Source organism: Mugil cephalus, chromosome 3 (genome assembly GCF_022458985.1).
Source record: "Mugil cephalus isolate CIBA_MC_2020 chromosome 3, CIBA_Mcephalus_1.1, whole genome shotgun sequence".
Lineage (NCBI taxonomy): Eukaryota > Metazoa > Chordata > Actinopteri > Mugiliformes > Mugilidae > Mugil > Mugil cephalus.
The window spans coordinates 18,161,148-18,296,682 of NC_061772.1; the positions used below are offsets into that span (position 1 = coordinate 18,161,148).

The 135,535-nt window shown below is 41.4% G+C and overlaps 5 protein-coding genes across 10 annotated transcripts; 2 read left to right on the forward strand and 3 right to left on the reverse strand.

The window, feature by feature from the left end:
* Positions 1 to 2,171: 2,171 nt before the first annotated feature.
* Positions 2,172 to 68,998, forward strand: LOC125005085 (C-myc promoter-binding protein-like). 4 transcript variants are annotated; one of them, XM_047580058.1, is made up of 33 exons: positions 2,172 to 2,398; positions 14,934 to 15,264; positions 19,243 to 19,489; positions 22,484 to 22,553; positions 25,495 to 25,664; positions 30,050 to 30,333; positions 30,730 to 30,796; positions 31,006 to 31,064; positions 33,065 to 33,209; positions 34,336 to 34,511; positions 35,268 to 35,368; positions 36,073 to 36,288; positions 39,914 to 40,059; positions 40,307 to 40,345; positions 44,342 to 44,475; positions 45,672 to 45,801; positions 46,079 to 46,285; positions 46,386 to 46,514; positions 50,011 to 50,152; positions 52,433 to 52,561; positions 53,968 to 54,087; positions 54,327 to 54,476; positions 55,173 to 56,398; positions 57,987 to 58,221; positions 58,436 to 58,518; positions 59,228 to 59,403; positions 60,095 to 60,256; positions 61,296 to 61,476; positions 61,881 to 62,135; positions 63,344 to 63,461; positions 66,010 to 66,172; positions 66,274 to 66,338; positions 66,950 to 68,998. In XM_047580058.1, exons 2-33 carry the CDS (start codon positions 14,954 to 14,956, stop codon positions 67,084 to 67,086), a joined length of 5,973 nt encoding a protein of 1,990 aa, XP_047436014.1. In that variant the 5' UTR covers positions 2,172 to 2,398; positions 14,934 to 14,953; the 3' UTR covers positions 67,087 to 68,998. The 4 variants fall into 4 exon arrangements, with proteins under 4 accessions (XP_047436014.1, XP_047436016.1, XP_047436015.1 ...); XM_047580060.1 differs by lacking the exon at positions 52,433 to 52,561; XM_047580059.1 differs by lacking the exon at positions 40,307 to 40,345.
* An 838-nt stretch (positions 68,999 to 69,836) lies between these two features.
* Positions 69,837 to 74,475, reverse strand: LOC125005405. Its single transcript, XM_047580753.1, is given in 3 exon segments — positions 69,837 to 71,144; positions 71,147 to 73,220; positions 73,318 to 74,475. Coding segments are annotated over 3 exon segments (3,336 nt in total). The 3' UTR covers positions 69,837 to 71,040.
* Positions 74,476 to 77,937: 3,462 nt separating this feature from the next.
* On the reverse strand, positions 77,938 to 94,534 carry LOC125004983 (sodium/potassium/calcium exchanger 1-like). 3 transcript variants are annotated; one of them, XM_047579850.1, is made up of 12 exons: positions 94,283 to 94,534; positions 92,502 to 93,662; positions 88,599 to 88,748; positions 87,987 to 88,095; positions 86,376 to 86,429; positions 85,332 to 85,382; positions 84,722 to 84,799; positions 82,284 to 82,441; positions 81,612 to 81,920; positions 80,216 to 80,305; positions 79,671 to 79,837; positions 77,938 to 79,213 (listed from the first exon to the last, which is right to left on the reverse strand). In XM_047579850.1, exons 2-12 carry the CDS (start codon positions 93,489 to 93,491, stop codon positions 78,964 to 78,966), a joined length of 2,406 nt encoding a protein of 801 aa, XP_047435806.1. In that variant the 5' UTR covers positions 93,492 to 93,662; positions 94,283 to 94,534; the 3' UTR covers positions 77,938 to 78,963. The 3 variants fall into 3 exon arrangements, with proteins under 3 accessions (XP_047435806.1, XP_047435807.1, XP_047435808.1); XM_047579851.1 differs by lacking the exon at positions 86,376 to 86,429; XM_047579852.1 differs by lacking the exons at positions 84,722 to 84,799; positions 85,332 to 85,382; positions 86,376 to 86,429 and having other exon boundaries at positions 94,283 to 94,533.
* Positions 94,535 to 95,839: 1,305 nt separating this feature from the next.
* LOC125005913 (very-long-chain (3R)-3-hydroxyacyl-CoA dehydratase-like) lies at positions 95,840 to 106,210 on the reverse strand. The gene is made up of 11 exons (XM_047581565.1): positions 105,960 to 106,210; positions 104,268 to 104,313; positions 104,074 to 104,147; positions 103,626 to 103,790; positions 102,867 to 102,918; positions 102,621 to 102,731; positions 101,587 to 101,714; positions 101,143 to 101,255; positions 100,955 to 101,061; positions 100,731 to 100,862; positions 95,840 to 98,098 (listed from the first exon to the last, which is right to left on the reverse strand). The coding sequence occupies exons 1-11, from the start codon at positions 106,038 to 106,040 to the stop codon at positions 98,022 to 98,024; spliced, it is 1,086 nt and encodes a 361-aa protein (XP_047437521.1). The 5' UTR covers positions 106,041 to 106,210; the 3' UTR covers positions 95,840 to 98,021.
* A 1,338-nt stretch (positions 106,211 to 107,548) lies between these two features.
* slc22a18 (solute carrier family 22 member 18) lies at positions 107,549 to 118,907 on the forward strand. The gene is made up of 10 exons (XM_047581740.1): positions 107,549 to 108,128; positions 108,575 to 108,672; positions 108,760 to 108,905; positions 110,689 to 110,821; positions 111,580 to 111,692; positions 115,563 to 115,673; positions 116,211 to 116,311; positions 116,426 to 116,527; positions 117,153 to 117,273; positions 117,443 to 118,907. The coding sequence occupies exons 1-10, from the start codon at positions 107,976 to 107,978 to the stop codon at positions 117,628 to 117,630; spliced, it is 1,266 nt and encodes a 421-aa protein (XP_047437696.1). The 5' UTR covers positions 107,549 to 107,975; the 3' UTR covers positions 117,631 to 118,907.
* Positions 118,908 to 135,535: the final 16,628 nt, after the last annotated feature.

Here is a 135,535-nt window from a genome sequence, read left to right on the forward strand (position 1 = left end):
AAAAGTTACTTGAGTATTGTACTTTAGTACAAATTGGAAGATCTATTTTCCTACCATTTTCTTCTCCTTTTCTGTGTATCTAAATACTAAAACCAAACCCATCTTGGCAGTGCCTGATTCCATCTAACTTCCATCTAATCCAAAAAAAAAAAAGGTCAAATAGGCTAATGCGGCTGTGACGTCATCCACCTGGCATCTAAAACAGTCACACAATTAATTATGCATCAGTACTTTGATTTTTCAGCCCCTGGTGTCTATATGTAAGTTATTTACAGAAGACGATAGGAATGTGCGTAAGTTTCTATGTATTTGATAGTGTGTCCTAGCCTGAACTTGCCGACAAAATGTTTGTTGGAAAGATGGTCTTGAGTCCCTCTAATGATAACTTATTACGATTATCATTAAAGATCTGCCGGGTCAATCAAATTGTTTGGGTGGGTTTTGTGCAACAATGGACACCAGCATCACAACACTGTAGTCATATACATTATCAGAGGGCCATAAGGTGTCATCTATTTATAAAACGTGGCTCTGATTGGTTGGAGGACTGTCCAGTTGCTTGCACAGGTATTTCTTCTCTGTAATGAGTTCAAAAATGCCGCAAAATGGTGTGTTAACAGACTCTACCAGAGGCTACTACGACTCATTCACGCTAGTGAATAACACATTTTCAGTTGAAGCTGACAAGCTTCACACTGTTATATGTACAGTGTTATAAGTCAACGCCCATTCAAAAAAACACCACTGAGGACGTCACTGAGTTGACTGACTGACTGAGTTGCTGGCTGCAGTGTAAGTCACAAGCCACACTTTCCAAGTGACTGAACTTAAACACTGAGGTATACTTCAAATATATATATTTGTTTCAAATATAGTTTCTGTGGACGACTCGTACTCTCCAACCAACTCACTGAACAACCAAAGGGTGCATGGCAGAGTGGCAAGGACAAAGCCACTGCTCTCCAAAAAGAGCATTTTTACCCATCTGCAGTTTTATAAACATCATGTAGACAAGCCAGAAGACTACTGGCAAAATGTGTTGTGGATGAATGAGACCAAAGTAGAATTATTTGGTTTAAATGAGACTCATATGTGGAGACTAAAGAACACTGCACTCCAACGTCAGAATATCATCCGCTCCGTGAAGAAGGGAGGTGCTAATGTCCTTGTTTGGCCCTGTTTAGCTGCATCAGGTCACGTTGTCTTGCCATCATTCATGGACCAATGAATTCTGAATGATCAGTGAATTCCAAATGAAAATGTCAGAACGTCTGTCCATGACCTGAATCTTGAGAGAAACCCAAGAGCCCAAGAACAGAAATCATTCTACAAAAGAATTACTAAAAAAGAACAAAATTAACGTTTTCTAATGGCCAAAACAAAGTCCTGACCTTAATCTATTAAAAATATTGTGGAAGGACCTGAAGCGAGCTGTTAATATCAGAAAACCTGAAGAAGACACAGGAAAGGTTTAATTGCTACACAAGGGGATCACACCAGATACTGAAATAATGCTAATTCTCTTAAATTCCCATCACGCAAGACTTTTCATTGAGAAAGATGGACTTCAAATTAATGGGTCACGTGACCCCCTGCGTCATCTCTGCTGAATTGTGAAAAAGTGTTTCCATTGCACTTATGCGATAAACGTTTGGATCGATACGTCTGAAAAAATACCTCGAGAGATTATTTGAGAAGTTTTTCGAAATGTAGGCATTTCCATTACCATTTTTTTATTGCGATACTTCAATTGTGCAAATGTATATATATTTTTTGAAGGTTATTATTTATTTATGTAAATATAATGTAAATATTTTCCTAATTCCGTTCCAGTTGTTATTACTTATAGGTTATTATACTACTGAGATCAAATTTGTCTCTACATGGCCCCCAAACTAAAATGAGTTTGACACCCCTGTCCTACAGCAATGGACACAGTCTGCAGATTTCTTCACTTGCAACAGAATTTATTGTTGTAAAATAATATTTTGGTGTAGTATCAGGAGTAGGACTGGTCGACTTTCTAAAGGACTGAGTATATAATGTTTATGGTTTTTAAGTCTGCAGAGAATGAATGGAAGTGAATGGAATGTCCTCTGAAGTCATGGAAACACGAATGTGTGTTTATGCGCGTGTGTGTGTGTGTGTGTCGGCGGATTCCCATCACAACCAAGATGGCGGCGGAGCGGACAGCCGGCTCGGCACGGTGACTGACAGAAGAAGCTGCCTCGCTCACGGCTATTCTCCGAGAAGGAGAGGTGCGGGGGGAACTAAATAAATAACAACAACAACAACAACAGCCGGCTGTCACGCCTCGCCGGTAATGCAGCAGCACCGGTAGACGACGGACACCGGTCGAAGTTGTGCGTGAGGACCGATTTTGACGTTCACTAACGGGGTAAGTAGAAATGATGAGCCGCTATGAGCAGTGACTGAGTGGCTGCTGAGAGATTTACCGAACAGCTGCCGGCTGCTAACTAGTCCTGGAACAAGCTAGAAATCTCTGTTGCTTACCGTGTGAACCTTAAAATATTATTATAATTATTTTATCTGTTTAATCTATATGTCATTCAAGCCCTTGCAGCATTTAACCCTCCTACCCTCTCCTCATTGTTCATTCTTGAAGCCTAGCCACAGGTTGTTTTCTATAATTCGTGACTATTTTAATAATCCATTTAGCCAGACTACAACAAACATCAGGTCATATAACTGTTATAACCACTAGCATGCGGTCCAGAGCTAAAAATAACCCAAAACACCACACTCTTCAGTCCACGCACACCCTATTGCCTAAACATATATCAGGTTGTTCAGTTTTTTTTTCTTCTTCTTTTTTATGCACAGAAAGGTGCATTTCATGTGAGGGATTTGCAGCACGGTGTAATTTTATGCCACCGGTATGACTGTCTGAGAATTTGTGTCAATGCAAGGTGAACAAACTGAGCTGCAAAGACACGCACCAGGAGTAGAGCTCACGCCTAATGAAAACCATCAGATAGCAGCGTTTGTGCTTGGTGGCGTTGGCAGCTGCTTCTGTCTGGAATTCATATGCTGGATTACTTCACAAGAAATTTGCCTCTGCGTCGTTTAGTGGTGTCGCACGGGCCAGACAAGTCTGGTCAAATCGTACATGCGACAGAAATACCCTCAAGCCTGTCATTTGGAAACCTCAGCTCCACCCACCAGAAAGATAACCTGCACCGAAAACCCATAAATTCTCTGTCTGCTCTGCTTCTTTTTGGGGCTTCTCATTCCCCTGCCATTATGAAATTTCACATAAGAAGACCTTGTTGCTGTGCACATGATGGAAAGGGTGACTTATTGCATTGTCTCTTCATGTTTGGAATGTGTCAGAGGAAGATAAGTCATATTTTAAATTGTAGTCCAGGACAAAAAAAAAAAAAAAAAGAGTGACTGCATACGTTGCTGGACCTGGCTGTGCAGTCATGTGGCAGAATTTACAGCAGTGAGTTAAAGATCAAAGGGATACACAGCTAGACCTGTCTGACTAGTTGAAGACTTCATGTAACCCCGGTTCCTCTGATCCTGACACCAGGGGTGTCTACCTGCTGTTTACTTATAACTGACACCAAATGCACTGATGGTTTCAGTACCTGAGGCGAAGGGTGAACGTTATTCTCAGTTTGTGTATTTCATCGAACACATATAAAGTGGGAAAACAGCCTTCAGAGCTGTAAGTTACCCAGGAAGAGACTAGTAGCTAGTAGGAAGAAAAGAGACCAGTGGCAACCAGAGACCACGGGTTGTTAACAAAATTCACAGAATTATTGCACTGAAAAAAGTAGGCTAATACAAAGTTGAACTAATCCTACCTTTGAAGCGATGACCAGTAGGGGCCAGTGACACATTTGATTAACATAATGACGCAAGCACAGATTCTGTAAATGTTAACCGCAGGGAAACACCATCGACAACTTTAGGTTCTACCATATATTCTTTTCAAAAAGAGACTACTGCCTGCATAAGAGCTACTTTTTGTGATCTACAAGGTATTTTTTTATTTAAATTAAAAAAACTGTTCAAGGTCTTCTACAAACCAGAAAATAAAATGTTGAAGGGCAGCAGTGCTCTACAATGACTATGTCCTTCTTGTTTCACTCTGAAACATTTTGGCTTGAAAATAGATTAGAGAGCATGAAATGTAAACAAAATTTGAGGAGTTGTACCAATGGTTGGCAAAAACAAACAAACAAACAAACAAAATTGGCGATGTAAAGTAGGTAGGTGTTAAATTCATCTAATATCAGATTTTAGGTGACGACCAATGGCTTTGGGTAAACTCAGGTGGAGCGGTGGCGCCATTAATGGTATTATGTTTTCAGGTAGAAGTGAGGTCAAGAAAAGCTAGCTTCGCCCATATGCTAGCAATATTTTTAGATTTTAAATTCTTCTTCGCTCAGGTCAAAAAGCAACCAGCACTACGATCTACTAGCGACTTGAGCTTCATATGAATGTGTCTGTGTCTCTGGCTGTGAATGCATGACTGATACTGTAGCCTTTTGTTGAAATCCTGAGATTCCTATCAAACTATGGGTGTCCCAGGATACACAGTATGGGCCTTTCCACAAAAACCTAGGTCAGGTATTCAAAGACTTAAAAGGAGGAAAACTGCTATGTTCATCGCTTTCCACAAGTTATTTTGAGATGAAACCACAGCAGAGTTATGAAAGCTCTATAAATGGTTTCCCACAAGTTGGTGTAAGTAACTTGTGGGAGTAAGTAGGAAGATTATCTGCCAATTTGAGTTTCACCAAGGTCATGGGACACATTGTTTACACATTGTAGACTTCAAAGAACAACAGTTTCTAACGATGCCCCTACATTTTTCTATAATGTCTTTAAATGCCGATGTGTTTGATTGAGTATTGGCTCATAATTTCAGTTGGAGATAGTGTTAGAGATGGTAACAGACTAGAAGAGTGGCAGAACTTTTTTTTGCCCTCTCTGTCGTGCCTCTTTGTCTTTCCAATGGTTTCTACAGCATTGTTGATTGATGCAGCATGGTGGTTCTGAAAAGACGCATTTTAGGTTGTGTTTTTGCTCTACGAGTATCAACGATGAATGGAAACATTTAGTTTAGATTAATGTTTTAAGTATTTCATCAATAAGATGTATTCAAAATGTATGTATACAGAATTTTTGACCAAGTTTGTGACACAACCACTGAAAGATGATTTGATTTAAAACTTATGATGATGATGATGATGATGATATAGGAAAGATGGACAATTTAAGCAAAGCCATATACAAAGTGACAATCTAGAGGTAAAATGTTCCGACAACAGTAGTAGTGAAAGCCTCCTATAATTAAGTGAAATAATTTAGCAGCTGAAATCTCAGATTGATTCTCAAAATTCTTCAGGACCATATGAATCGGAATTGAAGTGATTCAGGAAATTTTAACTCTTTATAATTGGTTGTTTAATGTCTTGAACCAGTAACAACAGTAGTTTTAGTTTTAAGTAAAATTGCTCCAAACTGAAATATCTCTTAAATTGACTGATATAGAATCGAATCAAGACCCTGTGAATCAGAATAAACTCAGTTCAGGAAATCAGAAGCGAATAGTGAAACTCAGCCCTATGTCATAGCACAGCCTACTCTTCTGTTTAATGTAGTCAAAACGAGAGTCTGTAATAGAAAACAATGGCTTATATAGATGTGCATGCATAACAAGTGAGTGTGGGATCACATGTTCACAGGGAATACCATCCACAAACACTAATTAGCTGTAAGCTCAAAGTATTGTCTGCGGGGAAAAGGACAGGATATGTCCTCAGTTGGTGGGTGGCATGTGGTGTTCAGTAGGGATGATTCACAGCTTTTAGCAAAGTCATCTGTGAGAACCAAGCTGCAAACTCTGGTGCTGAAAAATGAGCCATGAGCTGAGCTGTCAAAAACTGTTTTTCCTTGAATGGCCGCTCGAGACTGGTTCCGAACATGAGCCAGTCCCCATAGATGATCTCCATCTGTGCAACTTCACAGAAATAAACATGTTTTCGGCCTGGCACGCAAAAACAATGTTTTGGTCTTTGTAGCTACTTTCTCCATTTGTGACAACTGTACAAGGATGGATTTTTTGATGCCTCCATAACCATTGAAGTAGAAAAACATTTTTCGCCTTTTTTGTCGAATTGCATTAAAGTCTGATTTTCGAGGAGTGTGACTTCTGTAGATTTAACTAAAACTTTCTAGATTTAATTAAAACTTTCTTGTGTATAAGCTTGCAACAATCAAAGCTCCACTGGTGCAGGTTGTAATTGTTTCTCACATTATTGTGCAGCTGCTGTGTGGTCTGCTGGGCTCACACAGGTAAGAGATCATTCCCCGCTATTGCATCCATTTCCTCTTATTGCTCTGACTGAAGACATGACTAAATTAACACTGCCATAGTTAACAAGCTGCAAATAAAAAGACATTCTTTGAATGCTCATTCAAATCATTTTCTCTTACCTGGAAGCAAAGCTACCGGCTTGAGAATGTTTTCTGCCAACCAGGGGATTAAAAGATCAGACTGGGAGGCAGGGCAGGTTTGTGATATCGGGTTTCCTGGAGACACGGTGTTTAATTCCCACAAGCCTACTGCATTAGCACTTCCTCGTGCTAATACTGTACACAGAACCATGATGGTAACCTCTCATACAGTGCTCAGGACAGGGAACTGTGACTCCTCTGTTTACTTTGATTTCTTTCCAATTGAAGATTATGATCCCAAAATCAGGTGGTTTATTTTCTCACTCTCAGTTACGTTTCTTGCTTAAGTTGTGGTTCCCAGTTGTTGGCATGTCTCACAGATGAAACATAAAGTCTGCAGGAGCCTTCACAAATAGCTGAGGTCTAAGCCACCGTTGCTAAAACCAAAGTGCAGGTAGGCAAGTACAATTTAAATAAAGTACCAACAAGAAAATGCTCATGGACCAAATACGTTGATTTGAGGCTAATTAGGAAATTAGGCAGATACATTGACTGATATTATTAGATTCATTGCAGTTAAATAGAAAAAATGTTGAAGCACAGGCCACAACCTTTTTTGGATTGATGCTCCAAATATGATGGTTAATGGTGTATGATAATAACATAAAAACATAATACATTGTTAAAGCTCTAGTTTGTAGGATTAGGATGCTTTTTTTTATATCAATTCAGTGACAGATTTCAGTTTCTAAACAATGCTCCTCTGTCATGTTTTGAATCTGTCATGCAAACCCAGTCCCGTGAGACCTCGTGAGATTTCTAGTATGAGGATGCAGAAAATGGTCGGTAAATCTCAACATTTTATTAATTGATATCGGATCTATCAAAACTGATTGAGAGATTTGAATCAGAAAATATGTTTTACTTTAAAACCAGCTCTAATATTATTCATAGTTAAAGGGTCTGTTTGTATGATTTAGTGGCATCTAGTGGCGAGGTTGTATATTGCAACCAACTGAATACCCCTCCTGTTCTAATCTTGTAGAACTGTAACATCAAATTGTTAAATGCCCTATCTAGACTGGTGCCTCAACATACGGGATGCACTCTATGTGTAGATGTAAAAGCATACATTCTAAACTAACAAACACAAAAACAACTTACATCACATTCAGCTGTCACATAAACAGAATTTGGCGTGTTTCCTCCTTTTGTTTGAAATGCTTCTTGACAGTGTTTGCATTCTAGCTTTTCATCGCGTCTATCTGATCAGTCAAGTGGAACACAGAGCATCTCCAAACACAACTCTTGGAGTGTTTTTTATTTTCATTCACAAGTCACAGTGGAGCTGCTGGTGCAGCTGCGCGTGTGCATGTTGTTATTGCCTCGCAATTGCTGTAAAATAGACAAACAAGTGCTGTCAGACTCGGAATGTTTTCATCGACTTTGCTTCTCACATCATCTTTAATCTGTGCTGTAAATTATTCTGCTCAATTTCTTTAATCTTTTTTAGATACAATCAACGTGTGAGGTTAATTGTATCATCTGCCAGCAGGTAAAGTCTGTCCCTGCTGCGTCTCATGCTGCCGTATCACCATCCATCAGCTTAATTTGATGGAGCCTTGCACTCATACAAAGGTTCCATGAAACCTGAGTTGCAATTCAAAACATCTTTTGAAATGTAGGTTAAGACCTCGTACAGACATTTATTATGCTCACCAATGTCTTTCTAGTTGTATTAATTTATTCATAGAATAGAATAAAATACCCGTATTGTCATTACACAGTGCATAATGAGATTGCGTCATATATGGATCTGTCCCTTCAGGGTACAATTGCTGACCTTGACTCTGTTACTTCCATTTGCTACGTGTTGATCCTTCTTTCTTCATTCATATCTGTTACATTAGTCACACTCCTACTGTAAAGTCAAGTATCGTGTATAAAACCCCAACGCTCAGTGGCCCTGAGGATCCTCCTCCTGCCTCAACAAGTGCTTGATGTTGATGGGCTGTGTTTGATGCCAAAGCTGCGTGTAAACATTTGCATTCTTCGCTGAATAAAGCAGCAGATGTTTCTGTGGTTTAAGAAAGCTGTGATCAGCTGTGCCTTCGGTGTTGACGTTATTTTTTGAGATTTTGTTGTTAATTGGTAGTATCTTTAACGAGGTTAGTCCAGGTTTGAGGGAAATCAGTATTATTTCAGTTTAAAAAGATATTAAGAAGTATGATGACAATTTTTTGTAAATTTGCAAAACATGTAAACGAGTGAATGAGCATCTCAGTAACCTGCATGCCTTTGTGTTTTCTTAAAATAATATGTTAGGTGCAATAGTCAAAGATAAAAAAAAACAGGTAAATATCCCACTAAAATCTAGACAATGTCTTAATAGCTGCGTTTCCATTACAGTGTTTCGCAAAATAAAAGCGATATTTCTGTAAAATTGCTTGCTTTGTACGTGTTTCCATTGAAAGGTGTCTTGCGAATGAGCTGTAACTCTCGTAAAGTCTTGTCTCGCGATATCCCATAACTCTCTTAAATTCTCATCACATGAGACTTCACTTTGAGGACGATGGACTTCAATAAACTGGTTGCGTCATCTCCGGTGACGAGAAATTGCGCAAAAAAAGTGTTTCCATTGAATTTTTGCGATAAACTGTTGTATCAATACATCTGAAAAACCACCTCACGAGAGCATAAAAATGTTTAAGCAATATTTGAGAGGTTGTTCAAAATGTAGGTGTTTCTAATTACCATTTTTTTTATTGCGATATTGGGGTTTTGCTCATTTCAGGGGTAATGGAAATGCAGCAATTGCCAGATGACATTGAGTTTAGTCCTTGATGGTGAAATTAGTTTAAAATGTTGGTGATTAAGGATGAAACACACAAACAACAGAACTGACTGTGACAAAGCCTGATATATTAATGCCTCCCAACCACATCCTGTGCTTAATGTTTCCACATTGTACACCAACATTCATTATCTTAGTCTTATTGCAGTGTAAGGGCATGCACAGTTCTAGCTATCACGTATTAAAACGATGGTTATACCAGAATGGGAATCTGCTGAACTTGACGTCTTAAGGCTTCCTTTCAGCGGGCGTACCTTTAATTGTTTGGATTGTTTTGGGAGATGGTTGTTTAAAGCTTTGTCAGAATCAGCTTTTCAGTCAGGAGTGTCTGCAATGTTTGCACAAATGTGAAACAACACGAGTTGAATTTCAGTGTTCAGTCGAGAAGTTTGGATAACAAGTCAGGTAGAGATTACACTTTCACGTGGAATTGCTTGTTTCTCACAGAGGTTATCTTTCCTCGTGGATACTGTTCGACCTGATGCTGTTAAAAGACAAACGAGCTGAACGCCAGCCCCTCAGGGCTAACTAGAAGCAGATGCTTGACTTCCTACTGGCTTGTGTTTATGTTCTGGAGTGCATTCCTTTTCACCTCCTCCACGTGTCTGCCCTGCTGTGGCTGTCTCTGTGCTGGGTGTCTATACAGCTGTGGCCAACCTCAAAAACGAGAGTCCCTTTGGCGAGTTTCACTGGCTCCAGTTTCTGTGAAGTCAAAACAGCTGGAAATCGTTCCCCTGTCACGATGGCTTAAACAAAACCCTTGTGAAAGTGACAGAAGGTCTTTTGGGTCTGGATATCTTATCGAACTCCTCCCTTAGCTCCTACTGTGATTTGAAGTCAGCGAGTTTGGGCTGGGAAGCTTTGTCTACGACTCTGGCGCCGGCGCCTTTCATGTGGCCCATTTGAAAGTTCTTGGGCCTGTGGAGGCTTTGTCTTGCTCCCACACTGTTCTCTGCTCTGTGTGATTAGTGTAACGAATCAGAGAGAACCACCGACACCAGGTGATCTGTGCATTGAGCTGAGTCGCGCCAAAAAGTTGTTTAACACGTGCTTTACAAGGAAATATGTCATGCAAAGTCTTTGGAAGAAGCCAGACATTTGTGATTCAGAAATACCTAAATCAATTCTGTAGTCATTTAGAACCACAGCAAAGACCCATAAGGTGAAGATCTGAGCACACGCTCTAAACATTTACAGCCTTTTTCTGCTCGTATGAATCAGTCAGACCTCTCTTCTCTGTTCGGGCGTTCACCTCAAACTTAAGTCAAGATCTCCCTTACAGTCGGGTCTGCCAGCGAATTACGATATTTGGATTAGACCAGTTAAACTGTGATGCAAGTTTTCTTTCTTATGCGTCAGCCACAGTGTGAGTCACTGGTCTGCATCTCTTGGATGCAGCTCCTTGGAGGGAATCCAGTGATGATCGTTGCATGAAAAATCCATGAGCTTAAGGCTAAATGTTTCACACCCTTATGCCTTCTCGGCATATTGATGCATCTGTGTTGACTCTATCGAGATCTCAAAGTGTTTATGCTGAACTTTGGCTTAATGTTCACATAAAGCTTCAGGATCAGTACACCGTGTAGCCCACGCAGCCTTGTGATCATCCTCATGCATGAAGATTCACCGGAATGAAAGTTGGAACTGTGAAATTCATTTTTCATGCCGTCACCTGTGTCTCTGTGGTGCACTTATGTTGATTCCTTCTATTTTTGTAATATAGGGCAGTCCTGCTACAGACAATAGAGGCGGTTTGCTTTCAGCGAGAGTCCAGGACTGCCCCAAATAGGCGCATATAGATGCAATACTTACGTAACATGCGTCGCCATGCTGCTGCTTTGGCATGTGTTGTATTTTTAGCGGACAGACAACATAGCCGGGAAGAGTGTCATTCTTTGGCCGTCGTGTTGCTCTGTCGTCAGCGTGACGGAGGGGTTTCACTAAAGAACCTGATACTGCTGAAATAAATTGGGTCAACATCTGTTTTTTTTTTTTTTTATTTGTTGTTACACTTCTATACTTTTTGAGGAGTTAACTGCACTTTCTGTGCGTTCATGAGACAATGCCAAGGTGGGGTTTTCTGTCAGTTGAGTCATGCAAAGTTTCCCTGGTCATTTGCAAGAAGTAAGATATGCGTTGTACTGGCCAACACCCTGCACTAGTCCACCCTTCGCTTTATCCTAAAGTGCATATGAAATTATTACTTAAATAGCCTACACTTGCTTTGAGTAATTCAGTCTTTATGCCTAGGACTGTTATGCAACTTTATAGATGTCTTACCTTGTTTATCAGCTTTTGTAGACACTTGCTCACCTATTGTGTTAATTGCAGAGCGATTAATGTTGTAGGCAAATGCAGTGGTTTGCACCACCGATAACGGCTACTCCCATCAAATCCAACTTTATTTAGTCACTCTACCAAAGTCAGGGACACACTGATGAAGTTTTAATGAATAAAACCAAATTTTGAATAGTAATGATTGAAACAATTTATCAAAGTCATCTCTATGACGTGACATCAAGACCGTGACGGAATCAGTGTTTGGAAGCTTAAAGTCTAATAGAGAGATAAAAGTTTTGTTTTGTGACCCTTTCAAAATGTAAGTTTCAAGGTTTTAGAGGCTTATGTGCAGCAGTTTTCAGACTGGTTTGGTGGTTTAGCAGCTGTCAGCTCGGCAGGAAGGCTTGAAACGCGAGCGTGCTGTCTGTTAGAAGTGTTTCTGTGAGTTTGCGTTGTGTCCCTTTTCCCCTGTGGGTTCTGCCAGGTGCTCCAGTTGCTCCCATAATCCAAAGACATGCACGTTAGGTTGATCTATACTGGAGGTAGGTGTGCTTGCCTTGTGATATTGTAACAACCTATCCAGGCTGTATCCCCCCTTTATCACCCCAAGGATAACTGGGATTAGCTCCAACCTCCTATAATAGGTCATGAAACAATGGATCACCATTTGCAATGTTTCAAATCTGAAAAACAATGCAACAGTGACAAATTTGAAACTGGAAAAAACACTGATTAAAAGGGAGATGCACTGTGAACAAGGGAAACTATGCAAGTCTTCAAGACCTAGTTTCGCTGTTTTCATTTAATTTTAAGCTTTCAAAATATTTGTTTTGGTTTATGGCACGATCTTGAGCCCACACAGCTGAGGTCTCATATTAAATCAGTGCTTGAATTGAGAAATGCCTCTTTGTCCGTTTAGCAATTTGCTCAATTCCTGGACAAGCGTTTCTGAAAGAAAAGCGAGCACATGTCCCACATCCTGTACTCTTGAGTGTTTCTCCAGTGTGTTGCAACGTGAGTGTCCCAGGAAACTTTATGAGCCGAGTGTTGGGCAGGAAGTCGAACACAGGCCGTGATGTTGGACTCGGGATGATGTGCAGATGTGTGGCCCTTGGAGCTCCCGTGGTCACCCCCGGTCTAACCGGGTGTTCTCTCACTCGTGGCCGCGGTGCGATGGTAGATTTAACAGATTTTGTCTGAAAGACGCCTGATCCACCCTATTTTCCATCACAGCTGACCAGACATCACTTGGCACAGAAAATCAGCTCAATTTGCCGTGACTGTTTTCTCATTGGTTTCCCACAGTGAGGAAATGATGAGGCGAGATGCACTTGTAATCTGAGTGTAGGAGTCAGAACACAGTGAACCAGCGTTTTCTCACCATCTGTCAGGAGCCGGGACATAGAAAGAAACACACATTGCTCTTTGAGTGTGAACGCAGGTCATTAATCCCGCGAAGACTAATAAATACACAGCTCTTCTCACCAAATGTTCAAAACAGCAAACTGTAAACCAAGCGTCGTTAGAATATCGCCTAATTACAGACGTTTAGGTTTAAACGGTTTAAATGTGCAGAAACAAGAGCGTTAGACGACATTTACAACCTGGAGATGAATAGAGGTCAGAGCAGAGAGAGGACACGAGAGAAGTGTGATGACGTCGATAAAAAGACTCTTTTATGTGACATCAGCTATAATCTCGCCTCCAGACTGGAGTTGGCAGCTTTTTCACCTTTCCCCCCTGAGTCAACGCATTTAGACTCGCTAACACACCCCGTTAATTAAATCTCTCTTCCCACACCCTCTGTGACTGCATATGGTTGGAATCACAGGCCTCATCCAGTTACATTATTCACAATTAAGTAGAGCGAAATGTCTCGTGTTGCAAAATCCAGCTGCAGACGATCTGGTCGAGAGATTCTCGCTGACTGTGCCGTCAACAGCTATGCAAATTCCGTTTGTTATCTGAATATAAAAACTTTACTGTGTTTATCGCGTTGATACACATTTCTCACATTCTTCCTAAGTTTCATCTGGACCCGCTGACACACACTCATTTCCTGTAGGCAGACTGAGACTTTACGCCACAACAGCCCAAAGCTACAAAAAATTAAATTTAGGCAATTTAGCAATTTAGGACTGAGTGACACATTCATGTAAAATGCAAGAAGAAATGAGCATAATACACTCACAACAGGTCTACTGCTGAAGGCCAAACTGTTGGTAGAAAATTATTATTAGTAAGACACAATTTATTGAATGAAACTGCGATGCGTTTGTTTTATCACTGCATCCGTTAAACAGTCTCACAGTGGGACTGAATAAATCTTATAATGGAAACAAGAAAGCACACGTTTAACTTTTTTTTTTTTTTGGCTGAGGCCTCCAGCAGCAGCTGTTTTTAGACATGTTATAGTTTCTCTAACACGCCATTAATTTCGTTCTCTTCTGTATCTTTGGCCCACATGCAAATCTAGTCTCAGTGGTTTCGGTTCTTGCTGTTCTCCTGAAACAGGCGACCAGATTGTGACACAGCAAACAATCGCTCGTAAAGTGTATCAGATTAACTCTGCGCCGTTTGATGCACGGACCGTTGTCAGAGCGTGGCGAATGTGTTTCAGTCTCTTTGTTTGTTTGTTTTCTCAAGAACAAAATGTTCTGGTGTTGTTTGGACTTTCACCGCACGTAACAATTACTGTGTTGTTTTCTGTTTTTATTCTCTCATTGTGGAACGTTTAGCATCACGTTTTCCAGCAGTGGTGCAGTCGGGACATGCCCTTCTTATGATGGATTAAGAAAACTACTCTTTGACTTTTATCACTCTGCTTAATAGAGCCCATAATATCACAAAGCCTCTAAGCTGAGGCGTTTTATGTGGCTCTGGTCTGTAATTGAGGCAGAATTTGAAGTGTGAAGAAACACCTCACTGCTCCCTTTTTAAAATGCACACTCAGGTCTGTGTAGCCAGTCAGGCTTTTAACTGAGCTTCACAATTATAGAAAGGTTTCAAAACCTTTTACACCAACTGTTCTGTCCTCTTCAGAGCCTCGGGTGTCCTTGAGCTGGGGCGTTGAACCTTCAGCTGATCACGGGACCTAAAGTTGGCACGGTTAAAGGCCACCCGCTAACTATTTAAACTCTAAATGGCTGCTTGGTACCTAATGAAATACCCTCTCTTCCTCATGGTTTTGTCCTCTCTTTTCATTTGCCCTTATAAGCAGTGAGATTTATGAGAAAGATTTTTTATTTTACGGTCAAAGCAAGGACACAAGAACCATCTGTACCTGCCACCACAATGAAAATCAATCTCCCCTGACCCCTGTATCTCTTCCTCTCGCTCTGTCTCTTCCTCTTCCCCTCTGAAGGCAGTTGGCGGGGATGGGAAATGATGGAGGACAAAGGCCCTCGTGTAGCCGACTACTTTGTGGTGGCCGGTCTGACAGACTCGTCCAAGCCGTTGGACCAGGAGATCCACTTTGATGACGTCTGCCACAAGACGGCCAAGCCCAAAGCGCCCATCACCGACGTGGCGGTGGTGATCCGCTCGCTGGGCGAGGAGGTACCGCCGGGGTACACGTGCATAGAGACGACACCGACCGGCCAGTCGGCCGATCTTAACAACGGAGGCCTCATGGCGCCCCAGATCTTCCTGTGCTACCGGCGAGGCTGTGACAAACCGCCGCTCATTGACCTGGGGTAAGCTCCAAAAGAGTTTTATTTTGTTTCCTCTGAAGTTTGTTTAGTATTCAAACAAGGTGGCACTAAATGGCACAGGAACAAAACACTGCTCACTTGCTGAAAACTGCTTTGTGCTTCAAGCACAAATTACAAATTACAGCAAAGACTGGTGTAATTTAATTTGCGTGAATTTGGTAAAACTAAATTAGAATGTATAATTTAGCCTTTGGGATGAGAGCGGAGCAGCCAGACTGATGAGGGGGGCAAGTTGCAGAAAAAGGGATGAATGGACGATGAAGCCAAATGTGAAATAAAGGGATCAAGTTAGTTCAGTGCATCCGGAAAGGGATGAATGCGTGTACCAAATTTCAAGGATATCCATCCAGTGGTTGTTAGGATGTTCCACTAAAAACCACAAATGAGAACACGATGCTTTTAGTCCCATGAAGAAAAATACTTAAACAGCAAAAGTGAAACAAGGGCTGATTGCAACTCATTTTTGCATTTGCATGTTGAAACTGCAGCACCATCTTCTGCTTCGACTGTCATTTCAGTTTCACAGCATTTTCCAGACAAGTTAAGGAAGATTGCTTCATCTTTATGCAGTGTCTGAGCGGACCTAAAATGTGCAGCATCATTTGTCTTCTATTTTCTCTTCTTATTTTGCCAACCGCCCACAAAATGTTGGCGTGGAGCTGCTCCGCTGGGACGGAAGAGTTACAGCGATGTAGTCGTACGCGTCATCTGAACGCTGTGGAGCTGAATTGGTTGGAGGACAATCCAGTTGCTTTCAGAGATATTTTATTTTCTCTATATCAGTTGAAACGCGTCCCATCCTGAAATCCAAATGGCGCGTTACCAGACTCATATTCTCGTATCACGTCAAAAATTGAGTGTGACTACATAAGGCTAAGGATTATCTGCAGCTCTCTCTGCATTGTTCTTGCTCTTTATATAACTGCCATCCTCCTACTTGTGTTCTCTGTGAAAAAGGTGAAGTAATGTGGTCCAGAAAAGCTCTGAACTGTGGAAAGTGCTCTGCTCTGTCTGAAAATCCTCCCGTGCGGCAGTTTTTTTTTTCCTGTGTGCCTTGCAGCCGTTCCTCACGGTGATTCTGCAACAAAAGGAAGTGAAGCACTGCTACAGGTGTCCCCCTCAGCAGCGTCTTTTGAACCGTGTGAATGCTATTTGTTCAGTCCTCGCCCGCCTATAGCTGACAGAGGCAGGTGGTGACAATGCTAAAGAGGCTCACGCTGGCCTCTGACACAACGAGAGTGCAGTGCTTATCGGGCACTGACACAGAGCCAGTGCCCAGACAGTATCAGCAGCTTTAGTGTGCTGATATCCCCGAGGGGATGCACTTCTCAGACACTTGCAGGACTAATGGGAAGCTGAGTGTGTGGGTGAGCAGCTGTAGCCATCCGTTAAATGCATTTTTACTTATTGCTCCCTGTAATGGGGAATCTTTGCTCAGCCCGCAACAGGAACCGTTAATATCATCCGTGACAGTCGGAGTTCATTTAGGGAACATTTGGAAAAATACATTGCAGAAAAAGTCCAGTTGAAGTAAATATTATTAACAATTGCTATGTAAATTATGAATCCTCTCCATTGAACCAACATGGATGACACTGGACCTGGTTCTTCTAAATGAATACGGTCAATATTATTAATTACAGTTGTGCTTTTCTGCTCTGAAGCGTCAAAATCAATGCTGTGGGAAAGGTCTTTTACAAGGAAAGTGTCCAGAATTGGCTCTGTGCTCTGCTCCTTCCAGTGTTTTATTAAGCTATGTCGTACCAGAAGTAATCCACTTCTGTTTAAATACAGATGTGCTTCTTTTAAAAATATTGCGCAAAGCTCTAACAGACCTCTCTGTTTGGAGAGGTCTGTTCAAGGTCTAATTGAACAAACACAAAGGGCAGTTTGAAATTCTACAGAAATGGTCGATTCTGTCAATAGAGAGAGGATGTGAAGTGCAAGACAAAACGTAAAATCCCATCGCCGACCACTTTCAGTTCTTTTTTTTTTATTTATTTTAGATAGTGCCACAAAATGACTTTCAAGTTCACTGGAAGCAGTAATAAAGGATAAGTGTATAATGAAAGTACAAAGTGGGATGTTTAAAAATACTGCCACTTCTACGTACCTCTGAGTCCTCATAAGTGGTTTGGTTTTGGTGTAACATGTCATGATTGAAAGTGGACTGCTTAGGTCAAGTCGTAATTCAGGGGTACGCATGGTTGAAGTACAGCCAGTTAATTCCTGTCCTTTGAGCTATTAACCAAAACAGAACTGTAGACCGTAACAGTCAAATTACAGCTTCTTTATCGATTAACCAGCCTGAAGGTAGGTCTGGACTTGATTTTGAGTGCTGCAAACCCACTCAACCCCACGCATTCAAAAAGAAATGCAAGACAAACAGGCTTTGCAGCTGACAGTTGGTCACTAGTGGAGTTCTAGGCTCTTGTTGCCTTTCTATCCCTCATTTTCCCACCTCATATGTCTAAAAATATTCCTGGTGTAGGCAGGGAGCTCGCTCTCCTTGCCGTCATCCCTCTCTACAAAGTGAGCGACTCCTCTGCTCCACCTGGGTTCACCTGATGCTCCAAGCCCATTATCAGTTAAACATTTGGGGTCTCAGTGCCTGCGTCATAGGTCAATTAACCTCATCAGCTGCTCCCTTTGGTCACTGTCTCAATCGTGCTGCCCCCGAAATTAACATTAGTTAAGCTTGGTGCCCGTCCACTTCGCATTGCTCAGAGATTTCTTAGAATCCTGGCACCGGCTGCAAAAACAGAGCAAATTAGACCAGAGAGCAGAGAGATTCCAAGACTACGCAAGTGAATAAATGAATAGTTCGGTGGGTTCTGATTAAAAGGGAATCACAGGTGAGCACAGCGACACAAAAATGCCTGCTAGTCCATGGGAAACAGTGGCGGTGGATGATCTCAGTGATCAAAGGAAAAAATCCAGTCAAGTAAAGAACACTCTCCCGGAGGAAGGCATATCATAAAGGGAAGTCCTTGTGAGAGCGAATGCATTTTGCACATCATTCATATTCATGACCCTCAAGAATAGAAAGGCTAGAGTTGGCTTTTCCCCTGGAACAGCATTCTTTGGCCAGATGAAACTAGGATCCTCTTCCAAAGCGTTCTAGTGAAGCATGGATTCAATTCCTTCATGTTTCATGTGATATCTATGTTTAACTTGTTGAAGCTTGAAGTAAAGCTGGGAGTCTGCACTTTAAGGAGAAATAACACGAATTGTGTCCCATATCGATGATCCTAACTGAATAAGAAGAAGACAGTGAATATACAGGAAGTGCAGGAATACACATATTGATTTTTTGCTGCTTCTAATAACCACGATCCAACTTTCTGTCCATCACTCGTCTTCCTCAACAAAACTCTTGTACTAAAAGAAAAGGTGTATTTTTTATTTAATGAGTAGAGATTACTGTTGGTTTGGATTCACCCCGAGTGCCCTGTGTTGAATTGCTGCTTGGGTTTTTGCTAGTGTGTTGCTGTTGCCTGATGTGAAATGTGCCAAACTGCCAATCTTTTACCACCACATGCAATTATTGTGTCACCAAGAAACAAAACGCATCCATGCACGGGAAGGAGGAGAATCAACTTGTGTCCCCGCTAGTGTGTCAAAATTAACAACAAAACTCAACACAATTTGATGGCAGACTCATGAGAGCGGCCAAAGTCATTGAGGTCAAACTGGCCCAGAGGCTGAAGTCTCACTGCCAGCTCATAAATCTCTTATTGGTAAATCATAAATTGCATCAAATGCTCCTTTGAATTTTACGAGGTACACAGCTAACAAATCAACTCCTTTTTTTTTTGTCAGCCACTAAAAGCTGGGAGAAATGCCCAATTTAAGATTTAAACGTGGAGCTCCACCTTATCGGCCCAGTGAGATAATAAAGTACATCAGTCAGTTCTAACTGCACACTGATGTGGTGTTTTGTTTGGCCTCCTCCCACAGTGTGCTGTACGAGTGGAAGGAGCGACTGAAGCAGGGCTGCCACCTCATCCAGACCACACCCTCTGGCCGCCCGGCCAACATCAGCGGTAACTCCTCGCAGCGCATCTACGTCACGTACCGCCGGGCGCCTGAGAGCCAGCAGCACGCCGCCCTGGCTGTCACCGACATCTGCATCATCATCCCCAGCAAGGGTGAGACGCCCCCGCACACCTTCTGCAAGGTGGAGAAGAACCTCAACAGCAGCATGGTGAGTCAGGGAGCCTGTGGTGTTCGATCACAGTTTACATTCTGTTTGGTGAGGCATTTCTCGGTGGAGTCCAGATATTTCCCGCAGCTCCAAATACGTTTGGATTCAGCAGAAGTAATTTTTAAGATGAATTTATACACCCAGAGCGTCAAACGTTACTTGAGTCGAATAGATTTAGTTTTTAAAGATCAGATATTGGTTGACAAATTCCTTGAATTTATTTTGTAAAACATAGGCCATTTTCTGCATCCTCTTACCAAAAATCCAAAACATAACAGAAGCACACTGAGAAGAAGGAGCAAGAAGTACTGTGTTAAAAAGTGGAAAAGAGCAAATGCAACATGTGAAACTAGTGGTAAAATACTGTAGAAATACAACAAATATCTGGAACCAGTAACAACACCAGTTTTAAGCAATGTGAAATATTTCTAAATAACTTCTAATCGAATAGATTCAGGAGATCGGTAGTGATACCCAGCCATATCAGTGGCTGACCTCAACTAACGAGTGGTTAGTTAATGACAAAATGAGATGGACGACTAGCAACTCAAGGGGACACCCACCTCTCACTCAAACCAGCCTTGATAAAGAGTTTAAGAGTTTCTCCCCGGTACAGTCGTCATAAATGGAGAAATTGTCCATTTAGTAGATTATTTCTACTGTAAACATGAACATTGTGACATCGAGATTCACTAATTTTTGAACCCAGCATCTAGTGGTCATTAGAGGAACAACAGCTTTACTGTCTGGAAAGTTTCAAACATTTATAGCTTAGTTTTTGTATATATTGCACATTGTTCTATTTTTAAGTGTCTTGACTATGCATGCGCCTTAAATAGCCTCCCAGGGCTAATTGAATTTCTTTTAAAATTGTTTTTGCTCAATGTGCTTCCCTGTCATATTCTTCTTATGTCCTCTCTCTCTTGTGTCTCACACCCTCCAAGCTATTGTGGTGTCGGCTTGTTCTACATTTGACTTTCCTAGAACAGGCAGCCCCCTCCGTGCCACTGTGTCAGTGTGTGTGCGTGTCCTAAAACCACTTCAGACCGACCGAGATGAGATCTCGCTAGGCTAATATTTCAGTCTGACTAATGTAGGAGATGCTTTTAATATTTCATCAAAGCTCCGTGAGCATCGTAGTTGTCAAAGAGGAGTGACTAATTATCACAGCGTTTATTTATTAGACGCATCATTGATTCACTTAATACGGTTTAGGTGCTAAATGCACATCCCTGAGTGTAGTTTCTTTGGAAACTATGATTAATAATATCAATATTATAGCTAAACTAACAAGTTCAAGTCCTTAGTCCTGGTAACAATTCGACTAAAGCGGAAGTAATGAAAGGAAAACGCACTTAAATAACCTATTTTGAATATGCTAATTCTGGCTGCATCAGCCTGATCATTCATTCAGATCAGAGAATCCAACTTTTACATGGACGCTACAAAAAATGATCTGCGTGTTTAAATGGCCCCAAACATCAGCCCCTACAGAACTTTATTGACAAAACAGTTCTGTTTGCTGTGGAGCATCAAATCTGCTGGAAGTGTAGAAGAAGGAGAAGAAGGTTTTATGTCTTTATTGACCAGACTGAATCGATCCATTGATTCTGGCACTTGATACTTGTTTGAACAACTGGTTGTTTTGCTGCCTCCATAAAGACTTTCTGTCCCTCCTGGAAACTTGGCTGATGTTTACCTCATGTGGACCAAACAAACAAAGCTCTGCTGCCATAATTACATAACTCACTTTCTTTTGAGTCTCAAGTGTCTTGGGAATAGAAAAGATAATAATTGTTTTGTGGGCCCAAAGTTTAGAGATTAGTTCTGTTGTCAGTGGATGTAGCAACTAAAAAAGTATTGAAATCTGAAATGTGTTTTCTGTAAGAAACTTTAATCTAAAAACATTTGGGTCAGTGGCAGTCATCCTACAACTCTCTTTCTCTTCATTTCTTGATAAAAGCAAATGTTCTCCACAAAATATACAATGTAAAAAAAAATAAAAAAAGCTATCTCTTACCGGTGAAGATCGTTTGAAAAATGATCGTTTGTCCTTGGTGTTTCAGAGTTTTCTGCCAAGGCTTTGCAACTAAACAGAAAATCAGAAATCAAAGTCCAGTTTACCAACAATAAGCACATATACAGTGCCTCTTAACAGTATGTGCAGATTTCAGGATTGTCTACATATCTGCATAAAAAGACTGAAAACATTCATACTTATCCTGAACGTAGACAAAGAGAACTCAGTCCAACAGGTGAAATATTAAGTTTGTGTATGTGTTTTTTCAGGAAAATGAAAATCTTTTGTGGACAGATGAAACTAAAACAGTGTTATTAGATTTAAATTAGGGGTGTTATGTTTGGAGATGAAACAAAACTGCATTCCAGCGTCAGAACTTCATCCGTCCGTGAAACACAGAGGTGGTAAAGTCCTTGTTTTGCTCCGTCTGGGCCCGGTTCGCCCTGCCAGCATTAATAGACCAATGCATTCTGAATTATACCACCAAAAAGAGCCCATGCGCGAAAGTCGTTCGACAGAAGCGTGGTTGAAGAAGATGAATGCTTTGGAGCGGCAAACTCAAAGTCCTGACTAAAGCAAGGGTTCACTCATTGTTGCAACTCATAGATATGTTAAAATGATCCGTTTTCTTGAATGAATAAATGTACAAGTGTAATGCAAATACTTTTTGGCGACAATGTATTTTTTTATTCTTTGTATTGCTTGTTTATGTTCTGGTCCATTCCTAGAGATCCAGGGCCTCCATACATATTTCTTGCCGTCACACTTTTTTTTAAAAACCGATATGCTTTTATTCATAGCTGGCTACAAAACACTTAAATGCTCCTTGTTATGACAAATCTGACTGTAATGCTACGTGGAAGCAATTAGATCGTACGTTCACTTCAACACTGGGACAATTTTTTTTTTGTAATTAGCTGTATGATGGTGCATATGAGTGCACATAAGTTTTAACATTTCTCTCTTGTTTTCAGTGGGGCTCCTCTGTCTACCTGTGTTATAAGAAGTCTGTGGCCAAAACCAACTCAATAGCCTACAAAGCAGGTAAGCCTTCTTAATCCTGTAACTACCAGCGCACACACACATGGTGTGAACCTCGGAGATGCCAAACACCATGTTGTCTGTAAATACTTTCTGTCCTTCCTCAGAAAATAATTATCATCATAAATATTTATCGCATTGCACATATTGGCCGTTGTTGCGCCCGCTGTGCGTCTCTGTGGTTGGTGTCTCTAGAGAGGAAGGTCTTCGAGGACATTTGGCTACAATCACACCTGCAAGTTCAGTCTTGTTGAAGCATGCGGACGCTTCAGAAATGGAATGATGACAAAGGCCTCTGCATGTCAATATTTACTCCTTATTTTACTTGCTTATCTGCTCAATATCTACTCATTAAAGGGTTTGAATAGTTAGCATATACTTAATTGCAACACAAGGATTATTAAATCTGGGCGACGCTCCAATGCCAAAAACTCTGAGAGAAGATTTTAATTTTCTGATAACGCTGTTGGCTCACCGTGGCTGCGTGTGGCTCAGCCAGAGACCGGCTGCTGGCTGTTGTTTTCTGGTTTGGGCCTCGAATATGCAGCAGACTGTGAATGCAGCGATCCTATCTGTTTCTAGCAATGCTGTGGGTGAGTCAGCTCACAGAAATTAAGTTTTATCTCAGGGAGAAGACGATTGGCTCTCCGGGATCAAGATTTGAGATTATATTTACGGACAAATTAAATATTGAGAAAGAACACCGTACTGTAATCCAGTGTTAATTGTGTGTAGTATAGAGCCAGAACCGGACTGTTAAGATAGAACAAAGGAGTGTAGACTCTAGTTTAAATTAAGAATTTAATTAAATTAACTGATTTAAATACTTGTCACAGTCAGTTTTTCAGTGAGTTTGTCATATCTGCACGAGGGTTTATATATGAGCGAGTTGCATAAGTCTGAATTAGTCAGTTAGTGGATGATAATATGTTGTGGCCTGATTTACAGCCTCTTGAACCCAGCATGCTCGTCCTAGCAGCTACCTGGAAGGAGGGAAGAGAAACACAGGCCACTAAAAGTGAGACCACCCTTGTGGCCGTCACAGCAGGAGTAATTTTTGGAAGGTCACCAGGCAGGGGTCCCCCCTTTTACTGCTAAATTCCTATTTGTAGTCAGAAAGTTTGGTCTCCAGTTAAACTATAAACAGTCATTTGAGGAGGTTTGTTGCTGCTATGAGCTGGGAGACGAGGAAAACCTCTCTTGATGCTGATCTGTTGGTCTACACTTTATTCAGTCTTGTCGTTGGGCCAAAATTTTACTGGACAGTCACCTTGGGGGCCGGACCCTCAAATAAAATAAAATAAAAGTAAAATTTTGGCATAACATTATTATTTAATGTTTATTTATTGTTTATATTATTTCATCTCATTACAAAACTGAAGGCATTTTTAGCTTTTATGAGTTTTATGAGCCCCTATCACTTATACCACAGTCAACCACCAGGAGTGCTAGAGATATTTTGCCTCAACTCAATTCAAGTAAACTTTATTTATAGAGCACTTGAAAAACAAACACAGCTGAAACAAAACCTCCATGGTCGTCATCACTGGCTTCAATACAGTTTCAGTTAGTGGAAGGAAAAGGCCTCTTAACACAGGAAGGCTAAAATGGTACTCTTAAAGGCCATGAAACGAAAAGATGATGCAGAAAATAGATCCTTTTATGACGAATGGACTGAAAAGTACCGTATGCATTTATCATGCCAACCTTCAGAAATGCGTTGCCTGTTACCTAAGTTACCTTAAAAAAACAAACAAAAAAAAACAAGAACTGTGAAGAGACGCTGACTTCAAGATCCTCATTGCGAGAGCGGTGATTTCCGATATGAAGCAGACATAGACTCAAGAATAAGAGTCAAAATATAAAAAAAAAAATCTTAAGAATATGAGGTAGTAAGAATTATAATACAGGCATTTATGTACAGACATGAGATAAACAGACATTTTAAAGTGTCTCAGTGTGAGGTTATATAAAGTGTCTCGTGTTCCGATGCGCAACAAACAGTGCAATCAGCCAAGCCATTCACCATTGGACCGCTAACAGTTAGCGTTGTGTATTCTGATGTCTGTGGGGATGAATGACCTCCTGAAGTGCTCCGTCCTGCAGCTCAGTGACAGGAGCCGTTGGCTGTGGGTGCTTTCCTGTCCAGCCAGGGTGGGGTGAAGGGGGGGGTGACTGTCACAGTCCAGGATGCTCTGTACCTTCCTCGTGTAGCACCTTTCAGTGACAGTCCCCACAGAGTCCATACTCCTCCCCAGAACCGAGCCAGCCGTGCAAATTAACTTGTCCAGACGCCTCCTGTTCTCGTCTGTCAGGCTGCGCCCCCCTTGGACTTGCGGAAATCAATGACCATTTCCTTGGTCTTGGTCGGCGACTAGTACAAACTGTTTCGACCGCGCTGGGAAATCTAGGGTCACAGACACATCAGATGTCATGTCACAGGGCGAGAGGTGGGGCACAACCTGGACAGGTCTCCAGTCTATCGCAGGGCTAACACAGACCATTCACACACACACTCACATTCACACCTATGACTGTTTTAGAATCACTAATTAACCTAACGAGCATGTCTTTGGGCGGTGGGAGGAAGCCGGAGTATCCGGAGAGAACCAACGCAGGCTAGACATCCTGTAGCCAGTTAAGACGAAATAAAATCACTGTTCCTTCTGCGTGTCCGCTGACAGTGATTAATGTCTCGAAGGTCTGTTTATTAAGAATCAATTGCTTCTTGCAAACTCAGGCGTTTCAAATGACACACTGACTCAACAAAAGTAGGACATTATCAGTGTAATTATAGTGCATTGGACTTGTTTTGTTTCATTTTAAGCTCATTAGAAAGGCACTTTTGCATCCACATTAGCTTTTAATCGGTAGTCATTGGAGGAGGTTGCCCTTAGCTCCTCTGGAAATTGAGTTCTCACTTTGTTTCTCTTTTTCCTGCTAGGTTTATTCAGCAGATATCCAGAGGAGGACTACGAGTCGTTCCCTCTGCCAGAGTCCGTCCCTCTCTTCTGCCTTCCCATGGGGGCCACGATTGAGTGCTGGCCGGCTAACACCAAATACTCCCTCCCTGTTTTTTCCACCTTCGTTCTCACCGGAGCCTCTGGAGAGAAGGTGAGTGGATGGATTCACTTCTCTGTTCCACTAGCAAACATCTCAGCAGCATCAGATACAACAAGTGTTAACTGTTGCCCCACATTAACAGGCTTTAACTGTCAACTACACAGCTGACACGACCACAGACTTACACACTGTAGTGGGGCAAAGGAAAACCCCAACATGCTGCATGCCAGAAGGAAAAGTGGGTCATCTATGTTTCCATTGTCTGCTGAAAAACTTTTACCACAAACTTTTTGAATAAAATAACCGATAAAACACTAAAATAGTAAATACTTTAAGAAAACATTAACAACAAGGTTGAACCTTCTGTAGACGTGAAGAACTAATATTGACTTGTTACTGCTGGTTTTTAATAAACTGCGACAGCAATGTGTGCTCTGTCTCTTTTAATCATCCACTCGCTCCAGTGCACACGCATAGTTTACATTCATACTAGCAGCTAACATCTGCTAATGGAATTACTCTGAGTGAAATTAGGATGTTATGGTATGTAAACGTCTTTCTGATACAGGTTATTTATATAAGTCTTGGTCTGCCATCTGTGAAGCTTTAACCTGAGTGACTAAAATAAATTAAAAATAAATAACTAATCAACAGTATAATAATGGTTAGTACGTCACTAAACCCAGTGTATAATCAACATGCATTTAGTAACTCATACAGGACTCTTTTTTTTTGACATATTTAATTGACTGAGGTAGTTCAGCTTTTAGCCTCTGCAGCATCTATAGTTGGATTTATATTTGTGCCTATACAGGCAAATGTCTTGGTTAAGATGACGTTCTATCAGACCCCCCAGCATCAATGCATTCTCCGTGATCCGATCACAAGTAACTATCTCAGAACCACAAACAGCTGTCTGTTGCGTGTGGATCATGACGTGAAGACTTGGGGACTTGACCCAAATTTTAGAACAAGCTGTAAAGACTCTCACTTACTGAAAGCATGTGCTTATGTTATTATTTCTTTTTTTTATTGATCTCCACTCTCACAACATACTGATATGTTTTTTTTTTTTTGATGATGGGATCATGCCCACTGTTCTCAGGTTCAATTATTTAATTAGTTAATTCTTGTTTAGATTTGTTTATATTTCACTTAGTTAACATCTACAAGATCAAAACATTTTCAAATGCTTTCATTACTAAAGATCAGAGATACCAGACCACCTCCAGATATTGTCTGAGATCAGAATCACTTAAATGCATCCCCAATATGTCCTGGGTGCCTTCACTCAGCTGTACTTTATTCTACTTACAATTGAATCGCTCAAATAACCAGTTTTGAGGAGGCCATGAAAGTACAGCCGCTACAGATATTGTAGCAAAGCACCAGAGACAAAGTTCCTCTTTGAGGAATGTTATTACATATCTTCTTATTGTCCTGTCCTGTCCTGAAGTTTCAAGTTTAACACTTCTTTCCATACATCATACCGCCAGTATACTGTAAAGATTTGTCCAAATGACACCAATAAAAGCTGGAGAAGCCCAGTAACTTCACATTCTTGGTCTCCCAATCTAAACACAAACCATTCTCTGCCGTGCTGTAAGAGGCTGAGGTTTTTCATTTCAGACGAAACTCTTGCTTGACAAATTTCAGTGAATTCTGTGGTGAAACACAGTCTGGACCGAACACAAATAACATCCAGAGCCCGCTGATGTTTAATAGCAGCGACTTTGCAGAATAAGGTCTGCAGCGATCTCCGGTTCCAAACCCTGCTGCTGAGTCAAGGGTCTATGTTTAGTGGTGTGCGAATGTGTGTGTGTGTGTGGAGACCCCGTTGTAACACATGCAAGGAGAATAATTGGTGAGGACAGCATGTAAGACGACTTGACGTTTACTGGCCAAGGATAGAGAGAGACTTTGCTCTGCTGACCAAACACACTCCCTTAAGAACAGTCTTTGCCTTGATCACAGCCAGTTAGAGTTTATTGTATGTCCTAACTCTTCCCATTATGTGGAATGGCCCCTATCTGTGTTACATAATTATACATAATTCTACTGGACTTTTATTAGCCATGCATCGATATGTAAACAGCATTTTTACTGTTGCGGATAAACTAAGGTAGAGCTGTAAAATAGAGCCTGCATTGATTAGTAACACCTCCCTGTTGTCTCCAGAAATGACTTAATTCTTAATTCTTCATGTCATAGATTCAGCAAAGTGCTGGACACGATCCTTGGTTGCTGCAGATTTGTCCGTTGCACATCCTTGATGCAAACCTCCCGTTCCACTACGTCCCAAAGATGCTCTGTTGAATGGTGATCTGGTGATATGGTCGCACTTTTAACGCAGGGAACTCATTATAAACGATCGCATCACAAGTGACATCAGTTCATTATTAAATAAATACAAAGAATAAATAATGAGTAAACATTAAATAACATTTACGGAGGCTGTTAATTATTGATGCGATTATGTTGAGGTGGTTAAGTCACGTATTTCATCCAAAAAAGGGGCCTTTTGTGCATTTATTAAAGGAGATTGTGGTGCATATGGAAGCAAGGGTTCAAATTATAACCTATTCTTCTACATGTTGGTTTCCAAAACCTCTAATGTCAAGGTGGAAATAAAAAAATAATGTGAGACAGAGAGACTTCACAGCTTGTTCGAAAATATGTGTAATGTTCCCAAGTCGTGACGCACACACAACAAGCCATTAGTGGTTGTGATACAGCGTTAGTGAGTCAGTAGAGGCTGCAGCTGTTAAAATAATCTACTGTCCAAATGATGTCTGTGTTTATTTAAATACAGAGCCCAAAAAATGAAACAGGGAGGCTAGTGGAGATGCATTTTAACGGCAGGTGTGACCACAGGTATAGGCCTACTTGCGATCAGATTTCCCAGGATGGATGTTAATGCAAGATTTGAACGTGGCTTAAGTGAAAAGACGGACCCACACAGGCTCTGATAAGTTTGCTTTAATTTGCCTTGATAGGGGGAGGGGGGAGGTTTCAGGGAGCAGAGGGGATTTATTTGGCCTGGTGCTGACACTGGCTCCTCTAACCACTCTTTGTTTAGCCCTCAGTCGCCACTGGTGGCATTACCGTTCAATGAAGGTTAAACAGCAGTGCACTATACCCACTTTATTTCTATGTGTATTGATGTTTCCTTCTTTTTAAAAGTGCAGAGATGATTCAGAGGCTTCTGAGCTGCCTGCTTCTTTTCATTATTAGTGGAACAGGTCACGTCATAACTCGGTCTTGTTTATAATCTGCAGTAAATATTTGATATCTAGTGTTAGTTCACTAGAAAAGATGGTATGACAATAATTGCACTAAGCACTTAACCAGTTTGAGCATCTGGTCGTTTCTCTAACTCAAGGCCTGTCTGTTCTGGTTGAGGTGGTTACACAAAGGGTTTTTGTTCTTATTTTAAGTGTGATACTACTTCAGAATTTAAAAATTAAAATTGAAATTCAAAACAAAACTTTAAAAACTCATCTATTTTGATTTTCTGTTCCTAAAAACAAAATAAATCGTTAGAAGACAGAAACAAAAAAATACCATTTTTTTTTCATATTTTGCAACCAGAAGCTGTTTTCAAAGCCATTTTCAAAGTAATAGTATGTATGAAGACAGTACTGTGTTTCTACGCAAATATATGACTTCTATCTGTGGTTTCTGTGGCCCCGGCTAAAATGTCTTTGTAACCTTACTCTGACGTTAATTTTGACATAGCAAAACAAATTCTTGTCATCTGGAGAAATCTCTGCACACATATGTTAGCTAGTAGCTAACTTTTCCATGATTATAAGTATTTTTTTAGTTTTTGCCTGAATTATTCAGCCTACTTTTTCTGTAGCCAAGTCGTCTTCCCAGAGAAAAACTCTTTTATTGTTTCGAAAAACAACGCACTGATCCATGTCCATCAACTTCTGTCACACAGTACCGTCCTCATACGTGCTCTTATTTTGAAAACGACAACATCTGGTCACACAATATGAAAGAAACATGCGCTATTTTGTTTCTGTCTTTTGACGATTTTGTTTTTTGTTTTCAAAAGCGAGCGGTTTTTAAAGTTTTGTTTATCCGTTTTCGACCCAGATAAAGAAAAATGCCTTGAACTTCAATTTTTATTCATGAATTTTAAAATGAAAATCAAATACTAACTTTTTTTATTTTTTTAATTACCTTTTCTGAATGGAAAAGGTCAATGACCAAAACATACACGGACCGTAAACCTTGAGTTCACTTCCTCCGTTAGGAGTGTCGTTGAGAGCTGGAAACACAATTGACACGTTCTTGCAATTTAGATGTATTGCAGCGTAACAAAGACATGCAGTGTGGCTTTTGTGCAGTTACTGTCTGAATATTAAATCCGAGTCGACAGAAGATAACTGCGGATGTTGGGCTGCGCTTCGTGTCTCCTGTTCCAGGTTTACGGTGCTGCCATTCAGTTCTACGAGCCCTACCCACAGGAGTGTCTGACCAATCAGCAGCTCTCCCAGCTCGGCCTCCTCAGCCCAGAGCCGCACAAGCCCTCGTCCTCCAACACCTCCAACACCACCACCACCACCACTACCAACAGCTCCCGGTCGGTTCACACCAACAAGTGCATCTGCCTGCTGTCCCACTGGCCCTTCTTCGACGCTTTCCGCAAGTTCCTCACATTCCTCTACCGCTACTCCATCTCCGGCCCTCATGCTCAGCCCATTGAGAAGTGAGTCCTCAGTGTTTTCTCTTCACTTTGTTTTATGATCTGCTAAACCGACATATCATCATCATTACTATTATTATCATTATTATTATTATTTAGTGCAATATCTGTTTTGTTGTGTGTAATATGCTACATTATATGGTGATGTTCCTTTAAGACAAATAAAGAAACTTGAGTGCAGAATAAGAAATGACAACATCGCCAAGTTAGAGTTGTGTTGTGTGAAATTCTGCCGGTCCGGCGATGTTTCAGTAGAAGATTTATTCTCTTCATGTTTTACTGCTGCTCATAACTCAAGGAGATTGCACTGAGGGATTATTCGGCGCACACTGATGTTATTTTTGGCCTCACATCACCCCCAATTCTTCTTCTTTTCTTTCCTCTGCTTCTTCCTCTCAGGCACATCTCTCACTTTATGCACAAAGTTCCCTTCCCTTCCTCTCAGAGGCCTCGCATCCTCGTGCAGGTAAATTTTAAACGCAGGAGCAAACCGCTCCCTGTCGTGTCGCATGCTGCAGCTCTGTTATTCTGCTCAGAGTAGACTTGTTTTCTGGAGGTGTCTTATATTACCTGTGGAGTTGCAGTAGTTTCACTCCTCCATTATTGATGAATATTTAAATGATTCAGCACAGCCATTTATGTTGTTATTTATTTATCTTTTGCGTTTCTCTGCAGCTCTCCCCTCATGACAGCCTGATGCTGAGCCAGCCGGTGTCTTCTCCGTTACCGCTCAGGTAAGAGCAGCCCCTGCGAAAAGATTTCTTTGTCAAAGTTTAGATTTTATTTGTGTGTGCAGAAGTTTGGCCACTCTCGAAGTCAGTGCAGCTCCAGCAAACTGGCATGAGACGTTGAAGCAGGTTGGCAGATGTCACATCTTGAAGGCAGTGGTGTCGTACAGGGGAAAAAAAATGGCTGACAGGGGCCCCAAAATATAGGTGCAAAGAAGAGACAATGATTAAACCTTCATCATAAAAACTGCATTTTTTAATATAATAATAATATATGGTAGTAAAATAAGTGATTTCTTTGTTTTCATTTGATTTTGGCATTAAACTTTACGCTAATCAAAAGGTAAATAATATTGACCAACCACCCCCGTAAAATGGTTTGGTCCTACCTTAGTGCATCAGTGGTGCAGGCAGCAACTTGTAGTTCCTACGTCAGTCACAATGTTGCCCTGTAGCGAAGGAAAATCTGGTTTTAAAGCATTTTTGGAGAAGTCGGCATCGCTTTACTCACATTTCATACATTGCCTATGACTGTTGCTGGTGGGGAGAGAGCTTTCAGCTAAAACTGATAAAATAAATAAATAAAAATTGAGATCCACAATGTCCCAGGACAGGCTTTAGAGCATTGCCTTGTTGTCAGTCGGACAGAAAGCTGAAGTTCAAAAACTTGATAAACGACTTTGCACAAAGAAGGCTCCACGCTGAGCTCTTGGTTACTTTTAATTCGGTCACTGGTTCTGTTACTTTGTTATGGCCATATTTTAAACCTCAAAACCTATTCATTTATTTAATAGGCACATTTCAACATGTGCAGTTATTTTTAAGGGATTTTCTTAATTTATTTAAAGTTCATTTAACTTTCTCTACTGTTAAAAGAATTTCCTTTATTTATGGTGTGGCGTCACAATGTGATATTTTTTTTGTCATGGGGCCCAAAATTTCTGGTGGTGCCTCCTGCTTGTTTTTGTAGCCGGTGGAGCACCTTTCTATTTCCAGGCCCTCTTTCTTGCAGATCGGTTAAACTTCACACAGCTCATTAAGGATCTCCTCACAGATTTTTAATTATGTGCAGGTCATGGTGAAGAATGAAGTCTGTTTAGGAACTTTTGCGTCCAGACTTTGCTAATATATAGTCAAATGCAGTCTTCCTTCTAGTCGTGCAGTATATTCTGTACCACTAACTTCCACACAAGCCCAAAGTAGACTATTTGTAGCTTATAGATTTACTGTTGATGACTTGTTTTTTCATAAAATGCTGCTCCCAGTTTTCTCCAAACAGACCTTTTAGGATTATGAGTTCAGAGGTGACACTTCTGTTGCCTTTTCCATGTTGACCCAGTGTGTGCATCAAACAGAGTTGAGCAGATTTGAGATGCGTCACCACTCCCATCCTAAACCTCCCTGCAGCTTCCATGCAGCCATGTGGGAGATTAAGCCTTTCCCTTTTTCCCTGAAAACGTGCAGCTTTATCCGATAGTTTTCTCCCTCTTCTCCATCTCTTCTTGACTTCCAAAGTTTCTCTTAATTGGTGTTTCTTAATGACATTTCAAACAGTGGAAACTGCAAACTCGGAGCCCTTTGATATCTTTTTATAGCCTTCCCTGCTTTGTCGAATCTATTAACTTCATTTTTAGATCCTCAGTCAGAAGCTTAGAGAAGCCCATGATTGTTTAATGTTACCACAAAGTTTGAAGAGCCAGAGCATTTGTGAGTTGCGTTAACATTTTAGGCGTTACTTACTTTTTAACACAACAGATTTATCTGAATCTTGAAGTAACTGAAGATCTTTAAGACAGAGTTGTGGAGATATGAAATCATATTTTTGCAATTTTACCTATTTTTACACCTGGGAATAAACATGCTGTGTCTGCTTTAGGATTCACAAAGGGCTGAGTGAGAGAGCAGAAGAAAGAAGTCTGAGAGATTCATGTTGTAGTTCCTCTTAGAAATGTGTCCAGCACTGATTGTAGTTGAAATTAAGTTTTGCCCGTTTGTGTTTTCCATAGCGGAGGTCGGTTTTCCACGCTGCTTCAGAACCTCGGACCAGAGAACGCAGTGACTCTGCTGGTGTTCGCTGTCACTGAACATAAGATCCTGGTCCACTCGTTACGACCGGCCGTACTGACCAGCGTTACCGAGGCGCTGGTGTCTGTAAGTTGCTGCGTCCGTCTCTCCAGAGCGGCTTCTCTCTGACCTTCACAATTTAACTTCAATGAACTGCAACACTCAATAGCTGGGGTTACATGGAGCCAAATATTCAAATTACAATCAGTTTAGAAGCCAAAACCGAGTATTATTTCCTATTGAGGCATTTATATGAATGTAATTTCATTCGGTTTCACAGGTTTAGAGTATCCTTTTTCCCAAACCGATCTAAGTCATTTAAACAATGAGTCGGAATGAAGTCAGGCTCTGCTCTGTCTGAGCTCTGCTCTGTCTGCAGCTCCACGGAGAGTTTGTTTTTAACAACAACTCTGAAAGAACTAGACAATATCAGACGGTAGAAAACATAGAAATATTCAACTGTTTGAAAAAGGTCCATCCAAAATTAATTGAAGCTGGGTTAGACTGAAGCGTAGAACAAACTTGTTACCGCTGGAAAATCTTGAAAACTGGCTACTATAAGTCTAACACAATAGTGTATAATAAGTGCGTATGACACCACAAACTACTAAAACTGTAAAAATCTTTGATCAGTCACATGATGTTTTCATTGATCTGCGCTTGTCACATGTCTGTACAAAAACTGTTCTGATTAAAAGCAGAGGTACTTGTAAACATCAGATCCGAATAGATCCCCTCACACATAAACCTGAAACCTTCAATCGGAATAAAGAAAAAGTCTCCATGTAAACGTGGCTATAGTCACGGCAGTTTACATACACTGTTACTAATTACATCCATACACAAAACTTTATGTTACGAATGTCATATGTCAGAATAATAGTAGAGATTCACCTTTTGTTTTAGTTTTTTATCAAATTCCCAGTGAGTCGGATGTTTACATACACTTAAGCCATATTTGCACAGGACTATCTTTACCTGGGTCCTATTGTGCTGTACAATAATTGCAGAGGCAGCTTTTTTTCCTGCCTCTTTTTACTCAAGATTTATGGACGCAGCTGTTATAGCACAAAGTCAAGAATTCACTGCATAGCGTAGAGCCTCATTCACAGAAAGGAAAAGCTTAAAACCTCCGGAGGAACCAAATCATGACGGACGATGAGATAAAGGAAACGCGTGGCAACTCATTTCGATGCGCTGTCCTCCTCCTCAGATGATCTTTCCGTTCCACTGGCCGTGCCCTTATATTCCTCTGTGCCCCCTGGCGTTGGCTGACGTCTTGAGCGCCCCTTGTCCGTTCATCGTGGGAGTGGACTCCCGCTACTTCGACCTTTACGACCCTCCGCCAGACGTGAGCTGCGTGGACCTGGACACGAACACCATCTTCCAGTGAGCGCAGCACCTGAAACCTTTTCCTTTAGTTGTAATTATATTAGAGCTGCTTGTTATTGCTGATTTCCTGAACTGATTTCATTTGGCCAGTTGGAATCGATTTGCACGTATTTCAGTTTCAAAACAGTTTTGTCAAGTTATGTAAGAGATTTTCACAAATGGTTTGGGGAATTTTTGGTGTTTACGTTGGAACTTCTGTCATGTTTTGGATCTCCCTCAAACGTGGGCTAATTTTGTGAAATACCTGTCTCATGAGACCACAAGGAGATTTAATTAGAAGATGTTGGGAATGGCTCTCATTATAAAAAAAAAATTGATCCAAGGACTTTATGAATTGGCATCAGATCTTTCAAATGAAGATCGCTTTCGACTGTAATATCGATTTGTTCAAACCCCGCCCTAAATGATATGTAAAAAGAAATCTGATTCGACTGCGTGATGCCTTGCTGCATATTTGTTTCCAGTCTGCGTAGCTGACAGGTCGTAAGTTTTAAGTTTATTGCTTTGGTCTTTTTTTCCAAGGGGTTGCGGGGAAATAGATATTTTTGTAGTGTCAGGCTTGTTTTAATATGAAGAGAATGCAATTTTCTGGGGTGTCGGGTTCAGTCAGCAGTGGTTCACATAATTGTTTGGCCTCATTACCAAGCAGACAGCGTTCGGGTGGTCTGAACTCCCCCTCTGCCTGACCGCTGTCCGTGTTGGTTTTGGCCCGCTAAGCTCTCCAGACTTCAATCTGCGCTTCTGCTCTTCCAGCAATGAAGACAAGCGAGCCCTCACGTGGAAGATCCTGCCAAAAAAAGCCTGTAAAAACCTAATGAATGTGCTGAGCAATCTGTACCAGCAGCTGGCTGATGGTAAGTACTGAATCAAGTGTCAGTCGTTTTTTTTTTTTAATTTTGTTCATTTCATTTCAAGCTTGCGTGGTAACGTGTGTTTTTACTGTCAGACAGCGAATCAAGAGAATTAATCACCTCTTCGTTCTGTTTTTGTCAATGGGTCTTTTGTGTAATGGGAAATAAAAATTAAAAATATATCTAAAGAAGGTTATTATATTCATTAGTCACCTTTTTAGTATTTTCTCTCCCTTCTGTCTGCATTGTTGTGCTTTCCGTCCCACAAACTGAAAGCCAGCGCTAATCCCATCATAGCATAATATCCTAATTACACGTATGCTCTGGTGTGGTGCTGTTGTCAACTTCCCGAGAAACACTCTGAGACCTGACGTTTACAAAGCGACAAACATTGACACAATGAATTTTCTGATTCACTGAGGTTGAAAATCAGCCGCTGCCAGAAGAGCTGAGTATTGAGATGCATGCCAGAGGGTTTAGTTGAGACATTTAAGCCTCTTGGACCTTTGGAAAAGCAACTCAAGTTTATATGCTCTAATTGTGTAATACTAATCCCCATTTGCTATACAAGTACTTACTCTAATAGTTACAGTGGCCCACGTTTTTTTTTTTTTTTTTTAATCAGTAGCCTCCCTTAAAGGTAATGACCTTAAGATGTGGATATGAAGTGACAGCTGTTAAAATGTACTTATCTGTTCTGCCTTCAGGTCAGTTCAGGCCTGATGGGCTGCTGGAGCTGAGCATGACCGATTCGTCAGAGCTAAGCTGCGGGAAGAGTCTCCACATGCTGGAGCTGGAGATCCAAGAAGCCTTTCTGCGCTTCATGGCTGCCATTTTGAAGGGCTACCGCTCCTTCTTACGACCAATCACCCAGGCACCTTCTGAGAAAGCCACTGACGCCAGCTCACTCTTTGACCTGCAAGGTATCAGCAATATGTCCCACTGAACACAAACCTCTTACACCAGCTAACCGTTTATTTTACAGACGGATCAGAGTTAATTTGGCAGTTCTTTACCCAGAGGCCTCCTCAGTCTCCTCACACAGGAACTGTCATCGCTCTAGTCCAAATTCCTGTCAGAACATGAGTCTGGTCTTCTTTAAGGGGCATGTTTCAGCTGATACGGAGAAGAAAAACAAATTCTCATATGTCCAACAACCAATCAGAGCCATTCTGTTTTTCGCAAATTCAAATCGAAGGTTGTCATATATGAATGTGTCGTTGTTATACTTTTGTCCATCACCACATAAAGCCCAAATGATTTGATTGGTCCGGCGGATTTTTGCCAGAACATAATCAGTTCTGAACAGAGCGACTCCAGACCAATTTTCCATCACAAGAAACTTTTTTCTCTATCCCTGTTTTCCCTCTGAAATTAAGTATTTGAATGATTCGGACTAATTCTGAGCATGTTTGCTCCATGTGGGTTAACATAAGGACACGAGTTTGAGGAAGCACAACCAAACAACCATGTTCTTGTTCTTGTTCTTGTTCTTCTTGTGCTTCTTCTTGTGCTTGTTATTGTTCTGCTTGCTCTTTTTTCTTCTGCTTGTTCTTGTTCTTGTGTTTGTGCTTGTGCTTCTTCTCCTTCTCTATGATTTGGCGAATGCAGTGTAATTTCCCTAATGGACATATCACTAATGTTATTGCTTCCTTATTTTGAACAAACGTCTGTAAATCACTTGATTTTTTATTTACATTTTAACTTGGTTAATCCTTGGGCTCAAGATCCAGGCTGATATTTATTTAACAAACAGTTTAATGTCTGACATCCAGAAAACTTTCATTTGCTCCACTTTTGTTTGTTGTCAGTCAGATGTAAAGCCAGTTAAATCATACTCGTACAGTTACAGTGTGTGATTAGCGCTAATCACTCTCAGAATATATATAAATTATCACTGTATCATCTGTCGCACTTTTCTCTCTACAGCTGGCCAGTCTCAAAAACAGATGGTGTTGTTTTATACATGAGCTTTCATAAGCATCCACCGCCAGCATGAGTACATACAAACAAAGAAACCATGTGGAGTTTGAGAACTTGGGAAGTTTAAAGCTGTTTGCAGACTGAAGGTCAGTCTGTTAGCACCACAGCTGGTGGGTGCTCCAGAGGCTCGAAGCTGGTTTACGTTACAGCTACAATGAGCTGGGTTGAAATCACGACTGCTCCGCTGGAGGATTGCTGAAGCCAAGTTCTTGTCCGCTCTGAGTTATGAGATAAAGCTGCCGTACATTACATAACGACTGGAGGAAAGATGCAACATCTGTGAAATTTTTCAAGAATATATCCATAACAACAAAGAATTACGCAATGTGTTTCAGTGCCTGTTTAGAGTCTTGTAATATTTGACTCCTTCCTGTTATGCACACCAAACCATCCATCTTCATCGGCTTCTCCAAGGTCAGGGTACGGTGGTAACAGGCTAAACAGGGAATTCCTGACGTCTCTTTCCTCAGCAACTCATTCCATTTCCTCATGATGCCTGCAAGCCATTCATTATATGTAACCGCTTGTCCTCTGGAGGGTCACGGGGGGACTGGAGCCCGTCCTAGCTGACATTGAACAGGAACCGGCGTACTCCCTGGACAGGTTGTCAGTCTATCACAGGGCTAACACAAAGAGACAAACAGTCGTTCACATCCAATCAACCGACGGCCAATTTAGAATCATTAGTTAACCTAACGAGCTGTGGGAGGAGCCTGGACTATCCGGAGAAAATCCAACCAGGCACATGAGAACATGCAAACAATGAACAGAACTTCAACTGACCTCGCACTTGATGTCTGAACTTGTTATTGCGCTATCATTCTTTTGTACCCTGGTGTAGCCAGACTCCCTAACCCTAACCCTAACCCTATCCCACACAACTGGATAGTTTTACAAGCAATCACAGCCATGAACAAATTGAACTCCGTGGTGTTCAGAGAACATCTATGACTATGTTGCTGTTACTTTTCCACCATCACCACATAAACCCCAGTAAAGCTCAAACGATGTGATTGGCCTGGCAGACCTTCACTGGAGCATAATCAGTCACCAGCAGAGTAAGTCCAGACCAACATATTTGTCTGGCTTCCAGGCTAATACTTTCCGTCGCTACTGAAAGTTTATGACCACAGGCGAGGGTTGGAACGTCAGTTAGGACCATAGGACAGGACAATGAATCCAGAGTCACAGATGTTCACGGATGCACTGACACTACCAAACAGCTGGGCTGATGTGTCATGGCCCCAACTCACCAGGCAGATGATAAACTTTTACATAGACAACAAAGTTCTATACCGACTGTACAGACCTGTTTTCATCTGCTGTTGATGATAAGAATTAGTACCTAACAGGTCATAAAGGTCATTGAGTTCTGATTTTATTGTTAGAGGCTTATGGATGTTTAAATTTGGTACCAAACATATCTTAAAGGTTAAACAGCAAGAATGTTACTAGATTGAATAGGTTAGATTCCAGTTCACGGGGTCTTGATTCACTTCAGTATCAATCCATTTAGAGATATTTCAGTTTCAAAACAATTTTACTTACTTACTATTATTGTCATTGGTTCCAGAGATCTGTGGTTTTCCCGCAGTATTTTACCTCTAGTGTCACATCTTTCATATGTCTTTGATTTCCTCTTTGTCGTCCAATCAGTAGCGAGATTTGTTGCCCAAAAACAGTTTTGTGAAACCGCAGAGAAATTTCTGAAGAGAGGATGCAGGAAATAGTGTATGTAAGATTGATTTGATCCATGCAGGTTCATCCAATGCATTTATAGTTAACCTATGTATCTCAGAGCATGTTTGCTTATATGTGTCTCAGTACAAACATTTTCAGTGTTTCAAAAAATGGCAATTAATTTGTAGTTAATTGCATAATTAATAATTGCATAATTTTTTTTTAGTTATGATAAAGAACAAAGGAAAAAAGAAACACTCTGTATTTTATTGTATTGACAAATAAATAATTATTAAATGTACTAATCATTAAATTACTTTTTAATAGTCCCTGTGGAAGCTGCTAGTGTTTTTGACTGTAGTTTAACGACGGCATCCGACGACGACTTCCTGTAATAAAGAAGTGAAAAGTCAAGAAACGGATAAGAGGAATTTTGTTCAGGTTGCAAGTGGCCTCTGTTAGGATTAAAATATTTATCAGCTTCAGGAAGCATTTGGCGTCGACCTCGGAGCTATCATATCCTATCCTTAGCTCTCAGTCTCATGACGGCAGTAGATTATTACTCAGTGAAGCTGCTTTCAGCATCTATTAAGGAAGCTTTTCACTATGTGGCTCTACACCCCAAATAGGCCATTATACAATACCACTCTGGCATGCATTATCCAAATCAAGACAAATGGAAGTTATACAGCATATATGGAGCCTTTAATGGATTTATTAACCACAAAATCACACTCCTTTGTGAACTGCTCTGGCTCAATGTTTGTCAGTAGATGAGCTGCAGTATATGGATAAGCTGACATCCATATGTTAAATAATGTCTTTAATCTCATCAGATGTTATTTTTTTTTTAAAAAGGCTGACGTAAGACATTTGTGTCCTCAGGGTTCTTGAAGAGCCGCGACCGCTCACACCAGAAGTTCTACTCTCTAATGACCAAGACCCAGATGTTCATCCGCTTCATCGAGGAGTGCTCGTTTGTCAGCGACAAAGACGCCAGCCTGGCCTTCTTCGACGACTGTGTGGACAAAGTGAGCGTTTTTATTGAGTATTATACCATGCTGCGCTTCCTACTGCATAATTACAAAAAAAAAAAAAAGATTTCTTTCCTTTTTGGCCATTTCTGTTAAATATATTTCCTCTATGTTCCACTCATTGGTAGTTTTTACTCTTTTCTGTGCTACTGTATCTCACTTGTCTTCAGGCTGCTGCATATCTCCTTTCTGCTTGCAATTTCGTGAGTTTCTCTTTTCCTTTTTTGCCTTCTCTCATGAACAGCTTTACAGTTCAGAGCGGAGTGCAGACAAAGGAGGCAAGGTACGTCTAATATTGTACTCACCTGCACTGGGGACATTTCCAGATGGGGGGAATTGATCATAATACACGTTCCCTGCAAACAAAATTACTAAGAATTTAAATAGGACGTTCAGGAAACTATGTCTGTCTCCGCTCTTGGAGCAAGTATTGTATTCCTTTATACGCCTCCTGCACAAGGACTAGAAAAGAAGGTTTATTTCATGTTTTAATACTGAGGAAATAAAAGAACAGCTGAAATGTCTATACACTCGCCCTCTTGTCCTCCTTCTAATCTTCTCCTCCGGCACATTTAACGCTCCACAGAAGCAGAACCGCTTTGTTAATCAAGTCCTATAGTGATTAATGTTGTGGAGCATGTAAACCCTTATATCTGATCAGGTCAATTTAATTTACCGCCCATGTAAACGGTTGAGTTGGAGCCTATATTATTAAATATAAATATTATCAGTGTAAACGTAGCCACTGTGGTGTGATTTAAATCTCTTTCCTATGATCCAGACTGTATCACCTTCTCGTGACATATTTAATGACTGTTTGTTTTTTCAGTGTTGACGTTAGATTTGCTGCCGCAGCACTTTGTCCTGAGATAGTGAGAAAACCAGGATTTCTACGCTCAATTTTTCATGAGTCTGGTGACTAAGAGCTTTTAGTGCTTCGGTGGTTTCTGGAGCTTTAACAGAGCATGAAGTCGGTGTGTTGTGCGTCCCCTGGCCTCGCATTCTACAAAGCCTGGGAGAGGCTATCGATGCATCTTCTTTGTTCCACTGGGAGCGTTTTGAGTAGTTTGACCTCGTGTGCTGCTCCCAGGGTCGTGTTCTTCGCTCAGCGTTTGTGCGTTGAAGGTTAAAATTTGTGCAGTCGCAGCGATGAAGTTCACGCGGCCGCTCGTTTCCCAAGTGTCACGAGTTTTCGCAGGTGACATTTGTAACTGACTCTGAAGTGGTCGCCCTTGGGTTGCTTGTGTGTATGTGTGGGTGTGATTCGGCTTTATTTGAGAAGTACTCCAATCCACAGGACGCACCCACTTCCTCCCCTCCACGAGTTCCCAGACCTGCAGCGAGGCCCGGGTCTTCCTCTGTGTGTCAGCTCTACGGGCGATTAAATCCTCCAGCCGTCTTTCTTTCCTGTGGATTAGATTATCCACTCTCAAAGCACGCTGCAGTGCTCAGCCCACACACGGTAGTCCCAAAGATAAGGTTAAAATGTACTGATCCCTGAGGGAAACAAGCTTATAGCTGCAACAAATTAAATCCCACACAGGCAGAAGTCAGGTTAAAAGTATTCAGACAGATTAAATATAAACAAATCAATTAGAAGCTGTAAAGACAGAAATGGTAAAGGTCAAAACTAAATTAGAAACTGTTGTGGGATTCTGTATTTATAACAAAAACCACGATTTAAACATTCAGTCTGGTTATCTGGTCTAGATCTTATTAATCCCAAACTGGGACAGTCACTGTTGCAGCAGCAATGTCCAGGCACTCAGCACCACACATACTTTACCAACCAAAAAACTAAATTAAACAAGACAAATAATAGTTTTTTGACATCGGCTTAGTGCAATGCAAGTGTCCAAACATCCATTAGCTGAGAAGTTTTCCTTTGTTAAAAGCCTTAATTTTACTCAATTTGACTTTTATCTTCGAGTCTTCAGCATCGAACAAACTATTTATATTTAAATAGTTCTTGAAATTGTTCTGAATCAGCTCAACTTCCAGCACAGCTTCTAATTCTCTTATCTGCAATTTGCAGAAAGCTGAGTCCACAGACCTATTATGTCCTAAAATGTTCATAATGAACATTATCATACGGCTTTGATTTCCTGTATTAGACAAAAGAGAAGTAACAGAAGCTTCACACTTTTACACTTCTGTGATTTGGGGTTGACCAAACTCCCTAGAGATTCGCCTCTCTGCCGTCCGACAAGTTGTCATTTAGCTCTTTAATTCACGACTGTTGATTTTATTTCATAGCCGGCATAAAGCTCGGACTTCCTTCTTTATCGTTCAAGTCTTATCTGTCAGTGCCTTAAAATAAATAATGCCAAATGCCACTGACAATATAGGATAATAGATATATTTATGCCAACTATAATTTTGTTTTGCCACCTATATTTAAATGAAACGAATAGAAAAATGAATAAAAGCTCTGAGCACTTTTTCCCACCGCTAAGCAGCCACAACCTGTTATTGTCCAGATAAAGGTTTACGGCTGCAGGCTCAGAGGAGCAGCTTCACAGCTCCCGCCGAGCTGACGGCAGGCTCAGACCTGCCCTCTGTCAAACACACACTGCCTGCCTGCAACCATGATGACAGAGTCTATTTTAAAGCACACACATGTAATGATGCGGTATGATGACTGACTGATGTTTGATTGTCAGGCAGGTGCAAAAATGTGGATTTGAACGCAACACAACGCTTACGGGATAATACCTATACGGATAATACCCACCGAGGAAATGAGAAGAGCTACTATTAGCTGGGAGGCTGGGAAGAGCTACATACAGTCTAATCTTATATTTGTGCATCCAAATATCCAGATGAGATTACTTCCCTTACTTCCCTTACTTCCCTTTCTCTCCTTGTGCACTGGTTCTCTAAGCTGCCTATAAACCAATAAGAGTGACCTCTCTGACGGAGTCATTTTGCCTCAGATTCAACAAATCAAAGCTGCCAACGGGAGTCTAACTAGTGCCAGTGTTGTGATGCGTACCACCAAGCCTGGGGCCAAAGGGACACTGACCAACGGCCGACCATCTGCTTTGTGTGTTACAACCTTTTCACGATCAACGAGACCATTAATCTCTTAAGAAACATGAGATTGTCTTTGAATCCACTGTGAAATTGTAAATATCTGCAGCAGGATTAGCTTGACGATGACCCGGCTCCCTCGAGGTGCAGATGCAGCTCTGCGCTGTAGAGTCGACGTACTCTGACTCAACATCTGTCCTTTCTGATACATTTATATTATGATTTTCTTTTTTTTCTTTAAGGCATTAGTGTCAAACAAAGCCTTTGATTTTCTGACACATTTTCCAAACATGCACACAATCTGATTTCTATTCATTCCCAAAGAGACATTAATTTCAGGTCATTATGAGGAGCATGGCTCAGTCTGTGAAATCAGTTCAATCAGTAAAGTCTAAAAGATACTAATGAAGACACATGCTGGATATTTGAGCTTTTTTTAATTACTTTAATTGAATGGCTGGTAATGAAAAATCTGAAAGGGGCCAGAGTTGGCTTTATCAGTGTGTTTATTCCCACAAAGAATTGTATTCCTGTTAGTAGTGGCACTTTATATACCACTGTGTGTCGCATATAATTTATAAAATTAGTTCTGAAAATAGATGTTATTGTTACTAGTTTTATAGTGCTGCTTGTTTTGATGTCAGAAGAGTTGATTTCCAGGCTGCGTCGTGGTTCTGCAGTGATTTCCCCGTTGTCCAATCTTTGTCATTTTATTGTATACAGCAGCTTTGAAGTTTCAGAGGTTGTAAATAACATATTGTCTCCCCCGAAGCAGTATATATTGTCTTCTTTGTACTTTAATATTGTACCGTTAGAGACACAAAAATGAATTTCGCAGGCTGGTGTCTGCTGCGTGGTGTCAGAGGAGGCTGCAGTGATGTAGTCAGTTAAAAAAAAAAAAAAAAAAAAAGGAAAAAGCAAAGAAAGAAAGAGGAACCATGTTCACTCGGGAAATCTAGGTCACCTGCTGTCATCCTCCCTCAGCCCCCCCCCCACACACTCGTTCTGTAGAAATCCTGCTCTCAGGATGACGGCTACAGAGCAAATATTGTGTAAAAAAATATGTTTTTAAATGGAATCAGTCATCAGGTGTCGGCCATAATCCACATATGCAAACGCTAAAATATTTACCGCGGGTCATAATGTCAAGGTCTGTGTGATACTCCCTTATTTCCATCAGCTGAGATGGATGAAGGGGCCACGGCACCACCAGTCTCCGCTCACGTCTGTGTGCTCTGCTCTGCAGGTGGACGGCGACAGGCCAGAGGAGGCCCGGCTGATAGAGATTGATGAATCCCAGCGCAGCGAGCACACGGTCTTCATCACGCCTCCGGAGCTGCCCCCTCTGCCTGACGGGGAGGAGTATCCGCTCTGCTACAGGTAAAATCTGCACTTATGGTGGGCGGGGGACTGAGATGTACTGGGATCTCTCGATGAGAAAGACAAATGAATATTTTCTGGAATTAAATGGCCGGTAAAAAATCAGGACTCCTCTAGACGCATTATGTGTGAATGAGAGAAACAGGGAGAAGGGATTTTTAAAATGCTTAGATTCAAGTTGAACATTCGTTTTTCCAGAAAATGACAAAATACGAGCGGCTGCTTTAATAGATCAACCGTCTAAGTTACACACACATCACAAAGACTACAAACAAGCAGCAGCTGGTTCATATTGTCTACTCCTTAGAGGAAATAACTCTTCACACAAGGGCTTCACTGCAGAAAAGGAACTTTTCTGCTTGTATCAAAGAAAATATATCTTATATTTTGTTCAAGAGACAAGAACTTTGTTCTTATTTTAAGAATTAATGTCAAGCAAAAAAAGCTTAACCCATTGGCAGATTTTTTTTCTTAATGTAAAATGATTTGCTTGAATATAAGAGTATTTTCCTTCTTGCTAGTAATGCTGTTTTTGCTGTGTACTATTAGCTGTCACTGTTATTCAGCACGGTCCGCTTCCAACTACTGGCAACAGTCGGGGCAAAGACTCTCATCGAAAGCCCGACTCTGGCGAACCGCCGACCACCGGCTTGGCTTCTCACAGCCTTCGAGCTTTTGAATAAGAAGAAACGAATGATTTCAGTAATATATGTAAATGGGAAAGATGTGCCGCCGTGCTGCGGAGCGCTGGCTTCCTGCTTCTACGAGAATAACTGGATGGAAGACTTTCACCAAACAGCAGGGAAATAAATTAAAAATCGAAACGCTAAATTGAGTTTTGTTAATTCGCTCCTTAAGTAGAAGAGAGGGGACCAGCAGGAGTCCAGCTCTCTTAGCGGGACGACTGAACACCGAACAGCTGGACTCTGTGTTTATCTGAATACGCGCTGTTAGTATTCTGCAGCTATGCCGAATAATTTATTTAATAATTATTGTCACTATAACTTTGAAAGCAATCGTTTTGTGTAAAATTGTCCAGATGTGTTATCCAGACAGAAGGAACTGCAAATGTGGGTCTAAGAATTTACGACCCACTTAGTGTCAGTGTAAATAAAATGAAGAGGGATGTTTTAGTGGTAGGTGGAGGAGAGCTGGGAGCAAAGTGCCTTCTTTCACTAATGAATGTTCTTCATCAGGTATGACGGTTTCCCGGTGTTGAGCCTTGACCTGTTTGACCCCGTGGAGGGCCGGACGCCATCCTACCGTCTCGCTGCCAGGCACAGCTGTCCCACCAGCCCTGCCCCCATGTTCAGACGCACCAAGCAGGTCAGAGCAACACAGCAGTCGCACATTCACGGATTGATTTTAAGTTCTAAGTGAATACACAAAAGTTAAAGTAAAAAAACTTGCAGCAAAGAAAATACAAAGAAGAGTTGAGAAGGATTCAGACTATGAAAAGTTAAATTACTCGATCATTACTCGACATCCAGCACATGTTTAAGCTGTCGTCACATTTTAAAAAATAAATCAACTAAAAGTTTTATTGAAACACGTTATCCCGTTCTCAGTCCACCTCAGTATTCTCAGTATCGTCCATCCACAGGAGATCAAATCAGCCCAGAAGATTGCCAAGAAGTACTCATCCATCCCTCAGCTGTGGTCCAAGTGCCTCCTCCGTCACTGCTACGGCCTCTGGTTCATCTGTCTGCCGGCGTACGTGAAAGTCTGCCACTCTAAAGTTCGGGCCCTGCGCACCGCCTACGACGTCCTCAGGAAGATGCAGGCGAAGAAGCTGCAGCCCCCCGATGAGGTGCATAAAAAAAATACGTGCCGTCCACTGACTGAAACGGATGCATTCTTTCTGCAGGTTTAGACAAAGACTCATACGTGTACATGCATACGTATTACAGGTCTGCTACAGAGTGCTGATGCAGCTGTGTGGGCAGTATGGCCAGCCTGTCCTGGCAGTCAGGGTCCTGTTTGAGATGAAGAAGGCTGGAGTCCATCCCAATGCCATCACCTACGGCTACTACAACAAGGTACAGTAATAGCGTCTGGTTTTTGTTTAAAGTTATTAAAATTATAGCTCAAGCTATATGTGATAGAAATAGATGGATATGAGGTTAAACAGGTTGAAGAGTTTTAAATCAGGTTGAGAGGAGTGGTGTGTAGAGTATATTAGCTCCAAATAATCATGTAAACACTTGATGTGATAAATGCAATCTGGTTGGAATAACTTTAGTGTTGATTTTTGCAAAGGTAGAAACAATGATGATTTCATCTATACCTTTATCTACAGGTGAGCCACTCTACTCTGTGGTAGTCAACAAAGTGAATGTTTTCAGGAATCACTTGACCATCTCTGCTCACAAAATCATATTTTAGCTTTGACAGTGTTTTGTGCAGAATTTTGTTTCTTTTGCTCAAACCTAAACTAAGCTAGCTGACATATCTTCCGCAGAGACACAATCAGTGCGTTTACATGCAGAGCTTAATCGAGCTATGCTCAAAATTCGACTTTCTCACTTTGTCCCAGTTTACATGCAGCGCAAGAAAATCAAATAACAGTTCTCCTCTTCCACACTAGGTGGCGATACGTGTATTGTCCGCGGGTTAATACCACGTTAATACGGCCCGTTTTCCGGCTGGGCGGCTATGTAATATAATAAACAAGAGTCGTTCATGCGTCAGACCGGCATTTCAAACAACAACCAGACGGATAATAGTACTTTTCTTTAATCATGTACGTAATGTTCGCGCTACTTCTGGTGCAGGTAAGATCCGCGATAATGAGAACTCTGGAGTCGGAGTAACGTGTTTACATGCACTTAAGTTCTCCTGTTATAGTCCGATTAAGGCAATAATTTGTTTTTTCACGTGCATGTAAATGCACTGAATGAGAGTGATTCTGATTTGTCTCTCTGCAAGTAGTAAGTGTATTTTCTGTGTCATTTAAATGTCTTATGATGTGCCACCAAGTAACATGTAAACATCTCAGTTATCTTCATCTGGAATGAATCATTTCAATGTTGTCAATTCAAAGTTGAGAAAAAACTTCTTCTCCTGATATACTTCATGAAGATTTAATGCTGCACAGGAGCAGAAACACTCAGTAAAGTTATGGAGCGAGTGAGGTTTTGGAGCACGTAAACACACAAGTGCGATCAGATCCTTTAATTTACAGTCAATGTAAACAGTTAAGTTGGAATCTCTGCTCAGAATGATTGAACGCATTTAAGAAATATTGTCCACATAAACTTTGCCAATGCAGCATCTCAATTTACGATCGCTGTGGGCTGTCGTTGTAATCCGGGTTATGAATATTCTGCTGATTATGCTGTAATTTTGATTAACGCGTGGACACACCCATGACAGCAGATGTCTGACATAAATCTGGGAAGGCTGTCTATAGGGATGCTGATGAATAAACAGACGGAGAAATGGATGTTTTTACATGTCAAACAGCCAGGATAAGATCTGAGAAAACATAGGATGAATCAAATGACACGTGATTGACATTAAAGCCTCTGATCCAATGCAGTTTGATCTAAAGAAGTGAAGCCATGCCCTAGATAAATATGGCTCTGTAATATGGATGATATATTAGGAAGCCGGCTGATTGCAGCTCTGATGCTGATTGTTTATTCATGATTCACAATAGCTGCATGGATAATTGCATTCAAATTATTTCACCACTGTGCTCGATCCCTAAAATGTATTTCCCTCTGGTTGGAGCTTTAGAGCCAGAGACGCTTGGCTGTCGGTTACAGAGAAACAACGGTGACATGCCGTTTACCCTCAAGGTTTCTCGGATGCGATCGCACCCAGGTGTCAGGATGAATCACGGCTCTGTTATCACTGAAATTCGGCCCTGATCCCACAACCCAGGGAGTATAAAAGTAAATTGGCTGACTGGGGATCATGGCTGTCAGGGGATGAGGCTACTCCGGCGTGTTTTAACACCTGAGAGGATATTATTTCATCTTCAAAATAAAAACGCTCGGGGACATAAGCTAGCTGATTCCTACACCGTCGCTTATGCTGTGTTCGTTGCAGCGGATGCACCGGACAGTTGCAGGTGTTTCTCTTCCTTTCATGCTTTATAAATGTCTTTGAAGTTAAAGAACGGAGGAACCAAGAGAATTTATTCCGTGTTCTTTCTGGCATTCGTTCCACGTTACGTTCACACGGACTCCCGCTGCATTTAGAACATGTTTGGCCAAACTTTAACACAATTAGGAGTTAGTAGTAATGAAGAAGTAGTAGATTTTGTCTGCGTCTTGTCAGCGTAAATCTAATTGGTCTATGAAAAACAGTATTTCACACCTCTGTAGGTTTTACTTGAACTCGAATCTTGTAATACGTAATTAGATGATAACTTTGAAACTGTACCAAACTTCAGTTGAAAGGAGTTTGCATCAGTCTGCCTTTAAACAACCAGGGTTCAGTTCTCACTGTAAAGGTTTGAAGCTCAGTGTTGTGACTCGGGGCGTCGCCATCTTGGCAGGGCCTGACCCCTCCTAACTCATGGCTAATTCAAACATGGTGGAGCACAAGTGGAGCTGAGGCTAGCAACCTGTCACTCAAAGCAGCCCCACCCTTAAATATGCATACATCTAGGCCTTGATATGTAGTTGCATTAATGGGGAAATAACCTCTAGATACCCAAAGTGTTTTTTTACCAGCCTATGCATTCCTGGACATTTTAACATGGAACATATTGGTATTGACTGTTTTTTGGAGGCAGCCTCTGGTTGCTGACCTTTGGTTGCTGGCAGTGGTTGTTCCCGTTGACGCTCATTGGGTTTGGCATCTGGGGAATTAAGCTGCCGGCTCAACGCCTTGGGCCCTTTGTTGTTTTCTGTGACTTTTCCTTTAGGGAATTATGTGTTAAAGTAGCATCCGCATCAACGGCAAGATCCAAGTTATTCCAGCAGAACACTGCTTCAAATATGTGGAGATCAATGCTGTTTACTTCTCACGTCAGTGGTTTTAATGTTGCAGCTGTTGCTTCAAATTCAGAGTGCCTTAGTTATCTTAACAACATCGCAGACGGCATCTCCTGGAGAGGACAGCCTCATTCCGTCTCCAGTCTCCATTCAAGAGCAGCGCAGCACGGCGCAATAAACCAAGTTGTGTTCAGTGGCATACCAATTGTGTTTTTCTCAGGGTGCTTCTGAAGTTTATCTTAGTGGCAGACAGAGACTGCTGAACGTGACTTGGTCACCAACAGCTGCAGTGCATCATCTCCTTCTTCTTCTGGTGCCGAGTGTAACTGTGGCTCTAATACCACTGCAGTCAGAGCCTTTGATGAAAAATTTATTCAACTCGATTTTCTGTGGAGCAGCGACTGGTTCAGTTTTAGTTCAGAACTTTGAGTTGGAATTAAATAAACAGCTCTAGTACAGAGGATGTTCCTTCCTTCAGTTTTCCGTTTATTTTGGAGAAGTATATGAGAACATTTTATGGTGACAGATCTTTGAAATACAAAATATTATTCATGACATTCTTCCTCTTCCTCTGCTCCTCATCCAGGCCGTGTTGGAGAGCACATGGCCCTCCAGCACCAGAGGAGGATACTTCCTGTGGATGAAGCTGAGGAATGTGATCGTGGGTGTGGCCCAGTTCAAACGGGCGCTACGACGACACGCACCCCTCAATCAGAGTCCTCTGTCAGGTAACAGTGATCAGCAGCACTCTGCATGTATCGGAAAAGGTTGTTATTGTCTCATTAAATCTGTTACCAAACCTTATTTTAGATTTTTTTTTAAATAGAAAACATCTACAACTGTACTGGCAAAATGAGCAATGGACGGATCATGAATGGATTTAAGTTAGATTAAGTTAATATCTTTAATATATGTTGTTTGTTCACATTCTTACTTCCCATCTATAAGTGAATGAACAGATAAACACATCCCGGAAGTTTTTCTTCTCTGGTTTGTTTTCAGTTAAATTCATTTGTTCTGTGTTACTATCTGTCAAATAACTTTAGACATTATTAGCTTTGTTCACTTATTTATTTATTAGTTCAGGAAGGTTATGCACTCAGGATTGACATGTTTAGGGTTAGGTTTTCATGTGGCTGCAAAATTATCAAAACTACTTAAATTGAGTCAACAGATATAATAATAATAATAATAATAATAATAATATAATTCTAAAAATCCATTGTTTTCTCTGCTAGTAAATGAATACTACAAATGCAACAATCTCAACATGTGTGACTGAACTCCCCTGCATGCCAGTGAACACCTGCACACTCAGTGCATGCTAATCCCCGTCCTGCTAATCCCTGCTTTTTTTTTAAGATACTCCCAGCCAATGCATTGTGTGAGTACAGCACTGGTTCAGTTTGAAAAAGACAAGGCTTCCTGCAAACAGCACTCATCGATACAAACAAAAGAGATTCCCCTTAACCTTTTGTCACCTTATACTAATTATCAGCACCAATTTACATATTTATAAACAATTCAACATATTTTCAGGTCCCAGTTTTACTCCCTTGAATGGAATAAAGAACAGCATATATTTTGAAGAACACCTGTCTGTATTAAGCATATATTAAGTTTGCATTTTATCAACTATTCAGACTTTGCATTAACATCCACTCTGGGCAAACGTGTCACCAAAGGTCAGCTTTAAGTACCTGTGGTCACTCCTGGCGTTACAACCAGCAGTTGAGATCTGATCTCAGTCTCAGGCCACGTATGCAAATAAACACCGACATCATTTGGGGCGAAGTAGAATATTGTAACAGCTGCTGTCTCTAATGAATCTCCACTGAATCAGAACCACAAACAGCTGTTTGCTGTGTGTGCGTCACAACTTGAGGAAATGTTGTATATTTTGGAACAAGCTAAAAGTCTCTCTCTGATTATTTTGTTTTTTGGCGTAATGTTGTCCAAATTCAATCATAGCCTGTCAGCGTGTTGTAATTCAAGTGATATGAGAGAACACTTGACCTCTGTGCCTCCTCCTGGCTGTATTTAACCCCCTTATGAGCTGACGGACGCGGCCGTGCATCCAAATCACACGACCAATTTAAGACGACGTGGCAGCAAGACACGCCGTCGCTGAATCTCCGTTTCAACTTTTGCAGAAAGTGCTAACTTCAACCTGTATACCAGTTTTTAAAATGTGTTGATAGGCCAAATAAAACCTTTAGATATTACTAAAATAAGATAAGATAAGCATTTTAATGGAAATAGTTATAAATAGCTTTGTTATCACTGCAAATTTGGACGTAAGCTTTAGAAACTTACACTTTAGATTTGCAAAATGAAAAAACAATTGCAAAATAACACGGACAGGTTTGTGCTGTCACGAATGACAATGTAAACCGTTTTTGAGATGAAATATAAAGGTAAAACCAAAAGTAAAGTAGTCAAAACCGACCAGACTCCAGAGGGTTAAAAGCTTTATAAAACTCATCCCGTGACTGAAGTTTTCCACCACTCAGGCCGTTTTACAGAGTGTCGCTGTTTTGGGTGTCCCTGTTGGTTAGTTAATATTCATTGATTGATGTCTGTGAGAACAGATGCTGATACTGTATGCAGCTGCTTTCTTGAATGGGTCGCTTCTAAATGCAGATGCGTTGATAATTGTGGAAACATGTAACTCAACTCCATACGGCTCTTTATTTGTCAACATGATCACATCAATACTTAACCACATATGTTTAATGACAGTATCAAACACAGGACTACATTCAGTAAATAACTTTTTTAGATTTTTTTATTATTATTTAGTTATTTAACAGCTACAATATTTCCTGGGTGAATTCACACTTTGCACTTAAAGCTGGACACGTTTCCTGAGACGGATGTTAACGCAGGGTCTGAACGGAGCCTTAAAGAAGACAGACTCAGTCTCAGTGGTGACGGTTCTTTCTTTACCAACACCGGGGCAGACACGGCGCCCGGCCTCCTTTTAACCGCTTGTTGTTTTTGGGCAGATGGCAGCGACCTGGACGCTGTGAGTCACGGCAGCCTGGATAGCTCTGTCGACACTAACCCGGCTGAGCAGGGCCCCTACGCCACTGACCCCGTCAAAGTAGACCCCACTGACGATAGATCTAGCACAGGTACACCTCGCACAGTTGCCGCGTGACTCCATCTTCCAAAGGCAGCCATCTTGTTCCACGTCTTTTTCTTTTTTTTTTTTTTCCTCTCACTGACACGTTTTGTCCTCCTTCCTCGTTGCCCCTCTTCCTTTCCACGCCTCCTCTCCTTCGCTGCCTGTGTTCGTCTTTTCCATCTTCTGTCCATCCATTTTCTGTCCCTGGTTTTGCGGCTGTGGTTTCTGCTCTGCTCTGTCCCTAACCCTGCCCTTCACTCTGGCCCTGCCTGTGTTGCCATTGCATGCAGTCGGCCGTGAGGGCGGCAGCGTGGGCGCCAGGGTCCTGGTGGCCCACTCCCGCTGTGGGGGCTCTGAGCTCAGAGAAGCCACCCTCCACCCAGGTAAACCTCTCTGTCTGTCTGTCTGTCTCTCTGGTTGCATTTCTGTCACATCTTACCTCCTCTGTGACACTTTTACTTTCTTTAGCATCGTCGCCCTTTTCTTCTCTCTCTCCCTCTGCGATTTCTCTCCTCTGTCTCACAGTCTGCTCCTCGCCTCTTGTTCTTTTTCTCTTTTACATTTCACTCACCACGGAACGATTTGTCATTGTCAATTATGGCGAGTTATTACCCAGAGGGACATTCTTTATGATTACGGTGATAATTTTAATCACGGGGATGGCTCCTAAGTGGGGGGTTTTGCCCTGTGTGCAGGGAGACTTAAAGGGGAACCACAGCTCGTAGCAGAGCAAGGTTGGAGGGACTTCGATGTGCAGTTCAATGATTATCACAGGATGAGTTCTTCCACTTCAGCCGCTCCGTACTGTAGCTACAGTCAAGCTGTGTGCACACTCATGGTTTATTTAGCGACGGCGGCCAGAGAGGTACACGGGAAAGATGAAGGAAGGGGGGAAATCGTCAGGCAGCTGGTTGCCAGGAAACCTAGAGAAGTTTGAGAGACAGATGGAAGAGTCGGCCTCGAGTCTTAGATTCATTAGCGGCTGTGAAAATGCAGCTTTCTCACAGTTGCTGTAGATGCGATCTGAGCGTGCCCCGAGGAGGATTCCTCTATGCAGCGTAGCTTAGCTGTCTTTTCTGTTTTCTCCCTGGAACCACAATGAGCCTCACAGAACAAGATTAAAGGGAAGGAAACACCTCAGTACTTTTCCCTCATGTAGACTTAATTTAGCTCTTACACTGGAGCGTACAGCCACAATAGATTTACATAGTGTTTTACACCAAAAAGCTACTTGGTAAATAAGGGGCGAAGCAATTTTCTTTTAAAAGAAACAAATGAAATTGTGCCTCTAGCCAGAGTTTTGCGTGTGTTGTGTTGTACGCTGTATCCATGTGAGCCCGTGGTTTAATATTAGAGACTGTAGCTGCGTCTCTCTTCTCTGTTTCATGTGTTGTTCTCTCTCTGTTCCTTTAGGAGATCAGTCAGATCTGGGTTATAACTCACTGTCCAAAGAGGAGGTTCGGAGAGGAGACGCCACCACTCAGGACTCCGGCCCTGACAGAGATGACAAGAAGGAGAGCGACTGCAGCTCCTGTCAGTAGTCCGTCCACTAGATTTAAGTTTGCAGCCATGTCTTAGCCACACGGGGAGTTCCCCTTCTTGATCTTTCTGTCTCCTTCAGAGAGGATTCACATCTTTTGGTTTCTCATCATCATCAAAGCATTTCAGTTGTGCCGTGTGCCGTTGTTTTTTTAACAGCACTGGTGTTTGTTTAAGCTGCGCGCATGGCAAAAAAAAAAAAAAAAATTAAATTGTAACTTCTGTGTTTGTAGTGTCAGAGACAGAGAGTGCCAAGGGAAGTAAAGACTGCCTCCCTCAGCTGGATCTGGAGATCAGCTCCTCCTTCAAACCTCGAGGCATTGTTCGCAGCAGCTGTCCCTTTGACGACTCGGCCTGCAAACCCAAGAGCTCTGCCAGTGCAGGTAATGGAAAAAGTTCGAAAGAAACTGTGACTGAACTAACTTTTAAGCATCTTGGGGTGACGCCGCAACCAACTGAGTCCTTTCAGAGCACGTTGAAGCTACTGTAGAAACATGGCAAAGCAGCTCAGTGGTCACAGAAGAAAGTGAATGTAATAATAATAATGTGTGGAAATCAGGTCAGCTGACTCCGTGATCTATTATTATTATTATGTTTAAGTTTATTTAATTCATATAGCACCTTATAAGTAAAAAGCATTTGCACCAAAGTGCTTCACAGGCAACATGTCATATAAAAAGAAATAAAAAGTTATTAAAACCCATGGTGATCAGATGAAAAAACGAAAAAAATGAATAAAAATGGGTCTTTTAAGTCTAGTCGGAGCTTCTAATGGGTTCTGGCAGGCTGTTCCAGAGGGGCTGCGATAGAAAATGCTCCCACATTTTTTTTTTTTTCACGAAGGTAGCGCAGCCAGGTCTGAGGATCAGTGGTTACAGATAACGAATAATTGAAAAACTTAATTGAAGAATTAACGATTAATTAGTCACAATGACAGGCAGCGGTTGAGAAGGTCAAAACCTGCAAGCGTCAGTCCGAGCCTCCAAGTTTCGTTCCAAAAAAAAAAAACAGCAGTAACACATTAGCTCTGGGGAGGAAAAAACTAATGAACAGCTGCAGTGACTTGTCTTGTCTTTCAGGCCACGTCGCAGGCCTCCTCTTCACCACCTCCCTCGAGGAGATCGGGGAGGTTCACACCAACAGTTTGCTCCGGAGACATAAGAGCGCTCTGGAGGAGGTGGTGGGCAGCGCCAGCAGCGGCTCGGCCCTCGACTGGCAGGGGGCGAGGGCCCGTCGGCTGAGCGGAGACACCGTGGGCAGCGGCGGCAGCGGCACCACCGTCCTGGGCCTGGGCATGAGTCAGGGCGAAACTGACCCAGATAAGATTGCGGGGAACTTGGGCGCAGATGCCAGAATCCTCTCTGGTGCCAACTTCAGTAAGAGTAAGAGGCCGCGTTCACTGGTCGTTGGCGGGTTGGAGGGTGCTAAGACGGGGTCAGCCAGAACTCATGATCACATGGAGATGGAGGAGGAGGAGGAGGAGGAGGAGGAGGAGGACGATGAGATGGAGGCGCAGGACTCCAGCGACGAAGAAGACAGGAGCAATACAGAGGCCATTTTTGACTTGGAGGATCTGGATTTAGACAAGCCAGCCTCAGGAACGAAACCTCCCGACAAACCCCACAAGAAGCTCGTGGAGCGCAGCGCCAGCTACAGCGGCACGAGCCCCGTGACGTCCAGAGGAGCGGTCAAGCGCACGGACATCAAAACAGGCTACGACCCTCTGTCCCTTCTGGCTGCAGAGTCGCAGTCTGAGCAGCAGAACGAGGATCAGTACTCGGAGGAGGGCGAGAGCAGCACGTCTAGCGCCCGCAGGGACCTGGCCAGGGAGATTGAGCTCTACATGAACTACATGGGCAGCCCTCTGAGCAGCCGCACGCCCAGCCTCGACCTGCAGGACGCAACCAGCCCCCTCCTCCTGCACCCCTCGTCACTGGTCACCCCGCGCAGAGCCAGCCTGCCCCACAGCTCCCCCCTCAGGACTGCAGGAGTACCGCGCTCCCGCACCTTCCACCCGCCGTCGCCCTCCCAACACGTCTCACGCCAGCGCCTGTGGTCGTCGCCCCCCTGCCGGAGCTCCAGCACCACCCCCAGCCCCAGCCCTCGGCCCAGCCCCTACAGGGAGAGGGGAGAGAGGGTGAGCCTGGCGTCGCCCTCACCCTCCTCCTCCTCTTTTGCTCTGGACACCTTGCTGACACCGACGCTGGACGTGTTCAAGACGAGCGTGTTCTCTGCCGGGAAGGGCGTGGCAGAGAAGGCGAGCCGCTGGTATTCCCGCCTCGCCACCTACACCACACCCACCAAGGTACGTCATCTGATGAGGATCATGTGTTTATACACATATTTTACATGTTTCTGTCAAATGATTCTCTTCTGGTGTATTGACCTGTTTTTTATTTAATACATGGGCCCAAACTGATGGAGAGATTAAGTAGAGACTCTCTACCTACTATATGTGTTTTACATTAAACCCGTTTATAAAATGTGTTAATGTGTATTTAAAGAAATTGGCTAAAACCTACATAAACACCAGTGCGATTATATTTTAATCTGTCTCTGTGGCACAAAGTACACCGATCAGGCATAACATTATGACTACCTTCCTAATATTGTGTGGGTTATTAGTGTGTTTCTTTGGGTCCAGTGGGTTGAGGAGAACGGTCTCTGTGGATCAGGCTTGTTCCAGTTCATCCCACAGGTACTAGATCAGTTTGGGATCTAGTGAATTTAGAGGCCAGGTCAACACCTTGAGCTTTATGTTTTTTGAGTTGCTCCTAAATTGTTTTTCTGTGTGTGACATCATTACCATCATTACTATGGGGTGGGCGAATCCAGTCTGGTCTAAAGTGGGTGGCACATATGTCAATGTTTTTTTTGTACATCCCCGTCAGTGGTTTAGATGTTGAGGCTGAACAGTGCATTAAGTTCACACAACTCAGACACATTAATCTAATTTTGAGTGCTGCTGCCATCTTGTGGCCTTTAGAAAATCCAACTATATTTTTTAATATACATTCAAGACTTTTATAAAGACCTGTTTTACGTGGGCAGAGGTCGTCTTTGATTTTAATCCTGTGTGAATCGTCAATGTGTGTGTTTTGTAAAGTGGAAATTACACCGCAAATTACCCACCGTATTTCTCCTAACACTGAGGTCATGCGATAATAGTAATCGAGCATGAATTGGCATCTCTGTGATTTCGGGCTGTGTTTTTATTCAATCATAAAGGGTGTTTTATTAATTATATTTTATTCAGCCTTCTGAGAGCAAAGATGTCACTTGTGTTCATTAAAATAAACCATGACATCAATATAGTCTCATAACATCATGCTTCATTTCTAAATATATATATATATATATATATTTAAAGCTGAAAGCTTTGAAAGCTACTAAAGCTGTCAAAAACTGCAGAGATATAAAATCTGACGTGTAGTGGAGTGAATAGTAGCAGAGACCTCATAACCAGGGATGATGGCAGTAAAACACAGACTTTACTTATGCAAATGAGCCACACGAAACAAAGACGTGTGTTTAGAGCGTGTGAAGGTTTCACGTGTTCAACAGTGATAGCTGAATTTAGTGCAGCTTCTCAATGTTACAAAATAATAAGACAAAAAAATAACAATGTACGATAAGCAGGTAAAGATAGTTATATAACAGTTATTGAACTGAACTATGATATTACTGAGGCTTCATCCACACTTAAACCTCCTGAACTGCTTGTAGACGTACTGAGAAAGACTAATATCAACATGTTTGATATTTAGGATTTAAAATCTAGATTCTGTCTGTGATTAGCACTTTATTGATAACCTCTGGAGCCGACGAGGAGACAGAGCAGCCGGCAGGATTTTAAATAATAAAACTTTGTCCGTTCTCCTCTGTCCATCCAGGACGGCCACAGCGACCACCTGAGTGTGTCCTCCCTCGGAGTTGGAGACCCAGACGGCTCCTCTCTGTTGGATGAGGACTGTGTGGGGTCAGAGAGCTCCGTGGTCTCTCCACAGAGGAACGGCCCCCTTGGCCCAGCCAGGCCCCGTAGGAGCCCCAGACGTAGCCCCCTCCACAGCAGGCTGAACAGCCCGACTGCAGCCTTCAGCCACGGGAGACCCTCATCTCTGCTCCCTGGTAAGAGCCGAGGACCAAGAGGCAGCCTGAAGCTGTGTCAAACAAACAAAAATAAACACAAATGCTAAGTTTGTGATTTGTTTCTGCAGAAGCTCTGAAAATTGCAGTCCCATAAACATGTGTCCGGTGGCCGTAGATGTCTATGAAATATATTAAATAATATTCACGTGGTTAGTTTTTTGCCCCCGTTCAGAATGTGCCCTCTCTCCGTCAGGCTACTCTCTACCAGACAAGTCGGACCTCGGCTCTTCGCGCTACACCAGCAACACCAGTATCTTCAACAACTACGCCATGGAGGTAAAACCAGAAAGAAACGAAAGCAAAAATGTATTTGAAGTGAAGCCTTTGACTGAAATCACTATGAATGGATAGTTTTAGAAACGGCTTTTATAACTGTGTGGCGCTTGTTCAGTCGAACCAAGAACAATCTCCTTCAGCACAACATGTATTAACATTATTAGTTTAAGCCCTGTTACCCTGATACTTAAGTACAGGAGTCATTTTAAGGCCTTACTTTATTTGGCCAACATGCTAAAACATAAGTAACAGCCAAGCCACAAGCAGAAAAGGAGAAATTGCAAAATACAAAATCAGTACTAAACTCTAAAACTGCAAAAATGGATGGAAACTAAGTTTTAAAACTTAGAAAAATAATTGAAATTGAATTTCAGTGAATATTATTTATATTAGTTTTTCTTCTTCACGGCTGCAGCTCTTTCTGTGCTGTTTCTCAACACAGTTTCACATATTTTCCATTGTCCTGATATATTACTTTGTTGTCTAGACTTGGAAAAATGTGTTTGTAGAAAAAACAAAAACCTCTGACACCTTAAAACTGCACTGATCATACAGTTACAAACATTTGAGCTTTTTTTGAACTTTTGAAGTATTGTTTGCCAGAGTTGTTTCAAAATCTTCATGTAGTAAAGATCTCAATTAAAATGTTGTTGCTGTAGAATCATTAAGTAGAAACTACTTCTAAATGGACGTCTGTCATCTCCTCCAGCTGCTGATCTCCAGCTGTTCCCGCTGTAAGACGTGTGACTGTCTGGTGTACGACGAGGAAATCATGGCCGGCTGGACGGCAGACGACTCCAACCTGAACACCACCTGCCCCTTCTGTGGAAACCCCTTCCTGCCCTTCCTCAACGTGGAGATCAGGGACATGCGAGGACCTGGCAGGTAGGCCAACATGCTTTAATACTGATCCGAACTGTTGCAGTATGTTTTTTTTATGGATCAAGTCTACATGATCTAAATAAAATGAAACACAAGGTTTGGTATTTATTCAGGAAAAGGAGCAAATATGACAAAAGGTCACAAAACACTGAAAAAATCAGCAAATCTAGATTAGAAAAAAATCTAGATTTTGAACAAATTCAAAAGATTTAAGTACTTTTAAGTATAATTATTTGGTTTAAATGAAAGGTTCAGGTTTAGAAACTAAACAACACTGCATCCCAGCATCAGACCCTCACCCTGTCCATTAAACACAGCGGTGGTGATGTCCTTGTTTGGGTCTGTTTCACTGCATCTGGGCCAGGACAGTTTAACCTCATCGGTGGACCAATAAATTCTAAAAGAAGATGACAGGACATTTGTCTGTGAGCTGAATGTGAAGATAAACTGGATCATGCATTAAGACAAATCATGAAAGTCGTTCTACAAAACAAATAAAAAATGATTCAAGAAAAACAAAATGAATGTTTTGGAAAGTCTAAGTCAACGTCCTGACCTTAATCCATCAGGAATGTTGTGGAAGGACCTGAAGCAAACGGTTCATGTGGGGAAAACCACCAACATCTCAGACAAAATAACTCCTGGACTTACCCAGATGTAAAAGTAATCCCTCCCTCTTCCCTCCTCTCCACAGGCTTTTCCTGAAGGGCAGCCCATCGGTGGACGAGGCCATGACCTCGTCGTGTTCTGCGTCCACAGGTCTGGACACGGGGACGTCCACCTTGTCCACACCTTGTCCCACAACAGCCATCTCACCCCCGTCACCCATGATTGCTGTGCAGGATTGTTCAGCAAGGTGATCAATGACTCTGAGTTACACCATGTTCTTCTTTTATTGAAGCACATGTAGTTCAATCAGGGAACGTTAAGACGTTGTTTAAATAATATTTTAAAATAAGGCCAGAAAATTGCACCTGTGAGTAAGTGGAGCATTGAGCTGCTGAGAGTTTGACCCCAGAACAGAGGTGAAACTGAATTGAATATCTGGTTCATATTCATGTTTATATACATATAATATTCTCACCTCATACACTAATTAGTGTTGAGTGTTAACTGGTTAAAACTGGAGTTTAATGAAGAGAGCAGAATAGAAAAAAAAGCCTTAAATACGACTGAATAGTGACGTGAAACAGAATTTAGCAGAAACTTCTCATCAGATCAGGATATTATTTCATCTGTTGGGATTCCAGTTCATTTTAATGCAGCTTTCAGTTTATCTGATTGCACAATGCTTTTGAAGTACGTGCCGACCGTCGCTGCGTCCACACGCTCCACATCTGCATTGTAAAAGAGACAATCTGCAGCACCTGGTCCTAACAAAGCTCAGACAGAGAGAGAGGAGGGTGTGAGGTGAACATGGCAGCCTGTAGAGATCTGCTCTGTTTTGTTCTGTTGCATATTAGAATTAGATTAGATTTGTTCTTCCCTTCCTTTCTTTGCTTTTTACACACACAACAATTTCCAGAAAATGGAAACAGATTAAAATAAAATTTTCATTGTGTTGTACCGACGCTAGGCTAGGCTAAATAACAGGAAACATATTTCATTTAATCCAGTTTAACAGCACCACAAACTGCATCCTCCAGTGGAGGAAACTGCATATAACAGTGGAATTACCGCCTTTCTTTCAACATAAAGTGAACATCTTTTTTTTATTTGGATTCATTCAGTGAGAAAAAAAGTGTATATTAACTCTGCTTGTCCTGTTAGATATTACATACATGTGGCACAGTGAATATTTATTTATTGGGATATTAAACCTTCACTCACTCGATGCTCTTTTTGTGCGGTCTGTCTAAATCAAAAGCTGATTCGTCCTCGTTGTGTTGTCCCAGGACTCGGTCGACCAGGGCTCATGGCATCAACATACCGGCGGATCGGCGTCAGGGGGGGCTGTCCTGCGGGGCTCCCATGGCTCGCAGCGTCAGCGCCTTCGGTCCTCTGGACGAACCGCCCCGATTCAACCGCTGTGTGCCGACGTCGGGCAGCCTGCCCAGCCGCCTGAATGAGACCACGGTACGTCCCAACGCAAATCACTGACTGACAGACCCTCGTCTTCAGGCACCGATCCAGCAACACACACACACACTTTCTACTTTCCAAAGTGTCGTCCGTTATTTACTACGTTTGTGGCTTCTGAGGTGGGAATACTTATGAACAGTGAGGTAACATCATAGCAATGTTTAGAAGGAGCTTGAATGATAATCTGTTCAATAGACAAATATTAGCTCCTAATAACCATGTAAAACTACTGCATGTTTCACTCTAGCATTTTTTTTTCTCTGTATGGGGCAAACACCAGCTGATGAGTTTCCAGGATGAAAACAAACATGAACAAAGCTGGAATCCACACAGACAGACATGTTGAAAACCTTGGTCATCCAATAATCTATTATGTAATTCTTCTAAATCTCATTCAGGACCCACTGAGTATGGAGTGGCGGCTGCACAACCCAGAGCCGGTGACCGTTCCCTATCTGAGCCCCCTGGTGCTGTGGAAGGAGCTGGAGAGTCTGCTGGAGAACGAGGGAGACATGGTGATCACGGAGGCCGACCTGGTGGACCATCACCCCATCATCTACTGGAACCTGGTCTGGTACTTCAGACGTCTGGACCTGCCCAGCAACCTGCCCGGCCTCATCCTCACCTCCGAGCACTGCAACAGAGACTCGCAGGTAAGACACCCCGTCAGAGTCATTATAATGTTCATTTGTGCTCACAGGACAGAGTCCAGACATCAGGTGATCCCTAGACTTTAAAGAGGACTTCAAGAGTTTAAAACAAATACCACTGACGTAAAACAAAAACAGGGAAACCAGCCTTTCAGAGGACACCTGGATGAGATTCTGTCGATTTCAGTGAAGGATATCTTGCTCAAACTCGTGGAGATCATTCGGTTGGAAATGTATCATTAGGTATTTTAATACACCGGTTCAACAATCCCACCACTTGTGTCGTTCCCAGGAAGCCGGTCGTTACCATTTGCTTTGGGCCTTTCTAAAAATAATCATTTTCTGGCAAAATATCTTCACCAAACTAGTGACTATATTTGGAACGGACATTATGTTTAACTGGGATGAACTTCTTTTTGGGTTTGTGCACTCAGCTACTGCAAGTGTTAAAACTAAATATTTATTTGGAATAAATGAGTCTAGCTGCAAGAAAAGCAATTACAAGAAGTGGCTTAAACCTGACATCCTAAGTGTAGAAGAATGGAATGATATCATCTATGATATATTTCTGATGGAAAGAGTCACTTTCCAAATTTGAAGACATCTGGAAGAAATGGTTAATATATATACATCCCTGAGATTCCCCTTCTTCTGTTTAGATCTTTATTTTCATGAGAAATATTCAATTATTGTCTTTTTTTGTATCATTTACATGCACCCACCCCATGTTCATGTGTTTTGTTTAAAAATGTATTGTTAAAGAGGGAAAAATGTAAAAACGGAGCGCTGGGTCAAAATGAGCAAGAGTTTAGTGAAGATTCTCATATGAAACATTGTTGTGATGTGACTCCTGATAAACATAAAATGGAAAACAAATATTCAGAGTTCTAGTTATATTTTTATACATCTCACAGATAAGTACTAATAATGAATGTTCTTGAATTTAAATAATCTTTAGGCAGAAGTGCAGAAAGAAAAATAATCAGTTTGCAACAAAGTCACTCCAGACAGACTTTCTGCATCAAAAATGATGTGGACAGAGGAAGGTTTGGTCTGACTTACAGGATATAATTTATTTTATGTTTATTGAGTTTTTAATGCTTTGACAACATAAGCTTGGAGTCATCCGTGCCAGTTTGTTGATGTTTTCATCAGTTTAGTGAGGCACAGATAGAAGTAGTCTCAGTCTCTTGTGTGTTGTGTCTTGTCAGGTCCCTCGTCACTGGATGTCAGAGGACAGCAAACACGTCTTGATCCAGATCCTGTGGGACAATCTGAAGCTGCACCAGGACCCCATCCAGCCTCTCTACATCCTCTGGAACACATTCAGTGAGTGTGTGCGCTCTGACATGATTAAAAAGCTCCTCAGGCAGTCGATTAGTCCTGATTGTGCAGCATTTGAAAGGAAACTTGTTATTAATTTGTCGAATTTAAGTAGGTGAGATATCAGTGGTGCGATCCCGGTCAGTGAACAGGCTCTGGTGCTAATGCTGCTGTTGCTTCATTCATTGATTGTTTCCCGGAGGAGGAGGAGGAGGAGCAGGAAGCGGCCGTCGGTTCCTCCCGGGAGTCGGCTAATTCGTGTGCTAACAGGCTCTGTCTGCTCTCTCTGTCTTCCAGGGCTTAATTGTACTCTGTTGTTAGAAAGTGAGTGTCCGTCTCTGCTGCAGACTCCGTCTGTGTTCTCTGCTTGATGCTCTGTAGTGTCGTCTGTGGACAGTCATGGTTTCGCAGTGTTGGGGTGAAAGACTCTCATAGAGGCTTGGATAGTGCCGTTGTTCTGACATGTGTTGCTCTGTGCTTGAATGTGGGTTTTGCATCTCTGCTGAATGTCGCAGTGTTTGTCCTCCTGCTAAACCAACATTCAGATGAATGTTGCTGCAGTGCTTAAAGGGCTGGGTACTGCACACTGAACATGTCGACACTCCTGAATGCGTGTTTATATTTTTACCTGGAAGATCAGCTCAGAATAGTTAAAAAAATCCCACCTGATTCTCTTTTTCATTCGGAAAAACAGGTCATACATGTTGCACTTTCGTTTAGACCACACCGCTTACTAGTGATATCCCAGAGCAGGGGAAAAACTAAAGCAAAGAAAATATGTGCACCTATATGCCCTCATATAAAAGTCATAATAATGGATTTATAAGTATTACAAGTACATTTCCAAGTATCTCACTGACATGGTACTCGTGAGAGAAAACTATAACAAATAGAAAAAGGTAAAAGGTGGGCATGACAAGAAAATAGCATTAATCAACATAGATACTAACGATAATATCCAAAGAAATGAAAAATATTTTGTTTATAATTTGAGAAAATTCTAAATTTGTTTACTGAAAGAGAAAAGGAAACTGAACAAATCACTGCATCACTAATGATATTTTTTCAATCGGTTAAACTATTAATGTTTTTATATCCATCATACATACTAATTACTTTGTTTTATCACGTTTTTAACATTTTTATCTCCTGTGTGTTAATCAATGTTGCAAATGTCTGTGGGAAACATTGAGGCTAATTTAATTTTTGATTAAACACTAAATAATAAACAAAACTTCTATTTAAACCGGACCCTTCACAGCTGTTTTATAAATCTGCTAATTGTTGTTCCCACACTCACTTTTGAGTAGCTGTCATGGCGTCCACTTTTTTTACAGTCTATGATTACACCAACAAAGAGCGGGACATATAATGTAAATCCACATGATTTAGTTTTATAGGTTTGTATGTGCAGAAACAAATGTCTGGAAAGCAGCGCTGCCATTAGCATCTGCTCTAGAAAGTCTTTGTTGAGTTCTTGTCTGAAACACAACAGTGTAACAATCAGACAAGAAACTCCCTGGAACGGTTCAGATACTGATGCTGAAGGTTTGAAACCCGGAGGATCTCCTCTGTCGCTCACACATACAGGTTGTGCTGCTGTGGTGGCTTCTGTCATTTTTAGATTTCATTTTTAGTTCGTCACCAATATGTGTTCATGTCTGTGCTCATGTTTGTTCTTGAGAAACGTCATCGGTTGCTGTCCCAGAAAGTGTTTCACAGGTTTCGTAACGAATGCTGCTGTTCCAAATAAATGTCCTCAGTCTCTTTTTAAAGAATTCCCACACAGGATTATTCATTTTTGGCATTTTGGCAGCTCCCCTAAAAGGTGGTCGCATGTACATTAACCTATTTCACACAAAATAAACCTATTTTTGTTGTCGTCGTTGATGACATTGTCAAGTTGTTGCAGGATTAAACAGCAGAAATGTCTCTAAAAAAAACCTAAAAACTTGAGACATTATAAGAAAACAGCACACACACACACACGACAGGATAATACCTCAAGCACAGAAACACCAAAGTGTGACGTCGTCTCACATCTGATTTGTCCCAACCAAAAAAGTTGCACTTGAACGTATCATAAAAACAGTCGACACCCAGCGGGTACACATGAAATAAACTGGAAGAGCTGCTATTAGCTCAGAGATTAAGAACTAAAATGTGAGGATATGGATTAAATCTAAAAGTTTATTAAAATATCTCAATATGTGTTAAGAAGGAAAGATGTAAATGTGCTAAGCCTCATACATTCTTATGGAAGTTAAAAATAAAAGACGTATTGGAATTGCAGCAATTTAGTATTAGCTTTTATTCACATGTCCATGTTAAATCTATATTTAACCAATGCAAATACTGAATATAGTATCATACACTCTACCTCATGAAACACGATACCCAGCCCCAAGTGCTTTCATCACTGTGAAATCTTGCTTTTCGCAGACATTTTGAGATATTACTAATAAAAGTCATCCTCATTTGTGTGTCATCGTTGCGCGTGTGAAGCACCGACGTGACGACCAGCTGAACTGTGTGTGTGTCTGTGTCCCGGTAGATGTGGGTTACCCTCTGTCCCGGGCCGTCCCCGAGGAGGAGAAGCCCTTCAGCGAGGAGCTGCTGCACAGCGTGGTGAAGGGCATCCAGAGGAACGACGTCAGCCGGCCCATGGCTCAGCTGCTGCAGCTGCTGGCTCAGACGCTCGGGGTCAAACGGCAAAGGTCGGACGCTCCCACATCTGTTACTGTCCTGAAAGAAAAACGTAAATCAGAAGAAAATAATCACGTTTAAGTTCTGAATCTTCATTTTTTTTTCTCCTCAGGAGCTTGTACAGAGACATCCTCTTCCTCTCACTGGTGGCTCTGGGAAAAGATAACATAGATATTGGTGAGTCGTAATTTTATCTCCGATTGTCATATAGTCCAGCTTTAGGACGTCTTTTCCCTGAGTATCATTATGTTACATCTAATTTGTTTCCTTTCTTGATAAAGTTGTCAAACACAGAAATTACTGCTTCCAAAAAATAAAAAAAATGACATTAAACAAATGGTGACAATATACCAAACTTATTTTAAGTTAACCTGTAACGTGTAACTATGACATCGAAAGTCTGAATTTTACCGAGTTGGAATACGGAATTTCCGAGTTTTCGTGAACGCATCATCCAAGTCGACGTTTGTTCATCGAAGTCACCAACTGCAAACAAAAATAGTAAAAATAATAACTAATATTAAGTGTAAATGTTGGAAATGTAAATGTTAGAATATGATCTACAGTTCACTGTTGCACTGTAAGTTTACTAATTGTTTTTGTATAAACTGAAACTGAATTAAATGTTTAAATTTCAGCTCTGTGCGCTGTTACTCACCTGAACTTATTCTTTCTATTCACTATGAAAAATGTTCATCTGAAAATTTCCACCCGCCTCTTGTTTGGCGCGTTGCTGTTGATGGTGCGTTGCTGTTGATGACCTCGATGTCCTTCCCCTCTTCCCTCAGACGCCTTCGATCGGGAGTACAAGCTGGCGTACGACCGCCTCACGCCCAACCTGGTGAAGCTGACCCATAACTGTGACCGTCCTCCGAGCACGGGCGTCATGGAGTGTCGCAGGACGTTTGGAGAGCCTTACCTGTAAACACTCACCTGCACACGCCGGGTTATTAACCCTCACCGCCATCGTCATTGCTTTAAGACCAGCTCAGGAAACCTGTTGGAAGACTGAATGTGCACTACGGTAAACTCTAAGGAAGGTACAGTTGGCTGTGGTCAGCGTCATGTAGCCTAAAGTTTTATAGACGACAGAAACTCGCTGCGTTCATTAACACCACTTCATCCAGCCTCACCGGGTTTCTGTAAATACAAAGCAGTAGAGGATTTTTTTAAAGTGCAACATTTATATTGTATAGTCAAACATCATATAAAGACTAATATTAGCAATATTTTAACTATTTATACAAAGCCAGCTTTATTTATTGTCACGTAGCGTTTTACCTGTTGTCCTGTGGTTGCTCTCATCTTGAAGCAGTTGAAACCTGGATGAGTTGAAAACTCGGCTCACCAAAGCGTTTCAGTACGTGTTCGCTGTGTGTTTGAAATGAGTTGGGTCTAAATATTCTTAACTGTGACGATTCGCTGTCTTTTTGTTTTGTCTGACAGCGAATTAAAAATCTTTTTTTGACTGTTGGTCAGTGAAAGAGATAAAACTATTTTTAAGCCTTCAGTGTTCGTCTCAGTGTTCACTATGCTGCCCAAACTGTTACAGTACAGCTCTACTTTTATTTTGAGCCTGTAAGCAAAGGTGGTTATCAATTAATCAGTATGAGTGTGAATCTCAACAGCAGGGAGGTTATTATGGAAAATGTGACATTAAAGTGGCAAGTCCATAATCACATGTGAATATATCACTCATTACCACCAGGACCACAAAATTCCCAAATCTCATGGTTATTCCATGTACGTCCTGGTCATACGCTGATTGGAATAATCTGTAAATCACCCAGAATGTGACAAAAAATCTCTAACAATGAATTTTGCCTTCATTTGTGAAAGCTCCTGCTCCACAATCGGTGTGATCTTGTACAAGTTGTAAAGAGGCAGTTAAGTTCGGTGCTTTTGTGCACTGGTGTGTCAGCATTGTTCTCTAGTTACAAAGGGTGACCAGATTTGAGTTTGTGAAAAAGAGCAGCAGGGACACACACACAGAGAAATGTAACGCAAATTGAATGTTAACATGTTTGAATCTCTAGTAGAACAAAATCCTGGTCAAGTTTGAAATTGTTTGAAAAACTTTACGTCTCAAAAAGACGACGTATCTGAGAAAAAGAGGGCGTCTGGTCTCCCGTCTGGTTGTTACACATTGATTGCAGCTCATGTTGGTTTACTGAAATCTACACAAAATACAAAAAAAGAAAAAGACATCTAAGTAGATGGTGTGTTGCAAGAGGCAGAATAATTTTCTTCGATTAATGCACACAGGCTCTGCATGAAGTGGAGATCCTGTGGAAATTAAGCAGAATCTAAAGTGGGGCCGTAGTAAATGATCGTAACCTGCAGAGGGCGGTAAAACAGCCTGTAGCGTTGATACTGCCAGAAATCCCAAAAGAAGCAGAAGAAGAAAACCACCACAGTCAATGGTCCTCTCTTAATCATGATTAAATATTTAAATCTACTGAGTTTGTACATGTCTGAAGACGCCACAGTCTAGATCAACTTGCTCAAACTCATGAAATTAAGTCACATCAGTCTCTCATATAGAAATAATTGATAACCACCTTGATCCGTTCTATCCATGCAAAATATAAATTAGTTTTGTTTACATTTTTTAACTTTTGAAATACTTCAGCATCATCTGAACAACAACACTTTTAGTTTCATCGTCCTAGTGTTTGTCGCCAGATCAATTATCAGTATTATTGTTCGTACTGAACAAAGACAAAACACATCACCACAATCATGGATTTTTGTGGTTTTACTTGAGGTAAGAGAAGCTCTGGAAAAAAAAAAATACTAAACTAAATACACAAAGAAAAAAACTTGCAGGATTTAATTCTGCCAAATTGAAGGTGCACTCTGCCTTTTTTTCCCCCACATTTTTGGACGTTGTTTCTGTAAACTACGATGTGATGATGTGGCAGAAAAAGCTGAAAAAGTCTGGGACGACAAAAGCAAATTCATCAACATTATATAATCTTCATGAGCTTTTTTATCTGTATGAAACATCATAAAATCCAATTCGTCCTGACTATGAGCTGCACTAGACTGTTGTGTAGGTGAATATTCTCTGACATACTGATCAGTTTTTTTTTTCTGTGACATCTTTACATGTGTAGGTCAAACTGAAAAATCAGCCTCTGATGTACAGCAGCATATCTGAACGTGTTCAGACTGTACAAGTATTAAAGAGCCTTTCTGTTCCATATCAATGAGTGATGAAGAGTAGGATACATGATCTGGACATTCGGCAGACTTGAGGAAAAGAGAAGATGTTTTAATCTGGGTTTTTGTTTCTATAGCCAACACTAATGAGGGCACATGACAAAAAAAATCTGCTGACTTTCCTGACATACTGTGATTGGACGTTTGCTGAATCTGTTTGTAGGAGCACAACTTGAACTCCACTGTCACGTTTGTCTTGGAGAGGCCATGAAGTCACAGTGTAAAGAGACATTAAGCACTGGTTCTTAGCATTTAATGGAGAAACGAAAGTTACGTATGTAACTACGGTTCTATGAATCCTGGATGACCGCCAGAGGCGGTGCTTCAAGCACTGAATGCATCCATCTCGCGCATGCGCAGGTCGAGTATTATACCAACAAAGTCACCTGTGACCCCTGATGACCCCGGTCACCTATATCTTCCGGTGACATCAGAGGATCGGTTCCTGCAGAATCTTCTCGCGAGTGCACGAGGATTCTGAGTGACGGAACGCTCTGGCGGTCATCCAGGATTCATAGAACCGTAGTTACATAGGTAACTTTCGTTCTATTTCATCCTTACTGACCGCCAGAGGCGGTGCTTCAAGCACTGGATGACCCATAACAACAAAGTCACAAAGAATTCCAATGCATACCTCATTGAGAGGAAACAGCAGAGTCAGGCAACAGGACCACACCCATCGGATGGGGGGTGGCAACATTCACCCGATAGAACCTGGAGAAGGTACTTGGTGATGCCCATGATGCTGCATCACAGATGTCTTCCAGGGGCACACCACGCAGGGCCGCCCATGATGTTGAGATGGCCCTGGTAGAGTGGCACCTCACCACTGACGGCAGGGGATGACCACCTCCTTTATATGCGTGGGTGATGACGTCAACAACCCAATGAGACAATCGTTGTTTGGAGAGAGCACAGCCTTTCCTAGGACCACCATAGCAGAGGAAGAGCTGGTCTGACCGTCTTATACCTGCGGTCGCGGTTACATAGGTTCTCAGAGCCCACACAGGACACAGCAGTCTTAACCTGTCCTCCCCTGCTGGGGGGACAAATTGTGCTAGGTGGATAGGTCGATTGAGGTTCAATGACGACAGAACCTTCGGGAGAAAGGCTGTGTTTGGCCAAAGAGTAACCCCTGAACCATCCGAGTTCCACCTCAGACATGAATCACTGACGGATAGAGCATGTAGCTCTCCGGCCCGCTTTGCTGAAGCAATGGCAAGGAGAAAGGCAGTCTTAACAGAGACCCACTTCAGCTCTGCCTGTTCCAGGGGTTCAAAGGGAGGCAAACACAGAGCATCTAGCACCAGGTGCAGATCCCATGCTGGGGCACGCTGTGCTCGTGGGGGTCGCAACCGCCACGCCCCCTTCAGAAAAAGTGACACCAATCTGTGGCACCCTACTGTGTCATTTTCCACCCGAACATGTCGAGAGGAAATGGCTGCCACATACACCCTCAGAGTAGCCGGGGACCGACCGTTATCCAAGACTGACTGGAGGAACTCCAAAATCTTAGGGATTGAACAGTTCACAGGGTCCTCACCCCTGTCTGAACACCACTCAGTGAACAGCTGCCACCTATTTTCATATTGCAACCGGGTAGAAGGCGCCCTGGCATTCAATATGGTATTACAGACAGAATTTGAACACTCTGTCAGTAGGGGGTTGGGCCCTGCAGCGGCCAGACCCATAGCTGCAGGCGAGGAGGGTCGGGATGCCAAATCTGGCCCTGTAACTGAGACAGGAGATCTTTCCTGTCGGGAGGCGCCATGGTGAGCTGCGGCAGAGCCTGCTCAGCAATGGGAACCACGTCCTGCCTGGCCAAAAGGGGGCTACCAACAGCAGTCTGTGACCCTGCTGGAGGACCCTCTGTAGCGTTGGAAAAATCAGAGGGATTGGCGGAAACGCATAGAGAAGACTGTCTGGCCAATCGTGGGCAAGAGCATCCTGACCCAGAGGGCTGCTCTCTTCCGTCAAAGAGAACCAGAGAGGGCAATGGGTCGACTCCTCCGTGGCAAACAGATCGACCTCTGCCTTGCCGAAGACCTCCCAGATGTTGAGAACGACCTCTGGATGAAGCCGCCACTCCCCTGGCGGCGGTTTGTAACGAGAGAGGAAGTCGGCAGCCTGGTTCCTTTCCCCGGGCAAATACATTGCTCTCAGGCTGGCAAGATGTGGCGCTGCCCACAACAGCAGGTCCCGGGATGCCTGCAACAGTTGGGCAGACCTGGTGCCCCCCTGGTGGTTTATGTGGGAGATGGTTGAGACATTGTCCGACCGTATAAGCACATGTCGGCCTCTCAGGAAGGGAAGGAAAAAAAGCAGTGCCTTGTGCACAGCCCACAGTTCTAGAACATTGATATGCACCGAGCGGTCTTGAGCAGACCACAGCCCCTGAGCTGTCCGGTTCTGCCACACGGCGCCCCACCCTGAGAGGGAGGCATCTGTTGTGATGGCTTCCCGACGGGACGCAATGGAACCCAAGGGCATGCCCTGAAGGAGAAATGATCTCTCTCTCCATGGGGCCAGAGCAAGAAGGCAACAGCGTGACACTCTGAGTCTCCTGTGCCTGTGCCATCGGACATCGAAATGAAAGCTGTGCAGCCATCTCTGAAGAGGACGTAGCGACAGCAGTCCCAGAGGAACCACATTGGCCGCAGCCGTCAGTTTCCCGAGGAGGCGCAAAAACTCCACATAGCGCAACCACCTGCCTTCCTGAAACAAGAGAAGGAGGCGGAGAATGTCGTCCACCCGCTGTGGTGACGGACAGGACTTCATGGCGACTGAATCGAGAGTCATTCCGAGAAAGAGTGTGCTCTGCGAGGGAACCAGGCAACTCTTGGTAAAATTTACCTTCAGGCCCAGTCGGGCCACGTGGGACAGAAGATGTGTCGTGTCCAGGGCCACCTGAGATTGGGATGGTGCACAGATGAGCCAGTCGTCCAGATATGGGAGGACCTTCATGCCCTGCGACTGCAGGGGTGAGAGGGCTGCCATCATGCACCTGGTGAAAACCAGGTTCACCCTGAACTGGTAATGACGCCCGTGAAAAGCGAACCGCAGAAACTGTCTGTGGTTTGGAGCTATGGGGACATGAAAGTAGGCATCCTTGAGGTCTATTGATGTAAACCACTCCTCTCTGGCCACAGTGCGCAGAACCTCTGCATTGCTGAGCATGTGGAACCTCAAGACCTTCAGGAATCTGTTGAGACCCCTCAGGTCGAGGATGGGACGGAGTCCGCCGTCTTTCTTTGTTACTAGAAAGTAAGTGGAGTAGAATCCCCCTGGTTGCAACAGGGGATCTACTGGCTCGATGGCACCTTTGTCCAGGAGGACGGACAACTCCTGGCTGAGGGCTTGGGCTTTTGCCGGGTCGCGTATGATGGTCATCTTGACCCGGCCATAGGTTGGGGGCCGGCGTCGGAACTGAAGTTTGTACCCGTGGGTCAAGGTGGAAAGCACCCAGGGGTCCCTGGTGGAAGCAGACCAGTAACTGAGCTGCTGCTGGGAAAAACAGCCGACGACCGGCCCCTGGGCCTCAGCGCCGGGTCCCCCGGCCTCTAGAGGCTCTGGGGGCACGACGGGTAGCACGAGAGGCCTGAGGTTGCCCAGAGGGCAGCTGCTCAGAGGCCCGAAAACTCCGTGCCTGCTGGTGGGCAGGCTGTGAAGGTGTGCGCTGAGACCTGCGATAGCTACTGGGATAAGCCTGTGGATGAGGCCGGCACTGGGGGGCAACTGAAGAGCTCCTAGGGCCGCTAGGAGGGGGCATATTCCTTTGAAGCTCGGACAGCTGAAATCGAGTCTGTCTGGCTTGAACTGTGCAGTTAAGCGCCTCTAGAGCCGCAGACCCAAATAGCTCCCCAGGTTCCACCGGAACACTGCGGAGAGTTCTCCTACATGCATCAGTCAGAGGAGATTGCGCCAGCCAAACCTGACGGCGAGCCTGGACGAGAGTGGACATCAATCGCCCCAGCTCTCTAGACATCAGCGCGAATGCCTGCAGGGAAGCGTCGCTGAAATTGTGGACCGGAGCATCCACTGTAGTCTCCTGCAGGGATGCTGATAGCACGAGCAGCAGGTGGGACATAGAATTACCTATGCGTCCCATGCGTGCCGCTGCGTCATAGGCTTTACAGAGTAGGTCATCCGTAACCCGACACTGGGGACGAGGACACCTCGCATCTGGCCTCAGAGCCTCATCAGGCGAGACAATCAGAGCAGCTATAGGGGGCTCAATTGGTGGCATGCGGCCCAAGCCAAATCTGGGTGCATCCTGCATGGCTGCCAGGGTGCGGCCATCAGATGTTGCATGAGAGAGAGTTCTAGAATCCCTCCAACATGCATGCAATTCCCTCAGATACTCTTCTGATGGGGGGACAGTAAAGTTAGTGTGGGATGGACCACGCCTGAAGAAAGCACTGGCTGGAGCCGACTGAGCTTGTGGTAGGTCTAACTGCAAACGGGCCAGGGCCATACGAATGATGGCTCCCATTGAGCCATCATCAGAACCACCAGCGGAGCTGTGGGTTGATGAGCAGGAGCCTGCCGCGGAAGCACGGGAGGTTACATCCTGCGCAACCACTTCCGGCTCATATTCAGCAAATTGAGTGGCTGATGCCGCCATGGAAAGCACATCTTCCTCCGGCTCCAAGATGGCCGCTGGAGGCACTGAAGCAGCTGGCTCCCCTGCACCAGTCCCAGACTGGAAGGTTAGGAAGAGGGATTTCATATTATTAATTTCTGTTGTTAATTGGTCCACCTTGGAAGCAAGGCTGGACTCCTTAACCCTCTTCCTGGAAGTGGGGACTGCTGTCTCGGCAGCACGACGTTTGGGCCTGCCAGACCGAGTTGGAACCACTCCCTGTGCTGGGGTCAGCTGTTCAGGTGATGGGCTGAGGGTCAACAGTTGTTCCACCTCAGCTAGTCTGGCAGCCCTCACTGCCCGGGGCATGAAGCTGCAGTTCATGCAAGCGTCATCTGAAAGAGCCTCCTTCAGATGCTCAAGGCCGAGGCATGAGGGACACAAATCATGGCCATCTTCAGGCTGCAGAGAAGCCATACAGGCCGAACAAGAATGGTTGCCAAACATGGTGACAACCAGGAAAACAAACAGAAAGCAACAGACAGTGGGAGAGGGAGCGAAACCGCAGCCGTCACCAGATAAATGTTGCAGGAGATAAGTTAGCTTCAGCGGGAACACTGCTACCAACTACAAAATCACACCTATGCTGGGAGCGGGAGCGTAAGCACTGCCTTCACCAGTTAGGGGTATTTGCACAAAACGGGCACAGTCGAAATGGCACCACAATACACAAACTAAGGTAGGCCGAGCGAGTATCGAACGGTCAAGAAAATAACCGCTGATTCACATCAATCAACTGAAATACCAAGTGCAATGCAAGTGCCGGGAGAGGGAGCGAAATCACTACCGTCACCAACAAATGAAAAATGCAACACAAAACGAGTACAATCGGTTGCACCGATAGTCAACGGCAAGCACACGCAATGCCTACAGCTAATTGGCAAACATTAGCGGTACAGATGCTGGGAGAGGGAGCGAGATCACTGCCTTCACCAGCAACTGAAAAATAATACAAATATATAGCGGTACAAATGTCGGGAGAGGGAGCGAGGCCACTGCCTTCACCAACAATTGAAAATATAATACAAATATATAATACAAGCATATACCGGTACGAATGCCGGGAGAGGGAGCGAGGCCACTGCCTTCACCAGCAAACGAAACAACAAAACAAAGCGAATGCAAAAGGGTTGCACCGATAGTCAGCACTAATGGCAAGCACACGCAATGCCAACAGCTGATTCACATAATATTATGCCGGGAGAGGGAGCGGGAACACTACCTCCACCAACAAACAAACAAATACAACCAACGAGTAACCGGCTGCACTTAAGAATGTATATAATAGACGAAATAAACTTATCCAACCGAGGATGAAAAGCCGATGCAAATGTGTCCGCGGCAAACCACAAACCTCTCGGCGGAGTCCGTTGCAGCCTTTGGAGGGGCGAGCAGCTCGCGGCTCCGACGAAACGTCGCAAGGCTACCGGCAACGAAGCAATAGCCACTTAGCTTTAGCTAGCGTAGTGGCGTGCAGTTACCTGCGAAGCGAGAAGATGAAAAGGAACCGATCCTCTGATGTCACCGGAAGATATAGGTGACCGGGGTCATCAGGGGTCACAGGTGACTTTGTTGGTATAATACTCGACCTGCGCATGCGCGAGATGGATGCATTCAGTGCTTGAAGCACCGCCTCTGGCGGTCAGTAAGGATGAAATAGAACTTTAATTTTAGTTCGATGTTCTGATAAGTAAAAAAAAAAAAAAAAAATCAGGACTTTAACACTGAAGAGTTTAAAAGGTTTTACTTGATATCATCTCTAAGCTAAGGGTGCTCCATTCTGCATTTTTGCAGCTGATCATGGGAAGAGTTATAGGCCGACACAGATCACAGGGTCTAATTCAAACTATTCAACTCAAGTATGAGTTAATAATGATCAGTAGTAACTTTACTAAAACGTTTTACCATACAGAGGTACTTTAGAAGTTTACCCACATTTTAAAATGCTTTGGAAGACTTTTGTTTTGTACCTAAGTAGAAAATCATATTTGCACGTCTAGTTCAGCATATTAAAATAATATGGAAGTGAAGCATTTATTTTGAGGACTGTGAGATTCCTTCGGGGGTAAAAAACCAAACAAACTCTGGTTAGAACTGGATTCAGTAGCTTGTCGGTGTCGCCACATGTCCAAGGTTGAAGGAGGACCTCTGAGTCTCGCGAAGGTCTCATGAGACTCAACCAAGTGTGTGATTTTTGTGGCAGAGGAAATCAGAAAGTTGCACTTTGTCCCAAAAAATTTACAAAAAAAAAAAAAAAAGATTTTCAGTTTTTTCATTGAGGACGAGATGCGTCGACTACGATGTCAGTGGCTTGTAAAAGCTGCCATTTATCTGTGGATTTCTGCTGTGTTAAAATAAAAATGTACAAATGAATGATCTTGCAGATTCTGGGCCATGTACATTTCAACTCGCCCTTTGTATAAATTTTTATTCACACATGTGCAGAGGTCCTTGTAGATGCGTTGATGTTGTGTACAGAGACGGATCTACAGGACTGAAACTAAATAAAATCATGTAATCTCAGTGTTGGCTTCTTCAGTGTCTTCTTAATGAACTTTAACTTTTCAGAGTAATAGATTTATGTGAGGGCAGTGTCGGTTGGTTCAACAACAACAACAACAGAAAATAGTATATATTGAAAATAAAAAAAAGAAATCAGCACACTTAACTTCTGGTCATGAAAAGTGAGGAAACTTTAACAGCAGTAAAGCAAATGCTAGCGGGATAACGTTAGCACGTTACCCTCTGATGCTAAATGTCGGTATCCATTGTTTTACACATGCTAAAATTAGCCATTAGTTTGAACCTTAGCTGACACAGAAAGTTATTTGTGCGTTTGCAATAAATAAATGAATAAATAAAAAATGAATAGTTGACGGTTAATGACATCGAGCTAGCCGCTACCGATGCTAACTAGCTGAGAGTTTGCTAGCACTAGCAAACAAGTGTATCTGTATGCCAGTGTTTCCAGATGGGCAGTGACAAATTATCGTACCAGAAGCTTAAAGTTATCGTATTTTGAGGAAAATTATCGTACATACCTGACTTCAGGACCATCTGCTACAGACCACAGACCATATAGCTTATAGTCCAGTTTTACCTTGAAATAAACTAATAGCACTGTTTGTGTTTGCTAGTAGTTATGTATTGAAGTGGCCAAATTATCGTACATTATGGGATTTTCGGAATTATTGATCATACAGAGGGTGATATTATCATACAAATACAATATATTATCCTATGTCTGGAAACACTGCTGCATGCACAGCTATATTGTTCCTGTTAGCTAGCCCTGTGAGCAGATTAATTTTTATTGGTCCTAACTTCAATTGATAAAAATACACAGGGTTTCTTTTTATAATATGTCTTAAGAAAATGTTGCTATTATGCCTTTACATTTCCTGGATTACAATATGTTCTGGTCCAAATTCAAAACAACGTAACTTATTAATTTTTCTTATTCAAATGGATTTTTCTTGACCAAGGTAACACAATAACTCAAAAACAAGGACATGGTGCTTCATCTGTGGTCTAGTATTTACTTTGTAGACTATATCACCGCCTCATCCTCCTGTACTAAAGTGTAAATTAAACTGATCAGAAAATTTACCTTTGAATTTAAATACTGAATAACAGGTTTAAGGCCTATATAGCAACCGGCCACCAGGGGGCGGATATTTTGGCTTAAGTCGGCTGTCACGTTGTCCATCTATATATAGAAACTCTGTATTCACAGTACTGGTAATGGTAGTTAACTAATTTTAACTTTTGTTTCTATTTGTCTTCAATAAATAGAGTACACCATTTTTTTTTCTTTCGTTAAAGCAACACTGGCTGCTTTCTGGCACAACCATCAGGCCAAACTAAGAACAGCAAGTTGTTTCCCAATAATAAAGCACACGGCTCCAGTTCACTGTTAAAAAAATAATTTATTGCAGCATGGAATTTTAATTTGAAATATTGATTCCCATATCAATAATCCATGTTTGCATCCACTTCAATCCAACAGGAGCCTCAAACACGACGGTAACATCTGACAACGTGACGCTGGTCAGGTTTTCTCTCTAAGACATTTAACCTGACACACATACAATCAATGGATCCCTTCACCACGGTTATGTTGACGCAATGAAATATTTTCCACACAAAATCTCTTTTATACACTAAACAAGAACGAACACTAGTGGGGTTTAATACAGATTCGGAGGGGATACAGTTCAGACAATACTGAACATACAGAAATGAAGTTGCATCCAGTGATTCTGAATATGCTGCAGTGAATCTGTAGCGTCACTATTTCAGTGTAATGCATTTTAATGAACCCTATCATAGTCACCTCAGAGAGCGTTTTGAAGAAAATTAAAGGAAAGCTCCACCACAAAAGATAGATCATGTGACAAAACCAGATATTTCCAGTAGCTACTGTCGAAGGGTTAAGGGGCACACACACAGGAACAGACTATCAGGGATATTAGACAAGCTAAGCTAGCCTGAGTTGTGACTGTACAGTTGCCTATACGACAAAACTAGCAACAAGAGACCATGAATGAGTTAATGAGTGAGTTGTAGTGACAACAGAAGTCTGGGAAATATAGGAAATTAAATGAATCTGAAGTTAAGTATACTGGATACTTGGTAGAAAATTACTTCCTGCATTTTAAACTCTACGTAAGGAGTAAAATGTGACTGTTGTGAGCAGAAAGCTCAGATTTCTGACTTTTTGTATCACAAACACAAATCAGACACTCAAAAAAAAAAAAAAAAATTACAGATGGTAAGTACTGAAGGCCCAGCTGGAAAAATTTGGTCAGACTTAATATGTCGGGAGTGGAATTTTCCTTGCAACAACTTTTGACACTGCGTTCAGATCTTCTCTAACACATCCTAGCTACTGCACTGATCCTGTGTGCACGGTCCAAGTCGTTACCGGTCGGCTCAGATGGAAATGGGGCAGGTGAGGACACGGTCCTCCAGCAGGACGCTGAGGAAGAGGAACACAAAGTACAGTACGAACATGGTGAAGCCCAACATTCGGCTCATCTTCCAGCGGCAGACGGCGATGGAGATGATGACGAAGAGGAGCATGAGGAAGAGCAGCACGATGGCGCAGAACAGGCCGTTGGAGCTGACCATTACCGGCTGGCCGTTGTGGAGCAGAGTGTATATGAGCCATGGGACCGGTAGACTGAAACCAGACAGGGTGGGTCACATTCAGCTCAACTGACCAGGAGACAATGTTAGTTCACACCATGATAGCTAAGATAGATTCTTAAGATTTAAATTTTTAACAGAATTTCTGAAATACATTTTTTTTTAAAAGTGATTCCAAAACAATTTGACCTGGTTCATGACCTTGTATAAAGTAATCATTTGCTCTGTTTACATGGACATCAATAATCTAAATAAAAATACCTGATACTTGATCAAACTGAGAAGGGTGATGTCAGTCTGGTCTCCTAATAAAGATGTAACTCGATCCAATGTAATAAATCCGATTTCAGTGAGGTTGAAGAAATATTGCCCGTGTAAACAGAAGCAGTGTCTGGTTTATTGAGCTACACAACATTATTGACATCACAACTCTCTTCTCAGCTCAGAAAGAACTGATATTTGAGTTCAGATAATAAATACTTCCCACTCACCCTATGGTGATGTCAAAGATGTTGCTGCCCACCGAGCTGGACACGGCCATGTCTCCCAGACCTTTGCGGGCCACGATCACGCTGGTGATCAGGTCAGGGATGGACGTCCCGGCCGCCAGGATGGTCAGGCCCATGATTTCTTCTGAGATGCCGATGGTTTCTCCCACCTGTGAACAAGAAGAGATGAGAACAAGCGTCAGACTCTGAGTCTCTCAGTTCGTTAGTTCTTTGACCCATAGTTGATAAGTTTGGGATCTAGTGAATTTAGAGGCCAGGTCAACACCTTGTCCCTAAACTATTTTTGTGTGTGTGTCTGCTGCTGTTGCCATCAAAGGGTGTCATTGCTATGGGGTGTGGGTGCCTGGTCTGGTCTAAGTGGGCGCTACATGTCTAAGTAACATCCACGTGAGTGAATTCCAGGTCCAAAAGTTTCCCAGCAGAACAATGAATTGTCACAAGATGGTCAGAGGTATTTATTTCTCCTGTCAGTGGTTTTCTGATGAGAGGCAGCGCTTAACAACATCCACCAAAACTTCCAGACGAACCTGATGAGCCCACCACACCATCAGGTAGGAGAAGACTCCGATCCACAAGATGGAGCCGATGAACGTCATGGCAAAGTATCTCCTGGACGCCTGGAAAAACACAAAAGATGTTCAAAAACACCTGGGGACAGATTGATGAAGCATCTTTAGTACCATGTGACCAGGTAAAACTCTAGTGGAGCCTCGAGTGCTCGACACAAAGAAACAAAATCTTCGCAGTGATTTTGTTTCTGCCTTTTTTTAACGCTGCATGTAATTATAATCTCATAAAAAGTTTTTATTTAAAATATATATTTGGATGTGTGAGGCAAGAGTTGTTGTGTTTCAGCACTTTCCATTGGCTTTCTTTTCCGTCACATATTTCTCTGTAAATGCTGCGAATAGAACGAATTTGACATATCTGAAAAAAAAAAAAAAATTTTCATAATTCTTGATTGTAAAAAAAAAAAAACTTCCAGTCACAAAAAATCAGAGTCTTATGGGTGTAGTTTTATCCCAAGACGTCTGTGTTTAGAAAAATATGCTAGGTAAACTGTTGTGTAATTATTATTTTACAAATAATTGACGTAGCACATTTATTTGTAATAACTAATAGAGTTTACCAGGTATTACTCATCCTGTCTGATTACAGGTTTATTTAGACGATGCAATTATTTAGAAGAAGGCGTTAATATTCAGCCACACACTGCTCACTGAGACATTATCAACCCATGAAACTGTCATCTTTACATATCTGTTGTTCTCTGCTGGTGTTTAATTAGTGACAAAGTTTCACTGTGAACATATGAGATTAAGCTCGATTCAGACTTTTCTGAATTGTTTGACCTCCCGCCCTCTGGGAGGCGACACAGGTCCATAAAAACACCCACCACCACAGCACTATTAAACAGTTTCTTCCCCAGAGCCATAAAATCCCTGAATAAACACACTCAATCAAGATAAAACCCATCTTGATATATATATATATAATATGTTACTGGTCTGCTGGTGAATGGGTGAAAGTGCATGTTGCAGAGTATTTAACGTATATTTTGTCCTTTTTAAAAGTGACAGATATTTTGTTGTATCATGCATTCAATGACAATAAAGTTTTTTATGATTCTAATTTCTATGTGACAAATATGTGAATCAGTAAAATCAAGCAGTATATAGATCATCCAAACATAAAATGCCAAAAAAAGAAGCTGAGGGCCCACTGGTAAAACAGAACGAGCGTCACACTTGGAGCATTTTAATTAGTAACCTGGTTGAAACCATCTCCAGATCTGTGCTTAGGCTCATTAAAACAACAGGTGAGGAAAGTCAACGGCCTCTGCACCGGTGTCATTTTTCCACTCGGGTAGATAAATACGAATGAATGAGGTTCCTGTTGCCACGGTGACAGGTGCATGCTCACCGGGTTGCGGACGTCGGGCAGCGTGAGCCACAGCGGGAACACGATGGGCAGCAGGAACAGATAGGTGGCCTGTTTTCGTCTGGTCTCAGGCCACTCTAGAGACAGAGGCTCATTCTCGTCCTCTTCCTCCTGCTCTTTGTCGTCGTCCTCCTTGTCGTCGTCTTCGTCGTCTTCACCCTCGCTGGAGTCGCCGCTCTCCTGGTCACTGCTCTCGTCCTCAGCGCTGCCATGGGAGCCCTCTGACCCCCCCTCTGCTGCTCCCGCTGCTGCTGCTTCTGCTGCTTCTACTGCTTCTGCTTCCACCACCTCCTTCAGGGGGGGAGACAAAGTGTGAGACAACAGACAGAGACTGGTGTCCTAACCACCATGAATCCCACTAAGTAACTACACACTCAGGAGGACGATCTGAAACATTTAGGCCTCGAAACAGTATGGAATAGTGTTTTCCAGACTTAATATTATGACCACTGTCAGATGGTGGGATATATAAGGAAGCAAGTCAACATTTTTGTCCTCAAAGTTGACAAGTTACAAGCAGGAAAAATTGAAATATGGAGGGATTTGACCAATATTTGACAAGGGACCAATTGTGATGACATTCAAGTGCTTCAAGGACGGAAACACAGAAGAAAATGAGATGTGTGTGTGGGGTAACATTTCTGTTTATTTCACCTTTGACTCTTCTGGCTGCTCCGGCGCCTTCTGAGTCGTCTCTTCTGTCTTTGGAGGCTGCGAGGTGGACGGCTCGGCTGCAGCACCCGCCGATGAACTGGAGGCTGCAGCAGGAGGAGGAGGAGGCTGCTCCGATTTTGCCTCCTTCTGGTCATCATCTACGAAAAGAGGAAGGACAGCATGTGTACAAACTGAGAAAAGGAATCACACACACCTCATTCAACCATTTTAAGCTTTGTTTTCATCATAAAGACACTCAATACAGCGGCGACTTGAGGCTTGCTCCAAAATTAGACCATAGACTTTCCATGTCGAAATGTCCAACTTATGTGATGATGGACAGAAAAGAAGGAGTTGTCATACATGTCATCTGAGCGTTGTGGATTTGAATTTTTTACCGGAGTCATATTTGGATAAGTGTAGCTACTGTAGGCTAATCGACACTAAAGCTACTACGAGGTTTAACATTTTCATCATTTGTGATGTAAAGGAACTTCCTAACCTTAACACTGCAAATGTAATTATTCTTAAATTTGTCGTAAGATTCTTTTTCTCCGTTTTGTTCATCAGTATACCAGTAAATTCTGACAAACTTTAAACAGGTTTGTCCTCAATTCATGCCCCCCATGGCTCATAGTGTTACCAGGTGGGCTCCATGCTTAGAGCAGCACGTAGGCGTGAAACATTACAGACGAGAGACCACTTTGACAACTCACAGCTACGTGAACAACATGAGCGTCCCAACAGGTTTCATCCCTGCTATGGAAACTCAGCTCACACACTTTAATATCATATGAATGTGAGCGAACTGCCGTTTATCTCACACTTGGAGCATTACCAATCGGATTTTTAATGCTAAGCTGGAAAATCATTATGCCGTGTGGTCCCATATGAAGAGCCAGTGGGACTGATTGGAGTGTCTGGAAATAAACAGGCAGCGAGATTCACATGCACACACACATCGTCCCATCTTTACAGAAGTCCTCGGGGTGGATTGAATCGGGCTCATTGAGGCCTCTCTAGGCTCCCACTTGGCCGTGTACCTCTGACTCTGAAGCACCTCATTACTCCACACTGTGACGCACAAACACGCCGACTCAGAGGATCTGCTGATTGTGGAGAACAACCTCCTTCAACCACAAACCATCTCTGATTATTGACAGACAACCAGCGTTATAACGGAGCTGTAACTCCACAAACACACAAGCAGCAAGATGTTCAATACAGCTCTCACAGTATAATCAAAAACCAGTGGTCACAAAATATAAAAGTGACTACAGCACTATGAAAAAAATACAGGTCAGAGCCTTCAGAAAATCGTAGATAAAATCATCGTTTGTAATGAAAAAAAGAGTAGACATTTAAGTTTTAAAGGCAGCCATGTGGTTGTAGCTACCACTTTGTAAATGTATAAATTAAATAAATTCACGTTAATGTAGATATGTTAGTAAACTAACTAGCCAAATGGCAGACTAACATACTGTATAAAGTAAAGTTTACATGTTAGCTTGCTAGTAGGCAAGTTAATGCAAACATACAACAACACAAACATGCTAAAATGCTATAAACAGTAGCTTGCTAATATAACTAGAGACCCATCAAGATCACGGTATATGACGATATATAGACTATATATGAACAAAGACAACTGAACTTGTTTTCTTTCAGAACTTCATTCAAGTGGCGTAATTTTAAGAAAATTCTGAGCCTTCTTCAGAGCATGTAAATATCAGTTTCTTGACGTGCCTGCGTTAGCTTCCAGCTGCTGATCTCAGAATAAACTAAGGAGAAAATAAAATTTTATCTAAAATGAGCAGGGTTGAAAAGTGAAGCCAGCGAGGAAGCGTCAATATCTGCAGTTGCTCAAATGTCCACTTGGACCTGGCTAGACAAACCATTTCTCAATTATCTGGGAGCTATGAGGAGTCAGGCACAAACAAGATGGCGACACCTGGGGACACCTCACTGAGCTTCAAAACCACTCTAAGAAAACTCTACATAACCGCGAAAACTACTGTGAACTCTATTATGGGGGTTAAAACTGAAAATGGACATATTAACATCCCTCCACTTCCTGTCTTTATGCTAAGCTATTCTTACACAGCTAACAAACAGTACTTCAAAGTATATCTCACATTTATTAAGAAGATTGGATATGCTTTAGGACCAACACATGAAAAGCCAAACTAATCAGGGTCACACTTCCTCCGTTTTCTACCGCCCCAGATTCCATGTCCTGTCTCACTATCGCTTGAGGTACTAAAAATGAATCCATTTTGCCCCTCACATGTACAGTAGTTAGCTAACAAGATGTTTAAACTTTATTTTTCTTTTGTTTCCAAGTCCTCTGGTGCCCCTCAGGGGTGGCATGCTTCACACTCTGAAAACCGCTGCTTTAGGGAGTTTAATTTTTACGTTAGTTTTCATGTATAACTCACCTTCGATGCGGCAATGATGGGACTTGTTCTGCAGTTTTCCCGTCACCGGGGCGTTCAGAGGTTTTACTTTGTTCTTCGCTGCAGTTAAGAGAACCGTCACTCACACAAATCTCATGTGATCTCTCAGACGCTTGTCTTCAACATGCATTTTTGTGCATGCATACATTTGAACTTAAGCACAACTGGACGCTTTGTAAAACAATGAGCCTTTCTTTAAAAAAAAACACTACTTGAATTGAGCACTAAAGTGAGATAATTATCCATACAAAATACAAAACTATGACCTTCCAGAAACATAAACTGCAGATGGTAATCTGTATTTCAGATTCTACAAATAAATACTAACACAGCCCATACACACTGCTGGCCTTATTTTTTCAAGGTTTTAAAGCCTTGTTAGTCCTTATAGAAAAGTTTTGATCAGAACCAAAGACCAGTTAGTGATTAAGGTCAGAGATACACAAAACAAACGCACAACCCACTTGATGTCAACATTCAAGACAGACAAACAACCATCTAATATGAACTTAAGATGTAAATGAGACCAAGCATGACAACAGGAAATGGGAAAATACCGACACAACACAAAATCCACGTGTTTACAACTCACCTTTCCTCTGTACAGACCTCTCTCCTCTGACATCACCATTAAAGGATGTCTCTGATTGGCAGAAATACACAAAAGAAAATGTCCAACACTTTAAGTCTCAATTACAGCGTCACTGCAAACTGAAACATTTGGTTTCTTGTGTTTCCAAACTGCAGTACAACATCATCTTCATCCAAGTCCACACGCACTTTATAACATCAGTAAACAAAAATCACTTGAAACTACAGGAATGAGCCAAAACATTCTGACCATCTGTGTAAATAAAGCCTGGTCGTTTGGATGCCGCAAAAACAGATGTGAACCAAGAGGCCTCATCCTGAATGAAAAATGAAGCTAACGTTTACATGCAACAAACTGCAGTTCATTGGCCCCTTGTAGTCTGGCTGTAGTCTGGGAGTGAACCCCCTTAGATGTCCATGTTACAATGTACATCAAGGCTTAAAACTGGGCACTATTAAGGATGTGGATGTTGTGAGCGACAGCTAGATGTCTTTACATGTTGCTAGATTTGATGCTGACTTAGCTTCACTCATGTGGCAACACGTCAAAGCCACCACAGTGAGCTTCAAAAAAACGATGAGTGACATCATGGAACGTTCATCCATCTTTACATGGGTCAAAAATCAGATACGCCAAGAGCCGGACTCCACAAGGACTGTCCCCGCTCAAGGTTCCAAAGACAACACCGGGATCTTCGCAGATTCATCAAGCTCTATAAAAGTTGGTGGCTGACCCAGCCAGGGATCAAACCTGCTCCAGCACCCTGCTGTCTCCTGTTGGAACTGAGCTCTGTTGACTGGGGTCACTCCCCACAACCTTTATAACCATAATAGTTTGGACCTTGTCATTCAGGTCAGCTGAAGGACCGACTATAACTTTTATTAATTCTTTTCATCTGTGATCCTTTACGTTTGGCTCATCAACATTATGTTTTATTATTATTGAACCCAACAACAGCAATGAAACACATGCACATATAAATTCACAAGATGGCATGCGTCGAGAAAACACTACACCCAGGTGACATCTCGTCGTGGCCCTTACCTCTCCTGACTTTCCTCGGGCCAGGGGTTTTAATAGCCCCTCTTAGGGTGGCTTCTAGGATGGAAACCACAGACACAGTTTCCTAAGACGTTGTTGTAGTTAAAGTCAAGAAGCAACAGAGAATACAGCTGGACTAAGATGAGCACCATCACACTAGTTTTAACTCCTTTGCGGAGTGCCCCCTAGTGTCTGGATGCCAACTTTGAAGAAAAATGCTCGTAAATCAAGGCCTGTGTTACTGAAACATGGATCATAAAATCATGTCTAACTTGTTGGCTATAAATATCCTGTATGTAGTAATAGTTTTAAAGTTACTAAAAACCTTTGTCCTAGCCCTGTTTAACTTCCCTTACAACTAGAAAGACACAAACAAACGGATCCTGCTTTACTCTAGAACTAAACTAACCAAAAGCTCAAGTATTGTGTGGATCTCAGTTCATATGTACATGTACCTGAATGCACCACAGCCTCCTCCTTTCCTGTCAGTCAAAACACTGGGACACAGAAACCCAGTGTAGCATAATGACCCCTTCATAACCCTCGGTGCAGTTATCAGGCGTCTGAATCTTGTTACGTTCATGTTTAGAGACACATTCCAGCTGCATGCAGCAACTCTCAACTCTCACTGTGACACCAGAGATAAAGAGCTTGCTCTGCTAGCACGCTGGCTCTTATCCAGCTTTTATTAGCCCGTATTGAAAAGCTGATTAAGGCTCAGCGGTGGCCGGGCGCTGCGAGAGCGAGGAACAACGGCCAGGTGAGTTTGAGGACGGGCTGAAGGTCGAAGGGGTTCATCACGCTACGACGACAGGACGGACAGAGCTGAGTCACCATGGAGGGGGAGGTTTAGTAGATTAGTCATTTCTTAGTTTCGGATGTGAAGAGATGCTGCTTTTTGCGTCACCTACAATAATACTCTGACTTATTCTAAGTATCTTAAGCATTTATAAGCAGCAAATCATCACTGAATAAAAGTCTTCAGCTACAATGTAGCCAGATACAAACGCTTATCAGTGAATTTGTTAACAACTAAAACTCATTAATGTGAGCTACTGTATAAACTTACATGGCAAAACAAATCTGCAGTTGTTTAAAATAGTAAATTGTAGTTTTTATGGGAGAAGTAAGTTTAAATGGGTAAATGGGGAACTTGAACTTAAATTTCCAATAAACTGAAATTAAGCAGAATGACTGATGATAAAAATAATAATAATAATAATAATAATAATAATAATAATAATAATAATAATAGTAATTAGTTGAATCCCTACTACATACACACTATTATTTGCCTATTGCTATGATAAAAAATAAAATGTCCCTTAAAAGTAAAAGTCTAAATGAATATTAGAGAATTATTCTTTTTTATTATTATTTTGCTAAGGGTAATGTTTTGGCCTCCTTCATTTTAAAGCCATCTTTCTATCTATTTCATACTATATTTGATGTTAGACATAAGGTTGTTTTATAAGATGAACCTAACATACTTTAAAACCATTGCATCCTTCATATCGTCTGAATGGAACAGTTTTATTGTTTTACATGCAATATAAACTTTCATTCAGTCAATTAAATTGTGAGTTTCTTTACAGCAGAAGCCACTTCGGTTACCTTCTCCCAGAGGGTCCAGTGTGTGGATCATCAGCTGGAAGATGGTGCTCCGCAGGGAGGTGTTGTGAAGAGAAGCCGAGCTGCCACCTCGTTGCAGGACGGGACGGAGCTAGGGACCAACAGACATGCAGTCATCGAGATTAACTTTAAGGGTTTTGTCAGCACGGAATATCAACCGAAACAGCATTTAAACATTTGCAAATGTAGACAATTAAATTATCCTGCAGCACATTGTGAGGACTGTTTGGGAACACGATAGTGAAGGAGGGCCATCTGACACTAATGGAGGAACCCCAGTCTGATTAATCTGAGAAAAGAATCTCAACAAAGTGGCCAAAAGACATTTAAAACTCATGTTGGAAACGTTCTACGTCATCAAACTCCAAGATAGCTGACTCCTTAATAGATCCTTTTGTTCCACATGTAAATAAAATAACTGCACACCTTTCAAGACTTTCCCAGACACTCTATGAAACTTTACTGATTAATTACTGTGTAAAGTTTGAGAAAATAGTTTCCAGACAATAAAACCGAATAAGCACCGATTATTTAGACGTTACCGGAGATATGTCATTAATCCTCATCGGTGTTATTAAGTTTAGTTTTTCATACCCTGTGTCTGGCTTTGTCGTCTTGTGCATCTGGCAGGGCTTTGCTGGGCTGAGGAGTGCTGGGAGGTGGAGCAGGCTCTGGTTTGGCTTTATCTTCGGCTTTTGACGGAGCCGCAGCAGGAGGAGCAGGAGGTGGATGAGCTTCACTCTCCTGTAAAGTCCGACAGTTTAATCTGCAGCAGTTCAGTTTCCTGAATGCACGTGAAGGTTGGTTGGTGTTTTTGTTCAACTTTCATGTTCAGCAACAGACTATTACAATTTACAAATGTTTCACCATGTTCAATTTAAATGTAATGATCTAAAACAATACCATTTCAGCTTCATCCGATTTTAGCTTCAATCTCTTTCCAAAATCTTGGAGAAGGTGGTATTTGAGCAGCTGCGGTCTCACATTGATCAAAATCACATCTCAGAAAAATTCCAGTCTGGTTTTAAGCTGTCCCATAACACAGAAACAGCAATTTTAAGAATTTTGATTCTGGTAACTCTGCTGTCCTGGTCCTTCTGGATCTCACAGCTGCCTTTCACACGGTGGATCATAACATCCTACTGTCATGTCTGAATACTTGTGTAGGCATTAGGGGAAGTGTTTTTAAGTGGTTCGAGTCCTACCTCACAAGAAAGGATTTTGTTTTTGTCCACTTAGGCCAGTTCTCCTCATCCACTAGCCCACTGAGCTCTGGGGTGCCTCAGGGTTATATTTTGGGCCCTCTCCTCTTTTCACTGTATATGTTGCCCTTAGGGTCCATATTTCAGAGGCATAATGTATCACTTCATTGCTTTGCAGATGACATTCAAATATATCTGCCATAAAAACAAACCAACGAGCCTCTGCTCAGGTTTTTTTAAATTGCCTCAACGATGTTCGTTCTTGGATGGAAGTTAACTTCCTATCCATGAACAAGAATAAAACAGAGATAATTTAATTTATCTATTTTATTATTTATAACAAAATCTTTAACAAGGATATGACAGCGCCATTGGCACACTTAATTCATATTGCCATGGATTTGTTAAGAACCTTGGTGTCATCTTGGACAGTGACTTTAAGCTTGATAAACATCATTTGCAGGTTGTTCAAAATGCTAATGGTAAGAAAGCCACATTAGTCCCGTCCTTGCTTCTTTGCACGGTTTAAAGTTTTATCGATTGTTTTTAAATATTTAAATGGTCTGGCACCGTCCTATTTATCTGAGTTGTCCAAGCCTTACACGACTACCAGGGCACAGGTCATCTAATTAGCTTCTCCTGGCAGTGCCTCGGTCCAGGCTCTCTACTCGTGGGGACAGAGCCTTCTCATTAGCAGCCCCCGAACTTACGCATTCAGGATAGAGCTGCACAGTCCACTGAGCAAAAAACCCATCCATTTGCTTTGGCATTCAGCCCCAGCCAGATGAGGAACCTTGGCTTTTATTCTTTAGCTTTTATTGCCTGTCTTCCCTTTTACTATTTTTTTTATTGTTTTATTTTGTTTTTAGTTGTGCTAATCCTGCAGCTCTGTGTCAAATTCCAGCTTTAACGCCTTCATTTTGCTGCATTTTGCTGAATTAAGATGGTCTATCTAACTCAGTTGCCTTTACTCTAGCAGACATTTTTAGTAATAGACCAGTATATCTTAAATAACCCCCTGCAACTTTAAGGACAACAAAGCAAATTGATTTTTGTGGCATTTTTTATATGAACAACCATGTCTAACACTCCAAGAGAAGCTGAAAATGACGGCTATCCGTTCTTTTATGCAATATTGTGTCTCAAACGGTCTTGAAAGAAGAAAAAAGAAAAAAAAAATCTCAATATTGAGATTCCTGGAAGAGGATCATTTGAATTTCAGTAATTCTGGCCCACTTATGTGGCAGCATGCCTAATTGCACTCAGAGTCATGACTAAAGGAGCACATGCTGATTGCAGACATGCTTCAGACTAATTGAAGAATGCGCGGCCACTACTTGGAACACTGAACCACAGCTCTGCATGTTTAACACAGGCTCAGACATTCGCTGCAGAGAGCTGTTTGGTGCGCAGGTGTGCTGCAAGAAATAAGCCTTTCACTCCTCAGTCTTCAATTACCTTGAAATAACTAAACAAAATAATGTTTATGTATTCTGTTTTTTTCAGGGCAGCCACAGAAACGGAGTGACATTTCCATCACTTCATCGCTGTGACACGCTGTCTGCGACACCTGGAGTCCTTTCTGTTCGGTATCATCAAAGGATTTCACACAAATACATGCTGTCACCTGCCCAGACCCACAAATCACTGTCCCACTTTCAGTGTCTCTGGGCAGGCGGTGGTCCCAACTGTGAGGAGATGAAAGGACAGACAATACACTGAGTATAGATGGAAGTCTGTCTGGAAACTACTGCTGTGACTGAATCGGCCTTTTGTTATGTCTGAATGTTGTTTTTTCTTTTTGCTTGAAACAGGACCTTAGCAATAATGCAACTCTTCTGACTGACTGTGCTTACATGGACACAACTATCCCACTGATAATCAGAAGAAAAATGTCTGAGTCGTAACAGACTGACCTGATGAGAAGGTGTTTTCAATCAGATTGAAAGTGATGAGTGATGTAAACCTTTGATAATCTGATCAATAGGAAAATATTAGCTCCTAATAATCCATGCGAACGCTTAATCTGACTGTTCCTCTCTGCTTGGAATAAATCCATTCTTTCTGAGCATGTTTGCTCCATGTGTGGTAAACTGAGCTGAGTTTCCAAGAGGAACAGAAATATGGAGGTAGCAAGACAACCAGCTGTTGAAATGTGTGTTTGAAAAGATCAACAAAGCTGGTACACATGTGGACAGTCAGAAAAGTGGAGACATCTTTGTCACCTTCCACTGAATTCAGTTCAGTTCAGTCTAAAAGGTTGGAGTAAAAAAAATTATATATTATTACATTTTCAGCTGATTGTTTCTCCACGGCTGCATAACCACTTAAGTTCTACAGTGACTAATAGGGGCAGTGAATATACATATCTGATCAGGCCATTTTATTTTAGTGTCCATGTTATTTTGGACAGTTACGTTGATGTCGGTGATCAGAATGATTTCCATCAGACTGAAGATATTCTATATTGTCCATGTAAATGCAGCCAACACTTTAGATGCAATGACCAGAAGCAGCAATGCACAAATCGTTAGCCTAATAGCGTAACTGTCTAAGTCATATTTGAACAGAAATAATCATGAAAAAACACAATGTAACCCCCAAAATTACTCAGGCGATTATGCTATTAGGTTAACGAAATGCAACTTTACATTCAGCTTCATACATTCTCTGTCAGAGCCAAAAGTTTTCTGCAGAAGACATCAATCTTTAACCGGGGTTACTAGTATAGTTCCCATGCTTAAAAATTAAATAATACATCAGCTGGGTATTGTAGTGTTTACTAGATGTTACTCAGATACCAGAGTAAATTGTGGATAAACATTTGTTGAGTTAAAATCAAGTGCAGATTGTGTCTTAGTAGGAAGAAATTATTGCAACAGTGTGCCTCACAGACGTATTTATAACTCAGCTTAAAATTGCAAAAACTAACTTCGGGTTTTCACATATTGAAACAGAATAAATAAGACAATATCTGACAATATAAAAGTACTGAACCTATTTGTTTACCGTCAAACGACTGACAGTGTTTGGTATTTCTGCTTTATCGCAGCTAATGTATTTTAAAAACTGTGCCTAATTCATTTTTGTTAATTAAATAATCAACTGGCTTTGTTTTTACACCATTTTCAATAAAGTGCTTAATGATTTTTTATTTTTTTTGCCTAACTGATGTTGTAATTGGTCACCAATCAGTCACGATTTATTCCCATATTTGTATTTAACTGACACTAGTCGCATCGTTTCTCAATTTGTTTAAACAGCTTCTTTGTCTCCAGATGTGACATGAACTGACCTTCTCTGGCTCCTCTGCCGTCCACACCTTGACGATACTCATGTGCTTGTTAAGCTGCGTCTTGACCACCTGCTCGATCTGACTGTTGAACTTCATGAAGCACACATAGCTGACGTAGCCCATCACCAGCATCACGCTCTCCCACCACAGGATCACGCTGTCCAGAAAGAAGATGATGAGCAGGATGAGGTCCAGGATGTAGAAGGTCACGTCTCTGAAGAGGGGCCACCAGGTGAGGTGCAGCATCTCCCGGGAGAAGACGGCGCACATGCCGATCACAAACAGGATGTTGAAGACGGCTGAGCCCACAATGGTGCCGATGCCCACGTTGCTGTGGGAGATGAAGACGCCAATCAGGGAGGTGAAGAGCTCGGGGGCGGAGCCTCCGGCCGCCATGAAGGTCGCCCCCGCTACGTCGTCTGAGATCTCCAGTATGTTGGTGATGACCTCCAGCGCAGGGACGAAAAACTCATCACAGACGATGGCCAGGGCGACAAACATGTAGATCATGCCCAGGATGTGCAGGACCACCCAGCCTTGTTGTCGCTCCTCCACTGAGAAGATGTCCTCTGGGTACTCGCCCTTCCTGTGAGGGGGCTGAGGTGGGCGACCAGGGGCAGCTGTGGTTGTCGGCGGTGGTGGAGGTGGAGTCGGAGTTGGAGGTGGTTTGGGAGGTTGAGGATCAACATAGATACACTGTTCAATATCTGTCCTGTTCACAATTATCAAAAGAGGAGGTTTGGTGGACTCGGGTGAGACAGTCTCCTCCTCCGTCTCATTGGACGCCACCACCTCGCGAATGCTGACCTCCACGGCATCACCTCCACCTCCCTCTGCTCCCACAGCATCGTGCGTCTGGGCGGAGGCTCGCGGCCGTGACAGCCTGGCCTTCAGACATAGCGTGTAGACGAAGCACAGCAGCACACCTGCGACGAAGAAGAGAACACGCGTGCGTCTGAGTCTCCTCCTCGGAGGCGAGTGCACGTTCATTGTCTCGACTCCAAACAGGAAGTTATGTCAGATGCATTGCTTTTCCTTGATGGTTCCTGCGCTGCTATGTGGCAAGAAGGCGCCACTGACAGAGAAGAGGCAGACACGCATACACAAAGTGTGGTTCATCCTACACAGCTGCCCCGATGTCCACCCTGACCTGTGGAAGGACTGAAAACAACAAAATACACTGCTGAAATCATCGAACACGTGTGTGTTTTTAATGTCTTCATTGCTTACATAGTTACAGATTTGCCAAAGAAGAGAAGTGTGTGCGTGTGTGTTGAGTGGTGATGGAGGATGCAGACAGCCACCTGTTACTATGGCTACATAATCACTCAGGCTTTGGCTTCTCACAAAACAGGAGACCACTGAAAACATGTCAAACATGTTAAAATGGCCACAAAGCTCAGACATTCATCAAAATGAAATCAGTTCATTCCGAAATTTCTCTTGATCACATTTAGCGATAAATCTAAAGCGCGCGAAGGAGCGTGGTGAAATGAGCGCGTGCACAACACGATCCCTAATAAAACGTTAATTAATCATATATAAACAGTTCATTGAGATACCCGCTTTAATCTAAACCACTAAATCCGCGACTCAATGGGCGTGCTGAGGTTTAATTGTGGAGTAATTAAGGCCAGCGCGGATTATGCTACAGGCTCGATGTAAATGTTTAATCCGCATTCATTAACCATTCAAAAAAAAAAAAAAAAAAATCTATATATTTTTTTCACAAAAGGTAATAAAAAGCAGAAAGCTGCAGGGAGTGGTGGTGCGGGTCTTACCTGCGACGCCGGCCGCTCGGCTCCACACCGCTGCCGACCGTTCCTCCAGCTGCGCGCAACGGACGCAGAGATGCTGACTCCGGTTTTTGGGGAGCTACAAGGGCGCACCGCATGTCAGGGCTTGAACGAAGCTCAGCATAATGCCGCTAAGAGGATTAGGGGCCAAACACCTCTCCCCTTCCCTTTCACACATATCGCTGTATCAATACGCCAACATTCAACACCGGTGCCCTGGTCGCAGACGCTTCGCTCAGAGCGCGGGGCGTCGGACGCAGCGCAGTGAGGAAGTGTTGAGACAGGAGGAGTTGGATGGCTCCTCTCCTTTGGGTTTGGCCAGGTGTGGACACATTAAAACCGAGTGGAGAACTGGTTCAATTAATTAGCTAAAAGAGAACAAAACGCGCTTAAATATGAACTTGTACCAATTCAATTAAACTGGATCAATAGTGTCACCTTTTGTCTATTGGTTCAGGATAATAAACGACCAAAATATAAAATCCTATCTGAGCATTAGAATTTAAAGAAGAATTAAATCACTTCTCTGGGTGCCCCCATGATACTCACACATGTATCCTAGCTGAGTCTGGTTGAGTTCATGTTAGCTGCATAACTCATGCAGTGTACACTAAAAGCTAATTAAATGTAAATAGTGAAGATAAAGGGTTTTAAATGTCCCAAATAAACACAGCAACTTACAATATGTATTTTTTTTTTAAAGGGGAAAGGTGAAAATTAAAAAGTGTAATCGGACAAAGTGAAAAGTGTGTTTTTGAAGAGAAGAAAGAAAGGTAGAATCAGAGAAAGGCAGAATGGATTTTGATAATTTTGTCAACTGCAGGATTTCAGGATCGAATTTATCAGATTTCAACCACCAAGTACAAAGTTCACCTACTTGGTATTAATAAATCCTTCTTCAGTCAGTTCTGAATGACTGGTTGAACAACTTTGGCTGGTGCCCACTTGAATTTCATATAACTGTGTCTGTTAAGAACCAGTGGAGGTAGGTGACCTCTTCTCTAAGCTCAACCCCTGAAAGATGGTCCAAATGAAAACTACCCCCCAGTCATTTAGAGGAGTCAACATGGATGAACAGTTTCCATCATTAAGCAGAAACATTAAAGGACTGTGAATAAGGACTTTAATTTGACCCTGTCTCCGTTTTCTTCAACTACAGTTTGATGACCATCGTTGAAAACTTATCCTATCCGTTAAAGGTCCCACTAAAATCAGAAATGTGTTCTTTCTTTCATTTCTGAACAGCTCACAGAGATGTTTGGTTGTGTCTCAGCATGTCCACAAGAAACTGAGGTGCATTTAAGTGTCTGCAGATTTAAGACTGACAAGGTGTTGCTCCAGTTGTCTACTCACTGACAGCGCCTCCTGGTGGTTAAGATGCATCACACCAAATAACTGATCCTGGCCAGGGACCTGTGTCGGACCTGTTTCATGTCATACTCCTCTCTGCGACCACAGTCTGCATCTCCACTGTAAAACATGTAATGGACACCAAAAAAATGGCAACAACTAAAAAAAAAAAAGTCACAACAGGAGAAAAGGTACGGCATTTCCAAAATAGGAGTGTTTATTTCTTTTTAAGGAAGGCAAACTTAGGAATTGGTCCGTGTTAGGACAATCACAAATTCAATCAACAGAATAAATAGGACAGAATGTGAGCACTCGCAACCAAACAATTTAAAGCAACATGAACAGAAATTAATGTGAAAAGACAACAAAACATGTCATTCAGTTTTGTTCTGGTAAGAAGAGGACGGATGATTCACAGAAATTAAAAAAAAAAACAAAAAAACTGACTGACCTGTGAATCTTGATGACCTCCTTCATTTCTGAATAACTGTGAAGTTTAGCCACAGTTGTCAAACAGTGTCGCTGAGCGCTTTGGTCAGGAGTCTGTGCCCCAATCAAAAATGATTAAAATGGAACATTCACAGTTAAAATGCCAAGTTACAAATTAAAATTCTCACCAGTCAAATACAGTCATGACATGTCACCAAGCAACAGGAAAAATATTAACTTTAGAGCTACTGAAGTGAAACCAATTAAGAATTTAGACACAAATAATTAGCTTTGAAATTAAGAAAACTTTTTTTTTTTTGAAGCAATACCTTAAATTTGATGTGTTAAAATAATAATGACCAAGATAAAATGGTACAAAGAAACTGAAGTTTCTACCACATTAAGCAATTTGGATCAAAACAGAAAGAGACATGCTAATAAGACACATTCTGTCTAGGTCATGTTCTACTGAATGAATTTAATGTTGTCAATGAAGTTGTTGAAAAACTTCTGTTTTATACCCAGTAGATTTGAGGCTCCATGTCAAACAGAACAACTTGAACATTTCTTGTGTAAAGCACTGATTCTTTGAGCCTTAAGTGGTTGTTAGAGGTCACATTACAGGATTTTGGGGTTAGTTTTCATTCAGTTTAACGTCATTTTCATGCGTTTTTGCCAAATCTTCTGCTGTAGGCAACTAATGTTTATCCCTGCATGAATTATGCTGGAATAACAGCTCAGGCGCAGTAATTTACATGAGTGTTTATATTCAAAGCACCGAATGACAGATCCAAGTAAAGAGTCAGTAATGCAGGATCCTGAATACGACATTTAGTCCAGCACTACAGAACAATAGAAGTATAGTGTTATTTTAGATTATTACGGTTAAAAATGTCACCACCGCTAATATTATCCACACAGTCAACCAGCATAAACAAAGGAAAAGGCAACTGGAATCTCTAGAAGTCTCTCAGAAAACTCAAAAAAACGTTCCAGTTGCCTTTGTTTTAAGTTTGTTTCACATCACAGAACATTTTTTTTTTCACTATTAGTTTAGGTATTTCTGTGCGTTTATGCCACAGTTCTAATTTGAGCAGGAACCATTTTCAAACTCTCTTCTTTTAAAAAAATACTTTTTACCACTAATAGTGAGTCAAGAAGAGTTGGTCTGGGGCCTCTATGTTGAGGATTGATCGTGGTCTGCTTATGTAGCGATGGACAAAAGAGTAACAGCGACGTAGTATTTAATTAGAGGACTATCCAGGATTGTTTTTTCATGCCCCATTATCGAATCTAAATGGTGTATGATTTGTGATTTGTAATAATGACCAAAGCTGTTTTAATGGTAAAACTGTAACTGTTGAACCAACAGGAATCTGAATTAGAAATAATGTGAAATACATAAATAAAACATAAATGACTGATGTACTGAAGTGTCTCTGTACAATGAAATGCTTGTAAACAGTTTTCCTTTGCCACCTGTAAACAATAACTTTTGTCCTCCCAAAAGATTAAACCAAATTACTTTTTATTTTAATGTGGCTTCAGGGTTACACTACTGGTTTAATCATTTAATATTATCCATGTGAGAAAACAATTTTCTCTTCATCCAAAACAAGAAAATTAACAAACAAAATGAATTCTGTGAATGCCAGAAGAAAGTCAGTGAACAAAGCGTGTGCACAAACAAAAACAGTGGCTGTAGATAGACACATCCAGCAAGGAAATGTTAATATATACTGAGTTTCTTTTAAGAGAGTGAAATCACAGCAGTCAAGTATCAACCTGTAGCGTGTTTCCATGTAACATCTGTTCAACAGTGAGGATCAACTGGTACAGGAAGATTTCTAAGATGGAGCAAGGCGCCCAGTTAGAATATGAAGATAAAGGCAATAAGAGGAAAACAGCTGCTTCGGGGAGTGTGCAAAGGAAGTGTGTTGATCAGTTACTGGGCTTTCCTTTTCCTGGAGCGGTATCGCCTCCTTCTCTGCTTGTACAGGTGTCGGAAGTTGATGAAGAGCCCTGGAGGGAGGAACAGAGCTTCTGTCAGTATTGAGCTCAGTAATTACTGTCTCGGCTAAGGTGTTGTCTGATACGGGTGCCAAACTATTACTTTTGAATCGGTGCCAAAACCAGTGCTTAAAGAAAGGAAAACATACACTTTGTCCAAAAACGGTGCCTTTTTATATTTAAGGCATTTTGTGACGTGCAAGTTGAACAGAATCTCATCTCATCTTCTAATCCTGCTTATCCTTACTAGGAAGAAATAAGAAATAAATTAAACAATATGAAATCAAATTCTCAACAAACTGTCATAATAATCATAATAAATACAGTGTGGGGTTTCACTTGCAGGCTATCAAAACGGTACATTTCTCTGCTTTTAAAAAAACGCTATGCGTCATCAGATGTTCAATCATCAAGGTGTTACCTCTCTTGCACAATATTGCCTTCGAGGACTTGTTGCGGGTTGCCGAGTCTGACTCTTTTGAGGTGAAGTACAGCCAAACTTTTGACCGTTTCACATTCACATCCACACAGGGAAAAACCGACGTGATGTCAGATGTAGTGTTGGCACAGCAATAGAGGTAAGAGGCTGCTAATTCAAAATTCAGTGGCACCGAAACAAAGCACCAAAATCCTCGTTACTTTTCGGTCTGGTTACTGCCATAGGCGTCAGCACCGGTGCCATTAGCCTCAGCAGACCAACAAAGTAAAAGTCATTTGTGCATAACTGTGCTCTAAAGATGCCTCCAACCCTGCACAGATTCACCCACAAGTTGTCACTCAGCATTTACTTAAAAACACAAGTGCAGACTGTTTCTTTCATGCACAAACTGCACAGCTCTCCCTCAATCTATATATTATTTATTGTTTGATTTCTTCCTACCTTATGGTTATTGTGCCAACCACCAAAATAAATTCCTTCCTATGCGCAAACATACGTGGCAATAAAGACTCTGATTCTATATGGCCAAATCGCATTTGCAACTCAACCAGACAGGTATACAGTGGGGGAAATAAGTATTTGATCCCCTGCTGAATTTGTAAGTTTGCCCACTTCCATAGAAATGATCAGACTCTGGTTTTTATGGTTGTTTACTGGTTATGGGTATAGACAGAATATCAGTTGAAAATGCATAAAAAACACACAATCTAAAAGTTATAAATTGTTATGTATTTTATTAAGGGAAATAAGTATTTGATCCCCAAGCACAACACAAGTCAGTACTTTGTAGAGAAACCTTTGTTGGCAAGCACAGCGATGAGACGTTTCTTGTAGTTGGTCACCAGGTTTGCACACAGCGCAGGAGGGATTTTGGCCCATTCATCTTTACAGACAGTCTCTAAATCCTTCAAGTTTCTTGGCTGCCTCTTGGAAACTCGGAGCTTCAGCTCCCTCCACAGGTTTTCGATCGGGTTAAGGTCTGGAGACTGACTAGGCCACTCCATGACCTTAATATGCTTCTTCTTGAGCCACTCCTTTGTTGTCCTGGCAGTATGTTTTGGGTCATTGTCATGTTGGAAAACCCACCCACGAGGCATCTTCAGTGTTCTTGCTGAGGAAAGAAGGTTTTTGTCCAAGATGTTACAGTACATGGCTGCATTCATTGGCCCCATAATGCGGTGAAGTTGCCCTGTACCCTTTGCTGAAAAACAGCCCCAAAACATGATGTTTCCACCTCCATGCTTAACCGTGGGTATGGTGTTCTTTGGGTCATACTCACGTTTTTTCATCCTCCAAACATGGCGGGCCGAGTTAATGCCAAATAGCTCAACTTTGGTTTTGTCAGACCACAGCACTTTCTCCCAAGCCTTCTCTGAGTCATTTAGATGTTCACTGGCAAACTTAAGGCGGGCCTGTACATGTGCCTTCTTGAGCAGGGGGACCTTGCGGGCACTGCAAGAGTTCAATCCATAACGGCGCAGTGTGTTGCCAACTGTTTTCTTGGTGACGGAGGTCCCAACTGCTTCCAGATCATTAACAAGCTCCTGCCGTGTTGTTTTAGGCTGCTCCCTCACCTTTCTCATCATCATCCTCACTCCATGAGGCGAGATTTTGCGGGGAGCTCCAGACCGAGGACAGTTGATGGTCCTTTTATGGGTCTTCCACTTGCGAATAATGGCACCAATAGTTGTCACCTTCTCACCAAGCCTTTTGCTGATGGTTTTGTAACCTATACCAGCCTTGTGCAGGTCTACAATCTTGTCCCTGACATCTTTTGACAGCTCTTTGGTCTTGCCCATGGTGCTGTAGAAGTTGGAATGTAAGAAACTGATTCTTAGAGCAGGTGTGCTTTATATACATGACGAGTTAAGATCAGGAGTATTGGTAATTAGTTGACTGAGCACAGCTGTGTGCCACATGCGCACCAGCCAATCTGTAGGAGCCTGAATTCTAAGTGAATTGTTGGGGATCAAATACTTATTTCCCTTAATAAAATACATAACAATTTATAACTTTTAGATTGTGTGTTTTTTATGCATTTTCGATTGATATTCTGTCTATACCCATAACCAGTAAACAACCATAAAAACCAGAGTCTGATCATTTCTATGGAAGTGGGCAAACTTACAAATTCAGCAGGGGATCAAATACTTATTTCCCCCACTGTAGATTAAATGTTAACGTTTGATCTGGTTTCTGTCTCACCCAGAAACATGAGGACCAAGTAGAGCTGCAGAGTGTAGGAGAAGCTTAAATAGTGTCCAAGCATCGCAGGTAGAGGAAGGCTGAACAGACGCGTCTCATCGAAGATGGGCAGGGACTGGATCACTGCCACCGCTAAAAAAAAAAACAAGAACAGAACAGCAGACTGTCAGTCCAGCGACCAAAGGTAACACCAATATTTAGAATATAAACCCAGAGTGGCCAACCTTCAGCTAAAACCCCCAGTGGGTACAGAGGCATCCAGATGGTGTATCTGAGCCACGTTAACAGCTTCCACTCTGTGCTGATGCAGGCCAGCATGTAGAACGGGTACCTGACAAAGAGAAACACTAGCTAATGTTAGAACAGGAGTCAACAACACATGTTGACCAGGTGAGTGATGCTCTGAGCTGACCTGAAGATCTCAATGATGCTCCACAGGTAGAACACGAAGAAGACTACAGGTTTGTTCTGCATGTCCTCCAGGCTGCCGAAGATGACAAACAAAATGACATTCCTCCCGGCCACCTGTAAAAATCAAATGGAAAGACAAACAGAAACAGAATTTCAGATTAACCTTAATAGGTATATAGTCTGAGTTATCTCTCACAGTTATTACAAACGGAAAGAAAATCAGGAAGTTGTAGTGGATGGATACCAAGTTGAACTAATCTTAGTCTCAAAATATGTTGCAGACAGTGTTCTTCAACAGTTTCCAGTGGAAGCACAGTGCTTCTGCCAAATTCTTCACACCAGTACTGGGCAACATGCATCGGATGAACCCTGAGGAGTGGCAACAGCATTTTCTATTCACAGCGGAGATGGCGCAATAAAATAAGGAGTGTCTCCCAACTGTTACCTGTATCATGGCAGGAAAAAATCCAGTCTTAACCAGACCCAACAACGGATTAATGACCTCGAGCACGGCCATCATCTGACAGAAATACATCATGTCAGCTGTGGTGTGGAAGGTATCATAGAACGAGTCTGTGGAGGGCGAGAGAGAGAGAGAGAGACGCAGACAGATGTGATTAACAGCACACTGCATGAGCCAATACCAGAACTACGATCATTTGCAAAACAAATCCCTGCTGTGTACCGGGGTTCCTGTTCCTATTGAAATGAGCTCATTTGCGATCCACACAAACAAAAACACAAAGCTCTTCACTGCGTTTTCTGGACCTCCCGTTTGTTGTATTTTGCTGCACAGTGGTGCTAATTGTGTCTCTACGGTTTTTGTGTTCCATAAACACTTACTCAGAAACATTTGTCCAGTAATTAATTATTTTGTCCAGAATGTTCAAAAGCAATTAAGGAGTATAATTGTTTCAGTTTAAAATCCTGTTTTTTGTTTTTTATCATTATTTGGTCTGCCAATTCTGCTTTTACTCGACTGCTTGAGTGTCTTTGTCTTCACTTACACCAGGATTTGTGTGATGTATCAAACAGAGGAAAAGAACGGAGTAACTGACAATAGGTTGACTAAATATAAAATGTGGTGAATTACTTATCTCGCGCATGTATCTGCCACACTGGAATAAACTAAAAATGCTACATGGAAAGTTGGAAATCAGACCCAAGTACGGTGTGTTTTTTAAAGTTTCTTCCCGCAGAGTTGGGAATTTTTACCGTGCAGCAACCTTAACGGCTAAAACAGTTTTTAAAAACTGCAGTTCCTCAAATGCATGGCTGAAGTTCACTTCAAAAGTCAATCAATCTTACCAGACTATAAACATGTTTATGTAAAATTAACATTTTAATTTTACATAAACATGTTTATAGTCTGGTAAGTGCAACTGAGGTTACGAAACCCTGCCAACAAGTGTGAATTTTCTAGCTACAACCTCCAATTCATAATTTAAAATAATTTTTTAAAAATTTGTTTTTACAAACCTTGACCCAGAATGAAGAGACGCACGGTCATGTTGACAAAGATCCAGGAAAATCCCAGGAACTGCACCAGGTTGTACATAAACAAGTAACCTTTCTTCAGCCCGAGGAAAGCTGAGGAAGAGAGGACTAAAATCAACTGATGCAAATAAAATTCCTGCAACACTCCCAGGTGAGGAAACTGAATTCATCGACAACACTGATGATAGAGCGGCTAGAATTATGTAAGAAAAACTCAGGACAACTCACGATCTTCACGAACTCTCGACTCCACACTGATCTTGCTTATCTTCTCCTCTTCCTGAAAGAGCAATGGGTGAATTACAATCAGCCACGTTTTTCCTTGAAGAGACATGGCTGTCGTGTATTTACTACATTTATTAAATGCAGACATCTAAACTACATCAGGAGTTATGTTTTGGATCTGACTCAAAATAAAAAAAGAGAAATAAATGTAATTGGCTTTTTAAAATAAAAGTGCGGATCTACCTGATCTAAACAATGAGGCTGTACAGTCAAACAGACAACAACCAAGACAGAGAGAAGATTTGTGAAAATAATTAAAGCAAAGATAAGCACAGTCTTCACTGCTAAAACAATTTCAGTCTAGGTCAACTTATTCTCTTCAACTCTTCATTTTTAATGACAGATATATGTTACTGGATAAGAGTGAATTTGTGAAAACTTAACCAGCATAAATAGAGCAGTTGTTACAGTATATTTGTACAGTTTTAACAACCAGGTAAGAAAGATAACTGTCAGGTATTATTTGAGCCTTGCCAAACTACAATGCAACATTTCATGGGCTGACTTTGCATGGCCAAACATAAAAAGGACCTGAGGCTGAAAGAGGCCTTCATCTACTCCAACCCTGGCAAACATAATCTGACAAAACCTGTTTCCAACAACAGACGAAAATAGAATAGGATAGTAAATAGGATACTATTTCCAAAAGTAAACACAAATTTATTTTCTCTTCAGAGTGGTTACAATTCTTTAAGTTCTTGCCTTAGCCTGAAGTTCCATCTCGGCATCTGACTCGTCCAGCCAGCGGTCGAAGTCTGGAGCTAGAAACAGAGGCTTTTTCTCCTGCAGCGTCAGCCGATCCCACCAGCGCTCTTCCTGCTTCCTGATTTTGATGTCCACCTGACGCTGGGTGGATTTATGGTTAATCTGAGGACATAGCATTACAAAAGTCTTTTGGACACTGGGCAAGAAGAAGAAAATGAATGTATGCAAAAACTTTAAGTTTGAAAAAATAAAGACCAATAATCCTGTATATTTTACAACAGTTTAATTTAAACATTATTTAGTTAAGTTTTTAATATTATTTAGTTTCACAAATTTATTGTTATTCCAAAGAAATACTGGAAGATGGACTGACACCACAAGATACGATCACAGAAGCAAAAGTAATATAAACGCCATATTGTAATGATAAATAAAAGATCAATACCTCAGGTCTAACGGGTTCCAGGAACTCAAGTCTGAACTCGTATTCATTATCTCCTTTTGCTCCATGGCCCTGTGCTACAGCACAATATCACAGTGTAGGTTATTACGATATATTGCTTCGCATCATGTTTCATGTGGAAAAACAGCACATGGAATACATTCATTATTTTTATTTGCACAAGTTTAAGTACCAACCACTGAACTGAAGAGTGTTGTTTTCCTGAAGGCTGATATTGAGATTCTGTAAAACACAAAGCGAGCTATTAAAACCCCAAAATGAGTTGCAATATGAACAAAACAAATAGGTGGAAATTAAAGAAGTATGGTGATATTTATTTTTATCATTGTCATCTAATCCCATAAAAATGGGCCAAAGATTTTCCCAATCTACCTTTTTTCACTAAGTCCTACTCATGTTCCTCCTGCTGAACATATGTTTTTAAAAACAGGCCACGTATTCATAGCAATATCAAGCTTTGATTACAGAGTAGGATAAGTTGGCAGTGAAGATGATATTTACGAAGAATAAGACAAATTTAGGGTATCACCAGGGTTATTGTTACACACAAACAAAAGTACTTCACGGTGCTGCAAAAAAAAAAATCCATCAAGGTTATAATGTTAAGTTTTTGTTCTTGTTGCTTCAACTTTATACTTAATTAGTTGTACTATGACATATATGCGTGTAACTTGATAGCTGTTCTGCTCTTATCCTGTTTCAGTTGCCATTAATCAATTTTCCTAAGAGGCTAAACAAGATCCAGAACTGCCATAAAACCTCATGCATCTTTTATAAGACACCTTCCAACAGATGCAGGATTAGTATGGAGGAAGCTGCAAATGTCAGGGAGTATAGAACACGTATTTGATGTTAACAATGCAAACATGGAGGCAGTGCGATGAAATTTAAGAAGCCAACGTTAAAGTGAAACCCTCGATACAGGTTTTGACTGACACACATCTAAATGTATGCTTGGTAACTTCAAAGCTTTCTGCTGAGCATTGTTTAAGCACATAGTAGAAGCAGTGGCATGAGATGTAGCAGCAATATCCACTAATCATAGCCCCTCTGGTGTCCAAACAACAATGAAATCTCATGGACAACCCTGCAGTATCTTGCAGTAATTGGTTTGTGAATGGGCGAGTGAGAAGCAGCAAATTAAAAAGAGGCGAGCTGAACACCGGCCTGCTTTACATGGAGAATCAGCAGCTATGCATATGTAGAATTAACTACCAGAAAATATAACAGTTTTTTTTTTTAATTATTATTGGTCTGTTTCACACAAGTTGATAGCAGCTGTTAAAAGAAACAGGAAGTTACACTACAGCAGCTATTTTTGAATTGAGAAATCTATCAACTATTACAGGAGGCATTTGTCACTGTTTGCTGACTAATAATCAGAAAACTAAAATTAATGAATTAATGAATTAATAATAAATAATTAATGTTTATATATTGCTTTAATTTGTTAAGCAATAATGATGTAACCCTCGTTAAAATAAAATAATAATAAAAAAAACGCTTTTTATCGCGTTAACTTACAAAGCTGTTTAAAACCGTTAGTGTTGCAAGGGCAAATAAATGGCTAACCGTGTGCTTAAATTGTGTTATTTAGGCAATAAATGCCTACTATTTAAAACAAAAGAAGAGCAAATATTAAGTAATGTTTGTCTAGTTTCTTTTGTCCTCAAGCAGAGGTTAAAATTCAAATGCAGTCATCATTTACAAATTGAACCGTACACCACCGCGTAGCTAACACGCTACAGTCGCAACATATGAGCTAACTACCATAACACCTGCATTATTAAAGAACATTTTAACTGATGACATTATGAACTCTATAAGTTAAGGCTGAAGACAGCCAGGGACGTGGAGGACCGTCCTACCTTGGCATCGCTCAGTTCAACCCGGAGGTAAATCTCTCCGTGCCGCTGCGCCCAGTAAACATGAGGAGTCAGAATCTGCATTTTTCACGCTTCACAATTTCATTATTTTACCAAAACTACAGCGGTAGAATTACTGCAACGGGTGCACCGAAGCCTTCATCTGACGCTCTGACAACCCCCAAACACACAAAGTGGACAGGTGGACTGTAGTATATACAGGCAATGGTGGCCACACAGATGATGCTGAAGGAGCATAGTACTTCCGGGAGGATGTCCTTATCGAACTTCAAAATAAAAATCGTAAAGTGTCTCCGGTATCAAAATAAAGGTCTGCAAACTAATAACGTCTAGCTACTCATTAATTGCAAACAACATTGTCATGTTTGCAATTGTGTGATTAGTACAATCTATCGTACCTTTGTGATATTTTGTCTTTTGAAGTAGTTTTATGTATGCGTAATTGGTTGCGCTTCTTTGAATGATAATGAACGTTAAATGTTAATAATGCTTATAATAAGTAAGCATAATAAGCAAAATATCAGTTTTTATTATGTTTAGCCTTTTGTTTGTTGTTTCTTTCATAACAAATACTATTTTATGACATCTTATAAATTCTATTTTTATTTATTTATTTATTTTTGTTTGTAATTCACTGTGTTTGCTTTTCTATTTTTGGATATATAGCACAAGACTCTGTGTATAGATGTCACTTGTGAGTACATTTATAAAAGTCTTTAGGCCTGCACGCTCAGGACATTTGTTTTACATCCTACATTCTGCCACAAGAGGGCATTAAGAGACTATTGAGACAAGGAAAAGGTGCGCATAATCATGATGACAAGTGTGTTGTCTGTCTGCTCATTTATGCCTTCATGCATTAAACTAATCATGGACTGTAGATGAGAGATATTGTATACCAACTCAACCTAGACACAACACAGCTCATGATCTTATTAAAAAGGAATACGTTCCCTCAGCAACCTTTTGACACGGTTCACCTGGTAAAATATAACAGGCGTTAACCTTATGAGATATGATCATTATTAATAATATCGGCAATACAGGCACTGAATTTTTGACTGGCTTTATGGCAAACCGGGTTTATTTTTCTATCAGTCTTCTGTGGGACGAGAAGTGTGAAAAAATGCTTTATATGACTACCCCTTTCCTCTTACATTAAACTCAATACATTAAGAGATAACAGATGTGTATTGAGACCACTTTGCACGCTTTTTGGGGATGTTTTCAGAATACTTGGTTATATCAGGGTGGCGTTTCTCATTTGTTTACACTGACGTACCTACAATAACGACATGTGATTGGACAAACAGAGCCCTAAAAAAAGCTGGTCCGTAAAGGCGTCAGTGTGCATAAAGAAAATATTATTCTAATACTCTAAACGATGAATTCAAATGTCGATAAAACTGCAGGAATAACAAACCAAGAAAATAACCTTCATCTCAGTGACACATTAGAATATTCATGTATTGTTCATCATTTATCATCTTTCAAAAATATCTCAAAATAGGATAAATAAACAGAACATCGGGAAAGCTTTAAAGTCCAATTTCCGTGTATGTTAGTGAACGCACCACTGCCCTAAACTTGTCTTTGGGATTTTCTTTAAGAGACGTTCAGGTTGGCTCAGCTCGATTTATTTTCACGGTATTTCCAATAGAAATCCAAATCTGGTGAAAATTATATTGGTTTCGGATCTTCCTTTGAGCAAGGTTTAATCAGGGAACGTAATTTTTTTCTTGTTCGGATCGCAACTTTTTTGTACCTAGCTTCTGTTAACATCTACCTCTAAGGGTAACGCCTCCTCCTAAACGCCTCATTGTTTCAAAGTACAACCAGCGGCAGGTTAGCTAACAGTTTATGTGAGAGTTCACTGGGACAGAGGACATTTTACTGGCAAGTTGAAACAAGAGTTTGGTTTGCACACGCCAGTCTACTTTCTGTTTCATTGAGCGATAACAATCCTCTAAAGGGCCTTTCATCAAGTATAAAAACAAAATGAGCCGAAAAGGGGAAACGACCGAGGAAACGTCCAGAGCACCGGTTGCCTCTAGAGCTAATGAGGCAGAGAGGATGAAGACTATTTACATCGTGTACCTTATCTGCGCGTTGGACATCACATGGATGTTTTTACAGTTCTCTATCACCCCTGTAAGTACTGTGTATGTGAAGTGAGAGGAAGAAGCTCAAATTTCCATGCGGGCTGTGAAGTACGCCCAATGAAAGATAATCGACCCAGGAAATGTAGTGATTCTGTTAAATTACAGTGTTTTATAGTTGCTCTGTGGTATTTATTACGATATCCATGAAGGATAACCTGAATTATATGGCACATTTAACATTTAGTTAATTAATTAGTTATATCCTCTAATGTTTCAGTATAGAATGATTTAATTGCATGTAGTGTGAAGTGTGAAATGTGAAGTGTGAAATATGTTTATTTGTAATAACGCTTCTATTTCTTGCTGCTTTCAGTAACATTTTTTTTTTGCAAATGTATGCAAAAACCATTGAATAAGTACATGTGTCCAAATATTGCACTACTGCTGTACATGATTGTATTTTAATGTGTGCTTTTTCGTCATGTCTCTCTTTAGTATTTGGCAAAGAAACTTGGCTTTGACACTTTGTGGTTTGGTTATTTGCAAACCATGGTAGGTGTGGTTCAGCTGCTTGGGGGCCCAATATTTGGAAGGTACGGTTCTGTTCTTCATATCCTACACAGGCTCACTCTTCTCATACGGTAGTGAAAAAATGGCTTTGGGTTTTGTGTTTTTGGCAGGTTTGGAGATCTTTTTGGGGCACGAGCAGCTTTATCTCTGGCCTGTGGTGCAAATATTGTTTTCTTCCTGCTGCTGGCCATCGCAGACAGTCCTGCTATGCTGTTCATACACAAACTCCCTACTATCTTTATGCATGTCCTACCTGGTGAGTATCATCTACAACTAAACAGTTTAAACTCGGTACACACAGTCACCGGCCACTTTATTAGGTACACCTTGACAGTAAAAGGTTGGACCCCCTTTTGTCTTCAGAACTGTCTTAATTCTTAGTGACATACTTTCAACAAGGTGTTGGAAACATTCCTCAGAGATTTTGGTCCATATTGACATGATAGCACAGTTGCTGCAGATTTGTTGGCTGCACAGCTATGATGCGAAACTCCCGTTCCACCACATCCCAAAGGTGCTTTATCTATTGGATTGAGATCTGGTGACTGTGGAGGCCAGTGGAGTACAGTGAACTCATTGTCAAGTTCAAGAAACCAGTTTGAGATGATATGAGCTTTGTGACATGGTGCATTATTCTGCTGGAAGTAGCTGGAAGTAGCCGGCACACTTTGGGCCCTGTGTGCCAAGAAAATATCCCCCATACCATTACACCACCACCACCAGCCTGAAACATTGATACAAGGCAGGATGGATCCATGCTTTCACGTTGTTTACACCAAATTCTGACCCGGCCATCTGAATGTCACAGCTGAAATCGAGACTCGTCAGACCAGGCAACGTTTTTCCAATCTTCTATTGTCCAATTTTGGTGAGTCTGTGCCAACTGTAGTCTCAGTTTCCTGTTCTTAGCTGACAGGAGTGGCACCTGGTGTGGTATTCTGTATTCCTTGGTCGTAACGAGTGGTTATTTAAGTTACTGTTGCCTCTCTATCATCTCCAACCAGTCTGCCCATTCTCCTCTGATCTCTCACATCAACAAGGCATTTCCGTCCACACAACTGCTGCTCACTGGATATTTTCTGTTTTTCGGACCATTCTCTGTAAACCCTAGAGATGGTTGTGCGTGAAAATCCCACTAGATCAGCAGTTTCTGAAATACTCAGATCAGCTCGTCTGGCACCAACAACCATACCACGTTCAAAGTCACTTAAATCCCCATTCTTCCCCATTCTGATGCTCGGTTTGAACTTCAGCAAGTTGTCTTGATCACCTCTGCATGTCTAAATGCATTGAACTGCAGGCATGTGATTGGCTGATTAGCTATTTGTGTTAGCAAGCAATTGAACAGGTGTACCTAATAAAGTGGCAAGTGAGTGTAGATCTAGCCTGAACTTCTTTTGTCCACAGAATATCTGTGGGGGAGAAAGTTGGTCTGGATTCATGCTGTTGGGAACAGATTATGCTTCAGTAAATCTGCCAGGCCAATCAAATCATTGGGGCGGTTTTATGTGGTGATGGACAGAAGAGTAAATACAACATAGTCATACGCTCAGTGCCATGAAGTTGATTTTGTTTACAACAGTGGCTCTGATTGGTTGGACAGCTATCCAGTTGCGTTTTGTTTGTCTATGTTTTGAATAAAACATGCTCCACAATTAAAAATCCAATCCAGCTATGGATTGAGTCACTTATTTCTTTCCGCTTTCTTAATGACAGCAAAAAAACATTTAACAGCAATCAAGGCAGTTATCAAGAAGAATGTCATATGTCACATAATTTGTCTAAGTGATTGGTTGTAGGACTATCCAATGGACTGCAGGCTACTTAATACACCCCTCTGGTGGTGATTTATGTAAACTTTCTAAATTCAGTCAGATATATATGCAATATCAAGCAATACTATGTATTAAAAATAAGTAACTTTGATGTATTTAGGATAATATAAAGGATATTATAGGGTGTGTAAAGTTTATCCTAATTCTTGGAATCCTTGGAAACACAAACACTTGACTTGCTTTACTTTGTTATTTTGTGTGCAGCGTCTCAGATGGTGGTGACAGATCTTACAGAGCCTGAGAAACGGGCTGGCGCTTTATCCAAAATAGGCCTCTGTTTTGGCATCGGTATCATAGTCGGCTCCACGTTAGGCGGACAGCTAAGTAAAAACTTTGGGTAAGTCATGGTGTCCACATCCACATCCTCTTTGTCAGAGTTTATTTGAAAATTTGATTTTTGGGCTGATCAGAAGAAATAATTGTTCGCTTTTCCATTCCAATAAAGAGATGGACTCACAAACATTTAAGAGTTGGTTTCAGGCTGGAAAGAGGGAGGAATCTACACCCAAATGTCAATGATCCAAATCAATGATAAAGCCATGGAGCATGAGTGCAGCAGTAGAAAAATGCAGCAGAAAGCAGACAGAGACATTCAGCAACTACTTTGCAAAGGAAGTAGAATAAAAACAACATGTTTTTGCACTGTAAATAGTGCTGGTCCAAGTGTGTTTGCTGTTGCTCCAAGACATGTTTATCCACAGCTACTCCACGGCAGAAAGAATGCACATTAAGGCTGGGTGACATGTTTTGAGTCAGTCATTATGTTATGCATTTTTTCCACTACTGCTATTTATTACATTCAACCAGTAACCCGCAATTTACACATGAAAACAAAGCCAGAACAGAAATATTTATAGTGATTAAGTCGATCAAGATCAATATGTATTATAATATCTTAAGTGAATTAAAAATAAACACTAATTTACCAGTAAAACACTATCAACAACATAAAAAGATGTCAGTGTTGTGTTTTAGTTTGCTCTGCTGCCCCCTAGAGGCCATAAGAGAATTAGACCTAAACCACACAGGGAAATTAAATGAAAATAACTTTGACAGATGTATGTGCTGACGCTGCTTTTACTTTGTAATTCGCAGTGAAACGTTTGCTGCATATTTTGGGGTTGCAGGAAGTACCTTAAGTTTTCTGTTGGTTTTAAAGTTTATACCAAAAACGACAAAAGATGGAGCTTCAAAAAGCAACACTCAAGGTAAGACCCTCTTCTGTCTCTTCAGCTGTTTGTTAATCTTTTTTATTTGATTGTTTTGATCAAAATGTGGTCTACTTTATTCTTTCTGAAATATATGACCAAGTATTAACAATTTCTGATCTGTGCTGCAAGATGTAGTATTACACCTGCTTGCACAAATTAAACAGTGAATGTTTAATAAGTACAGATGGTTGCAATGTAAACAGTCCATTATTGCTGAAAGCTGCTAGATTTCTTAAACATTTCATGGTCTCTTGTTGCCACATCACTGCAGATCTCTTCCTCATCTACACCTCTTTGTCTTTAAGCATCTCTTGTAAAACAATTTAAGTTCCTATGATTGGGGTTTTATTTTTTTTGCTGTCCCTTTCCTTTAGTCTATCTGAAACATTATCGCGTTTGATTCCAAACCATGGAAGTCCAAAAAAAGATTGTGTCTTTGGGAATGATGAACGGACATTTTAATAGAAACGTGTGCTTTTACTTTGCAAGCCTGTTTAGTGAGATGGACAATGAAGGGGACTGGCACTGCATGTGAAACACAGTGCAATAATGTTGAGGTTATATCAGGAAATTTTACACAAAATGCATTGTTTTGTGCGTCAACAGGATTAGAAATAAATCGATGATCAGCTGCAGAGTGACTGTGTGGAATGTTTTAAAGTCCTGCGATTCTTTGTCGCTAGGAAACCAAGGCGATCATTTCAAATCTAGTTCAAATCAGTGTTATTGTAGAAACTGGCAAAAAAAAAAAATATGGAGTCTGAGGCTGATGACAAGCATGCGCATAAGAAAGGCCCCGTGTCAGCCTATCACCATCATGGCATGTCATCACCCCTCCGTGGCACTGAACAGGAATACAAGCGCATGCAGAGGAAGAACAAAAACCTTGAGGAGGAAAACGGGATCCTCAAGAAGAAAGTGGAGTCTCTGGTGACGATTGGCGAACAGCTCAAGGCGAACCAGCAAAGAGTTCACAGCGTGCTCCTAGACAGAGACAACATGAAGAGCCAACTGATGCAGTGCAAGAATGAGTTGCTGGTGTTGGGTAAGAAGATCAGGGTCCAGCAAACGGACCTGAGGCGGAAGCACAAGCAGACTGAAGTCCTGAAGCAACAGGTGCAGTCAGTGAAGAAGAAGGCGATCAGCCAGAGAACTCAGCAGCAACAACTGAAGGAGCACCTGGAGCAGGTGGTGAAAGAGAGAGACAGCTTCAACGACAAGTGGCTGCAGTGTCAAAATGAGTGCTCGGATTTGAGTAACAAGATCACCAGCCAGCAATTAATCCTGAACAAGAAGGACTGTCAGTGTAAGGAGCAGATGAGGCAAATCCACCTCCTAAAGCTGGAGAAGCAGAAGCTTGAGCAGGAGAGGGGGGTCCACGAAAATGAAGCAGATAACCAGAAGCGAGCACTGAGGAAGTGCGAGGAAGACCTTCACATTCAGAGGGACAAGCTCAAAGAGATAAAAGCGTTGCGCACTGTGGAGAATCAGCTGGGAGAAAGAATAGTGATTTTACAACAAAAACCGGTGAGGAAATCTTGCCAAGACGTGTCTCTCCAGAAGATCGAGGCCTTACAGAAAGAGCTGCTCTCCCAGACTGAGGAGCTGAGGAGGACGCAGAAGCTTTGTGAGGAACTGAAGCAGAACCTGACAAAGATATCGGTGCAGTTCCAGCAGTGCCAGGCGACGATGAGGAGCCGCAAAGAGAAGCTCAAAGCAGTAACGGCAGAGAGGAACATGTACAGAGGTGAGACTGAGAAAATGCGAAATGAACTGGCAGCGAATAAGAAGCTCAGACTTGGTGAAAAACTGTGCAACTGGGCGGCCAAGAAGAAAAAAGACATGAAGCTAACATCCGGGCTCAAGTCCATACAGTCTTGCCCACCACCCTCGCCAAAGAAGTCCCATCTACCAACAGCATCCAGCCAGGTGGAGACCAAGTTAATGATCGTAGGAACACACATTTAATTAGAGGAAGTCCATTGAAAGATTTACGTATTAACAAATAAATTCCTATTGACCTATTTCTTTGTCGTTTTTATGGTCAGTCAGAGGCAAAGACCACTATGAATTAGATGTATTGGATTTTAAAAGGCCAGACTCTCATAGATGTCTGGTTAAAAGAAGGACTGAGCCTGTCAGAGCTTTGGTAGCTGGATTAAATATCATCATCTTCCCGTGCTTGTGTCAACGCAATTAAAAAAAAAAAAAAAAAAAAAAAGATAAATTGCATTGATTAGGTGACATGAAACGCTTATTGAGTTACATTCAATATTAGGTTTCTGGGTCACAGTAGATCTATGCTGCATTACCTTCTTTTAAATTTAGCTCAAAAGAACGCATTTACATTTGAGAATTAACACACAAATCATTGAACAAGCAGCCATACAAAAACTCAAACAGCCAAAAGCTTTGGTTTTATGTTTGGAAGTTAGCTTTAGACCACACTGGAGGATTGAAGTGCATTTGTTGTATGTCACACCCCTCTATGGTACATCTGAGGTTCTGTCGTATGTCTCCTGTTGTGACTGGTTGTTTGTCCTAAAGATTGGACCGAAGATTGGACTGCTAACGTGTGTCCAATTCGACCTCGAAGGCAGCAGCTGCTAATTAAATATTGAATTATGTTGAGAAAATCTGCTTAAGTCAACTCCTGAGGTTATGCTGACAGACTCCCATTGTATTTAGCTTCAATATTGTCGACTTTTAGCTCAATCCCATGTAGGGTTCGGTAGAGAAATTAACTTGGCACACACAGCATTGCATGTATGACAAAAATACTTTGAATCTTGGAAAGACAAATTTTAGCAAGTGGACATTTGTCTCGTTCTTTTAGCATTCACAGTGAGTCTCTGCCCTGAGGAAGGAACAAAGTGCTTTGAGGCTGCTCCTACGCTGTTTGCCTTTGAGGTCTTTACTTTGTCTCCATCTACACCTTTGGAAAACAATTATTCTAAGCCATTATCAGATAACTGCTAAGACTCAGATGTCTACTAAGACTCACTCCTGCTCTGGGTGTTTCTCTACACACACGAGTCAGTACTAACCGCTCCACCACTGTTACACCTGTCAGCAAACATATAGATTTTACCATTTTTTGGGTTGGTTCAAATGATTATGGGTTAGATAATTTGATCAAATATAAGGTCTTGTGGAGCAGTGGCTACAGATGGAATTTATATACACAAAATGATAGGTGTTCACGTGGTAATGGGATTACTAAGAAAACCGTAACAGTTAACAGCTAAATGACATTTTTTGAAAATGTCATCAAGCATGTGCCAACTCGTTACGCCTCCTTTAACAAAAATGTCCGATTATGAGGTTTTATTCAGATGCTTACATCTGTTTCAGAGTAAAATATTCCATGTAATCAATAAACCACAGGAATAAGCAGATGACAGAAATCCAGATACAGTCAAAAAAGTCAAAGCCCAAAGAAAATAAATGAGGAGTAGGAAAAATCACAGGGAAGGGCTGAAATGCCTGGACAAAGAATGCTTTACTGTTCTCAAGAGTCAAACATTTCAAAGTCCAAACTACCAACTACACAAGTCTGAATATCGCATGATAAACAGCTCATGACAGCTGTGGTTATAATGGATGCCTCACATAATGTGAATGCAGAATTAAGTGTGAATGGTAGCCCGTTGTGTCACCCAATCCTATAAAGGATAAGAGGCTACAGCTAATGGACGGCTTTACATGCAGAGAACTATATGTTAGACTTTTTCTGGTGATGAATAAAAGCCACATTAGTTCAGTATGCTAGCATTCAGTCCGAGGAAGCATTTTAGATCCAGGGTGAATCTGAGTTGATCTGGGAATACAGATCACTTTAATCTTTCCTCTTTTATTTTGCTGCAGGTGAAAATGAAAAGAAGTCAGTATTCAACATAGGAGAGATCATAAGGCTGATGAAGTTTCCAAGAGTGATGCCGACTTTTTTTATCAAGATTGTCGCAGGTTTGCCATCAGGTGAGAGTTATTGTGAGCTGAAACTTGTGTGCGCTGATATCACACGCGTTTTGGGGGTCATTGAATTAGGAAACAAATGTAGAAATGTACAGTGCTGTGCTCATTGTGGGTACAGATCCATTTTTGTGTGTGTTCAATCAATCAGATTTTGAAATTCTCTAAAGCCTATTTGAAAGGCATCAAACAGCTGATAGGGTTAAGAAAATTGGGTTAAACACGTACATTTTAAAATATATTTACAAGGGAAATAACAAACACAAAGTTAGCTTAAAAGCCAAGACACCAAGGTAATGGTCAGCCAGCATGCACAAGAACAGAAACAGAAAATCACTGTATTCTTTTTGTTCATATCTTTATCTCATCTTCAAATACACTACAACATGATATTTATATTTATATCTCAACTAGCTTGGACACGTATTTGGAAACCGCAAGAAGGTGATGCTAGGGAAAAGAAAGGTTTTAAAACATGCCAGGTCATCAGAAGTGTTTTTGGGAAGAAATGTGTAAATCTAAAAGAAGTATTTCTCTTCTAAGGCATTTTTCAGGTGATGTTCTCAATCATTGCTTTGGAGTTCTTCAAGCTGGAACCTGAGCAAAATGGTTACCTGATGGCCTACTTTGGCATCATCTCGATGGTGAGACTGAAATACCACCTGATCCTATGGTCTGATTTAGTTTGTCACGCGACGCAGCCCATGGCGATGACAGACTGTAGACTGACGTCAGTAAAACCCAGATGTTTGTTTCAGATTGTTCAGGGAGGAGTGATCGGTCGCCTCACAGCCAGATACTCTGAGAACTCGCTGCTGCTGCTTTCCATCGGACTCTCCTCTTTGGTGGGACTGGCTCAGGTACACAAAAACACAAACACACTTCAGCTGGGAAATATTTACTCACGTACTGTGAACTGGATCATTTTCCAAGCTTTCTGGAAAAAAGATTTGTTGGAAGTTGGGTGATTAATTCACAGTTTTACCATTATGCATTTAATTCCAGCCTTCTTTTTTTTTGTCAATCAATTTTTCCTAAATTCCCTTCAGCAAATTAAGTTGTTAACTTAATCTGAATTATTTTCCATTTGATAATATAGAAGTATACACTATATTGTTTTTTCCTGTAGTGGAACATTTTAACTACGTGTTATTGGTCATTATGTTAAAAGCTGCAGCATATGTTTAACTGTAGTCTTTTGCGTGTAGTGTTTAGATCATGATCATATGTCTCTGTTGATGCACTACTAAAGCTTTGCATTTATATTACAGGCATAGCAGGTATGGGAATAGTAAAAGTCAGGAAATCTCCAGAGAAGTTGGGCTTCATCCTCTGGGAATAATAATAATAATTATTAATAATTAAAATGATTGCACAAAAACCGCTGTTATTCTTCACTAAGGCACAAGATGATTGTTTACTTCTTGTTATTATCCAGCGACTAAAATAAAGCTTTATTATTTGAATATTGCTCCCTCTGTGCAGGCTTACATGCAGAACGTGTTCCAGTTCTGTCTCTCCGTCGTCCCCATGGTGCTTTCTCTCAGTGTGTTTAATGTGATCACAGACAGCATACTCACCAAGAGCGTCCCGTCGTCCGACACAGGTGAGCTCGTCCTGCTTTTTCTGCTTTTCACCATACGTGACTGCGTCTGACTAAAGCCGATTTAAATAAGAGGGACGGAAGTTTAACTTTACAAAGCTAACATATTTAAATCAGATAGCAAGAGAAGTAACCCTATTGTTCACTGAAGACACTCTTCTCTCGCACACAGGCACGATGCTGGGACTCTGCGCATCTGTTCAGTCTCTGATTCGTACAGTCGGACCCACCGTCGGCGGCTTCCTGTATGTGAAGTACGGCGTTTCCTCGATAGGTTTGATCCAGTTCTTTGTGAACGTTGCCGTGTTTGTTTACCTTCTGCAGCGACGCCTCAACAAGCCGGACGAGCGGAAGGAATGAAACCTCTTTGTCTTGGAGTGTATTTTAGTCCAGAAAAAGGAAGAGGAGATGAAACTGAACTGTGTCAGTAGTAGTATATTTTATAATGAGATCAGCTGGAATCATTCTTTAATTTTATGCACTGTTGGTGCAGTTTGTGCAGGAAACCACTAGAGGGCAGCAAATCCTCTATTTTACCTGGAGACACTTTTCACTTCAGACTATGTGGTATAAACTCATTTGCCAGATCTTTAGGCACACTAGGCAAGACTGAATGCATTCTGATATATCAGTCCTGCACTAAATCTCTAATGTTCAGTTTATGTTGAAAAGGTGTCAGAAAGGTGGTAATTGGTCTGGATGATCATTTTGGAGGGCGTGGTTTGTGGTGCTATGAAACTGGATTGAATTAAAAGTGTTTCTGTTATGTAGCCTAGCCTGTTGAATAAAATAGGCTTGCCAAAATAATAGAAACGTGACCTTGCAACAAAATAAAATTTAATAATGCTACAAATTAATACAAATACAGAATGAAAACACATTTGAAACAGCAGCTCTCATGGTCATTTTATCCAAATAAAACACTTATTATATTAGAATACATTCATTCTCAGTAGTGTACCTAATGAACTGGCCACTGACTGTGCATCAGTTTACTTCTATACATTTTATATTAACTATTTTTATTAAAGAGTTTAAATACCAGGCCAGTGGTTTTTAATATGAAATGAACATATTCCTCATGTTTTATTAAGAATCATTTTATTTTTATATGTATGAATAATAAAGATAATTTAAAGAAGCAATACATTCAATGCTTGCACTGCTAAGTGGACCATTTCTCTTCTAAATGCTTTATTTTTTCAGGAACATGACGTAATTGTACCCGCATTAATTACTGTCAGAAATCATGTGCTGCAACTTTCTTCACTATCATCTGTCATTGTCATGTATGTTACGCATTTTCTCAATACTGTAATAAACCACAATGAGCTGCAGATCAGTTGAGTTGTTACCATTTCACCGAAAAAAAAAATATATTCATCTTAGTCATGCTTCTCATGACCTGACACTCACCTTCCAATTTTACAAGATGGCTTCCTCCACTGTATGCTCACAAGGAATTTGTCCTTTTGTGTATGTGTTGTGTTTGATGTGATAGTAATCATTTCGCCTCCTTTATTCTTTATCTGCATTCGATAACTTTCTTTGCTTTTGTTCATTTTGTTCAGTTGCAGCAGCGTACCGGCTAAAGTTTGTACACTGTTGTCCTTATTAAAGTGTCCCTTCATCCTACAGTTTTCGTGTAGACTGCTGAGTCCTGATCTGAAGAGCTGGCTCTACTTTAGTGAGGAAGTTGTTTGTGAATGTGTTGTGTTGTTTCTCTAATGCAGAGGTCTTCAACATAAATATATCACCTGGGGACTGAATAGGCTCTCACCTAATTGCGGGGAAGTTAACAGAGTGGACATGTAATATGCAGCCTTGTGATTGGCTCAGCAGTGATAGGGGCGGGGCCTACTGTGTACAGGAGGCTTAGATTGACAGGTCTAGTGTGGCGCTCTGTGTGAAGCAGTAGCTGGTGAGACAGCTCCTGTATCGCTGAATGAGTGAAGTGCTGACTGAAATACAACATCTTCTGCCTCCATTTATCCCTTTACTAAAATATGTTGGTTTCATGTTAATGTGTATTTAAAGAAATTCAAATTTGCGGGTGAAAATTAAAAAACAAACAAAAAAAATTATATAAAATCTTATGATATTAAAAATGTCTAATCAACCAAAGATTTTACGACTCCCCTGCAGTACCTTTGGGGGCCCCCTAGGGGTCACGGACCCCCTGTTAAAGACCCATGCCCTAGAGTACAGGTCTTTCCAGGGCTCATTGTACTGAACTGTAAACTACGTCGTTCTGCTTTCTCCTGGCTGCTTTGGCTCAGTGTGTTGCTGCTTCAAGATTTGTTTTGGATTAACTTCATTTAAAAGAAGGAAAATGATTCAATATTTCATAAGAGCAAGGATTAGAGCCTTGTATGTCTGGAACCACTAAAGTAAATGTATAAAGTACAATTATTACCCACCAGCAAATAAATTCTGCTTAAGAACTGGTACAAATAAGTCCAAATTTTACTTTTCATGTTTAAAAACATTTTCATGTAATACTCATGTAATACAATGCTGCGGGGGATAATTAAAAAGGATTTGTATGAGCAAATAATAATATCACCAGCACAGGAAAACAACTGACATACCCTTCTGAGGAGGATAAACAAACCCCCTGGTGTTAATCGCAGTCAGTTGTTATATTTACATGCAGGTTTCTGCTGCCAAGTGGCAGCATGGTGAAGTGATGTCACAAAATCTGGAGCAGGTGTTCTCATTGTTTTTGCAAAATAATGAAATATTATATTCAGCAATCCCAGATAAATATGATCTTATTTTAGCAGTAGGGGGTCGGAGTTATTACGGACCGGGACAAATATCCAACAAAACCCGTCGCACAAACAGAAGTATGTGACATTTAGATTTATTTTTTTAAATAAATGCATGAAATTACAAATTTTCTTTAGTACAAAAAAAGAAAGAAACGGAAAAAGCCTAAAACTATTCTGGAGATTTTTAAGAGATATTTTCTAAGCAAAGCGTTTTAAGTGTTGCAAATAAAATTGCTAGGAGCCAGCTCCGTGACATAGACAGAGGCAAGACAGACATCACAGCTCTTGCAGCAGGTGTAAAAGTGATGTGAGATGTAGCAGTGCCTCCACGCCTTTTTTTTTTTATTCACGCCCTCTCAGGCTGGTTACTCTAATTATGACCATGCGCCAAACATAAACCACTGCCACTGCAACACCCGCAGAGGAACAGATTAAAATAAGTGTGTCATATCTAAGAGATCTAAGAGATCAAAAAAGCTGGAGACACTTTTGTGAATTTGACTTTATTTTAATTGCATTTTTTGTCATATTAGAAACTAATTTCTTGCTACAAATGGTCACATACAGTATGTTTATTTGCATTGAAAGTCCAAGCCATTAGGATAAGGATACATTTAGTAAGTCTTAGTTGTGAAAAGCCTGTTTAGGTGTGCTGCACCTATAATGTGATCAGGCGTCTCAGTGGGAATCCCATCATCTGAGTCTGATCCCACTCATACACTCGCTGCTCGTTGCGCCTTTAAAACCGCCTTTAAAAACACGCTTTCGGTGTAAAACAACCGAGGTACATGCTGTTAAATCTTCTATCTCTGCCTCTCTGTCTGACTCAAAGGAGCTGCAGATGGATTTGAAGGGTGTCACTGTATCTGTGGACCCAGGGGGGCCGTCCCGACCACAGGAGGGGGTGCCTTGTTACAGTTGGCCCTTTGAGTCGGGCGGGGGGGAGGGGGAGCCGGGACAATGCTGCTGTTAACACTCCTGACGGGGATCTTTGGGTCCTCTGAAAGTTTAATGTGACTCTGCGAGCGACCTGCGCTCACTGAGGTCAGAGATGAGCGCGCCCCGGCTATGGTCCAAGGCCGCCTTGTGTCGGCGCGCTGGAAACTAAACGCCAGCGGTGGGGGCATCGGGTCCCGGGCTTGTTTTGTCCCGTGTGGCATGGATAATGAGGCATCTGTCTCCACCTGCCGCACGGAGAGATGAGGCTCACTGTCTCTCTTAAAAAGAGCACAGGTTACCTATCTGATTTGTCCAAGGCAGGCCAGGGACCTGATCTGAAGCGGACGAGCCCTCGGTCTAAATGTTTTATACCTTGGCTTTCTTATTTCTTTTTCTGCTACACCCCACAGCTCTCCTTATCAGAAACACGCTGCTGCTCCCTGTCTCTTTAGGTGCATCTAGAAACATCGGTCAAACATGAGCATGTCTACCTTATGGCATTGTAAAAAATAAGAAACTAGTTCTGACTTTTGCTCAAAAATAAGACAAACAGGGCATCCATGCGACAGCACCTCAACAACCCCCCCGCCCCGTCATCCCCTCCTGCAGACCTCGCGGAGCTCGTGGAGTTGGCTGCGGCAGCGAAAGGTGATCTTAGGGGTGTTTTGTCTTGGTGTAATCAGACAGCGACATCATCAATCATGAGAGGGGGAATTACAGCGGCCTACAATGGGAGATAAGATAATGAGTGGGGCCACAGCGAGCTGGTGAGGGACAGCTCGAGTTCCCGTCCTGATTACATGGCAGCAGCCTGACTGCTTGCTAAACCTCCTGAGGACTCTGGCCGCATACCTCCAAGAAAGGCTGCTGTGTTTTATTTTATCGTCACAGGCCATTACAGTTTAAACGTCTGAGGCATTTTATCCCTGGTTAATTGAAGTTAAATAAGTTAATAAGTGTTTTAATCGTGACAAGACAGTTACCTTTTCTTGTTATCCCACCATCATTTGGACCAACTTTTTTGTATGCAATATCCTCTGGGTATAACTGAAGAATAGGTGATTTATTAAGTTGGTCTTGAAATAAGCATTAAAAAGTTTAGAGGTATCATTATCATCCTTTGGAGGCGAATGTATAAAAATGTCTAAAAATGTGTTCATAGAAATGTTGGAGTGAAGTCATTCCTTCTGTTGGAAAATGTTTCTGTGAAGAGCTGCAGTGGAGGATGGTGACAATAAGGTGAGGAAGTTAAAAACATACAATACATGTCAGTTACCCCTGCCTCATGATCTACATGAAATAAAACACTATGAGAGCACGTAGGGATTGAACTTCAGGAAATGTTCTGTCCACTTCTGTTAATTCACACAGTGTGTAGCAGTAATAAGTATCTACGTTATCTAAGTATTAAGATGACAACGCCAGGTTTAAGAAATAATATATATATATTTGTATATATTGTATATATATATATTGTGTCCAGCCCAGGAGAATTTGGTGGCAGTGAATCAGTGCTATGGCTGCAATATCTTGCTGCAAGAAATTTACCATTATTATATGTATTGATATACCTTTTGTTACTGGCATTCGCAATTGCTAATCTGCAGGTGAGTCTCACGTGTGGAAAGCGTTGAGGCCGTGTGCTGAGGCCGAGCCGCCCCCTCCTCAGTGCGGAGCGCGCTGAGGCTCAGTCGCGAGTCTCACACTCTCGCTCCCTGACATGTGCCACCTCTGGCTAATCCTCCACTGACGCCTCTCTGCAGCATCACACTCGTCAACAAAACAATAAGTGACCACTGCGCTGACCTCACGGGGAAGCTGAGTCTCTCCGCTTCGGGACTGGGTTTTCTCTTCTTCTGTCCTTGTGCATGTTCATCTTTGGGTTTTCTAAAACATTCAGTTAATACACCAGAGCTGCTGTGTGATAACAGATTATCTTACATTGCCGCATGCAGCATAAAGTAAAGGAGGTGCCTTTATAATGTACACGCTGCTGCATGGAAATTAATTGTTTTCTCCGTAATTAAAACAGTTGGAGATTTGAATGTAGGAAGTTCAAAAGAGAGGATGTGGATATCAGTTTAATTACGGCTGAGCCGATTAGATAACAATATGATGCTTTAGTTAAAGGCGGGAAAAGTGTGCCAGGCCAGGCATCTGTTTGAATTAGTGGCTGTAAGCTCTGCTTGTTGTTGCATGACTCATATGGAGCAGCATCTGTGTTCTGCAGAGGTAAATCTCGCTATTGTTGGTCATATTGGGCGGCTTAAAGCTGAATGCGTATGACGCAATAAAATTACTTTATATGGTCCAGTCCAAATTGTTCATACAATCAAATGAATATAGGTTTAGGTGTGAGGTGTTAGATCGGGGTGATTGAGTTTGAGATGTTGCATCAGAACTTGGATCTATTTTATATTGTCATGCAGTCGTTTCCTGCAAATAAAAAAAAAGAAAGAAAAATTAGGATATGTAAAATTTGTACTCCTTTCCTCCGATTGGGATGTGAATACCCTCAAACTAAAGCTGAGTGTCTGTACTTTAACCCCACATAACTCCAGTACATTTTGCTAAAAGACAAAAGTCAAACAAATATGGATCTAGTTGTAAATTCTACTTTTTCTCAGCAGAGGAAAGATTTTCTAGTGTCAATATCCAATGCAACGTAGCATTCAGTGTTCAGTGTAATAGCTGTTGGAAGAAGTGGGTTTGTTTTAAAATCGCAAAATTATTTTCAGTATCGCAGGCTGAATAATCAATGAAAATAGTCAACGTGTAACTGTTGCCACCCTAACAGGTGCAGCAGCACGAGATGTCACTCAGTCATTCTAATCAGACAGAATGAATGAAAACACTCAGGTCTATACAAAAGTTGTGTGAGGCCTTTAAAGGAGAATTGTGTGTTGATGTGAATAGAATCAGTGAAGCTAGTGTGTTTAGCCTAAAATAGCAAAATCAATTGGAAGTGCCTTTTTTATATTTTGTACATTGTTAGGGAGAAAACTCATGGCTCATGGGAGGACATTTCTCTTCTGAAAGCATGACAGGAATGAGTGAACACTGTAGAATATTGATCAGCTTTCACAGTAACATGAGGAATACACTTTTGTAAAGAAGAAAAAGAAAGAAAGAAAGAAAGAAAGAAAGAAAGAAAGAAAGAAAGAAAGAAAGAAAGAAAGAAAGAAAGAAAGAAAGAAAGAAAGAAAGAAAAAGAAAAACTGAAGCTCAAACTCTTAACGTTTGGCTGGGTTGTATATGGGACAGCAGTAGCTTTTTGAACCAATCAGAGCCCTGTACATGAGATGTGTTTGAGTAAACGCTGCACGCAATATGTCGTTGGACCTTTGATTATTCAAGAACAATACCACTTAGAGTGATTCTGACTTTTGTGATAGAAACTGCAGAATGGTGGAGACCAAGACCATGAATGTGCTCCAAAATGTTTATGAACAGCATTTAATTTACTTTGGGTATGTCCAAAATAGGTGTGTTTAGTTTTTTTGTTGTTGGCTGGAATACTAAGAGGTTAATTGGTAATGAACCTCATGGCTTGACATGAGAGGTGCACCGCACTTTTGGTGGAGAGGGTGGGACCCTGTTTTCAGATGCATTGAATTATGTCAATAATTGCACATACTATATTACAAAACCACGATCAAGTGAATACAGAACCAATTAAAAGGGAGTGGGAGAAGGAGTTGGGATTGGAGGCGTCAGGAGAGATCTGGGGAAGGGCATCGCAACTTGTTAACCAGTGTAGTCTTACAAGACTTATACAAGACAAGAGTAATACAAGACATCATTTAATACAGTTCAAAAATACTCACAGATTACATTATTCAAAAACTGAGCAGGAAATTGATTTTGCAGCACTGGAAGGGGGGAGAACTCCCATCTTTTAACCAGTGGATAACGACACTAACAGATACCCTCCACCTAGAGAAAATCAGATATGTATTAAATAACAGACTGGAGGAATATAAGAAGATCTCTGGGGACCAACGATCACCTTTTTAAAAGGAAGGTAGTATTTATCACTCATACAGCCTGAACATGCACTTCTACTGGGCAGCATACCTCAAGGACGGGTAAGTGGGTGTATCTGTTCATTTTATTATATATATATATATAAAGCCGTATTTTGTATGGTTTATTGTATCTTTACTGAACCTGTCATTTGCTCCCACTAATAATATTTGAAACACAATAATTACACATGCTTTGTGTCAGTTAGAAAGATTATTTTATGAATCATTCTTGATTCATTCATTTTGTTGCGGCGATAGTAAGGAAGCCCTCAGTTTTGTTCCTACACTGACAACGTGTCCCATGGGTGCAGCAGTGAAACACTAAAATCAAAATTGGCCTATAATTTACTGCCTTAAATGAGCTTAAACGTCTATGATATTTACTCAGGCGATTGATTTCCTCACTCTGATTATTGTGGCATTTAGGTGGCAGATGGCGGCTCGGTGGTAATCCCTGCCGCCCATTGGCCTGACCCTTTGCACCTCTACCCCCCCCACAAAAAATCTTAACGAGCCCCGCTGCGCAGCGCGGCCAAAGAGCTGCTTTACGCTGGTGAGTAATGGCTGTGTCAGCAGTCAGTAGATGAGCCCGAGGGTGAGGGGGTATTAGGGCCCCGTTGAAGCTCACCATTGTTAATGAGTATTGTAAACACTGCAGCTACTGTTAGTCTGCACCCCCGCCAACCACAAACACAAGGTTTTTAATTAATAGACTGTTTGAGTTTTGCAGTAGAGGAAACAAAGCCGCAAGGAGATTATTTTTTAACAGTAAAATATAAATGTATAAGAATTTAGTCCTAAACTACTTTTTAGGGACCCAATGTCCACTTTAGACTTGGTCACGGTACCTAATATTTACCTAATATTTACCTAATGGGATGCTTGTGCAACTTGTGGTGAGGCTAGACTCTCAGCATTCATTTAGCTGTCTAGTCATTTTATTAATCATTATCTGCTTCACTTACAAAGGTCTGGCTTTCTTTTTTCTTCCTCTTTTTGTTTAAATCTTGTTTTCCCCATCCCAGAGAGATGATGTCTTTTCTTTTGGAGTGCTGTTGTTAAACTGCACATGTAATGGAATTTGGTGTGCAGAGTTGTGTCAAGTTGGGCTCCACTTAGGGAGGTTTCCCACCGTTTGCACATTGCCACTGCCGTAGTTTAAAGTTTGTCAGCCCTCAGGTGCCCCCGACTGCCCTGGGGCCCCTATGTGCTGGCACCTGTCTTGCCTGTTGCGTCTCTAACCAGAAGAACCTATCACAAAGTATAAATATCAGTTTTTTAGGCATTCTAGTGCAGTGTAAAGTTTACCTCCAACTTGCCACAACATGCGCTGCCTAGCCCCAAAAAAAGTCACCACCAAAAAAGAGGTTGCACACTAATGTTTCATTTGACCACCTTTAGCTTTGATTACGGCAGCATTCGCTGTGGCATTATTAACCCTAACCCTAATTTATGTCCAATGTTGTTAAGATCTGGGCTCTGTGGCCATCAGGGAAGAAATAATCCAATTGATGGAATAACCTGGTCATTCAGAATATTCAAGAAGTCAGCTGACCTCACTCTTTGGGCATAATGTAGCTGAACTTAGACCTGACCAACTGCAGCAACCCCAGATCATAGCACTTCCCCCACCGGCAGGGTATCTGTTGAGATGCCATTAAAGCTGCCAGATATCTTTAAAATCAGAACTCTTTTTCTACATGTATGACTTTTTTCTTAAAGCCATTTAGAGGCTCCGACACGTCCATCTGTTAAAACAAAGCAGTGCCACTGTACTGTAGATTATTGAAATGTAACAATGGTCATTTCAGTTACCTCATTTGCTGTAATCTTCTTGCTTCCTCCGTGTTTCCTCAGGAGCTCTAATCTCATCTAAAGTCATCTGACCTAATCTGCAGCAGCGACAACAGCAGCAGCAGCGGTCGAGCTAAATTAGGCCTTTTGACTGATAGCCATCTGTTAAGTGTGTCTAATTAGTTTATCATACTCATCTAATGCAAAAATGAAATGTACGCAAGTGAGAAGTTGGAGCAGAGGACAGATCACTGTTGTCTGCTTCCTGCTGCCACCCAAGCTTCATTTAGAGTAATTTATTTAATTATTGTCAAGGTGACCAAACAAAACTATTATATTTATTCATTTATATTTATTCATTGAAGAACTCCTTAACTAGCAGCATTTACAATAGAAATCTAAATAATATTGAGGAAATGTACCTCATTAAGGGGTTAATAGATAGACTAAATGGAATTATTTTCTTTTATTTAATTCATTTAAACGAATGTAACAATTAAAACCTAGTAATATTTAATCATACATTGTAGGATAACAGAATACCTGGAACCTATAGTCCTACTCTTTGACAACAGCTGACATTGAAAAGGATTATTCAAATCTTCTTATGTTGATTCACCAACTGAACTGTACTCTGGATTTAAATGTCTTCGATATCAAAGACACCATTTATACTCAGAGTCAAGCTTATTTTCAATTAATGTATGTGTTTATTCATTGATTAATGCAAAAATCTATTCATGTTCCTCTAGAAGGCAAAGATCCCAAGGTACTCATAATAGTAAATGCTATTAAATGTGTAACATGACAAGCGAGCAGCAACTTGAACTGTATTTCCTGGCAGTTCTGATGTTAGATGAAGTAAAACTTTCCTCTCCTCTCCGGTGTGATAGCAAATGCCTGAGAACAACTTTTATTTACATTTAAGTGACGAGCCAGAACAGTCCGAAAGTTCAAAGAAGAACAGCTAACAGAGAGTAGCACTAGAGAGGACAAAGGTTGAGAATTGTTGGGGTCGATGGATGATTCAGCAAAACACCTGACTTCAGCGTGGGGAAACTTTTCTCTTCTTTTAAGTTAGGTGTTAAGGGATTGTTGTTTTTTCGATTCCTGGGTGTACACATGGATTAAGTTTTGTATTTTTTTCATTGGTGTTTTATCAAGTTGGATGAATTAAATGATGATCTCCTATAACATCCACATTGCATCATTTTTAAACTGATGTCTGACTGACTACAACTTCCACAGTAAAGACAGCAAACATGTTTAGTCATGTGATTTTGAATCATGGCAGCTTTGGCACTAAAACAGATGAAGGAGGAGTAGCAGTATTCAGCCTTCTTCACCTTCTTCTCCGTCTTCTTCTTCTAGCCTCCAGACGAGTAAGAACACGTTTTGACACTACTGGTACGTGGTTTAGGTTCATGGCAGAGCTAAACTAAATAACCACGAAGGATTAGACTTGGCTGAAGCCCGATCCCAGTACAATCATTTTAAAAATGCCTGGGCTGGTCATTGTATAATTGAGACATTTATGCCTATTGTCACATTTGTGATGTGATACGATAAACTCTGTGAGGAAGTAAGGTCAAAAAGGCTCAGTTGTGTTTAATATAAGGAAGAAAATAAACCTTATAAACCTAGTCTCCAACACTCTCTGATCAGAAGATGACTACATGCCTGATTCTGGATTATTTTATCATTTATTTTGCTGTTGGATACAACATCTAAATAAAGGAAGTGCTGCAATTAACAACCACAAATAATACTGTCTTCTTTTACTTTCGCCTTTTACTTGATAATGAACTCATGACTCAGCTGAACAAGCTTCATGAGCACATGATCTTATGTCCACATGACAGATTTCACCTTCACTGGAGGGATTTATTTATTTGTTTAGACGTCCATCACTCCATCACATCTGATGCTCACTGAGGCAGACACGTGGCTCCGCTTTAGGCAGAGTGAAGACCTTTTTCCTCTACTGCATGGCTTGAATGCAAACAGTAAAAAAAAACAAAAAAACACAATGGCGCCAGCAGCAGCAGTTGGCTGTTAAGTGTCTCTGGATCTCCTAAACAAACCACGAGGCCCTGAGCTGCATCAAGAGGCTCAGCCGAGGTCCAATCTGACATTTATCTCTCCGGGCCGTTCTGCTGATGGCAGCACGATGCCGCTTTAGGAAGCAGCTGTTTACTGTCAGAGATCTAGGTCAGGACAGAGAGAAAGGGCTGGACACATTTGGCCGGCCGGGCCCCAGCTAACAGTGGATTCACGAACCACATGGCCTCCAGTGCAGCTGTAAGGGGCCCTGAAATAATTCTTGGGGCCTGGATGTGGACAAGTGTGGAGGGAGTCAGTGTTTAACTGCCATGTACTCTAAATGGTAAAAATGGTGACCATAAACAATAAAACCTTCATGGATTAAAAGTTGGAAAATAAATAGAAAAACACCAGCTTTTATAAACATAATGAAATCAACGATGTGCACTGTGCTGTGACTAATGCTGCCTTTAAACGTTGTCGTGTTTTCTGTGCTCATGATGAAAGGCATTCAGGACCTTGTAAGAGAAAATCTTCAGCAAGGTTGTTGTGATTGATTGTATTTTAGAATAAAGAGCAGAGAGGATTAAATGGTCCAAGTCTTTCTAAATCCAAAAGGTGTCGATTTTCAACTCTTACTTTTAAAGAATGTAGATACATGATGGATGGATGCGCAGGTCTTTAGTTGAGCCTTAACCTCCTGAGACCTGAGCTTTTGTTTGTTATGTATTTTTTAATTTCTCCAAGGTATTTGGGATTAGCAGGACACAAGAAATATAAAAACTAAGCATCATCTTTGAACAGGATGTAGTTTTTGGGAAAAAAAAAACTCCTCATACATGGACACATGGATTATTTTGCTGTATATAAGAATAACATCACCAGTGCGTAACAACATATAAAACAATTTATTTTAAATCTTGAACCTTGCTGTGCAAAAACCAGGATTACAAACAATGAAATCACAGTGTCCTCAAATGAGTATTTGCTAACTAAAGCGTACACTTATGAGGACAACAGGTCTAAATGAAGCAGAATAAGAAGCTGCCACAAACCTAAAACTTTATGTCCCCATATGAGGAAGCAGGGTCTCAGGAGGTTAAAGTATGTTTTGGGTTTAGTGAGGTTAGAACAGTTTGTGACTTATACTGATATAAGTTGCCATCAGGCCTAAAGAGACGTTAGACAACTAATCGTGAAGGAGTTTGATAGATTTAATTTCAAGTTCTTGTAATGGAAGAGCTAGAATAACATTCACAGGTCATAGGAACTGACCTTCAGGAAATTTGACAAAAATCCATCCAGTGTTGGATTGCCTCAAATCAAAAATTAATGTTTAGTGGATTTAATTAATTGGATATCTTCAACATAAAAACGTATCTCTAACCACTGACTGTTTAGCTTCAAACTTACTCCCTGTGTTGACAGACTAATGCGTGTTCAACTCTCAGATGACTGATGTGTAAGATGAAGATCTGCTGCCAGAGCTTTCCATCTGACGCACAGGTAAGAGGCTCAGTGGCCACAGTCAGATCCCAAAGGCAGCTTTATCACACTGTTATATAACTCTCTCTCACACACACACTCACGCACACACTCATACACTGATGCAGGGCTGATGTGAGGACGCGGCCACACTGCCGTCGTCAGCACAGGCCAGATCAGATTTAACCTCCCCCTCCACTCAATCTCCACGCTCCTCCTTGAGTTTCCTTCATGATCCATAGTAACTCTCAGTCTGTGTGCGTGTGTGTGTGTCTATCCTCTTTCATATGTGGTCGTGAGGTTACAGAATGTGAGGGCAGTGATGTAATCAGATGTGTGAATAACAGGTGTGATCGGTCGGTGTGTTTTCAAACATGGTCGACTTTTTCTTTTCTTTCTTTCTTTCTTTCTTATTCCAATAAAAAAGAAACAGAAACTTCTATCAGAACGCCTGAAGTAAATGGAAGTCTGCTAAATGCCACGTGAACAAGTCAGTTAAAAAAAAAATGATGAAACCATTAATAGAAAAAATACTGAAATTAAAATACATAATGAATAAACCATAAATAAAATTATTATTAATAAATAATAAGTTACACACTTATATTAGTTATATTATTCTCTATAATTATATCAGTTACATTAGCCTTGAAAAACTGAGTTAAATTAACCAATAGAGAACTAGTACAACAATTTAGAAGTTCAAGTGTTTTTTTTTAATTTTTTATTTATTTTTTTAAAGTATCTGTCTGGCATTGCTATCTGCATTTTTTTTCTATTTCATATTTTTTTGCTTTTAAATCCAGAAACAAAGAAAACGTTTTAAAATGATTTGACTTTTAATTTATTTTTTTGAATTTTCCTCCTACTAATGTAACTTCAAGTCTTTCTATGTGTGTCCAGTTTCGTGTACAATAAATGGCGTCATGGTTTTGCGGCTGAAAGACGTTTTGGTTTTCACCAGTTTCCACTATTTATGATCAATTTATCAAGACTTATGGTTATTAAATTGGAAATTTAGTCTAAAATCTGTTAAAAAAAAAATAAACAAACAAACAACAAAACCACAATCTACATGCGCAAACTCAACTAAGAATTAGCTGAGGAGGAGCATTTTTAAGCTTTAGTGGGTGAATTTGTCATGTTTATTGGCAAAAAAAAATACATTTCTGATCTGAGTCACCAGTCACTAATATGTTGTATGCTGATGTTTTGATCTGGAAATTTAAGTGACAGAAAATCAAACCTTTAAGACAGACGACGAACCAACATGGAGGCTGCAGGTGTGGTCAGGTGGAGACCTGTTGATGCAGGTTAATGCTGCCTCATTAGACTTGTTTTCGGTCTCATATGAACCATAGCGGGGTTCATTAATATCATTACATAACACGGCTCCTCTAATCATCCTTTGAATCCTAATATTAGACTGCTCCCTAATCTATTTGTCTTGGCATAATCTTTTGCCTGCTCGTGTAAGCAAGTCTTCACCTAAAACTCCATGGTGTCACTGTGTACCGCGTCTGATTATTATTATGTAAACTGCGATAAAGCTGAGATTGGCCCGGGCCGACAGGCTGCAGCCAGTCATCTCAGCGGCATAGTCATCTTCTAAACTGGGAGGGCAGATCTGATCTGCAGCTCAACACGTTCACGCTCCTGCGCCACGCGACACTCTCATACAGAGGTGGGCCCAGTCAATGGAGGAAACAATAAATATAGTGGAGTTTTTATTTAAATGTTTGACTGCTACTTTAAAGGCTCGATTGAAATTAGAGAATGTGCATTTATGTGAGTTTGCGCTTTAAGAAAAGAACATATTTTCATTTACATTACTTTATTATCTGGTTGTTAATAAGCAGCCAGCTGCTAATAGATCCTTAAACCACTGCTACATATATGTAAAATATTTTATTTGTTGAGAAAATATGTGTTACGGTGTTACCAAGAAGAGGCAATTTTCACTGTCTTGTTTTAGAAATATTTAACACCTTGCCACTTATTCTGTATACTTTATGTAAAAGCACAAAAATGGCCGGAGGAAGCTGGTGGAAAACATTTCTTGAAGTACAACAATTCCTTAATTTGTAGTGACTATAACTAAGGGTTAATAATGGAGGCTCTGCCAACCCCACCCTATTTCATATCGCACACTGATTTCAATAAATAATAAAGCAATAATGCCATCACTCACAAGGTTCTTTGCTCATGAGTTATTTAAAACAACCACCAGCACATCCTAAGCAAATTAAAGCTGCATAATACATGAGATTGAGGCAAGTCAAATATGAGTCGGTTCAGCTGATTCTGGTTTAAGACGTCATCTTTTTACTCTTGAGCAGAACAACTGACTCAAAGCGTTGGTCATAGATGGTCAGTCTTCTAGAAATTATACCTGTTTTTATCCCAACAACAATAATACACTCACTTGTTCACTCACAAGTTCATTAAGTACACTAGTAACAGTCTGACATTAAATCTTTATTTCATGATTGTTATAATGTTCAGTTGAAACAAAGCCAGAAAGGTGGTAATTCAAGTGGAGGATGATTTTGGGGGCTGCGGTTTAAACTGGACTGAATTAAACATATTTCTGTTTCTGTTACTTAACCGAGCCCACTGACTAAAAAGGAAACGTCAGTGTAGTGGGGACATAGGATAGATGCAGGACTCTTCTTCTTCTCTTCTATTTCCAGCAGATTCAATGCTCCACAGCAGCAGAACCACTTAAAAAAAAAGTTCTATGGTGATGGATGTTTTTGGGCCATGTAAATATATATGATCATTTTATTTAGCATCCATGTGAATTTCTGATCAGAACGATTGATCACGTTGAAGAAATACTATAAACGTAGCCACAGACACGACAGCATGACAACAGACATCACCTTGGTGCTGATCTTCTGAGTGAATTAATGGGCTGACAAATCTGCCAACACATCCCAGCATGAAGCTCCCGAGAAAAAAAAACAACTGAAGTCGAGTCTGTTCCAGGTTTCCTTGCGTCTTTCTCATCTAATGTGCTTAAAAGCAAGTAGCTGGACATGAAACTAACTTAAATGAGCTCGCATCCACATCAGTAATCAGTGTGTAATTGGGTGAATCCGGGCGGAAAGACGGCAGACCGCCGACCTCAGAAGACTAATTAACTGGTAAATCTGACAAAGGTCAACAGTGTGTCGGCCAAGGATGAAGAGAGTAGCCACCATATGGCTAAAGATGCCCACCTGAAGTGTGTCTTCGCTGCTCTTTTAATCTTTTGAGCTAATTGTGTCTCTCCCCCTCCTCTTCAGTCTTCTGGTGACGGCGGCCGGTGCCCAGGCAGACAAAATGTGGTCGAACTCTAATCTACTTAACTGCTTTCCACTTTGTTTTTCCAATTATGGTTGGGCCTTGTTATTGTGCAGCTGAAACACGCTGACATCAACATTAATTTTGCTCTCCAAGCAAATTTCCTACTTGGAGTATAACGGATGTGAGTGAGATAAGGCCGGAAGGACAGATGTTTAAATCTTTTCCAGATTACACAGATATAAAATAGAATAACTTTTTTGTTTATTTTCCATCATTATATTTATGTTTTCTTTATAAAAATGTCTGCTCCCAGTGACTGGGGGAACATAATGTTGCTTTCAGTAGCTTAAAAAGCCAGATATATCCCTCAGGAGGAGGTTGAGACCAAAAATAAAGCTAAAAGATAGTGGCCATTCGACTTACCACTTATCATAATATTACTCTAAAACAACTGGATGTTCTTTCTAAGTCACAACAACATGATCATCAAGAATAAAATAAAGTGTGGTCCAAGTGATCTGCATGATTCAGGACAGACGTTCTTGTTGCTCCTCCCAGCTAATAGTAGCTCTCCCATTTCCCCTTTTGAATAATGGATACAGACTTCTGCCACAATTACTGTCCACCAGTTGCAGAATGAGGAGTATGCTGCAGCTGGCCACTGGTCGTCTTTGGTCTTTGTGTTGCGTTCAAGAGCAACTCTTTGGTTCAGACAAACGAGAGGTGAAACCAATACCTTTTTGATATTAGTTTGATTTGCCTGTACCCTATCAAGCTTATTTGAGAGTCTGTTCAATCACAGACATATGACCGATCACAAGTCCTCCTTGGTTTCTTGAAGAGCGGTTTTGAAGCTCAGTGTGACGTCTCTTGGTATCACCATCTTGGCAGTGACTGACCCCACCCTAATTCATAAATGGTCAAAGAGGTGAGTGAAGTTAGCGACCTGTGAAGACACCCACCTGTCACTCAAAGCAGCCACGACCTTAGTTAAACTTTAGGACTTCATATAATTTATTTAATCACACCTGTAAAGTGGTCATGAATGCGGAACTTAGCTAAAGAGACAAAAGCTGCTTTGTTCCAGGATGTAAACAAGTCTATTTCTAGTGAAATGTTGACATTTTAACATGGGGCTCTATGGGGATTGACTACTTTTTGGAACCAGCTTCCCTTCCGTATTTGTCTTTTAGTCATTTTCGACAATTTTTTCTAGATGACAGCAGGCAGTTATTTATCAGCACAGACTCTCAAACCCACTGTACACAAAAAAGCAGACAAATTCGGTGAATATCTGGTAAATATGATGGCCGGTGGTGGCAGATCGGCTCAGACAATAATACCTAGATTCTCAAAAATCAATTAACGAGGCTTGAAAATGTTCTCGCTCAATGCCCGGTCTAAGATCACTCATTAGTGCAGTTTTTTTTTTGTTTGTTTTTTTGGCACGTGTTACAAGCACAGAACAAACAGCAGATAAACACAAACGAATCAGTACATATGTCAGAAAAGCGGCAGCTGGTGTCCTCGTCATATTTAGATCATTCACTTGAGCCACTCAACTGTGTGAAGAAACAAACGAACGAGCAGTTAAACAATAACGAGACTCATTAACGTGTTCTTTGACGCCAGCATGTTTCATTGTCACAGTTGAAAATGTTCAGCTTTTGCTGGGACTTTCCACATCTCTTGGTCCATCCGAGATTCAAAATGGAGTATTTTGATGTCTTGTGTGTCTTTGTCGTCAGCCCTTTCTAATCTTAGCAATAACCTACGGAGCTTTTCATTTAGCCCCCAAATTGTCCTACATTTCGGTAACTACAAGTCATTTGAATATGATTGTTTCATATTCTCTCCCTTTTGCTTTGCTGGTTATCGTACTTTAGGACTAAAAGCCCATGTAAATGCCAC

Coding starts and splice junctions, on each gene's coding strand:
- LOC125005085 (XM_047580058.1), top strand. CDS start 14,954: ATGATGGAGGACAAAGGCCCTCGTGTAGCCGACTACTTTGTGGTGGCC. Junction 15,265..19,242: donor CCGCCGCTCATTGACCTGGG/GTAAGCTCCAAA, acceptor CTCCTCCCACAG/TGTGCTGTACGAGTGGAAGG. Junction 30,797..31,005: donor GGCCTCGCATCCTCGTGCAG/GTAAATTTTAAA, acceptor GTTTCTCTGCAG/CTCTCCCCTCATGACAGCCT.
- LOC125004983 (XM_047579850.1), bottom strand. CDS start 93,491: ATGAACGTGCACTCGCCTCCGAGGAGGAGACTCAGACGCACGCGTGTT. Junction 84,800..85,331: donor GAGGTCTGTACAGAGGAAAG/GTGAGTTGTAAA, acceptor TCTTAACTGCAG/CGAAGAACAAAGTAAAACCT. Junction 79,214..79,670: donor ATCTTTGACATCACCATAGG/GTGAGTGGGAAG, acceptor GTCTGGTTTCAG/TCTACCGGTCCCATGGCTCA.
- LOC125005913 (XM_047581565.1), bottom strand. CDS start 106,040: ATGCAGATTCTGACTCCTCATGTTTACTGGGCGCAGCGGCACGGAGAG. Junction 104,314..105,959: donor TTGAACTGAGCGATGCCAAG/GTAGGACGGTCC, acceptor TGTGTTTTACAG/AATCTCAATATCAGCCTTCA. Junction 100,863..100,954: donor ACTGGGGGTTTTAGCTGAAG/GTTGGCCACTCT, acceptor TTTTTTTTTTAG/CGGTGGCAGTGATCCAGTCC.
- slc22a18 (XM_047581740.1), top strand. CDS start 107,976: ATGAGCCGAAAAGGGGAAACGACCGAGGAAACGTCCAGAGCACCGGTT. Junction 108,129..108,574: donor TACAGTTCTCTATCACCCCT/GTAAGTACTGTG, acceptor GTCTCTCTTTAG/TATTTGGCAAAGAAACTTGG. Junction 111,693..115,562: donor TTCAAAAAGCAACACTCAAG/GTAAGACCCTCT, acceptor ATTTTGCTGCAG/GTGAAAATGAAAAGAAGTCA.